Genomic DNA, 144,179 nt, shown 5'->3' on the forward strand with positions numbered 1-144,179 from the left:
GTCGGCGCAACATCAAGGGCCAAAAGGCCTGTACTGTGCTGTTATGTTCTATGATCACAGAATCATAAAATTTTACAGCACAGAGGGAGGCCAATTTGCCCATTCTGCATGTGCTGGCTGATCATTGAATCCCACGACTTTACTTACAGAAGGAGGCCATTCTGCCCATCCAACCTGTGCTGGCTGATCATTGTATCACATGACTTTACTTACAGAAGGAGGCCATTCTGCCCATCCAAGCTGTACCGGCTGATCATTGAATAATAGGACTTTACTTATAGAGGGAAGCCATTCTGCCCATCCTTCAGGTGCTGGCTATATGTCCCTTGAACTGACTGACTGGCTTGACTAATAGGCAGAAAACTTTGAGGGACAAAATTACTGTCCACCTGGGAGTTTGGGGGGTGTCATACAATCATAGAATCCCTACTGTGCAGAAAGAGGTCATTCGGCCCATCGAGCCTGCACCAGCAACAATCCCACCCAGGCCCTGCACATAAGCTGCACATTTTTGGCGTGTTGAGGAAACTAGAGAAAAGCCATGTGGTCAAGGGGTGAATGCGTAAACTCCACACAGACAGTCCAAGGGGGGATTAGAACCTGGGTCCTGGAGCGGTGAGGCAGCAGTGCTAACAACTGTGCCACCGTGGTTTGGGGGTGGGAGGGGTGTGGGTAGTTGGTGGGCAAGGATTAATCACTGAAAGGCAGCATGGCTTTTTTCAGGAGGAGATCAGATCTTACAAATTTGATTACATTTTTCGAGGAGTCGACTTGGTGTATAGATGAGAGTAGTGCAGTTGATGTAGTCTACATGGACTTCAGTAAGGCTTTTGACAAGGTCCAGCATGGGAGGCTAGTGAAAGAAGTAAGAGCCCACGGGATTCAGGGCAATTTGACAAACTGGATCCAAAATTAGCTTAGTGGCAGGAGGCACACTTTGATGGACAAAGGTTGTTTTTGTGACTGGAAGCCTGTGTCTAATGGTATTCTGCACGGGTCACTGCTGGGTCCCTTGTTGTTTTTAGCGTACATTAATGATCTGGATGTGAACATAGGAGGAATGATCAGTGAGTTCAAAGGCAGCACGGTAGCACAGTGGTGAGGACTGCTGCTTCACAGCTCCAGGGTCCTGGGTTTGATTCTGGGCTCGGGTCACTGTCTGTGTGGAGTTTGCACATTCTCCTCGTGTCTGTGTGGCTTTCCTCCGAGTACTCCAGTTTCCTCCCACAGTCCAAAGATGTGCTGGTGAGGTTGATTGGACATGATAAGAAATTGCCCCTTAGTGTCCAGGGATGTGTAGGTTAGAGGGAATAATATGTCGGGATATTGGGGTAGGGCCTGGATGGGATTGTGTTCAGTGCAGACTTGATGGGCCGAAGGCCTTTTTCTGCAATGTAGGGTTCTATGATTCTATGATTTCTATGATACAGATTTCATGACAACATAGAAGAAAGGCTGGTCAGATGGGCAGAACAGTGGCAAATGGAATTTGACCCTGAAAAGTGAGGTGATGCATTGGGGAGGATTAACAAAGTGAGGGAATACACAATGAACAGCCGGACCCCAGGTAGTGAAGGAGCAGAAGGATGTTGGTGTGCATGTTCATAGAACTCTACAGATGGCAGGAATGGTAAATAAGGTGGTTAAGAAGGTGTATGGAATATTTGCCTTTATTAACCGAGGCATAGAAGAGCCGGGTGGTTATGATGCAGCTGTATAAAACACTGGTTAGGCCACAGCTGGAGTGCTGTGTGCGGTTCAGGTCATGATGTGGAGTTGCCGGCGTTGGACTGGGGTAAACACAGTAAGAAGCCTCACAACACCAGGTTAAAGTCCAACAGGTTTATTTGGTAACAAACACCACTAGCTTTCGGAGCGCTGCGCCTTCGTCAGATGAGTAGGGAGTTCAGGTTGCCATAGGAAGGAGGTGATTGCTCTACAGAAGACACAGAGGAGCTTCACCAGAGTGTTGCTTGGGCTCGAACATTTCAGCTATACAGACGCTGGCTAGGCTAGGGTTGTTTTCCGTGAGAATGCTGACGGGTGACCTGATTGAGCAGTATAATATTATGAGGGGCATAGATAGAGCGGATAGAAAGGAACTTATCCCCTTATCAGAGGGGTCAATAGTTACAGGGCATAGATTTAAATTAAGGGGCAGGAGGTTTATAGGAGATGTGAGATAAAACCTTTTCAGCCTGAAAGAGTTGTAGAGGTGGGAACCTTCACATCATTAAAGAAGTATTTAGACGAACGCTTGAAATGGGTACAAGGTACGGACCAAATGCTGGAAATTTGGATTAGAACGGAGATGTGCTTGATGGCCTATGTGAACATGATGGGCTGAAGGGCTTCTTTCCATGCTGTAAAACACTATGACTATTATTCATATAAGAGTCAACCACAGTAAGGTGGGTCTGGAGTCACATGTAGGCCAGACAAGGGAAGGATGGCAGATTTCCTTCCATGGAATCATAGAGTCATATGGTACAAAAAAGGCCCTTTGGCCCATCGAGTCTACACCAACAAAACTACTTTAAATCTGTACTAAAACTACTAGGCCCATAGCCTTAAATGTTACAACATCTCAAGTACTTATCCATGTACCTGTTAAATGTTATGAGGTTCCCTGCTTCTGCTACCCACCCAGCAGTAAGTTCCAGACTCCCATTATTTGATTTGATTTGATTTGATTTATCATTGTCACTTGTATTAGTTTACACTGAAAAGTATTGTTTCTTGCACCCTATACAGACAAAACATACCTTTCATAGAGAAGGAATGGAAAAAATGCAGAATGTAGTGTTACAGTCATAGCTAGGGTGTAGAGAAAGAGCAACTTAGTGGAAGGTCTGATGGCAGCAGGGAAGAAGCTGTTCTTGAGTCAGTTGGTACATGACCTCAAACTTTTGTATCTTTTCCCTGACAGAAGATGGTGGAAGAGAGTATGTCTGGGGTGCATGGGATCCTTAACTATGCTGGCTGCTTTTCCGAGGCAGCGGGAAGTGTAGACAGAGTCAATGGATGGGAGGCTGGTTTGCTTGATGGACTGGGCTTCATTCATGACACTTTGTGGTTTCTTGTGGTCTTAGACAGAGTATGGGGCCATATGAAGCTGTTTACAGTCAGAAAGAATGTTTTCTATGGTGCAGGTGTGAAAGTTGGTGAGAGTCATAGTGGAAATGCCAAATTTCCTTAGCCTTCTGAGAAAGTAAAGGCATTGGTGGGCTTTCTTAAATATAACATCGGCATGGACAGGTTATTGGTGATCTGGATACCTAAAAACCTGAAGCTCTCGATTGTTTCTACTTTGTCCCCATTGATGTAGACAGGTGGCATGTTACCCACTGCTCAAATGCTACTCACCTGATGAAGGGGCAGCGCTCCGAAAGCTCATGATTCCCAATAAACCTGTTGGACTTTAACCCGGTGTTGTAAGATTTCTTGCTTTAATCGAATTGGATTGCAGAGAACATAAGAACGTAAGAAATAGGAGCAGGAGTAGGCCATCTAGCCCTTCGAGCCTGCCGTGCCATTCAATAAGATCATGGCTGATCTGTTGTGGCTCAGTTCCACATTCCCACCCTCTCCCCATAACCCTTAATCCCCTCGCTTATCAAAAACCCATCAACCCGCGTCTTAAATATATTTAGCGAGGTAGCCTCCACCACTTCAACGGGCAGAGAATTCCAGAGATTCACCACCCTTTGAGTGAAGAAGTTCCTCCTCAACTCCGTTCTAAACCGCCCCCCCTTTATCTTGAGGCTGTGCCCCCTAGTCCTACTCTCCTTTCTGAGCGGGAAGAGTCTCTCCACCTCTATCCTATCCATCCCATTCATCATCTTATATGTCTCAATGAGATCTCCCCTCATTCTTCTAAACTCTAACGAGTACAAGCCTAGTTTGTTCAGCCTCTCCTCATAGCTCAACCCCCTCAACTCTGGCATCAGCCTAGTAAACCTCCTCTGCACTCCTTCCAAGGCCAGTATATCCTTGCGTAAGTACGGCGCCCAAAACTGCACATAGTACTCCAGCTGCGGCCTCACCAATGCCCTATACAGCCGCAGCAAGACCTCCCTACTTTTATATTCAATTCCCCTCACTATGAAGGCCAGAGCAGGCTCAATGATCCCTGAGATCTTCTCCTGCTCCCATTTCTTATTTTCTGGTAGATAGAGTGTAGTTTTTGTGTCGACGGTAAGAGATTATGTAATGGAAAAACTCAAACACAGTACAATAGGAACGTCAGAGACAAAGACCCAGAACCATGAATGAGTGTGGCCTTAAAATTAGTCAATACTTCAATCGAATGTCACAAACAACGCAACAGACCGGAGTGACAGGTTCTTCACAGTTGTGCAAAATGAATAAAAGTCACTGCTAATAAAACAAACCTAGCCAAGTAATAAAGCACAAATGCACGATCTGTATTGAAAGGCAGGATGCCATCAGCATCAGTAAAATCCAAACTATGCATCAATAATTTGAAGTAGGAGCAGTAATTATAGGAACACAAATCAAGTCTCTTGACACCTGAAAATAAGAATAAATTAGGTTAATGTTTTGACAGAACTATTCATCAGACACACCCAAAATCACATTAATCCCATGTTTGTTTCTTTTTACCTTCCGATGACAACATTTACTGACTATACCGGCAGTTGCATTGTGAGTTTTTTTCTGTTGCCAGTGAGTGAGATCCTTAATGAGTATTTTGCATCTGTACTCACAAAGGAGTGAGACACATTAATTGATGGTGTCTCGGAGGAATGTGTATACCATCCAGGAAAGTCACCATTACGAGGGAGGAAGTTGTTAGATCTGTTAAAAAGCATTTAGGTAGACAAATCCCCAGAGCCAGTTAGCAACTATCCAAGATTACTGAGGGAGACAAGAGATGAAATTGCTGGGCCTCTAGCAGAATTCTTTGTTTCCTCATTGGCCACAGGTGAAGTCCCAGAGGATAGCTAATGTTGTCCTGTTATTTAATAAGGGTAGCAAGGATAACCCAGGTAATTATAGGCCAGTGAGTTTGACGTCAGTGATAGTGAAATTTTTGGAGAAACTTCTTAGAGGTAGGGTCAAAACACATTTGGAACTGAATGGTCTTATGCGTGACAGACAGCACGGTTTTGTATGAGGGAGGTCGTGTCTCAACAAGTTACAAAAGTCTGATATCACGTACCAACCGACTCAAGAATAGTTTCTTCCCTGCTGCCATCAGACTTTTAAATGGACTTGCCTCGGACTAAGTTGATCTTTCTCTACACCCTAGCTATGGCTGTAACACTACATTTTGCTCTCTCTCCATTCCTTCTCTATGAATGCTATACTTTGTCTGTATAGCATGCAAGAAACAATATTTTTCACTGTATACTAATATACGTGACAATAATAAATCAGATCAAATCAAATCAAATGAAGGGGATCTGGAACTCACTGCCTGGGTGGGTTACACAGGCGGGGAACCTCACATTTAAAAAGTACATTGGTGAACACATAACATTCAAGGCTGGGGGCCAAGTGGGATTATTATAGATATAATGTAGTTTTGTTGGGGTAGACTCAATGGGCCAAATGATGCTTAGAGATAGGATCTAAACACATTTGAAACTGGATTGTCTTACTAGCGACAGACAGGATGGTTTTATACGAGGGAGGTCATGTCTCATTAATGTAATTGAGTTTTTTTGAGGAGGTGACAAAAATGATTGATGAAGGAAGTGTTGCGGATGTTGTCTACATGAGCTTTGATAAGGCATTTGACAAGGTGCCTCATGGCAGGATGGTGCAAAATGTTAAATCACATGGGATCTGGGTGAACTAGTTAAATAGATTCAGAACTGTCTTGGCTATAGAAGACAGAGGTTAGAGGTAGAAGGGCGTTTTTTTCTGAATGGAGGCCTGTAACTAGTGGTGTTCCGTAGGTATCAGTGCTGGGACCTCTGCTGTTTGTAATATATATAAATGACTGGGAAGAAAACATAGCTGGTCTGATTAGCCAGTTTGTGGATGATACTAAGATTGGCGGAGTTGCAGATAGTGATGAAGATTGTCAAAGAATACAGCAGGATATCGATAGGCTGGAAAATTGGGGGGGAGAGATGGCAGGTGGAATTTTATCCAGACAAATGCAAGGTGATGCATTTTGGTAGATCCAATTCAGGTGGGAGCTATTGGATAAATGGCAGAACAATCAGGAGCATCGACACACAGAGAGATCTGGGAGTACAGGTCCACAGATCCTTAAAAGTGGCAGCACAGGTGGAAAAGGTGGTGAAGAAAGCACATGGCATGATTGCCTTCATCGGCCGGGGCATTGAGTGTAAAAGTTGGCAAATTATGTTACAGTTATATAAAACGTTAGTTAGGCCACATTTGGAATACTATGTTAATTCTGGTCGCCACACTACCAGAAGGGTGTGGAGACTTTGGAGAGAGTGCAGAAAAAGTTTACCAGGATGTTACTTTGTGTGGAGGGCATTAGCTATGAAAAGAAGTTGAACAAACTGGGATTGTCCTCCCCGGAAAGACGGAGGCTGAGGGAGCGACCTGATAGCACTTTATAAAATTATGAAGGGTACAGATAAGGTAAACAGTTGGAAGGACAGAAATGACAATTACACGGGGGCACAAGTTGAAGGTAATGGGGGAAAGATTCAGTTGAGATATGCAGGGCAAGTTTTTTACACAGAGGTTAGTGAGGACCTGGAATGCAGTGTCAAGTGAGTGGTTGAGGCAGTTATGTTAGCGACATTTAAGTCTTATCTAGATTGACATATTAACAGACGGGGTATAGAGGGATACAGGCAGTTGATCTAGATAAGAACAAAAGGACAAAGAACAAAGAACAATACAGCATAGGAAACAGGCCCTTCGGCCCTCCAAGCCTGTGCCACTCATGCTTCCAACTAGACTATTGGTTTGTGTCCCTCCATTCCCAGTCTGTTCATGTGGCTATCCAGATAAGTCTTAAACGATCCCAGCGTGTCCGCCTCTACCACTTTGCTTGGCGGTGCATTCCAGGCCCCCACCACCCTCTGTGTAAAATACATCCCTCTGACATCTGAGTTAACCCTTGCCCCCCTCACCTTGAACCTGTGACCCCTTGTGTTCGTCACCTCCGACCTGGGAACAAGTTTCCCACTGTTCACCCTATCCATGCCCTTCATAATTTTATACACCTCTATTAGGTCGCCCCTCATCCTCTGTCTTTCCAGGGAGAACAACCCCAGTTTGCCCAACCTCTCCTCATAGCTAAGACCCTCCATACCAGGCAACATCCTGGTAAAACTGTTCTGTACTCTGTCCAAAGCGTCCACGTCCTTCTGGTAGTGTGGCGACCAGAACTGGACACAGTATTCCAGATGTGGCCTAACCAATGTCCTATATAGCTGCAACATCATATGTCAACTTTTATACTCTATGTCCCATCCTATAAAGGCAAGCATGCCATATGCCTTCTTCACCACCTTCTCCACCTGCATTGCCACCTTTAAGGATCTGTGGACCTGCACACCGAGGTCCCTCTGTGAGTCTATACTCCTGATGGTTCTGCCATTTATAGTATAGCTCCCCCCTACATTAGTTCAACCAAAATGCATCACTTCACATTTATCTGGATTAAATTCCATCTGCCATTTCTCTGCCCAATTTTCCAGCCTATCTATATCCTGCTGTATTCTCTGACAATGTTCATCACTATCTGCAAGTCCAGCAATCTTTGTGTCGTCCGCAAACCTACTGATCACACCAGTTACACCTTCTTCCAAATCATTTATATATATCGCAAACAGCAGAAGTCGCAGTACAGAGCCCTGCGGAAAACCACTAGTCACAAACCTCCAGCGGGAAAAAGACCCCTCCATTGCTACCCTCTATCTTCTATGACCAAGCCAGTTCTCCACCCATCTAGCCAGTTCACCTTTTATCCCGTGAGATTTAACCTTTTGCACCAGCCTGCCATGAGGGACTTTGTCAAACGCTTTACTAAAATCCATATAGACATCCATGGCCCTTCCCTCGTCAATCGTTTTTGTCACCTCCTCAAAAAATTTAACCAAATTTGTGAGGCATGACCTCTCTCTTACAAAAACCATGCTGTCTATCGCTCATGAGATTATTCTGTTCTAAATGTGCATACATCCTATCTCTAAGAATCCTCTCCAACAATTTCCCTACCATGGCCGTCAAGTTCACAAGATAATGTGATTGGCGAGGGCTGGAGGGCCTGCTCCTGTGCTGTACTGTTCTTTGCTCTTTACTTTTGATCCAAATTTCCATTATTCACATTGGATCTACAAAAACTTATGTTTGTATGGCACCTCAAGTGCAGTGAGACTTCCCAGGGGCTTCACAGGCATAACATCAAACAAGATTTGACAGCAGATAGGGAGAGCTCACAACAGGTTGGTTGAAGGTCTCAGTGAGAAGGAGCTTCATAAAGAAGAAGAGAGAGAAAGAGGGTGAGGTAGACATGTTTATGATGGGAATTTCCTTGATTGGAGACACGTCAGCTATAGGCACGGCTACCAATGATGAAGCAATGAAATTAGGGAACGCGAGAGAGATCAAGACTGCAAGAAATTACATAAGATTGTGAACGTAGCCCAGTCCATCACGCAAACCAGCCTCCCAAGCATTGACTTTGTCTACACTTCCCGCTGCCTTGGAAAAGCAGCCAGCATAATCAAAGACCCCACACACCCCGGACGTACTCCCTTCCACCTTCTTCTGTTGGGAAAAAGATACAGAAGTCTGAGATCACGTACAAACCGACTCAAGAGCAGCTTTTTCCCTGCTGCCGTCAGACTTTTGAATGGACCTGCCTGGCATTGAGTTGATCTTTCTTTACACCCTGGCTATGATTGTAACGCTATATTCTGCTCCCTCTCCTTTCCTTCTCCCCTATGTACTCTATGAACAGTATGCATTGTCTGCATCGTGCACAAGAAATGATACTTTTCACTGTATACTCATTACATGTGACAATAATAAACCACACCAAATCAAATCAGATCAGTACCTAAATTGAAGGAGGACAGAGATCTGAGGGAGATCTGTAGGGTGAACAGTGGGAAACTTTTTCCCAGGTCTGAGATGACGAACACAAGGGGTCACAGGTTCAAGGTGAGGAGGGCAAGGTTTAACACAGATGTCAGAGGAACGTATTTTACGCAGAAGGTGGTGGGAGCCTGGAATGTACTGCCAATCAAGGTGGTAGAGGGGGACACGCTGGGATCGTTTAAGACTTATCTGGATAGCCACATGAACAGAATGGGAATGGAGGGATACAAACGAATGGTCTAGTTGGAAGCATGAGTGGCACAGGCTTGGAGGGCCGAAGGGCCTGTTTCCTGTGCTGTATTGTTCTTTGTTCTTTGAGATTGGGCTGGAGGAACTCACAAAAGGAGGGAGATCCCTGTGTGCTGGGTCTCCTCTCAAAACGCTACCATTTAGATCATACCACCTCTTCATGCTCTTTCTTCTGTAGTGTGTCACTGTACACTTATCCCACCTGAAAATGTATCTGCCGTGTGTTTGTCAGTTTCACCAGGAGACAACATTCCCCCTGTTATTCTTTGTGGTTGCTATTTGTGGGGAGTTTGCTCTGCAGATTAGATGTTGCATTTCCTGCAGAGCAACAGTATTTTCAAAAGCATTTTCATTGTTTGCACAATGCTTTAAGCATTCCAAGGTTATGAAGCGTGTTTATGAAAATGCAAAGTTTTCTTTTATGCCCTGTAGGTCTTTTTTTCCCCCACCACTGATGTTTTTTTAAACTCATTTGTGAGACATGGGCAGCGTTGGTTGGCCAGCATTTATTGCCCATCCCTCGTTGCCAGAGGACAGTTGTGAGTCAACCACATTGCTGTGGCTCTGGAGCCACGAGTAAGCCAAACGAGGCATGGACAGCAGATTTCCTTCCCATTAGTGAACCAGGTGGGTTTTTCTGACAATCGGCAATGGTTTGATGATCACCAGTAGATTCTTAATTCCAGGTATTTTTTATTGAATGTAAATTCTACCGTCCGCCAGTCTTGGTCAGAGCAGCAGCCATACCAAGCTGTGATACATCCGGAAAAGATGTCTTCTGTAGTACATCTGTAGAAACCGGTGAGAGTCATAGCAGACATGCTGAATTTCCTTAGTCTTCTGAGAGAGTAGTGGCATTGGCGTGGAAGGACCAGGACAGATTGTTGGTGATCTGAAAACCTAGAAACTTGAAGCCGTTCTGTCTGTTTTTCTCTTCAGGTTGTTTTGGAACTCTCCATCGCTCTGATGTGCCAGCGCTAAGTTAGTGCTCATCAGTTCTCCTGCGAAGGTCTATCTGAAACAGAGAGAAAGACTTACATTTACATAGCGCCCTTCATGAGCTGTAATTCTCCAGCTCTTCGTGCCCCGCTGCTGCTGCCAATGAGGACGGGGAATTTAGCGCTCAGCCAAATCCCCTTTCTCTGCAGCAGGATGGGAGAATTCTGGCTGCGAGGGAGGATTCCGGCCTAAATCTCAGGATGCCTCTGTAGAAGGAAATTTTAAATCAGCGAGTGAGATTCACAGACAGACATAGCTTTTTTGGTGACAGGATAGCTGCAAGGGGTCAAATGATTCTTTATAACAAGTTAATATGGACAGTTTGCTCATATGCAATAATAGTATTAAAATAAATGAATATGATTTAAAGTATCTATATAGTATTGAATGTACTTTAATGTAATATAAAAAATATATTGTTTGTCTTAGTCAAGAAAAGCAAATACTGCAAAGTACAATAGTAAGATCAGAAGGTTAGAGCCATAAACTAGGAATCCACTAGTCAGCAGAAGTAAATATTAGAAGTTTCAAGTTTTTGGGACAAATGTTGTAACATTACAATGGCATACATTGTCCGGACATAAGATGGTGCATTTATAGCACCCAGGAATCATATATTTATGTCTTGGCAATGTGCCAGTAGGAAAGGTTCATCTATGGAAAGCTTCCATTGTTCATAACAAGCAGGAAGTGGGTTTAGACAAAACGGGAAGATGTCCGGAACTGAACGGACTGAAGAGGTATATTATAATGAGTGGCATATCGCGATTGACTGAGATACTCTATCAAAAACCAGACTGACATGTGAACACTAAATGAAATTGATTCTAAGCTACCATAGGTAACAGAAAGTAGAATCGTTCTGTGTTTTGGCTGAGTGTCTCAGATCTTTGGAAAGGTTTCACAGCCCTGAACCTGAGCTGCCCAACCCTTTGAAGACCTCCAGATGGCCATTTTTTTTATTCATTCTTCGGATGTGGACATCGCTGTCTGGCCAGCATTTATTGCATATCCCTAGTTGCCCTTGTTCAGAGGGCAATTGAGAGTCAACCACATTGCTGTGGCTCTGGAGTCACATGTAGGCCAGACAAGGTAAGGATGGCAGATTTCCTTCCCTAAAAGACATTAGTGAATTAATGTATGTTACTGTATTGTTTGTCTTGTATGATTTTCGTGTTTAAAATACATTTTGGTTACGTCTTCTGAATAAAGACTTTGCTTGTTGCGGGTTTTTGAATAGAGCCGAAGTTTTCAGACACCGGCCACTGTTTCAAAATAAAGCCCCCACTACAGCCTCAAAATGGTTCGCAGCAACTTTTATTTTTGAAGAGTAGTCACTGTTGTAATGTGTGGAAGCCCCACAGCTAATTTACACACAGCAGGCTCCCATAAACAGCAACATGGTTACAATCAGATAATCTATTTTTATGATCACGTTTGAGGGATAATTATCTGTCAGAATTCTGGCCATAAATTCCCTGCTCTTCTTTGAGGTAGTGCCACGGGATCTTTTGCATCCGTCAGACAGGGCCTTGGTTTAATGTCTCCAGGAAAAGACAGCACCACTGACAGTACAGCACCCCCTCAGCCTTGAACAAGTGCATGTCAGTAGGATAGTGAAAAAGGCATATGGGATCAATCGAGACAATCACCTGATGAGGGAGCAGCGCTCTGAAAGCTTATGATTCCAAGTAAACACAGGGCAGGGTAGGTGTAGGAGGATGCGGCGGCACAGGCTCGTTGGGCCGAAGGGCCTGTTTCCCGTGCTGGGTTGTTCTTTGTTCTTTGTTCTTTGTAAACCTGTTGGACTTTATTCTGGTGTTGTGAGACTTCTTACTGTGCCCACCCCAGTCCAATACCGGCATCTCCACATCATAGATTACAAAAGCAGGGAAGTCATGTTGGAGTTGGATAGAACTTTGGTGAGGCCACAGCTGGAGTTAGTGACAGGACAGTTTTTTTTTTAAACTTTATTCCAATCCAATCAAGTCAAATTAAACCCAATTCAGAGTCCCAACAAGTTGGGACATTCCTGATCCAAGCTGACAAGACAGGGCTCTCACCTCCTGTCTTGGGCTTGATCTACATGATCCAAGCTGACTGGAGTAGGTGTAGCTCCTCCTCCAGGGGTTGATCTTATTTGCATCTTAGCCAAAAGGCCGAGATGCCGCTTTAAAAAATTGCTTCAAATGAAGCTGAAATGTAACCTAATGACTTCAACCAAGTGCAGCATGTCGATACTACACTTGATCTTAGCCAAAAGGCCGAGATTCTCCATTCACATTGTCTGTACCTTTAAGACTTGATTACTCGTACAGGCTCGCATTCCAACCATTATCTTGTAAATTGAGCTTGTGTCTGTATATTCCCTGTTTTGAACACAAGTCCTCACTCACCTGATGAAGGAGCAGCGCTCCGAAGGCTTGTGCTGCAAATACACCTGTTGGACTTTAACCTGGTGTTATGACACTTCTTACTGTGCCCACCCCAATCGAACACCGACATGTCCACCTCTTCTTTTTGTTGGAGCAGAGAAGACTGAGGGGGGGTAACCTGATTGACATGGACAAGGTTATGAGAGATATGGACAGAGTGGATAAGGAGCAACTGTTCCCCTTAGTTGAAGGGTCAGTCATGAGGGGACATTGGTTGAGGGTTAGGGGCAGGAGGTTTAGGGGGATGTGAGGTAAAACCATTTTACCCAGAGGGTGGTGACAGTCTGGAATGTGCTGCCTGGAAGGGTGGTAGAGGGGCGTTGCCTCACATCCTTTAAAAAGTATCTGGTTGAGCACTTAGCACATCATAACATTCAGGGCTATGGGCCAAGTGCTTGTAAATGTGATTAGGTGGGAGGTCAGGTGTTTTTTGTGTGTCGGGGCAGACTTGATAGGCCGAAGTGTCTTTTCTGCCCTGTAGGATTCCATGTTTCTCTGACTCTAAGGCCTGAAAATGGCATTTGAACTTACAACCTTGGAGTTGAAGAGGTGTGGGGGAATCACCAAATGACATGGGCGACACGGTGGTGCAGTAGTTAGTACTGCTGCCTCACAGCACCAGGGACCTGGGTTCATTCTGGCCTTGGGTGACTGTTTGTGTGGAGTTTGGGCACAGCCTCAAGATAAAGGAGGGGCAGTTTAGAACGGAGTGGAGGAGGAACTTCTTCACTCAAAAGGTGGTGAATCTCTGGAATTCTCTGCCCGTTGAAGTGGTGGAGGCTGCCTCGCTAAATATATTTAAGACACGGGTAGGTAGGTTTTCGATAGGCAAGGGGATTAATGGGGAGAAGGCGGGAAAGTGGAACTGAACCACGTCGGATCAGCCATGATCTTATTGAATGGCGGGGCAGGCTCGAAGGGCTAGATGGCCTACTCCTGCTCCTATTTCTTATGTTCTTATGTTTGCACATTCTCCCTGTGCCTATGTGGGTTTCCTCCGGGTGCTCCGATTTCCTCCCACAGTCCAAAGATGTGTGAGTTAGATGATTGGCCATGCTAAATTGTCCTTTAGTGTCAGGTGGATTAGTAGAGTTACATTACAGAGCAGGGCCTGGGTTGGATTGTTATCAGTGCAGGCACAATGGGCTGAATGGCCCCTCCTCTGCACTGCAGGAATTCTATGATGTAGAATAGTGACGAGTTATTGATTATGTGAATATGAAAAGAGATGGGCCATCAGTTTAATTGCTTTTTTTTTAACTCAATTCAACTGAAAGGCACTATATAAATGTGAACTGAATGTTGCAATCACCTCTGTGATCAGAAGCTGGTGCCAAGAGTCAACAATTCAGTGGAATTCTGTGTTAAACTTAATTTGACCTTGTATCTCCTTCTTTTGCAGACGGATTGATGCAATTCAGTGACAGGGAGTGCAATAAAAGCAAAATACTGTGGATGCTGGAATCTAAAACAGAAAATGCTGGAAAATCTCAGCAGGTCTGACAGCATCTGTGGGGAGAGAATAGAGCCAATGTTTTGAGCCTACACAGAGGGTAGTGGGGGTATGGAATGCTCTGCCAAGTAAGGTGGTGGAGGCAAGCACGCTAGAGTTGTTTAAGAGTAACTTAGACAGGCACATGAGTGGGTTGGAGATGGGTGGATATAGGAGATTGTTTTAAGTAAGGTTCATTAGCATTGGGGCATCCCTGGTAAGGTAAATGGATATGGTATGATAATAATGTTTTTTCTCTTTTCATTCACTGGTTTTAAGTCGGTCCGCCTCGTGTCCAACGAGGGGCATACACGCGATGGGTCATACTTGGGCTGCTCTTGATTGTTCGAGATTGTCGTTATTGTACGCTTAAACTGGACGAGATGCTGGGCAAGATGACAGCTCAGTGACTATCGCTGATTGCTGTGCAGACACATGGATTTGGGTCGGTGTCTGTGGGAGTTTGCGCATTCTCCCCGTGCTTACGTGGGTTTTCTCCGGGTGCTCCGGTTTCCTCCCACACCCCAAAGATGTGCTATTAGGCTGATTGGCAGAAATAAATTGTCCCTAAATTAGTTTCCCTCAATGTGGATGGCCATAAAACAATAGATATGGGTCATGGGTGGAGGGGGGGATCTGGTAGTGTTAAAATGGTGGTGCGGGCTCGTTGGGCCAAAGGACCTGTTTCCCGGGCTGTTTTTTTCGTTTTTTGTTCTTTTGTCAGCTCTGACAGGCTCGGTTCAAGAGGTAATTTGAATTTTCCACTGTGGGCAATATAACTCTCGCCCGGGATAAGGATTTAACACTTTTTTTTTGCCTGGGGCTAATTGAGGGGGGTGGAGGAGGCGGTTGTGGAAAGTGAGGGGGGGTGGGGGTGGAAGGGTGTAGTCGTGGCTTTTTATATTTTTCTGAGTGGGCAATCAAGATACGAAGAATGACCTTTGAAATCCTGTAACAGGAGAATGTGTTCAGAAGAGTGAAGCGATTCTAAGAATCAGTTAATGAGAGAGTTAGACACAGATCAAATTTCACAGTGGGAGGGGTTAGATTCCATGAAATCTATTGCCTAACTGGAGATTTGCACTGACGTGAATATAAATGGAATGGCTGGTCCTATTTGAAGTGTGACTGATAAAGGTAAAATTCACCCCAAACTGTCCAAGAACAGGAGAGCCTAGGAATTTGGAACTGCAATGGAACCTCTACAGCTCTTCATCTTCACCTTATTGCTTGGTGTAGCCCCCAGAGGTACAGTACATTTCATATAATGAGCGGTAAAACTCATGTGCCATCAATAGTCAGTGGATTCAGCGAGAACTTACTGTACAACTCCAGCAAAGACTCACTAGCCATATGCTTATATCTTCTATTTTGACTGTCTCCCGGAGGGTACAATAACCAGTTGTATTCAAGTGAGAAAAAGAACATTTGTTTCTAGGTAGCTCTTGCTATTGATTAACTTATAAATATGTGAAATATGACGTTATTAAGAAGCAATTTTAGGATGTAAAGTGGAAAAATCATGAGGGAAAAATGACTAAAGTGATGTGTTATATGTTAGAATGTGTAACTCTGTATTCAAAGCAATGTACAGATTTAATAGTTATATTCTATAATTGAGATCACTGCGTGTGTACATAGGTGCAGGTATTCTTATATCCGATGTTATGCACAGCGAGCTGGTTTGATAAATGTACATCATTGTAGAATTTGATTTCTAATGTTTGCTGTTGTTCTTACTGCAACAACACTGCCGTATGACACATGGCGGTACAGTGCTTAGCACTGCTGCCTCATAGCGACAAGGACCTGGGTTCAATTCCTGGCTTCGGGTCACTGTCTGTGTGGAGTCTGCATGTTCTCCCCGTGTCTGCATAGGTTTCCTCCAGGTGCCCCACAGTCCAAAGATGTGCGGGTTAGGTGGATTGGCCATGGTAAATTGCCCCTTTGTGTCAGGGGGACTAGCTGGGGTTAATATGTGGGGTTCTGGGGATAGAACTTGGGTGGGACTGTGGTCGGTGCAGACTTGATGGGCCGAATCTGCACTGTAGGAGTCTATGATTCAACACACACTCAAACATACACTTGCATATATACAAAGCTTTAATAACCTTAAATTTACCTGTGAAAGAAATAAACTGTAACCAGCATTTGAAAGTATAATTTATGAAGTTCTAACACAGCGCAGGCCAACTTTCTGCAGCCTGGATCTCAAATAGAATTCACAAACTCACTCAGATTTCATGACAATGTTTTCACCTCGTTGGAAAATTGAAAACTGCTTTACGATGGTGATAATATTGAAGTCTAGAAATTTTGACTATATTGTGTTAAAACGTTATGAATTATACTTTTGGATACAGTTTACTGTTTCATCCTATCATTTGCACACCCCAAGTTATTGGAGTTTGGATTTGCACAAGGACCCCAAGGGTACCCTGCATCCAAAAACGCACCTATTTATATATTCAACCCTGAGAAATGTTTCAGTTATTGGCATCACATTGATCTGGGTGAAAAATAATTAACACCCTTGCAAGATATTTCTTATCTGCTAATTTAGAGAAGATTTTAACCCATTAATTTTACTTTTGCTGAACACAGGATCTTCCCACTCGCTGTGGATAAGACACCATCCCACTTACAATATTCAAAGCTTCGTATCAATTCATCTGTTGTGTTGTAACAGAGAGAACTATGTCTTCAAGTAAATGAGGGCATTGTTATGTACAATATATAAGCATTGTGCTCTTTGACAGAAGGTACATTGCTGAAGAAACTGATTTCTAACATTTGATATTTTTATTACTGCAGCAACACCAGCCGTATTGTTCTGGCTACCTTGTTCTTGCATTTCCTACACTCACACGTACACAAACTCACGCATAATATGCATAGATACACTGTTCAGGTTAAAATTCTTGAGCAATTTTGAGCTTTAATAACATTAAATGTACATGAGAAAGAAGTAAATTGCAAGTGGCAAATGAAAGTATAATTCACGAAGTCCTAACACAGCGCAGGTCAACTTTCCGCGGCTTGGATCTCAAATCTAATTCCCAACCTCACTCAGATTTCATGACAATGTTTTCACCTAGTTGGAAAATTGAAAACTACCTTATGATGGCAATAATGAAGTCTAGAAATCTGAATTACATTGTATTAAAAGATAATGAATTATACCTTTGGATACTGTTTACAGTTTCATTCTATCACCTGCACACCCAAAGTCATGGGAGTTTAAAGTTACAAAAGGATCTCATAGATACCCTGTATCCGTTCATATATTCAGCGTCAAATTGATCTGGGTGACCTTTGCATGCTATTCCTTATCTGTTAGTTTAGAGAAGATTATAACCCATTTATTTTGTTTTGGCTGAACGCAGAAACTTCACACTTGCTATGGATAATAGATCATCCCACTTGCAATCCAGTTGTATTATGAATAGGAACAAAATGAATGTGAAAAGGTAATTCAATAAAACATCCCTAAGGAGAGTTCGAGTCAAAGCACACACTTGCAGGTGGCAGAGTGTTATATTTCAGGGAAATGCTCAGCCTTTGCTGAAACTTGCAACTTATGGAATAGACACTACAATTCTTATTTCTTTCCAGAAAGGCTTCCAGGCAATGAATGTGCTACTTAACATCCTTAAATGATAGGAGACTGATTTTTGGTTTGATTTGATTTGATTTATTATTGTCACATGAATGAATGTACAGTGAAAAGTATTAATTCTTGTTCGTTATAGAGACAAAGCATACCTTTCATTGAGAAGGAAAGGAAGAGTGCAGAATGTAGTGTTACAGTCATAGCTAGGGTGCAGAGAAAGATTAACTTAGTGCGAGGTAGGTCTATTCAAAAGTCTGACGGCAGCAGGGAAGAAGCTGTTCTCGAGTCGGTTGGTACGTGACCTCAAACTTTCGTATCTTTTTTCTGACGGAAGGACGTGGAAGAGAGAATGTCCAGTGTGCGTGGGGTCCTTAATTATGCTGGCTGCTTTGCTGTGGGAAATGTAGACAGGTACAATGGACGGGAGGCTGGTTTGCGTGATGGATTGGGCTTTGTTCATGATCCGTTGCAGTTTCTTGCAATCTTGGACAGAACAGGAGCTGTACCAAACTGTGATACAACCAGAAAAAATGCTTTCTATGGTTCAGCTGTAGAAGTTGGTGAGAATCGTAGCTGTCATGCCAAATTCTCTTAGTCTTCTGAGAAAGTAGAGACGTTGGTGGACTTTCTTAACTATAGTGTCAGCATGGGGGGACCAGGACAGGTTGTTGGTGATCTGTAAAGTTAAAAGTTAAAAGGAAAAGTAAACAGTGATAGTCAGCAACAAAGGAACACAATGCCACAAAAGCAGCCGGTCAGGCATTAAGGATGTAAGAAATAATCTAACTTCTGGAGTTTCACTCCGTTTACTTTTAGTAGAAGATAACAACAGTTTTTCCTCAGGTAAACGGATGGATTGAGTAGAAATTGTATAAGTGCTATTGCTGGTAAATAGCAGTCATAAATCTTTATTCCATTGTCATTTCCCATTGCCTCTTATTCACGCCTTTTGCAGCACAGTGGCACAGTCATTAGTACTGCTGCCTCACAATGCCAAGGAACCAGGTTTAATTGCCAGCTTGGGTGGCTGTGCGGAGTCTTCACGTTCTCCTCGTGTCTGCATCGGGTGCTCCGGTTTCCTCCCACCATCTGAAAGACGTACTGGTTAGCTGCAATGGCCATGCTAAATTCTCCCTTGGTGTACTTGAACAAGTGCCAAGTGTGGAGGATTTACACAGTAACTTCACTGCAATATTAATGTAAGCCTACTTGTGACACTCAGAAATAAACTTTAAACTGTTTTTTCTCATCACCATGCACTATTAGCTTGTCCCTTTCTTTTGACATGAATAGAATGTTTACTGTGTCCGACATTAAAGAAAATGCTGGTTAAATCAGTTAAAATACTGACCCATCATTCTCCACCTCTGCAGTGTAATATAATGGCTTTATTCTTAATTATTAATAAATTCTTTAGAGAGAAATATCTATCTTCAAAATAGATTCAAAATGTAAGAATCATGGAACCTTCCAGCAGAAGAGACCATTTGTTTTGTCCTATGTTTCCTGGCTTTTGAACTGATGTTCAATTTAGTCTCACTGAGCAGTTGTTTCCCCATAACTTTGTAACAGTAAGAAGTCTCACAACGCCAGGTCAAAGTCCAGCAGGTTTATTTGGAATCACAAGCTATTTGCTTGACCTGGTGTTGTGAGACTTCTTACTGTACCCAGCCCAGTCCAAAGCCAGCATCTCCACATCATAACTTTGGAAAATAGTCCTCTTCATATGCATGTTCCAGTGGAATCTGATCTCGCCAAGCTTTGTGTGTTCCAACATTCAGTGTGTGCATAAACATCACATTTGCACTTTCATTCTTTTGCAAATTGAAGTGAGTTAAAGTTACACTTAACTCATTAGTTACAAGTAATGCTTACATTAACACTGCAATGAGGTTACTGTGAAATCCCCCTAGTTGCCACACTTCAGTGCCTGTTTGGGTCAATGCATCTAACCAGTACGTCTGTTAGACTGTGAAGAAACCGGAGTACCCGACGTAGACACGGAAGCAATGCAAGCAGACACGGGAAGAACGTGCAAATTCCACAGACAGTGACCGCAGCCAGGAATCAAACCCAGGTCCCTGGCACTGTGAGGCAGCAGTGCTAACCACTGTGCTGCCCGCCTACTTATTTTAAATTGTGCATTTAAAATTATTACATTAATCCAGCTCACTCACTATGAATTTTGCAGGGGAGGCTGTGGCATAGTGACATTGTTATTGCACTAGTAAACACAGTAAGAAGTCTCACAACACCAGTTAAAGTCCAACGGGTTTATTTGGTGGTAGACACCACTAGCTTTCGGAACGCTGTTCCTTCATCAGGAGAGTGGAGAGTTCTGATCCCAAACGGGGCATATAAAGGCACACACAGTTTACAGAATACTGATTAGAATGCAAGTCTTTACAGCTAACCTGCTATTCAAGTCTTAAAGGTGCAGACAATGTGAGTGGACTAGTAACCCAGAGACCTACACGGTAGTGTTCTGGGGACCCGGGTTTAGAACATTACAACGCAGTACAGGCCCTTCGGCCCTCGATGTTGCGCTGACGAGTGGAACCAATCTAACAATCCTCTAACCTAAGCTATTCCAATGTTATCCATATGCCTATCCACTGACCATTTGAACGCCCTGAAAGTTGGTGAGTCCACAACTACTGCAGGCAGGGCATTCCACGCCCTTACTACCCTCTGAGTAAAGAACCTACCTCTGACATCCTTCCTATAATTACCATCCCTTAACTTAAAGCTATGTCCCCTCGTGTTAGCCATCACCATCGGAGGAAAAAGGCTCTCACTATCCACCCTATCTAATCCTCTGATCATCTTGTATGCCTCAATTAGGTCACCTCTCAACCTTCTTCTCTCTAACGGAAACAACCTCAAGTGCCTCAGCCTTTCCTCATAAGACCTTCCCACCATACCAGGCAACATCCTGGTAAACCTCCTCTGCACCCTTTCCAATGCCTCCACATCCTTCTTATGATGCGGCTTATAGTTTATAATTTGGGTTTGAACCCAAATCTTATAGTTTGGGTTTGAATCCCACCACAGCAAGTAGTGCAATATGAATTCAATAAAAAATATCTGGAATTAAGAATCTACTGATGACCATAAAACCATTGTTGTAAAAACCCATCTGGGTCAGTAATGTCCTTTCGTGAAGGAAATCTGCCGTCCTTACCTGATCTGGCTTACATGTAACTCCAGAGCCAGAGCAATGTGGTTAACTCTTTGTTTTTAAATTCCAATTAGATTTAAATGTTAACTTGTTTGGAAATCAATCATTTAATATATTTTTGCAGCTGCTGAGAAAATTATTTGTATTGTTGTGGTCAATGACCAACTTTAAAATTGAGATTTGCAAAATAAAACAAAAACTCCAGAACATTGAACTCCCTTCAATGCGGCTTCCTTACTTCAATAGTTTTTAAAATCTGTTTTTAGCTGAGAAGTTTTCCTTAAATGATATGTAAAACTGTGGCCTCTGAGTTTCACGAGGCCAAACCATTTACTCAGTAAATCTTATGGGGGAGAAAGTGGGGTTGTGGTATTGTCGCTGGACCAGTAATCCAGAGACCCAGTGTAATGCTCTGGGGATCTGCGTTCAAATCTCACCGTGGCTGATGACGAAATTTGAATTCAGTAAAAATCTGGAATTAAGAATCTACTGATGACCATGAAACCACTGTCGATTGTCAGAAAACCCCATCTGGTTCACTACTGTCCTTTAGGGAAGGAAATCTGCCGTCCTTACCTGGCCTGGCCTATATGTGACTCCAGAACCACAGCAACGTCTTTTAAAAAGCCCTTAGGCAATTATATGGGTGAGATGAGGGATATGGGCCAAACGTGGGCAATCGAGACTAACTTAGTGGATAAGAAAGTTGGGCCGAAGGGTCTGTTTCCATGCTATAAACCTCTTTGACTAATATGGTTGATTCTTAACTGTCCTCTGAATTCCCCATCAGTGGGAGCTAATGTCGAGGCCTGTGATTCTGCAAATCAGCTCCTGCCCCAGTTCTGCTGACAGGGGGATCAAATCTGTGGGTGTCTGCTCTGTTTCACGCAGCACTCTATACCTTTGTGGCGTGTGTTCACCCAGTACTGCCTTCTCCCAGCTTTGATAACCTTGACTTCTTATTTTCAGGGAGTTGCTACTCGCAGAGCCAGAAGAAACGCTCCATTCATTCCCGAGTGTATGAACCAGCCAGAGCAAGAAAGCTGGCTGAGCCCATGCAGGTGAGGCTGAGTCTGAGTGGCTTACAAAGCAAGAGGGAAGTTGTGAACGGCTTAAAAACCATTTGCGTGTTCTAATTTGATTTGATTTATTATTGTCACATGTGTTAGTATACAGTGAAAAGTATTGTTTCTTGCGCGCTATACAGACAAAAGCATACCGTTCGTGGAAAAGGAAGATCAACTTAATGTGAAGTAGATCCATTCAAAAGTCTGACAGCAGCAGGGAAGAAACTGTTTTGAATCAGTTGGGACATGATCTCAGACTTTTGCATCTTTTTCCCGACGGAAGAAGGTGGAAGAGAGAATGTCCGAGGTGCGTAGGGTCCTTGATTATGCTGGCTACTTTCCGAGGCAGCGGGAAGTGTAGATGGAGTCAATGAATGGGATGTTTGTTTGCGTGATAGATTGGGCTGTATTCATATAAGAACATAAGAAATAGGAGCAGGAGTAGGCCATCTAGCCCCTCGAGCCTGCCCCGCTATTCAATAAGATCATGGCTGATCTGAAGTGGCTCAGTTCCACTTTCCTGCTTTCTCCCCATAACCCTTAATCCCCTTGCCTATCAAAAACCTACCTACCCGCATCTTAAATATATTCAGCGAGGTAGCCTCCACCACTTCAACGGGCAGAGAATTCCAGAGATTCACCACCCTTTGAGTGAAGAAGTTCCTCCTCAACTCCGTTCCAAACTGCCCCCCCCCTTTATCTTGAGGCTGTGCCCTCTAGTCCTGCTGTCCTTTCTGAGCAGGAAGAACCTCTCCACCTTTACCCTATCCATCCCCTTCACCATCTTATACGTCTCAATAAGATCCCCCCTCATCTTTCTAAACTCCAATGAGTACAAGCCCAGTCTATTCAGCCTCTCTTCATAATTCAGCCCCCTCAACTCCGGTATCAGCCTAGTGAACCTCTGCACTCCCTCCAAGGCCAAAATATCCTTGCGCAAGTGCGGCGACCAAAACTGCACACAATACTCCAGCTGCGGCCTTACCAGTGCCCTGTACAGTTGCAGCAAGACCTCCCTACTTTTATATTCAATCCCCCTCGCTGGCCCAAATGGGCCAGCATCCCATTTGCCTTCCTGACCACCTGCTACACCTGTAGGCTGGGTTTTTGCAACTCATGCGCAAGGACCCCCAGGTCCCTCTGCACCGTAGCATGCTGCAGCTTTTTGCCCTGTAAGTAATAGTCCTTCCTACCATTATTCCTACCAAAGTGGATAACCTCACACTTGCCAACATTGTATTCCATCTGCCAGGTCCTCGCCCACTCGCTCAGCCTATCTAGATCCCTCTGCAGACTCTCCACACCCTCCGCACAATTTGCCGTTCCACCAATCTTTGTGTCATCAGCAAATTTCGACACTTTACACTCGGTTCCCTCCTCCAGATCATCTATATAAATGGTAAATAGCTGAGGTCCCAGCACCGACCCCTGGGGCACCCCACTAGTCACCAACCGCCAATCCGAATAGCACCCATTGACCCCCACTCTCTGCCTCCTATTTGACAACCAATCCTCTATCCACGCTAACACCCTACCCCCAACTCCATGTCCCCTGACCTTCTGCAATAACCTTTTGTGCGGCACCTTATCAAACGCCTTCTGAAAATCGAGAAACATCACATCCACCGGTTCCCCTCTATCCACCGCACTAGACACATCCTCATAGAATTCCAATAAATTCGTCAGACATGACTTCCCCTTAACGAAACCGTGCTGCGTCTGCTCTATCAAACAATTCTTCTCAAGATGCCTCGCTATTTTCTCCTTCATTACGGATTCAAGCATTTTTCCTACAACAGACTTTAAACTGACCGGCCTATAATTCCCTGCCTTTTGCCTGCTACCCTTTTTAAACAGCGGTGTAACATTAGCCGTTTTCCAATCTTCTGGCACTTCCCCAGAATCCAGCGAGGTTTGGAAAATAATCACTAGGCATCCACTATCACCTCTGCCATTTCCTTCAGAACCCTGAGATGCATCCAGTCCTGGGCACTTGTCCACCATCAATCCCGCTAGTCTGTCGAGCACTACCTCTTTAGTAACAATGATCTCATTCAGGCCCTCAACTCCTACCATCCTTCTATCTTTAATACCCGGCAAACTATTCGCGCCCTCCTCCTTTTGTAGCTTTCTTGCAGTCTTGGACTGAGCAGGAGCCATACCAAGCTGTGACACATCCAGAAAGGATACTTTCTAATATTTTTGTTGATGGCTCTGTTGGTGATCAGCATTTGTTCGAAGATTCATTCAGTTGATCTGGGCATCAGAGGCAAGACCAACATTTACTACCAATCTCTAGTTACCCTTAAGAAGGTAGCAGTAAGCCAAGTTCTCAAACCAATGGTAAAATATATACCCACATTGCTGTTCATTTGGGAGTTGAGTTAGATATGAGGTAGGGATGCTGACATTGGACTGGGATGGGCACAGTAAGAAGTCTCACAACACCAGGTTAAAGTCCAACAGGTTTATTTGGAATTATGAGCTTTCAGAACACTGCTCCTTCATCAGGTAAGTGGAGGTAGGTTCACAAACACAGCATATTTGCCTTTATATGACATGTTTATGAACCTACCTCCACTAACCTGGGGAAAGATCAGCGCTCTGAGAGCTCATAGAACATAGAACATAGAACATTACAGCGCAGAACAGGCCCTTCGGCCCACGATGTTGCGCCGACCAGTTTTTAAAAAAAAACACTGACCCACTAATCTAAACCAATCCCTTTTCGTCCATAAACCTATCCACAGATCTCTTAAACGCCCCCAAACTAGGCGCATTTACAACTGCAGCAGGCAGGGCATTCCAGTCCCTGAATCCTCATGATTCCAGATAAACTTGTGGACTTCAAACTGGTGCTTTGAAACTTCTTACTGAGTTAGATATGAACCACCTAACCAAACTATGAAGTGTCATCCCTACTACCCTGCCTCAGTGTTTGGTCCAGCTTTTGAAAGGGCCCCTTTACGGATATGGTTGCCATTGACAGGGCCTGCATTTATTGTCCATCCCTAACTGCCCCACATTTAAGAGGGCAGTTGAGAGTCAACCACATTGCTGTGGGTCTGGAGTCGCATGTAGGCCAGACTGGGTAAGGATGGCAAATTTTTTTCCCTAAAGGACATTAGTGAACGAGATGGGTTTTTCTGACAATCGACAATGGTCTCATGGTCATCAGTAGATTCTTAGTTCCAGATTATTTACTGAATTCAAATTTCACCATCTGTCACGGTGGGATTCGAACCCAGGTCCCCAGATCTGGCCCTGGCTCCTTGGATTACTACCAGTCCAGTGACAATACCACCAGGCCACCACCTCTCCATAGCGTGGTGTAACATTTCAATTTTCCTGCACTAGTCACCTGTGTCACCTCACAGGGAGCCCCTAATATTTTCCTCTAAATGGCTTGCCCCCAGCTAATTTATCTCTGAGGTTACCCAGCCGCTCAAACAATGGGGCAGATGATAACGTAGTGGTAATGCCATTGAATTAGTAATCCTGAGGCCTGGGCTCAAACCCTTGGCATGTGGATTCAAATCCCATCACTGGTGAAATTTGAATTCAATTAATAAAATCAGCAATGGAAAACTGGTCACAGTAATAGTGACCATGATATGATTGTTGCTCTTGAGGGAAAGCCGTCTATCACCTGGACCTGGTCTGGCTCCAGGAGCACAGCAATGCGGTTGACTCTTACCTGCCCCACTGAAATGGTCTCGAAACATAGAATCATAGAATCCTTTCTGCGCAGACGTAGGCCATTCAGCCCATCGAGCCTGCACTGACAACAATCTCACCCAGGCTCTATCACCGTAGTAACCCCATATATTTACCCTGCTACTCCCCTGATACTAAGGGTTAATTTAGCATGGCCAATCAACTTAACCCGCACGCCTTTGGAGTGTGGGAGGCAACCGGAGAACCCGGAGGAAACTCCACGCAGACACGGGGGAGAACGTGCAAACTCCACATACCCGAGACTAGAATCGAGCCCGGTTCCCTGGCTCTGTGACCTACTCAGTTCAAGGGCAAATAGAGATCGGAAACGAAACCTGGCCTTGTCAGCGATATCCACATCCTGTATAATAAAGAATAAATAAATCAAAGTGCTAAAATAATAAATGGCGTAATTCAGATTTCCTAAGATAATACCTGTTGAGCAGGCCCTTGTAATTTCTTCCTGCAATACTACTTTAATTAATAGTCATGAAAAATGAGTTACTGTATTGCAGCATATTCGCACAGCACTGGATGAGACCATTCAGCCCATAATGGCTGTGCCAACCCTTTGAAAGAACTTTCCAATTAAAAGGCTTGCACGTTCCCTGACCACCAGCTGTCTCATTCAGCCAATGAGGTACTGTTGTAGCTTCATAACCATGGCAGCTCACTTGTGCACAGAAAGCCTCTAAGACTAATAGCGTGATCACCTGTTTTTGTGACAGTGATTGAAGCCAGGACACTGGGGAGAACTCACCTGTTCCTCTTCAACACTTTGCCGTGGGGTCTTAGATTCATGCAAGCAGACACATCAGTCCCCGGTTTTGCTATTTTGTCCAAAGGTCAGCACCTCTGACAGTGCAGCACTCCCTCAGTACTGCAAAGGGAAGTTAGTCCCCAATTTTCACGTCCAAATCCTGGAACAGGACCTGAACGCAAAGCCTTGTGACTTGGAGGTGAACAGAGGCTGACACAGCTCAGTCCCACTCTCTCATCCCATGACCCTACATTTTTTTAAATTCCTTTTCACATTTTTGCCCGTTCCCATTCCGAAAGTGTCCATGCAGTGTATTCCAGGCCAGAATAACTCACTGCAGATGAAGCTTCTCTTCATCTCCCTCTGGTGGCACCCCCAGTAACGGACTGGTAATGAGATCAACAGAAACAAGGCCCCAGGCTATTGGCAGAGATTCCTTGTTAAATGCAAATCACATATTTTGGGCTGTGAACCTGCTCCTCCACCATCCACTATGGCAGCATGGTGGCACAGTGTGGTTAGCACTGCTGCCTCACAGCCACCAGGGACCCCGGTTCGATTATCAGCTTGAGTCACTGTCTGTGTGGAGTTTGCATGTTCTCCTCGTGTCTGCATGGGTTTCCTCCGGGTGCTCTGGTTCCCTCCCGCAGTCCAAAAAGCATGCCGATTAGGCGTATTGGACGTGCTGAATTCTCCGTCAGTGGACCCAAACAGGTGCTGGAGTGTGGCAACTTGGGAATATTCACAGTAACTTATAGGGATCTATAAATAATGAAGGGCATAGATCAGCTGGATAGTCAACATCTTTTCCCAAATGAAGGGGAATCCAAAACTAGCTGGCATAGGCTTAAGACAAGAGGGGCCAGATACAAAAGGGTCCAGAGGGGCAATTGTCTCCCTCAGAGGGTGGTGAGTTTCTGGCTGGCCAGCATTTATCACCCATCCCTAATTGCGTTTGAATTGAGTGGTTTGCTAGGGCAGTTGAGAATCAACCACATTGCTGTGGCTCTGGAGTCACGTGTTGGCCAGACCAGGTAAAGATGGCAGATTTCCTCCCCCAAAGGACAATAAAGTAAAGAGGTTTCTCCTGAATTTCATATTGGATTTATCAGTGACTGCTGTACTGATGCGCTTTCACACTTCATTAGAAGCACAAAAGGTATTTATTAATAAGAACTGTGGAGCAGTACAGCAGCAACATAGCTGCCCCTAGTCCCCTACATGTCTGCTGTCTAAGAGAGGGTTCCACCCCCTTGGGGCGATTAGCCACTCTGCGTCCCAGTTGGTCACCCAAACCAGGTGACTCCTACTCGGCTGTGTTGCCCTTAAAGGGACAATCACCACAAATCACCACGACTACCTTACGTTGTTAACTCCTTAGGTTTGGCCTCGTGCACAAGTGGAGGCTTGTGGTGAATGTCCCTTGAAGGGCGAGACTTCTTTCTCTTTGTCTCTGTCTCCCACTGTCAAATTAAAAATTGGAAATATGACCTCACTCCTTTCCCGAATTCAGTGGATTTAATGACTCAGCAATCGGGAAACCAGGTTTATCACATGGGTCCCTCAGGCGATTGAAACACAAATGTTTCTCGTTATGTTCTTATGTCACAAGATCCAGTCACTGAGGTGGTGGAGGTGCTGGTGCCAGCTTGCTGCACAACAAACACAATCCAAAATATGTGGTAAAAGCAACATACCGCAGATACTGAAATCTGAAAGAGAAACAGATTTGGGAAAACGTCGGCAGGTCTGATATCACCTGTGGAGTGATGAGCCATTCCTGTTCCATTGCTTTTTAGCAGGAATCTCAGGGTGACCAGGAGGACCGAGTGCGGTACTTGCTGAGGTTCGGAGGCAGGGACTACCTCTTACACCTGGTGAAGGCACGGTAAGCACTTCTCTGACTACAAAGGGACAGTGACACTGGGATTGCCGTTCGTACTCAGTCAGGCCTGCCTGTGACCCCACAGACCCACTACAATGTGGTTGACACTTAACTGTTGTCTGACGTTGCGTAGCACACTGAGTAGACTGGGGCTATATTCATTGGAATTCAGAAGAATGAGGGGAGATCTTATAGAAACACATACGACTATAAAGGGAATAGATAAGATAGAAGCAGGGGAGTTGTTTCCACTGGCAGGTGAACCTAGAACTAAGGGTGATGGCCTCAAAATCAGGGGGAGCAGATTTAGGACTGAGTTGAGGAGGAACTTCTTCACACAAAGAGCTGTGAGCCTGTGGAATTCCCTGCCCAGTGAAGCAGTTGAGGCTACCTCATTGAATGTTTTTAAGGCAAGGAGAGATATATTTTTGAACAGTAAAGGAACTAAAGGTTATGGTGAGATGGGAATCATTGGATATGACATACAAGTACCTGGTCTCAACCCAATAGTCATCTGATTTCAACCTTCCAAGGAAGGAGTTGTCCACCACCAACAGGTTCAGGACCAGCCATGGTCCCTGCTTGGCCAACCTCCACAGATGGTGCATTAGTGCCAGATTCCTGCATAACAATGGGAGAAAGAAAACTGTCACATCACAGGAGAGTATCCAATCCATAGACTTAATGGGGGTCCTAACCATGCTCAACACAGCAGGACCGGAAGAAACTGCATGGCTTAGGGACTTTGCATTCCAGAGGGTCATTTATGGCACAGAAGGAGGCCATTTGGCCCATTGAGTCCATGCTCTCTATGAAGCAATCCAGTCAGTCCCATTCTCCTACCTGATACCTGTAGCATGTCAAGTGCCATTCCGATTTTGATCTGAAATCATATTTTCTGCTTCCATCGTGTGCAGGGTGTTCCAGATCATTCCCACCTGTTCCAGAGACCGGAGTTTGATTCCTGGCTTGGGTGAATGTCTGCGAAGAGTTTGCGCATTCTCCCCGTGTCTGTGTGGGTTTTCCCTGAGTGCTCCGGTTTCCCTCCCATAGTCCAAAGACGTGCGGATTAGGTGCTAAATTGACCCTTGGTATCCCGGGATGTGTACGTTAGAGGGATTAATGGGTAAAATATATGGGATGACAGGGATGAACCCTGGGTGGGATTGTTGTCAGTGCCGACTCGATGGGCCAAATGGCCTCCTCCTTCACTGAATGGTTTCTGTGGTTTCTATGGCTCAGTTATGTAGGAAAATTGCTTCAACCACATGAGAAGGGGGGGTGACCGCAAAGGAGAGTTTGAAAGGAGGAGGAGAGGGGGTAGACCACACAGGTTCAGGGAGGGCCCAGGTAGCTGAAGGCTTAGCCATCAAGAATGCAGTGATTGAAGATATTATTTGAAGACACTGAACGCCATCGAGTTAAAGGAGAGACAGAGAGAGGAGATGAGGTAAATAAAGAAGTAATACTTAGCTAAGACCAAGACTGGGATTAGATCATCAGAAACTTAGGGAGGTTCCACTGTTTTGTGGTCGAAGGCAGATTGAGTTAGACTGGCAAACGGATGTATCTCGGAAAATTACGAAACTCTTTCGCCTAAGGAAACACCCACATTGGCGCCCTATACTGAACCTGATGCACTGTAACTGCCCACTTGCCCAATTCCAAGCTTGAGGTTGTTTACAGACACACACTGGCTGCAATGCTAGCTTTCAGGCACAAAGGGGGAAGAACTGATTCTTCATTTCCACCAGATAGAATAAAGTTTATTTCTTAGCCTCACAAGTAGGTTTGCATTAACATTGCAATGAAGTTACTGTGAAATTTCCCTGGTCGCCACGCTATGGCGCTTGTTCAGTTCAATATACCTAACCAGCATGTCTTTCAGACTCTGGGAGGAAAGCAGAGCACCCGGGAGGAAATGCACGCAGACATGGGGAGAACATACAAACTCCACATAGACAGTGCCCCAAGTCGGGAATCGAACCTGGATCCCTGGCGCTGTGAGGCAGCAGCGCTAACTACTGTGCTCCCCTGCCGTCCCAATGTATTTACCCTGTTAATTCCTCTAACACTCAGGGCAATTTAGCATGGCCAATCAACCTAACTCACACATTTTAAAATACAAACTATTTAAAAATGGAAACTATAGTGGAGATAATATAATGGCCGGGCTGGTAGGACTAATGTTTTTATGTGTTGATAAGCTTGGCAACATGGTAAATAGATGTTTATCCAGGGCAAGTTGGCAACATTGGAAGATAGAACATCAAGAGTTTAAGTAAAGTCATTAAAAATTCAAACGAGAAGATGGAGGTGTGAATTTCACAATTACATTCGAAAAGATGAATGAAGATAATTAGGAGTGACTTCTAAGAGGGTTAGTTCAAATAAGAGAAGATTAAGATGGAAGAACAATGGGTGGGTTTTGCAGCAACTCACCACATGTTGTGTGACGGCAGAAGCAGCACTTCTCTGACCAGCAGTAGGATCTTCTGGTCCCCCACCACTGTCAATGGGGCTTCCCATTTTATGGATCAGGAAACCCGTGGCAGAGGTTTGCCGTCAATGCGTCCAGGTAATCCCACTGGTCAGAAAATTCCAGATTTTAGTCCAACCGATTTATTTGATAATAGACTCAGAAGCTTTCGAGGTTCCCCTCTTCGTCAGGTGAATGGAGAGTTCTGGTTTCAGACATATAAAGCACAGACAGTTTAGAGATTACTGATTAGAATGCGAATCCTTACACCTAACCTGCTGTTCAAGACCTGCCACTTCAGGTCTTGAACAGCAGGTTAGGTGTAAGGATTCGCATTCTAATCAGTAATCTCTAAACTGTCTGTGCTTTATATGCTCTGTCTGAGGCCAGAACTCTCCATTCACCTGACGAAGAGGGGAACCTCGAAAGCTTGTGAGTCTATTATCAAATAAATCGGTTGGACTAAAACCTGGTGTTGTCAGACTTTTTACTGTGTTTACGCCAGTCCAACGCCGGCAAACCCATATCAGAAAATTCCAGCCAGCATATCAGGAACAAATTTACCCTGTGCTACAAGTTAAATGTTTTTGTGACTTCAGTCCACAGCAGGAGGCTGTGTCAACACTAGACAAGCTGTGTTTGGAGAAAAGCCTGTTTAAGGAACCAATCTTTCCATCCTAAGTCTAAACAACTCCAAAAGATACAACTGCCCAGTGTGGTAACTGTTTATGGATTTTGCGTACAGTTTTAAAACCTATGGGATTTGGAACTGTGCAAATTTAAAGATACAGTGAAACCCCAATTTTACCCACCCTGATTTAATGTGAATTCGGATATAACGCAGTGAATCATTGGACCCTTTTTTCTTGCTCTTTCCGGGGAATTGAAAAGTTTTTGGTTACTGCAATCTATTTCTAAAGTGAAAATAATCTGCCTTAGAAAAAAATTGTGGACGGAAAACATTTGCTTCCCCCCTTGCCCAGTTCAGACAAAAGGGGTTCTCACTTAGAAAAAAAACTACTTTAGACAATTGTTCAAAAGAGGAAGTACCTCAGAGTCCATGGACCATGAAAGTTTTGTGTAAATAAACATTCCAACTGCCTGTTTTAAACTAGCCTGGAGCTGCCAATCAAAAGGTTTGTAAAAATTAATGAAGTATGTAGTGATTGTATAAACAAACAGAGCTTGACGGATGCCGAGATCATCCGTAACGTAACTATAGCACCCTGATGTAGCGCGACACCACTATTTTTGCGATAACATTTTATGGACCCCAGCCATCGCGTTATAATGGGGCTGCACTGCATTGTTCATAGCTATTAAATTTGTTAAGTGTGTTTCTGGCTGATTTTCCTGGGTGTTTTATAGATAGTAAGTAGTTATTTATATGTATTTAACCATCATAAAAATGTCTGGAACATTGTTTGCTTGTCTTCACACTCCCTCACATCATACCAAATTGCAAGATACAGTTGAAAGCAGGCGTTCCAAATTTCCGTTCTGGGATTTGGAATACCCATGCGTTTAACATCAACAGAGTTCTTAGCGGCAAGATCCAACAAACTGCAAGGTAGTGTTAGGCAGCACAGTGACAGTGGTTAGCACTGCTGCCTCACAGCGCCAGGGACCTGGGTTTAATTCCAGTCTTGGGTCACTGCCTGTGTGGAGTTTGCACATTCTCCTTGTGTCTGCGTGGGTTTCCTCCGCATGCTCCGGTTTCCTCCCACACTCCAAAGATGTGCTGGTTATGTGGATTTGCTAAATTGCCCCTTGGTGTCCAAACATGTGTAGGTTAGGGGGTTTGGTGGGGTAAATATGAGGGGTTACAGGTACGGGGCATCGGGGGTGAGCCTGGGTGTGATGCTCTGTCGGAGAGTCGGTGCAGACTCGATGGGCCAACTGGCCTCCTTTTGTACTGTAGGGATTCTATGGAGTAAATTTCCCTGTACGCCTGCCATGGGAATCGTGGCAAGCGAGGGGCGGAACGTGGAAAGGCCAGTTGACCCCAGAGGGGATTTTCCAGTTTCGGGGTGCGCGTGGATGGAACAGCCCGCCCCATGACTATCCAGATAATCTGTTTTTAGTGATGAACATCAAAGGATAAATGTTGGACGGAACTCCAAGAAAAGTCATCTACCCACCTTCAAAATATGACATCTTTTACATGCACTTGAGCGGGCAGATCACTTGATATATCATCGAAAAGGTGGCATCTCTTCCAGTGCAGCATTCTTTCAGTGCAATACTTGGAGCTTTAGAATGTGCTCAAGTCCCTGGAGTGGGACCACAATTAGCGACAAGAGTACTTTTCATCGAGCTAGAATTAAACAACTTAGTCACTCCATTGAACACTTAAAGATAAAGACTTCCATGTTGTTTGTGTCCAGTCGTTGGGTTTGATTTGATTTGATTTGATTTATCATTGTCACATGTATTTGTATACAGTGAACAGTATTGTTTCTTGCGCACTATACAGACAAAGCATACCATACATAGCGAAGGAAAGGAGAAAGTGGAGAATGTAGTGTTACATTCATAGTGACGGCGTAGAGAAAGATCAACTTAACAAGGAGGTAGATCCACTGAGAAGTCTGTTGCAGCAGCGAAAAAGGTGGAAGAGAGAGTGTCCACGGTGTGTGGGGTCCTTGATTGTGCTGCCATCTTTTCTGAGGCAGCAGGAAGTATAGACTGTGTCAATGGATGGGAGGCTGGTTTGCGTGATGGACTGGGCTTTGTTGTGTCTTGTGGCCTTGGGCCAAGCAGGAGCCATACCAAGCTGTGATACAACCAAAAGGGATGCTTTCTCTGCTGCGTCTGTGGAACTTGGTGAGAGTTGTGGCAGACATACTAAATTTCCTTAGTCTCCTGAGAAAGAGAGGCATTGGTGGGCTTTGTTAAATATGGTGTCCACATGGATGAGTGAGTAAAACATTCAAATGATATTTGTCGTATGGTAAAGATTTTCTTTGTTCCATCTCCTTAGAGACCTGTTGACCCAGACCTACAGCGAATCCCACTACTTGGCAGATGGATCCATGCTAACGGAGGGACGGCACCATCTGGTGAGTCTTGAGATTAGCACAAGAATTACTTGGTACGTGTAGCACACAAACAGGCCATTCAGCCCTACTAGTCTATACCAGCATTACTGCTCCACAGCAACCTCCTCTCATTTGCGGGACATGGGCGTTGCTGCCAAGGCCAGCATTTATTGCCCATCCCTAGTTGCCCTTGAGAAGATGGTGGTGAGCTGCCTTCTTGAAATGGTTGTAGCAGTTTACACAGCTGAGTGGCTTGCGGGGCCATTTCAGAGGGTGGTTGAGAGTCAACCATATTGCTGTGCACCTGGACTCTGTGGAGTCTGCACATTCTCCCCATGTCTGCATGGGTTTCCTCCGGCTGCTTCGGTTTCCTCCCACCCTCCAAAGACGTGCAGATTAGGTTGAATGGCCACGCTAAATTGACCCTAGTGTCAAGGGGATTAGTAGGGTAAATGTGTGGGGTTACGGGGAGAGGGCCTGAGTGAGATTGTAGTCAGTGCAAACTCAATGGGCCGAATGGGTTCCTTCTGCACTGTAAGGATTCTATGAATCTAATTGCTGTATTCAATCCCCATGAGCTTTGCACATGCATTGATGGTGGTGATATATGATCGTGTTCATCTGCGATGCATCCCATGGTCGAATAGTTCAGTTCACACACACTGCTCAGAGTAGGCACTGGAGAATAACCAGTACCTTGAAGCAGAGCCATGGAGAAGCATGAATATCCTTCAGGAAAAAGAAATGGAAAAAATTAAATTTCCCAATGTAAAGCAAGCGTCGACATTGTGAGGGAGGGAAAAAGCATTAAAAGTTCTTGGGCAATCATTGTGCTAAATCAGACACTTGTCAATCTGTTTCAGAATCATTGCTGCTACACAGGTTTCGTTGAGGGTGTGGAAGATTCTTCAGTGTCTCTTTGCACCTGTCAGGGTCTCAGGTAGGAATTAAGAATTTCAGCCTCAAACCAAAGTCAATGAATAACCCACATGACGCGGTTCATTAAAACGTTCACAGTGATTTACTAGAATGGGGAATAAAGTAAAGTACAGCACAGAAACAGGCCCTTCGGCCCTCCAAGCCCAGCCAATCATGATGCCCTAACTAAACTATTAAAAAAACCTTCTGTTCTTGCTCGGCTCATATCCCTTTTGCTCCTCCCTATTCATGTACCCATCCAAATGCTTCTTAAATCTTGCTAATGTGCCTGCTTCCACCACTTCCTCTGCCAGCACATCCCAGGCACCCATTGCTCTCTGCGTGAAAAACTTTCCCTGCACATCTCCCTTAAACTTTCCCCTTCTCACCTTGAACCTGTGCCCCCTTGTAATTGACACTTCCACCTTGGGAAGAAGTCTCTATTCACCATGCCTATGCATCTCATAATTTTGTAGACCTCTATCAGGTCTCCCCTCAGTCTCCATCTTTCCAGTGAAAACAATCTGAGTTTATTCAGCCTCTCCTCATAGCCAACACCCTCGAGACCAGGCAACAACCTGGTGAACCTTCTTTACACGAATTGGCATTTTTGCCTCCAAGTCACAATTTCTCATTGGTTTTAGTCCTAGTCCCAGTCCAGCTGACGCTTCAGTGTGGCACTGAGGGAGTGCTGCACTAGCAGAGATGTGGTCTTTTGGATGATATATCAAAGCAAGGCCCCATCAACCGTCTCTCGAGTGGCTTTAGAAAATGATCTGCTTTTCAAGAAGAGCAGGCATGTGGACAGGATCTACAGGCATTTAGAGATGCAAGGACTGATCAGGGACAGTCAGCATGGCTTTGTGAGTGGAAAATCATGTCTTACAAATTTCATTGAGTTTTTTGAAAGGGTAACCATGAAGGTAGATGAGGGCAGTGCAGTTGATGTTGTCTACATGGACTTTAGCAAGGCCTTTGACAAGGTATCGCATGGTAGGATGTTGCATAAAGTTAAATCTCACGGGATCCAGGGTGAGGTATCTAAATGGATACAAAATTTAATTCTTGACAGAAGCCAGAGGGTGGTTGTAGAGAGTTATTTTTCAAACTGGAGGCCTGTGACCAGCAGTGTGCGTCAGGGATCAGTGTTGGGCCCAGTGTTATTTGTCATTTATATTAATGATTTGGATGAGAATATAGGGAGCATGGTAAGTAAGTTTGCAGATGACACAAAGATTGGTGGCATAGTGGATAGTAAAGAAAGTTATCTCCAATTGCAATGGGATCTTGATCAATTGGGCCAGTGGGCTGACGAATGGAAGATGGAGTTTAATTTAGACAAATGCGAGGTGTTGCATTTTGGTAGATTGAACCAGGGCAGGACTTACTCAGTTAATGTTAGGGCGTTAGAAAGAGTTACAGAACAAAGAGGTCTAGGGGTACATGTTCATAGCTCCTTGAAAGTGGAGTCACAGGTGGACAGAGTGGTGAATAAGGCATTCGGCATGCTTGGTTTCATTGATCAGAACGTTGAATACAGGAGTTGGGACATCTTGTTGAAGTTGTACAAGACATTGGTAAGGCCACACTTGGAATACTGTGTACAATTCTGGTCACCCTATTATAGAAAGGATATTATTGAACTAGAAAGAGTGCAGGAAAGATTTACTAAAATGCTACCGGACTTGATAGGTTGAGTTATAAGGAGAGGCTGAATAGACTGTGAAATTTTTCTCTGGAGCTTGGCAGGCTAAAGGGTGACCTTATAGAGGTCTATAAAATAATGAGGGCATAGACAAGGTAAATAGTCAATATCTTTTCCCAAAGGTGGGGGAGTCTAAAACTAGAGGGCATAGATTTATGGTGAGAGAGGAGAGAGACAAAAGTGTCGAGAGGGGCCATTTTTTCATACAGAGGATGGTGAGTGTCTGGAACAAGCTGCCAGAGGCAGTAGTAGAGGCGGGTACAATTTTATCTTTTAAAAAGCACTCACATAGTTACATGGGTATGATGGGTATAAAGGAATATGGGCCAAATGAGGGCAATTGGGATTAGCTTAGGGGTTTTAAAACAAAGGGCGGCATAGACAAGTTGGGCCGAAGGTCTTGTTTCCATGCGGTAAACCTCTTGTGACTCTATGAGTTGACTTCTCCCCAGTGTCCTGGTCAGAATTTCTTCCTCAACCAAATCCACTAAAGACAGCTTGTTTCGTTATTGTTGTGCTGTCTGTTTGTGGGATCTTGCTGTGTGCAAATTAGCTGCCGTTTTTCCTACATAATGAGAGTGACTGCATGGAAACATAGAATCCCTACAGTACAGAAGCAGGCAACTTGGCCCATCGAGTCTGCACTGATTCTCTCCAATAGATCATCTTACCCAGGCCGACTGCCGTAACCCCACGCATTTACACCACCGGACCTCCTAACCTACACACCCGGTGCACTGAGGAAGAATTTAGCATGGCCAATCCTCCCAACATGCACATCTTTGGACTGTGGGAGGAAACTGGAGCACCCAGAGGAAACGCATGCACGCACGGGCAGAACGTGCAGACTCCACACAGACAGTGACCCAGGCTGGGAATCGAACCCGGGTCCCTGGCGCTGTGAGGTAGCCATGCTAATCACTGTGCCACTGTGCCACCCACCGTGCGTGCCAGAAGTCATTCATTGGCTGTATCAGTAGGTGATGAAAATGTGATGATCTAGCTGCCAGTCTTTTCTTTCTGTTAATGTGGCATCTACTGACCTTCCTCAAAATTAAGTTTCCATCATTTTGAGAATCCCACGAATGCCTCTTTTTTGCAGTGGTTTCATTTCAATCGGAGATCGGGAGTATGCTGTCGATCCTGTAGGGGGCAGTCGCCACAACCACAGAGTGATCCAGTTGGGACGCACCCGCACAAAGAGGCACCTTCCCCTCTCCCCTGAGAAACACGTGGTGAGAAGTCAAGGCTAAGTTTTATTTTTAGGGGGATGGAATTGAAAAGCAGAGAAGCTTTGTTACGATAAAAGCAAAATTCCGTGGATGCTGGTAATCTGCAAAAGAAAAACAGAAAATGCTGGAAAAACTCAGCCGGTCTGGCAGCATCTGTGGAGAGAGAACCAGAACTAGTGTCTTTGAGTCAGTGTGATTCTTCAGAGCTAACGAGGGGGAGAACTGCTTCGGATCATAAACCGTGTAAGAGGGGGTGGAACAGGTCGGGAAAAGTAGAAGGTCGGTGATTGGTGGGAGCTAGGAGAGTTTGCAGCGAAGATGTGTGGATGGCATGGTGGCATTGTGGTTAGCACTGGTGCCTCACAGTGCCAGGGACCTGGGTTCAATTCCCAGATTGGGTCACTGTCCATGCAGAGTCTGCACGTTCTCCCCATATTTGCACGTGTTTCCTCTGGCAGTGTGAAGGACGATGGAAGGTGCTAATAGCAGCATAAAGATAAGATAGCAGAATGGGTAAATGGGAGAACAAGGGTCAGTGGTCAAGTGATGTTAAACTTATACAGAAACATGGTTAGACCACCTTTGTGGTGTAAAAAAAAATCCCTGGTGAGATACTGTACTGTGAGCAACTCCGGGCACCACACTAAAGGGCTGGGAAGGGAATCATGATATGGAGAGGCCGGTGTTGGACTGGGGTAAACATAGTAAGAAGTCTCACAACACCAGGTTAAAGTCCAACAGGCTTATTTGGTAGCAAAAGCCACTGGCTCCTTCGTCAGGTGAGTGGGAGTTCTATTCACAAACTGTTTGTAAACAAAACTGCCACTCACCTGACGAAGGGGCAGCAAGCGCTCCAAAAGCTAGTGGCTTTTACTACCAAATAAACCTGTTGGACTTTAACCTGGTGTTGTCAGACTTCTTACTGGGAAGGAAATAAAGATTAGATTTGTCAGAATAATGAGTCATCCATCAACATTAAATTACAAGGAGAGATTACAAAAACCAGGATTGTATCCTGAGGAATTTAGAAGTTTAAAAGGCGATTTGAGTGACGTTTCCTAGCTATTAAGGCAAACAGACAGACTAAATAGAGAGGAACTTTTCTGTTGTTTAAGACAGGTTCGGGAGGGCTGTCTAAACATTCGAGCCAGACGTAAGTGGCACAAGTTGGAAACATTACTCTGCAAATGGCAACTGATGGTAGACTCAGTTGTTAATTTTAAATCAGCAAATAAATTTCTGTAACAAAATGTGTTCAGAAATATGGGCCAAAGTTCACTGATCAACCATTATTGCACTGAATGGCAGAACAGGCTGAAGGGGCTAAATGGCCTCCTCCTGTTCCTCTGTTCTCATGAATAATTTTTGAAAGTGGCATGAGTGCTCTCAATCAGAGTGTTGAATTAGCTTCAGCCACCAGAAAGCTTGTATTCAAAATCTGGCTGAGGGTTTGAGTATTCAATCGAGGCAGACACACTGTGCGATCGCGAGGAAGTTCTCTCTTTAAAGTCAGAAGTTGAGAGATCTGATGTGTGCTCAGCTCTGTTTGCTTCAGGTCTGTGCAAAGACTTCATTTTAAGCTATTTCTGCCTATGCAACTAGCACTACTAACTTGACAACATGGACGTGGAGGCTCTGGAGAGAGTGCAGAGGAGGTTTACCAGGATGTTGCCTGGTATGGAGGGTCTCAGCTATGAGGAGAGATTGGGTAAACTGGAGTTGTTCTCCCTGGAAAGACGGAGAATGAGGGGAGACCTAATAGAGGTGTACAAAATTAAGTAGGGTGAACGGTGGGAAGCTTTTTCCCAGGTCGGAGGTGACGATCGCGAGGTGTCACAGGCTCAAGGTGAGAGGGGCGAGGTATAACTCCAATATCAGAGGGACGTTTTTTACACAGAGGGTGGTGGGGGCCTGGAATGCACTGCCAAGTAGGGTGGTGGAGGCGAACACGCTGGGATCGTTTAAGACTTACCTGGGTAGACACATGAGCAGACTGGGAATGGAGGGATACAAATGAATGGTCGAGCTGGACCAATGAGCGGCACAGGCTTGGAGGGCCGAAGGGCCTGTTTCCTGTTCTGTACTGTTCTTTGTTCTTAGTTTGACGTTTTAAACTGAGAAGGCGAAAGGTTAATTGAAAAATTGACTGCATTCTTGAAAGGCACACAATTCAGGCAAACAGGTTTGTCATAACAGCAGCCGCAAGGATTGTTTTCTAAGATGTAGATAGCCTGAGGAGAACATTGTTTGGACTTCAGCGTATTGTTTCAGTTTTGTTTTTGAGATCTTTTCAGTGCGTTCAATTTCAGTTCAGGGGCTGCCAATAAAAGGCAGTCTCCAAGTTTGCTCCTTCTTTTTGCTTCTGTCATGCTAATATTTTAAGTTCTGTTCAATTGAAGAAAACCATTCTAAAACTCACACCAAGTGCTGTCCCCTCGTCTATTCAAACGAATGAATGGACCCAGCAGAGTTAAACAGAGGCCCATCTATGGCACTGTAAAAGGGGCATGACACTACCTGGAGGAAAGCCAAATGTTATTGCAGCTAAAAAAGCACCATGGACAACAAATGAATTGGCTGTTTGTCTGGAATTACAAGCTCTTTTTAATTCATTCATGGAATGTAGGTGTCCCTGACTGGCCTAATATTTCTGCCCATCCCTAGTTGCCCTTCAACTGAGTAGCTTGCTAGGCCAAATCAGAGGGCAATCGAGAGTCAACCATGTGGCAGTGACTCTAGATTCACATATAGGCTAGGGGAGGCGATGGCCTTATGGTAGCATCGCTAAACCATTAATCCAGAAACTCTGCTAATGTTCTGGGGACCCGGGTTCAAATCCTGCCACTGTAGATGGTGGAATTTGAATTCAATAAAAATTATCTGGAACTTACTGATAACCACAAAACCATTGCCAATTGTCGGAATAGCTCACCTCGTTCGCTGACGTCCTTTAGGGAAGAAAATCTGCCATCCTTACCTGGTCTGGCCTACATGTGATTCCAGAGTCACAGCAACTGCCCTCCAAGTGCAACCAAAGATGGGTAATAAAGGCTGGCCAGACAGCAACACCCATGTCTGATGAATGAATAAAGAAACAGGGCAGACTTCCTTCCCAAAGGGCATTAGTGAACCAGATGATTTTTTAATGACAATCGACAATGGTCATCATTTGACTTTTAATTCAGATTTTTATTGAATTCAAATTTCACCGTCTACCATAATGGGATTTGAACTGGGGTGACCAGATTTTAGTGATCAGATAGGTTAGTTTCATGTTCAACACTAGGCATTTAATTGCAGATCTTCATTGAATCAGCCAGAATGGGATTTGAACTCAGGTCCCCAGAGCATCACCCAGGGTCTCTGGATTTCAAGTCTAGTGACAATACCACTACACCACCACCTGCCCTATAAATGTATGTGGCATGTTTTGGGATATCTCTGAGAGACATGATAAAGCATAAGTGCAGGCTATTCTTTCTTTGTGTAAGCAAGAGATTAATAGGGATAGGCACTCACCATTGTGTTCATTCTCTTCATCTTTCAGTCCCAGAATCGCAACACCAATCTCAGCATCGAGCTCTTCCTAGTGGCTGACCGAGAGGAGGTAATTTACTTTTCATTGAAATTGAGAAGGCCATTCAGCCCCTCTGCCTGGTTCTGTCATTCATCAGATAATGGAAAATCTATGCTCCAACTCCATATTCCTCAACAGTCATCCCCTCCACCTTCAAGGAGCTTTGTCCTGAGAACTGAATGGGTAAATGCAATGTCTGGTCATAGTATCCAAATGTACAGGTTTGGTTCCTGGTCTGAGTTCCCGAAATTTGACTTTAGCACCCCCTGGTTAGGGACTTTGCCGGGGTGGGGGAAGGACAAATCAGCCAAAGATTCTCATTCCAAATCACAGCCCAGTAACCTGGTGGCCAGCGGGCTGGACATTGTTGGATGCGAGGACCCTTCCCCACCTAATGAGAGAAGTAGCTTCCTCTCCAGATGAGCAGGTTGTGACTTGGGTGAGGTAGGAGAGATCTGTATGACACTATGGACTCAGGTGAGTCGTGATGAAGTAGCAGCGCTCCGAAAGCTCGTGCTTCCAAATAAACCTGTTGGACCTTAACCTGGTGTTGTGAGATTTCTTACAGAACTTACGCAGGCAGAGAGTTTGTAGGCCTACGTTATCATGAAAGATAATGAAACATATTTTGGTTGAGGATAGGACTGATCATAGAATCATAGAACCCCTACTGTGCAGAAGCAGGCCATTTGGCCCATCGAGTCTGCACTGACTCTCCAAAAGAGCATCTAACCCAAACTCTATCGCCAATAACCCCAGGTATTTACCCCACTAATTCCCCTAACAAAAACATCTTGAGACATTTATGGGGATGTACTCTGATCTCCTGCGAGGGGTAGGGAGCTTTGTTCTTTCAAAGTATATGTTGACTGCTTGATTACCGAGTTATTTGGGACCAGCTCAGTTAGCAGTGCTCTGACCTGTGTATCCAAATATTCTGGGTTCAAATCTTACTCCAAGACTTGTTGGTCACAGAAGGAGCGTGCATGTCAATCAGCCACAAAAATTCTTCCAATATTTAACTCGCGAGGGAAAAAAAAGTGCAAAGACACGCAAGCAATCTAACCATGAAATGGGTATGCAGGTTTCCCTACAGTTAATTATTAGTGTCACAAGTAGGCTTACATTAACACCGCAATGAAGTTACTGTGAAAATCCCCCAGCGCCACATTCCGGCACCTGTTTGGATACAGTGAGGGAGCATTTAGCTTGGACAATGCACTGAACCAGCACGTCTTTCGGACTGTGGGAGGAAACCGGCGCACCCAGAGGAAACCCACGCGGACACGGGGAGAACGTGCAGGCTCAGCATAGACAGTGACCCATGCCGGGAATCAAACCCGGGTCCCTGGCGCTGTGAGGCAGCAGTGCTAACCCCTGTGCTACAGCCGTGCCCAGGCATTCATGCCTTACTCCAAGACTTGTTGATCATGGAAGGAGGCTTTATGTGACTGAGAGCAGGTTGTTAATCAGCCACCAAAATTCATCCAATACTTAACGTTGGAGTTTAGAAGGCTGAGGGGGGATCTTATAGAGACATACAAGATAATGAAGGGCTGGATAGGGTAGAGGTAGAGAGATACTTTCCACTTAGAAAGGATAGCAGAACTAGAGGGCACAGCCTCAAAATAAGGGGGGGGGTGCAGGGTGCAGTTTAGAACAGAGTTGAGGAGGAACTTCTTCTCTCAGAGGGTGGTGAATCTCTGGAATTCTCTGCCCGTTGAAGTGGTGGAGGCTACCTCGTTGAATATGTTTAAGTCACGAGTAGATTCGATAAAGGAATTAAGGGTTATGGGGAGCAGGTGGGTAAGTGGAACTGATCCCCTTCAGATCAGCCATGATCTTATTGAATGGCGGGGCAGGCTCGAAAGGCTAAATGGCCTACTCCTGCTCCTACTTCTTATGGTCTTATGTTAACCGCACCAGCCTCAGAGGGAGGGGAAAAAAGAGCACAAAGAGATGCATGCAATCTAACCACAAAGTGACTGTACAGCTTTTCACTGCAGGTTGCCTTTGTGTACGTGCAGGAGCAAAAATGATTCCAGAGAGAGAGAATTGCAAGATATATGGTGAAAGGTTAGCAATGTAGGAGACTTCAGACAGGATTTTCCAGCTCTTCTTGCCATTGAGATCTTCCAGTCCTGCCAAAGTCAACTCTCGGTGACTGGTTCTCCCTGTGGTGGGTGGCTGAGGCATGCAAAAGACTGAAGGGACTGGAAGATCCCACTGAGGGCCAGCGGAGGGCCGCATACGCTGCGGGAAAATTAACCGCAACGGGACTGGAAAATCTCGACTCGTTGGGCTTATCGAGCTTGTTTTCTGCCAAAAAAGAAAGGATGTGGTTTTAAATTTGCCTGTGGAGGCAAATTCGAAAGGGTCTTTTAAGAGACTCCTGGATGAATAAATAGGACTTAATAGGATTGAAGGTTATAGGTGAGTCTAGTAGGTAGTGATGTGATCAGCGCAACTTGTGGGCCGAAGGGCCTGTTTGTCCTGTGGCTTTTCTATGTTTCTAAACCTCACAATGAGGCAATCCCTTCGAAGAAGGAGAGGAAGAAAAATGTAATGAAAATAAGAAGCTTTTGTTCAGTTTTCCGTAAATTTACTATTGACATTCCCAGTCATTGACAGTCTAACCACTCACTGTCATCTTGTTTTTCACAGTTTCTCCAAAACAAAGGAAACCTAAGAAGCACGCAGGAGCGGCTAATTACTCTCGCACATCATGTTAGTCAGGTAACAGGAACAATGCCTCCCTTGTTGAAAAGCCCCGGTGAAAAGTCAATGTGCATGCAACATTGAATCATAGAACAGGATTTTCCATCTGTACTCATGCCAGAACCAGAAAATCCCGCCCAAGATCAATGGATCTTTGCTACAATTCCTGTGGCACGTAGGACGGGAAAATTTTGCCCCACAGAATTCCAATAGTGCAGAAGGAGGCCATTCAGCCCACCGAGTCTGCACCAATTCTCTGACAGAGCATCTTACTCAGGCCCTCCGCCATTGCCCTATCCCTAGAGCCCAACACATTTCCCATCTATCTAACCTACACACCTTTAGACATTAAGGGTTAATTTAGCATGGCCAATCCACCTAACCTGCGCGTCGTTGGAGTGTGGGAGGAAACCATAGCACCCGGAGGAAACCCACACAGACACGGGGGGAATGTGCAAACTCCACACAGACAGTGACCCGAGGCCAGAATTGAACCCGGGTCCCTGGCGCTGTGAGGCAGCAATGCTAACCGCCGTGCTTCAGCGCCACCAGTACACGATTAAGAATAAATAACTCCAAACGGCCAACATTGGGTTTCAAAAGATTATGAGAGGAGCAATGGATTTAAGATGTTTGAGGTCCTGGAAAGGAATGGTTTAGCGTAGGAGACTGCCTGGTCTTGATTTCAGTACACTGAATGCAGGGAGAATGCTAAATTGGCTGGTCTCCTGAGAGCGAACAATGATCAGGGCATTACAACAAAACTGAGTAAGCTTCTGACATTTTCTCTGAGTTCTTATTTTCGTTACAAAAACAGTGCAATGGTTCACAGGGTTTGAAAGAATTTAACCCTCAGCAATAGGGCAATTGGACAGGGGTGTAATGAAACACACACCACCATCTCATGTCTCCAGCTCAAATTCAAGCTCGGTGCTCCCTCACTTTCTGTAATTACCAAGCTCTGCCACTGCAGGTCACTAGGCACTTAAAGTTTCTCGCCAGAATCCTTCACTCAGTAAAGCCATGGCAACCAGTTAACTCTGAAATATGTTGGGAAATAATCCTAAAAAAAGTCCTCCTATTCTGCAAAGGTGGTAAAGTTTTTGATCACAGGATGTGCATGGCCCTGGTAAAGACAGAAACATAAAGAACAGAAGCAGAAGTAGGCCATTCAGCCCTTCACACCTCCTGTCCCATTCATTTTGATTTGATTTGATTTGATTTATTGTTGTCAGACGTATTAGTCATTTTTATTGTCACATGTATTCACTGCATTCGGTGAAATGTATTGTTTCTTGCACTATGCCATTTTAATCATAGCTGATCATCAAATTCAATATCCTGATTCCCCCCTCCTTCTCTCCATATCTTTTGAGCCCTTTAGCCCCAAGAGCTATATCTAATTTCTTTTGGAAATCACACAATGTTTTGGCCCCAACTACATTCTGTGGGAGTGAATTTCACACATGCACCACCCTCTGGGTGAAGGAATTTCTCCTCACCTCAATTCTAAAAGGTTTACATAAGAACATAACATAAGAACATAAGAAATAGGAGCAGGAGTAGGCCATCTAGCCCTTCGAGCCTGCCCCGCCATTCAATAAGATCATGGCTGATCTGTCGTGTCTCAGTTCCACATTCCCGCCCTCTCCCCATAACCCTTAATCCCCTCGCTTATCAAAAACCCATCAACCCACGTCTTAAATATATTTAGCGAGGCAGCCTCCACCACTTCAACGGGCAGAGAATTCCAGAGATTACTCAGACCATGACCCCTGGTTCTGGACTCCCCCACCACTGGGAACATTCTTTCTGAATCTATCCTGTCTAACCCTGTTAGAATTTTATAGATCTCTATGAGATCCCCTCTCACTCTTCTAAACGCCAGTGAGTATAATCCGAACCAACTTAGTCCCTCCTCATATGACAGGAATTCTATGTCTAGAATTTAATGCCCCCCGCACCCACCTCCCCCACCACCCTTCACGTGCTGCATTCCCCCCCGCCCCCCCAATGATAAGATATTGGCAGATCTTCATCCTGAATTGCTGAATTCCTTATAGTGATGGTGCCCCTCATAGTTTGAAGAAGTAATATCCATGAACTTTTGGATTTAGACAGCCCACAGGGGAGACAGTAACATAGTGGTATTATCACTGGACAAGCAGTCCAGATGACCATGAAACCATTGTTAGAAAAACCCATCTGGTTCATTAATATCCCTTAGGGAAGGAAATCTTCTGTCCTTACCTGGTCTGGCCTACATGTGACTCCAGAGACACAGCAATGTGGTTGATTCTCAATTGCCCTCCAAGGGCAAACAGCGATGGGCAATAAATGCTGGCCCAGCCAGCAATGTCCGTGTCCCACGAATGAATAAAAAAATTGTCTTTGAAAACATTGGAGGACAGGAATGGAGAATTGAGTGAAGGAACGAGTGAAGGAGTGGGGAAGTGTGAAGGAGTGTGATGGGCATGGATACGTCATTGTTGATGGAATGAAGGGTAGTAGCGACGGAAAGCCTGGGTGAGGAATTCTGAGGGAGATTTACAGGTTCTAAGCCTGTTGCTGGGATTCTGTGTCTTTCAGATCTATCGTAGGGAGTTAAATATCCAGATTTTTCTCGTTGGCATAGAAATCTGGACAACTGAAAACAAGGTTAGCTCCAGCCAGGATACCTCAAACGCCCTACTAAACTTCATGAAATGGAGAAGCAAAGAACTTGTGCCGAGGAAGCACCATGATAATGCCCAACTTATCAGGTGAAATGTTTATTTATTTGGCTTGCATTAACACTGCAATGAAGTTACTAGAAAGTGCGCAGTCGCCACACTCCTCAATTATCGAGGGTGGAAATTTTCCAGACCATCCTGTCGCTGCGATTGTTCAGTTCCACTGAAAGCCAGTGGCTGGTTCATCACATCCTTTGTGGCAAGTCCCACCAGAGTGGTGTCAGACACTCCCAGCTGTGGTATATATGCCACACAGAAATAACTGGTGTCTACACACCAAATGAATCTCCTCCCTTTCCTTCTGTCTCACCCGAGCTTCACATCTCACAGAATCCCTATAGGCCATTTGGTCCATCCAGCCTGCACCGACTCTCCAACAGAGCACCTCAACCAGGTCCTAGCCCCATAAACCCACGTATTACCCCACGTAATCCCTCCAATTGGGACACTAAAGGTCAATTTAGCACACCCAATCCGTACATAACCTATACATCTTTGGACTGTGGGAGGAAACCGGAGCACCCAGAGGAAACCCACGCAGACACGGGGATAATGTGCAAACTCCACACAGTCAGTGACTGGAATTGAACCCTAGGGTACCTGGCATGGTGAGGCAGCAGTGCAAACCACTGTACCACCATGCTGCCCAGTGCCACCATCCTAAGAAACAGGAGCATCCCATATTGCCTTCTTGAAACTGCTCCATCGTTCAACAAGATCGTGCATAGGATTACATAGGATAAATAGCACAGAAACTGGCCATTTGGCCCAACCAATCCTTTCTGGTATTTATGTTCCACTCGAGCCTCCACCCACCTTACCTCATCTAAATCAATCACCTTAACCCTCAATACCCTTCTCTCTCATTTACCTATCCTGCTTCCCCTTAAACACTCCCAAACTATTTGCTTCAATCATTCCCTGTTTAACAAGCTCCACATTCTTCTCCCTCTTTGTGTAAGGAATTTTCACCTGAATTCCCGATTGGATTTGTTGGTATCCTGGCTGGCACTAACCACAAGAGGAAACATTCCCTTTGATCTTATAACTCAACTTCACTTCTGTATCTCATCCCCACAACCCTTGACTCTCTTCATCTCCCACAGTCCTCAGCAGAAACATGGAAGCTTGAAGCAGGAATAGGCCGTTCAGCCCTTCGAGCCTGCTCCACCATTCTTTTTGATCATGGCTGATCACCGAATTCAATATCCTGATCCCTCTTCCATATCCCTTGATCTCTCTTTAGCCCCAAGAGCTATATCTAATTTCTTCTTGAAATCAGATAACGTTTTGGCCTCAACTACTTTCTGTGGTGGTGGATTCCACACATTCACCACACTCTGGGTGGAGAAATTTCTTCTAACCTCAGTTCTGAAAGTTTTATCCCTTATCCTCAAACTATGACCCCTAGTTCTGGACTACCCCACCATTCATCCTTTCTGAATCCACTCTGTTTAACCCTGTTAGAATTGTATAAGTTCCCGCACTTGATGCCCGTTTCTCTTTCTCCTTAAGTTACTGTGGGAGAGGAGAGCGTGAGATTATTTGTAAACCTGCAAGCATTTTCACAGTAAAAGTTACAATGCTTTTTGTATTGACATAGTAATTATCGATGTGATGTTTTTGGACTGTTCAGTGATGTACCACTGAGGGGGGCTGTTGCTTTGCCATGAAGATAGGTTGGCAGCTGTGGGTATGCGTCCTTGGTACGAGTCCCATGGTTGCTGATAAAATGAGATATCGACATTTCCAATGCTATTTAGAGGAGGTGTCTTGCTGCCAATGCTGCTTTACATCAAACTTTGTTCTTTGCTTCTTCACTAAACCACTTTTCCCTTTATTCATTGTTCCTCCAGTGGTGTGCCTTTTCAAAAGTCATTAGGCGAAGCATATCTAAATGATATGTGCTCGAAGGACAGAAGTGGAGGAGTTGTCAAGGTATTTTGTTCTGGCAATTCTTTTGGATGAGGTTTGGTGTTCTTTGCGGTGAATGTTGATGAATGGGGCACCTTGTGTCTGACACATCGAGGTCTGACGTAGCTCAGGTCCAATCATTCATTGACACCTCGAATACATGGAGCACTGGATTACACTGAGACCTTTTCACACAGCGAGTGGTTCAGATCTGGAATGCACTGCCTGGAACTGTGTTGGAGGCAGGTTCAATCAATGCATTCAAGTAGGCATTATCTTACTTGAATAGAAGTACGGCACGGTGGCACACCCATTAGCACTGCTGCCTCACAGCACAAGGGATCCAGGTTCAGTTCCTGCCTCGGGTGATTGTCTGGAGTTTGCTTTTCCCCTCGTGTATGCATGGCTTTCCTCCCACAGTGCAAAGATGTGAAGGTTATGTTGATTGGCATGCTAAATTGCCCCTTAGTGCCTCAAGTTGTGCAGGTAAGGGGGTTAGTGTGGTAAGTATGTGACATTATGGGATATGGTTTAAACTTGATTTATTATTGTCACAAGTAGGCTTACATTAACACTGCAATGAAGTTATTGTGAGAATCCCTGAGTTGCCACACTCCGGCACCTGCTCGGGTACACTGAGGGAGAATTTAGCATGGCCAATGCACCTAACCTCTTTCAGACTGTAGGAGGAAACCTACACAGACAGGGAGAGAACGTGCAGACTCCATACAGACAGTGACCCAAGCTGGGAATCGAACCTGGGTGCTGTGAGGCAGCACACTGTGGGCCTTGGAATAGTGTAGATTGGTTTCACAGGTCGGCACTATATCAGGGCCTGTACTGCGCCGTAATGTTCTATGTTCTCTGGGTGGAATGCTCTGTTGAAGACCCAATGGGTCAAACGACCTCCTTCTGCACTGTAGGGATTCTATGAATAATGTCATAGGGGTACAGGGGAATGGCACAAAGTCATCGCGCTATTTTGGAGAGTCAGGGCAGACACATGAGTCAAATGGTCTCCTTTGCTGTAATAATTCTGTGATTCATGGACATAGCAAAGTACGGATGAGGTAAAGTGTGATTCGAATAAAGTGCAAACCAGTTACAACCTGAAGCAGATAAATTGTGGATCTGACAAAATGCGGATCAGCTACAATCAGAATCATATAAAGTAGGGATCAGATCTTTGCGTGGATCAGCTAATGCATAAAATAATATGTATCAGACAATGATAGATGGAGATAAAAGCAAAACTGTGCAGACACTGTAATCTGAAACAAAAACAGAAAATGCTGGAAAATCTCAGCAGGAACCTCAGAGCAAGACAAAAGGCCATCCAAACTTGAAATGTTGGCTCTACTTTCTTCCCACAGATGCTGTCAGACCCAATGAGAGATGTAGCATGAGTCAGTTAAAGCATTGGCTTGAGATGGTACATAGAAGCCACAGATACATTACAAAGCTCTCATCATCAATGCCCCTATATACAAGGGTCAGAAGTAACACAGCTGAACTATTACATTGGTTAGATGTAGGATTGCATTAAGCATGGATTAGAGGTAGCTGCAGATCTCTTAACCTCCCTTTAGCAATCTATCCAAACACTAATATTAGGAGACTGTGACACTTTCCGATTCACACACCTGCTAATTCCATGGTTTCTCTCACTATGGGATTGCTAAATCATTGAATCATAGAATCCCTACAGTGCAGAAGGAGACCATTCAGCCTATCATAACTGAGTCAACCACAATCCCACCTAGGCCCTGTTCCCATAACCACACATATTTACCCTGCTAATCCCCTTGGCACCAGGGTCAATTTAGCATGGCCAATCAACCTAACCCACACATCTGTGGACTTTGGAAAGAAACCAGAACACATTTTCCCCACTCCAGCACGGGGAGAATGTGTAAACTCCACCAAAGATGGCGACCCGAGGCTGGAATTGAACCTGTGTCTCTGGTGCTGTGAGGCAGCAGTGCTAACCACTGTGCCACCGTGTCGCCTATCTAGCAGGGTTACAGCCAGTTTTGTGCTAATCTGTGTTGCCTCAGGGAACCGGATGGAGACAATGAAACAGACACCACAGGAAGGGAAATAATGTACCTGTTAGTCGAGTATGGTGTGTAAGCATGATCCAGTTTGATTACTGCACTGGTTCGGGGAAGGCTGATAGAAATCTAATTCAGATTTGACTAAACGATGAATGGGAGGCTATCACTAGACTGTTTCCTCTGTTTGGGGTGTCTGTTGCAAGATTAGTTTAAAATCATCAGTGAGGAAGGTCTCGAGATTGGATAAAAGAAGTTTATTTGCACAGAGGACCACTGAAAGCAGGATTAGGCTACTGAGTTGGACGATCAGCCATGATCGTGAGGAATAGCGGAGCAGGCTCGAAGGGCCAAATGGCCTGCTCCTGCTCCTATCTTCTATGTTTCTATGTTACTTCTTTCTCTAGCACTATCCAGCACTCTCACTTCATGTGTCGTCATAGAAACCCTACAGTGCCAGAAAGAGGCCAACTGGCCCATTGAGTTTGCACCAACCACAATCCCACCCAAGCCCTACCCCATATCCCTACACATTTACCCACTAATCCCTCTAACCTACGCATCTCAGGACACTAAGGATCAATTTCAGCATGGCCAATCAACCTAACCCGCACATCTTTGGACTGTGGGAGGAAACACACACAGACACGAGGAAACTCCACACAGACAATGACCCAAGCCGGGAATTGAATCCAGGTCCCTGGAAAATGTCCTATTTCTCTTTCTCCCATAACTGGTGCTCACCTTCTTGCCCATTTAGTTAAACCTTCTGCACCCGACTAATCAATTTGTTTTTGATTGCTTGAGTAAAGACTAGGCTGAATGCTTCTTTGCATAATATAAACCTCAAGGCTTCTGTAGATGGAATGCAGAGTACGTAAAGCTTATGCCAAGATGTAGAACTTGCTTTACACTTCACGAGGTGCCGTACTAATAATTGCCTTTTCCTGTTGTGTTTGCACTTGCAGGATACTTGGGCCAGCACCAGAGAAGTGGCTAAATATATTGCTCATGAGATCGGTCACAATCTGGGAATGCATCATGACACACACACTTGTCACTGCCCTGTCACCTCTGGGAAGTGCTTACTGGCAACATCAACCACGTAAGGACAATTAACATTTCCCTCATTCTGTGCAGTGAGCTTTTAAAGGTCCCTCTGAAAAATATGAATTAAAAATTGTATCCTTGGTAACAATTGTATATAAATTAGTCAGGGTCATTTTAGCATTGGCTGATTGGTGGTATCAAATAATGAGCCCATTTATGAATCACACCTTATTTTCATTTACATTGAGCACCACTGACTATCAGTCAGAGTTAACAAAGAGCAAAGAAACTTACAGCGCAGGAACAGGCCCTTCGGCCCTCCAAGCCTGCACCAACCATGCTGCCTGACTGAACTAAAACCCCCTACCCTTCCAGGGACCATATCCCACTATTCCCATCCTATTCATGTATTTGTCCAGACACCCCAAAGAACAAAGAAGAAGAATCCCTACAGTGCAGAAGGAGGCCATTTGGCACATTGAGTCTTCACCGAATCTCTGACAGAGTCCTTACCGAGGCTCTCTCCCCTATCCTATCCCTGTGACTTCAACATTTACCATGGCTAATTTATCTAACCTACACGTCTTGAGACACTACGGGGCAATTTAGCTTGGCCAATCTACCTAACCTGCACGTCTTTTGGACTGTGGGAGGAAACAGGAGCACCCAGGGGAAACCCACGCAGACACGGGGAGAATGTGCAAACTCCACACAGGCAGTGACCCAAGGCTGGAATTGAACCTGGGTCCCTGGCACTGTGAGGCAGCGGTGCTAACCATTGTGCTACCGTGCCATTCAAATGGCCCCCATTACCTGGGGAAATTTGTGTTCATGTGTCATTTTTGTCAGCCTGTTGAGAAGCCTCAAAGCACAGATCATAGGATCCCTGCAGTGCAGGAGGATTGCAGTGCAGTGCATTTATCCCATCAAGTCTACACCAACTCTGGGTAAATATGAGGGGTTATGGGAATAGGGCCTGGGTGGGATAGTGGTCAGTGCAGACTTGATGGGCCAAATGGCCACCTTCTGCACCGTACGGATTCTGTGTTAACTTTCTCTGCTCTCACAAGAAGCATCCTGGTTTCTCCAATCTGTCCAGATCTTCATCCCCGGTACTTTCCTCTGAACCCTTCCAAAAATGACAAAAAAAAATGGAAGTGCATTCGTTGAATGCCTCAGTTTTCCTCATGTAATATTCTCTCTTCAAAAATGTGCTATATTTTGTGCAGGTGGATGATAAACCCAGTATTCAGCAGTTGCAGTAAAACATCCCTGGATTGGTTCTTGAATCATGGTGACATCAGCTGTTTACTGGACCAACCAGGTTTCTCCATGGTGAGTGGAAGACGTCTTTTTTTTAAATCCATTTGTGGGTCATGGGCATCCCTGGCTGGCCCAGCATTTACTGCCCGTCCCTAATCATCCTTGAACTCAGTGGCTTGCTAGATCATTCCAAAGGGCAGTTTTGTGGGATGTGGGTGTCAGTAATAAAGCCAGCATTTGCTCTCCAACGCCAGTAGCTCTTGAACTGGGTGGCTTGCTGGCCAATTTCAGAGTCAACAGCATTGTTGAGGATCCAGACTCACATGTAGGCCAGACCGTGTAAGAAGAGCAGGTTTCCTTCCCTCAAGGATGTTAGTGAACCAGATGGGTTTTTCCAGCAATCGACAATGGTTTCACGGTCATCAGTGGATTCCGAATTCCAGTTTTTTTTATTGAATTCAAATTCCACCATCTGCCATGTTGGGATTCGAACCCAGATCCCTGAAACATTAGCTGAATTTCTGAATAATACCACTCCGCCATTGCCTTCCCTAAAGTCTGAGGTTGGTTCGTCAGTAATAAAAGCCTCCATGCGGAGAACTTGCTTATTTGACCAGACAAGGAATTGGGAAATAGTTTCTGGGATCGGATTATCCAAAGACCGTTGGGGATGGGACTGTAAATGGACCGGCCCTGGTTTGGCTATGCTGCCGTGCTCCGGAACCACACAGGAGAAGGCCGGGTCAGGGTGGAGGCAACAGACGGCCAGGAAAGGTTTGTGATGTGACTTCTCCGTCACAGTTGCAATCTTCCAGTTGACAGGCAGGGTCAAAATACAGCCAGCAAGAGGAGCTGACCTCCTGGCGGGAGCTGATGGCCGAGTGCTTTAATCGTTAGACTATTAATCCAGAAATTCAGCTAATGTTCTGAGGGCCTGGGTTCGAATCCCGCCACAGCAGGTGGTGGAATTTGAATTCAATAAAAAAAATCTGGAACTAAGAATCTACTGATGACCATGAAACCATTGTGAGGAAAAACTATCTGGTTCACTGATGTTCTTTAGGGAAGGAAATCTGCCATCCTTACCTAGTCTGGCCTACATGTGATTCCAGAGCCACAGCAATGTGGCTGACTCTCCACTGCCCTCTATGGGCAAGGACGGATGGGCAATAACTGCTGACCAGCCAGCAAAGCCCACAAATGAATTCAAAAAAACCCTTTCATTCCAGAAATATTCTTTTGTATTCATTCATGGGATATGAGCGTCACTGGCTTCCCATCCCTAACTGCTCTCCATTTCAGAGGGTATTGAGAGTCAACCACATCACTGGCTCTGGCATCATATGTGGGCCAGACCAGATAAGAATGGTCTGAACCAGTTATTATACCAGATAGGTTTTTGCAACGGTTGACAATGGTTACATAGTCATCAGTAGATCCTAATTCCATATTTTTATTGAATTCAAATTTCACCTCCTGCTGTTGGTGGGATTTGAACCGAGGTCCCGAAAGTGTTAACCGAAAGTGTTAAATTAAAAGCGGAGGCGTTTAGAGTAGCTAAGAGTAGTGGGCGAGAGGAGGATTGGGAGAGGTTTAAATGTCAACAAAGATTGATAAAGAAGGGTAGGAGAAACTATGAAGCTGGGCTAGCGCTTAATATAAAAAAGGATAGCAAGAGTTTTTATAAATATATAAAAAGGAAGAGGCTGGCTAGGGTGAACGTTGGACCCTTAGAGGATGAGAAGGGGGACTTAGTGGTAGGGGATGGGGAAATGGCTGAAGTCTTGAATAACTTATTTGTTTCGGTCTTCACGGAGGAGGACGTGAATAATTTGCCGGATGTTAGAGATGGAAAGGTGGTAGGACTGGAGGGTCTCGATGACATTACTGTTACTAGAGAGGTGGTGCTCGACAGACTGGAGGGGCTGATTGTGGACAAGTCCCCAGGACTGGATGGAATGCATCCGAGGGTCCGGAAAGAAATGGCGGAGGTGATAGTGGATGCCTTGGTGGTTATTTTCCAGACGTCGCTGGATTCCGAGGAAGTGCCGGAAGATTGGAAAACGGCTAATGTTACGCCGTTGTTTAAGAAGGGTGCCAGGCAAAAGGCGGGGAATTATAGGCTGGTTAGTTTAACGTCTGTTGTAGGTAAAATGTTAGAATCCATCATCAAGGAGGAAATTGCGAGGCATCTTGAGGGGAACTGCTTGATAGAGCAGACGCAGCACGGTTTCGTTAAAGGGAAGTCGTGTCTGACAAATTTACTGGAGTTCTATGAGGATGTGTCTAGGGCGGTGGATAGAGGAGAGCTGGTGGGTGTGGTCTTTCTTGATTTTCAGAAGGCGTTTGACAAGGTACCTCACAAGAGGTTATTGCAGAAGGTCAGGGGGCATGGAGTTGGGGGTAGGGTGTTAGCGTGGATCGAGGACTGGTTGTCAAATAGGAGGCAGAGAGTGGGGGTCAATGGGTGCTATTCGGATTGACGGATGGTGACTAGTGGAGTGCCCTAGGGGTCGGTGCTGGGGCCTCAGCTATTTACCATTTATATAGATGATCTGGAGGAGGGAACCGAGTGCAGGGTGTCGAAATTTGCTGATGACACCAAAATTGGTGGAAAGGCAAATTGTGCGGAGGGTGGTGAGAGTCTACAGAAGGATCTAGATAGGCTGGGCGAATGGGCCAGGAAATGGCAAATGGAATTTAATGTTGGCAAGTGCGAGGTGGTCCACTTTGATAGGAATAATGGTAGGAAGGATTATTACTTACGTGGAGAAAAACTGCAGCAGGCGACGGTGCAGAGGGACCTCGGGGTCCTTGTGTATGAATCGCAAAAACCCAGCTTGCAGGTGCAGCAGGTGGTCAGGAAGGCGAATGGGATGCTGGCCTTCATCGCGAGGGGGATTGAATATAAAAGTAGGGAGGTCTTGCTGCGGCTGTATAGGGCATTGGTGAGGCCGCAGCTGGAGTACTGTGTGCAGTTTTGGGCGCCGTACTTACGCAAGGATATTTTGACCTTGGAGGGAGTGCAGAGGAGGTTTACTAGGCTGATGCCGGAGTTGAGGGGGTTGAGCTATGAGGAGAGGCTGAATAAATTAGGCTTGTACTCGTTAGAGTTTAGAAGAATGAGGGGAGATCTCATTGAGACGTATAAGATGATGAATGGGATGGATAGGATAGAGGTGGAGAGACTCTTCCCGCTCAGGAAGGATAGTAGGACTAGGGGGCACAGCCTCAAGATAAAAGGGGGGCGGTTTAGAACAGAGTTGAGGAGGAACTTCTTCACTCAAAGGGTGGTGAATCTCTGGAATTCTCTGCCCGTTAAAGTGGTGGAGGCTGCCTCGCTAAATATTTTTAAGACGCGGGTTGATGGGTTTTTGATAAGCGAGGGGATTAAGGGTTATGGGGAGAGGGCGGGAAAGTGGAACTGAGCCACGACAGATCAGCCATGATCTTATTGAATGGCGGGGCAGGCTCGAAGGGCTAGTTGGCCTACTCCTGCTCCTATTTCTTATGTTCTTATGTCCCCAGATCTTGTTCTGGCCCTCTGGGCGAGTGACAATACCACAATGCCATCGTGTCCCCTGAGTGCACCTTCCAATACAATTAAATCCCTCCTTAAACAAAGAGACTGAACCTGTACGTAGTAGTTGCAATCTCACCAATTCTCTCTATAGCTGGAATGAGACTCCGTCTTTTTATGCTCCATCCTCCTAGCAATAAAGGACAACATTTCAATAGCTTTTCTAATTACTCAGTGTACCTGCATGCTAACTTTTGTGATTCATGTGTAAGGACACTGAGATCCCAGTTTAACAGAATTCTGCAGTCTCTTCATGTAAATAATATTCTGCTTTTCTATTCATTCCGCCGACTGTCAACCCATATTCTCCCACATCACATTCCGTCTGCTAAATTTTTGACTATTCACTTGATTTAACTATTATCCCTTTGCAGACTCATCGGGTGAGATTTTCTGTCTGAGCCCCTACCCCAAACCCCCAGCCCCCACCACAACCCCACCCCGTAGTGTTTTGCGGCAGTGAAGGTGGCCCACCATTAGCCGACAGTTGGATCTTCCAGTCCTGCTGCTGTCAACAAACAAAGAACAAAGAAAAGTACAGCACAGGAACAGGCCCTTCAGCCCTCCAAACCCATGCCCATCATGATGCCCAAACTAAGTTATGAAAAAAACCTTCCGCCCTTACTCGGTCCGTATCCGCCTATTCCACCGCCCTATTCATGTACCCGTCCAGATGCCTCTTAGATGTTGCTAATGTGCCTGCTTCCACCACTCCTCTGGCAGCGCGTTCCAGGCACCCATCACTCTCTGTGTGAAAAGCTTTCCCCGCACATCTCCCTCAAACTTATCCCCTCTCACCTTGAACCTGTGCCCCTCTGTAATTGATACTTGCACCATGGGACTATGCACCCTACCTATGCCTCACAATTTCATAGACCTCTAGCAGGGGTAGCAAGGTGGCATACTGGTTAGCATTGTTACCTCACAGTGCTGGAGACCAGAGTTCGATTCCCGCTTGGGTCTCTGTCTGTGTGGAGTTTCCACATTCTCCGTCTGCATAAGTCTCCTCTGGGTATTTTAGTTTCCTCCCACAGCCCAAAAGATGTGCTGATTAGATGAATTGACCTCTTCAGGTGTCGGAGTGTAGTGACTAGGGGAATTTCACACTACCTTCATTGCAGTGTTAATGAGCCTAATAAATAAACTTTCTTTTACTTTAATGGTCTCCCCTCAGCCTCTGTCTTTCCAGTGAAAACAACCCTAACTTATTCAACCTCTCCTCATAGCCAACATCCTCGAGACCAAACAACATCCTGGTGAACCGTCTTTGCACTCTGTCCAAAGCTTCCATATCCTTCTGGTAGTGTGGTGAGCAGAACTGCGTGCAGTACTCCAATTGAGGCCTAACCAAGGTTTTATATTGCTGCAACATGATTTGCCAATGGGTCAACAAGTTTAATCATTGATCACACCTTCCACCGCTGGGGAACCTGTGGCAGAGGAGTAGTCATCGGTGGAACCACAAGATCCCACCAGCAGGAAGAGTCAGGAAGTTTTGGCCTTTGTATCCTCCTCACAATTTGCCTGTTTATCTATCTATCTTTATATTTAATTATAGAATCACACAGTGCAAAAGAGGCCCTTTGGCCCATCAAGCCTGCACCAACACATTAGAAACACCTGAACTCCCACCTAATCCCATTTACCGGCACTTGGCCCATAGCCCTGAATGTTACGATGTGCCAAGTGCTCAACCACATATTTTTTAAAGGCTGTGAGACAACCCACCTCCCCCACCCTCTCAGGCAGCGCACTCCAGACAGTCACCACCCTCTGGGTAAAACGTTTTTTCCTCCTATCCCCCTAAACCTCCCGCCCCTCACTTTGAACCTTTGTCCCCTCGTGACTGACCCTTTCACTAAGGGGAAGAGCTGCTCCTTATCCACTCTGTCCATCTCTCTCAGAATCCTGTACACCTCAATCAGGTCATCCCTCGCTCTTCTCTGCTCCAACAAAAACAGCTCAAGCCTATCCAACCTCTCTTCGTAACTTAAATATTCCATCCCAGGCAGCAAGTCTTGAAGATGTGCCTGTTAGGTGCACTGGCCATGCTAAATTCTCCCTCAGTGTATCCAAACAGGCACCAGAGTGTGGCGACTAGGGGATTTTCATGGTAACTTCATTGCTGTGTTAATGTAAGCCTACTTGTGACACTATTAATTGAATTGTAAAAATCTTGATGCATCTCCTCTCCAGTGCAATCACATCCTTCCTATAATGTGGTCACCAAAACTGCACACAATACCTTAGCAGTGGCCTCACCAAGGTTCTATACAATTCCAACATGACTTCCCTGCGTTTATTTATTAATTAGTCATAAGTAGGCTTGCATTAACAGTGCAATGAAGTTACTGTGAAAATCCCCTAGTCACCACACTCTGGTGTCTGTTCGGGTACACCGAGGGAGAACTTCGCATGGCCAATGCGCCTAATCAGCAGGTCGTTCAGACAGCGGGAGGAAACCGGAGCACCCAGAGGAAACCCACACAGACACGGGGAGAACATGCAGACTCAGCACAGACAGTGACCCAAGCTGGGAATCGAACCCGGGTCCCTGGTGCTGTGAGGCAGCAGTGCTAACCACTGTGCCAGCATGCCACCCCATTTTGGGGAGAATCCTCCTGGAGCTCCCAGCTCTGAAAGCCTATCTGTTGGATGGCCAGCCCACCCTCTAGCCATAATTTATATTTTATCCAAAAATGACAGCAGAGGTTGAGAACTGACTCTGTGTCCCAACCCTGGACACAATGTTCTATCTCTGAAAATTCTACCCCTATCCTTCTCCTTGTTGACTCCTCTATCTCACCCAGACCAACTCCCTTTCTCCCTTCTTCAGACCGAATGCCATGTTTTGGCTTAGTCTTGCCTTACTCATCACTTGTTAAAGCTCAGACTATGGGCAGCAAGCATGGTGGCACAGTAGTTAGCACTGCTGCCCCATATGCTAAATTATTGCTCGGGGGTAAGCAGCCCGCCACCATCAAACACTCTTTGCTGCCTCAAATCCGACCGAAATATCTCTTTGATAGAATCCTACAGTGCAGAAGGAGGCCATTCGGCCCATTGAGCCTGCACCGACCACAATCCCACCCAGGCCGTATCCCCATCACCCCATGCATTTACCTCAGTTAGTCCCCCTGACACTAAGGGGCAATTTAGCATGGCCAATCCATCCAACCTTCATGTCTTTGGACTGTGGGAGGGAACTGGAGCACCCTGAGGAAACCCATGCAGACACAGGAGAACATGCAGACTCTGCACAAACAGTGACCCAAGCTGGGAATTGAACCTGGGTCCTTGGTACTGTGAGGCAACAGTGCTAACCACTTTGCCGCTGTGCCGCCCCAGTGATGTAGTGGTTGAGGCTCATCCTTTATTAATAGAGCCTTGGGACGTCCCTGGGAATCAATTGATTCCTATGGACTTTTCAACATATTTCATGGCTCACTTGTCTTACTTCTGAGCTTCTGGGGATTCCGTAAATGTCTGTCTAAGTTTTGCATGTTTATCGATGTCTTTTCTTTTACTTCACAGGTAACTCGGTCCGCCTTGTTGTCCAACAAGGGGCATACACGTGGCGGGCCGTGCGGGGGCTGCTCTTGGATGTTGCCTCGAGAGTTGCCTCGTGCTTCACGTCATTAGTGTACACTTAAACTGGACCATCTGACAGGCAGCACGACAGCTCAGTGACTATCACTGTTTGCTGTGCAGATACATGGATTTGGGCCGGTGTCTGCGGGAGTTTGCACATTCTCCCCGTGATTGCGTGGGTTTTCTCCGGGTGCTCCGGTTTCCTCCCACACCCCAAAAACGTGCTGTTAGGCTGATTGGTGTAACAAATTGTCCCTAATTAATCTTCCCTCAATCTTCCCCAATAGGCGTAGACAAAGGTCATAGGTACAGGAGGGCACTCACAATGTTAAAATGGCAGCGCGGGCTCATTGGGCTGAAGGGCCTGTTTCCCGTGCTGTGTTGTTCTTTGTTCTTTGTTTGCTGGCTATGTTTTTTCCCACACTGGCCTGTTGTGCTTGGGTTTCCCAAACACCAGCATTCCTGGATATGTCTTTATTTTCAGACAGGCAGTAAGAGTAACTAGTTTCATTGTTTTGTTTTCTCAGAATATCACAGTGGCGTTAGTAAATGACGATACCTCAAACCACTACAAAATTGGTAAGTACCTGTCCTTAAGATCCTCTGTAACAAAGGGGCCAAAAATGAAACTAATCAGAGGGGGGAATGATGGCCAGGTGGTATTATCACTGGATTGTTAATCCAGAAAGTCAGCTAATGTTCTGGGGACCTGGGTTCGAATCCCGCCACAGAAGGTGGTGGAATTTGAATTCAATAAAAAACATTTGGAATTAAGGATCTACTGATGACCATGAAACTATTGTCAATTGTCAAGGAAAAACCCATTTGGTTCAGTGATGTCCTTTAAGGAAGGAAATCTGCCGGGTCTAACCAATATGTGACTCCAGAGTCACAGCAAAGTGGTTGACTCAAATGTCCTCTGAAATGTTCCTTGCATGTTGGTGTGGACTTGATGGGCTAAAGGACCTCTCCTGCTTCCACTGGCAGGAGGGATGGTAACCAAAGGATGGTGGCACAATGGTTAGCACTGCTGTCTCACACTCCAGGGACCCAGGTTTGATTCCCGGCTGGGTCAATCTCTGTGCAGGGTCTGCATCTTCTCTCCATATCTGCGTGGGTTTCCTCCGGATGCTCCAATTTCTTCCCACAGTCTGAAAGATGTGCTGGTTAGGTGCATTGGCCGTGCTAAATTCTTCCTCAGTGTACTCAAACGTGGCGACTAGGGGATTTTCACAGTAACTTCATTGCGGTGTTAATGTAAGCCTACTTGTGATACTAACAAGTAAACTTTAACTGAGATTTAAGGAACTTGGCAAAAGATCCAAAAATTGTTGCTATGATCAGACTGTGCTGTTTTAGAGGCCAGTGGAAGCAGTTTCAAGGATATAGGGATATCGGCACAATGTTTTCCTTTTGTTAACACTCACCATCTAGATCACACATCACCTGGAGAAGGCCATTTAAAACCATTAATAAAAGTAATTTATGGGGAATCCTTGAATCTGAAACAGAAACAGAAAATGTTGGAAAATCTCAGCGGGTCTGACAGCATCTGGGGAGAGAATAGAGCCAACGTTTCCAGTCTGGATGACCCTTTGTCATTCAAGACCATAGCAGGAAGTATCCTCAGGAGTGGAGGGAGTAGAAATGTACAACTGATAGACCAATGATTGATGGAGTTGGGAAATAGATTTTTTTTATTCATTTGTGGGACATGAGCATCTCTGGGTGGGCCATCGTAGTTTCTCAAGAACAGTTGAGAGTTAACCATATTGCTGTGGCTCTGGAGTCACATGTAGGCCACACCAGGTAAGGACGACAGATTTCCTTCCCTAAGGGACGTCAGTAAACCAGATGGGTTTTTCCGACAATCAATAATGGTTTGATGGTCATCAGTAGATTCTCGATTCCAGATATTTTTTATTGAATTTGCATTCCACCAGCTGCTGTGGTGGGATTCGAACCTGGGTCTCCAGAACATAGAAACATTAAAACAAAGAAAATAGGTGCAGGAGTGGGCCATTCACAGTAGGACTAGGGGGCACAGCCTCAAGATAAAAGGGGGGCGGTTTAGAACGGAGTTGAGGAACTTCTTCACTCAAAGGGTGGTGAATCTCTGGAATTCTCTGCCCGTTGAAGTGGTGGAGGCTGCCTCGCTAAATATTTTTAAGACGCGGGTTGATGGGTTTTTGATAAAAGAGGGGATTAAGGGTTATGGGGAGAGGGCGGGAAAGTGGAACTGAGCAGCGACAGATCAGCCATGATCTTATTGAATGGCGGGGCAGGCTCGAAGGGCTAGATGGCCTACTCCTGCTCCTATTTCTTATGTTCTTATGTTCTTTGAGGCTGTACCACCATTCAATATGATCATGGCTGATGATGCACTTTCAGTATCCCACTTCTGCTTCCTTTCCATACCCCTTGATCCGTTTAGCCACCAGGGTCATGTCCAGCTCCCTCTTGAACATATCTAACGAACTGGCCCCAACAGCTTTCTGTGGTAGAGAATCCCACACGTTCACAACTCTCTGACTGAAAAGGTTCTTCCTTAGCTCAGTCCTGAATGGCTTACCCCTTTTGTCCCCTGTGACCCCCCAGTTCTGGACTTCCCCAACATCAGGAACATTCTTCCCACATCTAGCCTGTCTAGTCCATTTTATATGTTTCTATGAGATCCCATCCCATTCTTCTAAATCCCAGTGAATACAAGCCCTGTCGATCCAGCACTTCTTCGTATATCAGTTCTGCCATTCAGTCTGGTGAACCTTTGCTGGACTCCCTCAATAGCAAGAATGTCCTTCCTCAGATTAGAGATCAAAACTGTACACTGCGCACGATAACTGAGTTCCTGGATTAATAGTTTAGCAATAGTACCACTAGACCATCACTTCCCCATTTCAGCAAAATATAGAAACAATTGATTTATTTTGTAGAATGGATGCTGAATGTTTTCTTAATGTCCATTTTCCTTGTTTTCAATAATAGGCACTATTGTCTCTGTGTCGTTGTTCCTCCTCATTTTGGCTGGACTTGCAGCGGTCACTTTCCGGAAGAAATGCCACAAGGCCACCATCGCAAGCCCCTATCACTCTTTCAGAGGTCTCCCTCAGCAGAGCGCTGTCGAATCAAAGGGTTGTCTGCAAGCTCAAGAGAACCACTACACATCTCCATGTTAAGGGAACTGACTAAGGGTGCCTCCACTCCGTGGTTAGAAAGGCATGTTCTCAGGACCAGTCCTTCACTCTTGCCTGCTTTGGCTCAGAGGAAGAAGATCAGACTCAGAAGTGACGCAAGGATTCTGCTGCCACCTCCTGTGTGTGTGTTTTTTTCCCATTGTGGATAGGAATATCAAAAAATGTACGATGGGTTCCTGATCTACAACCATCGACCGTTAAAACCAGCCCTCAGGCGTCTCAAGATTTGCCAAAGACTTTTCTGATGAAGACTTTGTCACTTTAAAACCTCTCAACAAACTAAAGAGAGGCTATCTTAAAAATCAGAGTGTGACTGCATTGAAACTCTCAACACCAATCTTTCTTTGTTAGCGTTAATGAAGACATTCAAATGGAATCTGAGGATAGCTTTCAGTCTGCAGTTCTGCTTTTAGTCACTGTGAAACTTGAATGATCCCCAACAATGTGAACACTTATTTACACAGTAATTATTACTGCATTGCAGTTTGACAGATAGCTTTGTGTTTACTAATGCCGGAGACCTCCGACCTGGCCCGCGGCTGGGATTTTCCGGTCCCGCTGCAGTGAAGGAAGATCCAATTGATTTTCCATCCTTGCTGGCAGCGGGGCGAACAAGGTTGGAGCGTCCCACCCAAACAGTAACTTTGTTGCATTGTTAATGTATGCCTATTTGTGACTTCAATAAATAGACTTCAAAAAATACACCAGGCTACATTCTTCCGTCCGTTGTTTTAAGGCCGGTGTTAAGTCTTAAAAGAAATGGGCTGCCCAGAACAAAGATGGCCACACAAAAAAAAATACAGCCAACACACTTAGGTGTGAGGAAAGATTCCGCATGTGAAACGTTGAATCAATTCTATTCTCCTCACTGCTGCTGTTACTGTTCTGTGTGGTATGACTGCTTCAGGGCTGAAGAGAGGAAGAATATGGTGGATTTTGTCTTGAGGAGGGGGCGTTGGAGCAGTGGGAGCAAAAACGGAAGGTCATGGATAGGTGAGAGCTCTAACGGGATGTCGTGGGCACAAGGCAAAGGGAGTGGTAATGGTAGCATTAAAGACTGAGGCAAGTATTAATAGCAGCATAAAGCTCAGATGGGAGAATCTGTTCCAAGGGTCAGCACTCTCTGAAAGCAAAACACACAGGCAAGTTACAGACAAGACCTGTGGGGGTGAGGGTGCTGGAAAAAAATATCAAAATGGAGAACAGAGTTCATGGTCTGAAATTGTTGAGCTCAATGTTAAGCCTGGAAGGTTGCAATTTTTTTTATTAATGTCTCATGCAGGCTTACATTAACACTGTGAAAATCCCCTGGTCACCACAGCCTGGCACCTGTTCGGGTACACTGAGGGGGAATTTAGCATGGCCAATGCACCAAGCCAGCACGTCTTTTGGACTGTGAGAGGAAACCGGAGCACCCGGAGGAAACCCATGCAGACACGGGGAGAACATGCAAACGCCACACAGTCAAGCCGGGAATCAAACCCAGGTCCCCTGGCGCTGTGAGGCAATAGTGCTAATCAAATGTGCCACCATGCGACCCCTGATAGAACATAGAACAACATAGAACACTACAGCACAAACAGGCCCTTCGGCCCACGAGTTGCACCGATCACATCAACACCTACCAATCTATAGACCTATCTATAACCCCCAATCCCATTAAACCCCATATACTCATCCAGAAGTCTTTTAAAAGACCCCAGCGAGTTCGCCTCCACCACCACTGACGGCAGCCGATTCCATTCACTCACCACCCTCTGAGTGAAAAACTTACCCCTAACATCACTTCTGTACTTTCCTCCCCGCATCTTGAATCTGTGTCCTCTCGTAGCGACCATTTCAACCCGGGGAAATAGCCTCTGAGAATCCACCCTATCTATTCCTCTCAACATTTTATAAACTTCTATCAGGTCGCCTCTCAACCTTCGTCTCTCCAGGGAAAAGAGTCCCAGCTCCCTCAACCTAACTTCATAAGGCATGCCTCCCAGTCCAGGCAACATCCTTGTAAATCTCCTCTGTACCCTTTCAATAGCTTCTACATCCTTCCTGTAGAGAGGTGACCAGAACTGCGCACAGTACTCCAAATGAGGCCTGACAAGGGTCTTATAAAGTTGCAGCATTACCTCCCGATTCCTAAACTCAATCCCTCGATTAATGAAGGCCAGTACACCATACGCCTTCTTGACCACATCCTCCACCTGCGAGGCCGATTTAAGAGTCCTATGGACCCGGACCCCAAGGTCCTTCTGTTCTTCAACACTACTAAGACTTCTGCCCTTGATGTGCCTAATCAGAAGATGAGGTGCTATTCCTCCAGCTTGAGTTGGGTTTCACTGGTGCATTGCACTAGGCCAAGTATAGAGGTGTGGACATGAGAGGAAGAGGGTAAATTAAAATGGCAAGCAGCAGGAAGGCTGGGGTTATGATTGCGGGCTGAGTGAAGGTGTTCTGCGAAGTGGTCACCCAGTCAGCATTTAGTCTAGCGCAGATCTGTGAATGCAGTAGATTAAATAGAAAGAAGTGCAAATTAAACACTGCTTCAACCTGAAAGAAGTGTTTGAGGCCTGTGTCAGTGAGATGGGAGGAAGCTGGGGTTAGACCTTCTGTCATTGCATGAGAAGGCTCCATGGGAAGGTGATGAAGTATTGGAGGTGATAGAATAAACCAGGGTGTGAAGAAGGAGAGGTACCTCATCACCTTCATATTTTACTTGTGTCAATCTGAATAATATTTTTCATCTAAAATTTGTTTCTGTCTTATTTGGCTTGCCTAAAATGTCAGAAGTATTAACCTGCAAAATGTGAAATATCACCATCTGTGAAATAAAATGGTTTTGCCTGACTGTGAAAGACTTGAGATTTTTCTGTAAATTCTATCAATGTAGCTTTTCTTTCTAAATAATCTGGATGAAAATGTTGGCGGGGGGAGGGGATGAGCAAGTTTGCAGATGACATCAAGATTGATCGTGTGGTTAGCAGTGAAGAGGATGGTTATAGGTTACAAGAAGATATGGATGGGTTGGTCAGATGGACAGAGCAGTGGCAGATGGTATTTAACCCTGATAAGTGTGAGGAGATGCACTTCAGAAGAAGTAACAAGACAAAGGAGCATTTAATGATTGGCAGGTTCACCAGCCAAGGTTCGCCTTGAAGGTTCACCAGACTGATACCAGAGATGAGGGGGTTAGCATATGAGGAGAGATTGAATAGGCTGGACCTGTACTTGTTAGAGTTTAGAAGGATGAGGGGGGATCTTATAGAGACGTATAAGATAATGAAGGGGATGGATAGGGTAGAGGTAGAGAGATTCTTCCTGCTTAGAAAGGATAGCAGAACTAGAAGGCACAGCCTCAAAATAAGGGGGGGGGGGCGTTTAGAATGGAGTTGAGGAGGAATTTCTTCACTCAAAGAGTGGTGAATGTCTGGAATTCTCTGCCCGTTGAAGTGGTGGAGGCTACCTCGCTAAATATGTTTAAGTTACGGGTAGATAGGTTTTTGATAGACAAGGGAATTAAGGGTTATGGGGACAAAGCAGGAAAGTGGAACTGATCCACTTCAGATCAGCCATGATCTTATTGAATGGCGGGGCAGGCTTGAAGGGCTAGATGGCCTACTCCTGCTCTTATTTCTTATGTTCTTATAAGCTCAGGGAAACAGATGGATCTTGAGGTAACTATTCACAGATCCCTGATGTTGGTGGAGCAGATGAATAGGATGTTTGAGAAGGCATATGGGATACTTGCTTTTATAAGTTGTGGCATAGAGGATAAGAACAGGGAGGTAATGTTGGAGTTTTACAGAACATTGATAAGGCCACAGCTGGAATACTGTGTGCACTTATCTATATATCTACATAACTATAGGAAGAATATGATTGCACTAGAGGGGGTACAGAGGAGATACACCAGGATGTTGCCTGAATGGAGCACTTTGTTTCCTTTAGAGCAGAGAAGGCTGAAGGGGGACATGATTGAGGTGTATAAGATTATGAGGGGTGTAGACAATGTGAATAAGAAGCAGTGTTCCCCTTGGTTGAGGGGCCAGTCACTAGGGGGCATAGTTTTAGAGTGAGGGGCAGGTGATTCAGAGGGGATTTGAGAAAAAAAATTCACTCGGGGGATGGTGGGAATCTGGAATGCGCTGCCTGGGAACACAGTGCAGGCTGGAAACCTTGCAACCTTTAAAAAGTATTTGGATGAGCACTTGAAATATCATAACAATCAAGGATTTGGGACAAGTGCGGGAAAATGGGATTAGTGTGACTTTAGTGGTAGTTATAAGTGGTAGTTATTGTTGGTGCAGACCCAATAGCCCTTTCCGGCACTATGTGACTCAATGGGACATGAGTTTGCTGTTTGTTGTCTTCTCATTTTAAAAAGGTGCAAGGAAAAAAACCAGGAAAATTACACACTTGTTAGTCGCACATCTGCTGTGAAGTAGACATTGAAATGAATAATTAAGGACAGAGTGATTGAGTAGTTAGAGAAGTTTGAGTTGATTAGATATAATCAACATGGATTCTAAAAAATCATTCTCAGGATGTGGGCATCACTACCAAGGCCAATATTTATTGTCCTTCCCTAATTACCCTTGCAAAGGTGGTGGTGAGCTACACTGAACCTCTGCAGTTCCATCTGGTCAACATCTGGACAATATTCAGACCCTTGTCAGACCCCACTTGGAGTACTGTGCGCAGTTCTGGTCACCTCACTACAGGAAGGATGTGGAAGCTATTGAGAGGGTGCAGAGGAGATTTACAAGGATGTTGCCTGGATTGGGAGGCATGCCTTATGAAGATAGGTTGAGGGAGCTGGGACTCTTCTCCCTGGAGACAAAGGTTGAGAGGCGACCTGATAGAGGTTTATAAAATGTTGAGAAGAATAGATAGGGTGGATTTTCGGAGGCTATTCCCCAGGGCTGAAATGGTCGCTACAAGAGGACACAGGTTTAAGGTGCTGGGGAGCAGGTACAGAGGAGATGTTAGGGGTAAGTTTTTCACTCAGAGTGAATGGAATCGGCTGCCGTCGGTGGTGGTAGAGGCGAACTCACTGGGGTCTTTTAAAAGATTTCTGGATGAGGATATGGGATTTAATGGGATTGGGAGTTACAGATAGTTCTATGGCTTGGTAGGTATGGATATGATCGGCGCAACTTGTGGGCCGAAGGGCCTGTTTGTGCTGTAGTGTTCTATGTTCTATGTTCTATATTCAGTGGATTCGTGGCACACAAGTACCAGGCAGTGACAATCCCCAAAATGAGAGAACCTTGTTACGATATGGATACCAGCATGACATCCTAAATTCTAAGTACTGCATGCTGTATTTTCTCCACACTCGTATTTTTTTTTGGGCTGAGCCTCATTTGCTGATGCCTGACCGTCATTTTGACAATGTCTTTTTTCCTTTAAGCATGTCAGATGAAAATCACCAATCTATTTTTGACTTCACCAGGCTAATGTTCCTTAGCCGTTGTATGTGTGGAGGGGGGTATTGGTTCACACTGGTGCCCCGCTATTTAATTTCAGAGAACGGTAACAGATTATATTACACAGGGATGCTTGTGAAGCGAATTTTATTGCAAATAATAATGTTACATTGATTATGATACTTACAGAGTTCAATTATTGCTGTCACAAAGAACAAAGAACAACACAGCACAGGAAACAGGCCCTTCGGCCCCACAAGTCCAGCGCCGCCCATTTTAACACTCAGTGAACGTCTCATTCCAATCCTTCTGCCTATGACTTTTGCCTACGCCTCTTGGACTCCACAATAAAGGGGTGCAAATTTAGAGAATTTTATGTGCGCCAGACTAAGGGAGGTCTAATTTAGGGACAATTTGTTAACACCAATCAGCCTAAAAGCACGTTTTTGGGGTGTGGGAGGAAACCGGAGAAAACCCACTCAAGCACGGGGAGAATGAGCAAACTCCCACAGACACTGACCCAAGTCGGAGATCCGACCCGGGTCCCTGTATCTGCACAGCAAACAGTGATAGTCACTGAGCTGTCGCGTTGGCCGTCAGTTGGTCCAGTTTAAGCGTACGCTAATGACGTGAAGCACAGGGCAACTCTCGAAGCAACATCCAAGAGCAGCCCTCGCACGACCCACCACGTATGTACCCCTTGTTGGCCAACAAGGCGGACCGAATCACCTGTGGATGTCATGTGTCGGTGTACAGTGAAAAGTATTGTTTCTTGCGTGCTATGCAAAGCATACCGTTCATAGAAAAGAAAACGAGAGAGTGCAGAATGTAGTGTTACAGTCATAACTACTGTGTAGAGAAAGATCAACTTAATGTGAAGAATGTCTGTTCAAAAGCCTGATAGCACCAGGCAAAAAGCTGCAGTATGCTACAGTGCAGAGGGACCTGGGGGTCCTTGTGCACAAATCGCAAAAACCCAGTCTGCAGGTGCAGCAGGTGATCAAGAAGGCTAATGGAATGTTGGCCTTTATAGCGAGGGGGATAGAATATAAAAGCAGGGAGGTCTTGCTGCAACTGTACAGGGCACTGGTGAGGCCGCAGCTGGAGTACTGTGTGCAGTTTTGGTCGCCGCACTTGCGCAAGGATATATTGGCCTTGGAGGGAGCGCAGAGGAGGTTCACTAGGCTGATACTGGAGATGAGGGAGTTGGACTATGAAGAGAGACTAAATAGACTGGGTCTGTACTCGTTGGAGTTTAGAAGGATAAGGGGGAAACTTATAGAGACGTATAAGATAATGAAGGGGATAGATAGGGTAGAGGCAGAGAGATTCTTCACGCTCAGAAAGAATAGCAGGACAAGAGGACACAGCCTCAAGATAAGAACATAAGAACATAAGAACATAAGAAATAGGAGCAGGAGTAGGCCATCTGGCCCTTCGAGCCTGCCCCGCCATTCAATAAGATCATGGCTGATCTGTCGTGGCTCAGTTCCACATTCCCGCCCTCTCCCCATAACCCTTAATCCCCTCTCTTATCAAAAACCCATCAACCCGCGTCTTAAAAATATTTAGCGAGGCAGCCTCCACCACCTCAACGGGCAGAGAATTCCAGAGATTCACCACCCTTTGAGTGAAGAAGTTCCTCTCAACTCCGTTCTAAACCGCCCCCCCTTTATCTTGAGGCTGTGCCCCCTAGTCCTACTGTCCTTTCTGAGCGGGAAGAGCCTCTCCATCTCTATCCTATCCATCCCATTCATCATCTTATACGTCTCAATGAGATCTCCCCTCATTCTTCTAAACTCTAACGAGTACAAGCCTAGTTTATTCAGCCTCTCCTCATAGCTCAACACCCACAACTCCGGCATCAGCCTAGTAAACCTCCTCTGCACTCCCTCCAAGGCCAAAATATCCTTGCGTTAGTGCGGCGACCAAAACTGCACACAGTACTCCAGCTGCGGCCTCACCAGTGCCCTATACAGCTGCAGCAAGACCTCCCTACTCTTATATTCAATCCCCCTCGCTATGAAGGCCAGCATCCCATTCGCCTTCCTGACCACCTGCTGCACCTGCAGGCTGGGTTTTTGCGACACATGCACAAGGACCCCGAGGTCCCTCTGCACCGTCGCCTGCTACAGTTTTTCGTCCCGTAAGTAATAGTCCTTCCTACCATTATTCCTACCAAAGTGGACCACCTCGCACTTGCCAACATTAAATTCCATTTGCCAGTTCCTGGCCCATTCGCCCAACCTATCTAGATCCTTCTGCAGACTCTCCACACCCTCCGCGCAATTTGCCGTTCCACCAATCTTGGTGTCATCAGCAAATTTCGACACTATACACTCGGTTCCCTCCTCCAGATCATCTATATAAATGGTAAAAAGCTGAGGCCCCAGCACCGACCCCTGGGGCACTCCACTAGTCACCAACCGCCAATCTGAATAGCACCCCTTAACCCCCACTCTCTGCCTCCTATTTGACAACCAATCCTCTATCCACGATAACACCCTACCCCCAACTCCATGTCCCCCTACCTTCTGCAATAACCTCTTGTGAGGTACCTTGTCAAACGCCTTCTGAAAATCTAGAAAGACCACATCCACCGGCTCTCCTCTATCCACCGCCTTAGACACATCCTCATAGAACTCCAATAAATTTGTCAGGCACGACTTCCCCTTAACGAAACCGTGCTGCGTCTGCTCTATCAAGCAATTCCCTTCAAGATGCCTCGCTATTTCCTCCTTGATGACGGATTCGTGGGGGGGGCGGTGGTGGTTTAGAACGGAGTTGAGGAGGAACTTCTTCACTCAAAGGGTGGTGAATCTCTGGAATTCTCTGCCCGTTGAAGTGGTGGAGGCTGCCTCGCTAAATATATTTAAGTCACAGGTAGATAGGTTTCTGATAGACAGGGGAATTAAGGGTTATGGAGAGAAAGCGGGAAAGTGGAACATGATCAGCCATGATCTTATTGAATGGCAGGGCAGGCTCGAAGGGCTAGATGGCCTACTCCTGCTCCTATTTCTTATGTTCTTATGAAGCTATTCTTGAGTCAGTTGGTACGTGTCCTGACTTGTATGTTTTTCCCGACAATGTGGAAGAGAGAACGTCTGGGGTGCGCGGGATCCTTGATTATGTTGGCTGCTTTTCCGAGGCAGCAGGAAGTGTGGTCAATGTGATTGGGTGCGAGGCTGGTTTGAGTGATGGGCTGGGCTTTGTTTGCAGCTCTTTGTAGTTTCTTACATGCAATTGTATTTTCTTTATTCCCCCATGCACCACCTGCAGTACACTTGCAGACCATCATCTGTAATAGAGGTGGAGAGACTCTTCCCGCTCAAAAAAGACAGTAGGACTAGGGGGCACAGCCTCAAGATAAAGGGGAGGCGGTTTAGAACGGAGTTGAGGAGGAACTTCTTCACTCAAAGGGTGGTGAATCTCTGGAATTCTCTGCCCGTTGAAGTGGTGGAGGCTGCCTCGCTAAATATTTTTAAGAAGCGGGTTGATGGGTTCTTGATAAGAGAGGGGATTAAGGGTTATGGGGAGAGGGCGGGAAAGTGGAACTGAGCCACAACAGATCAGCCATGATCTTATTGAATGGCGGGGCAGGCTCGAAGGGCTAGATGGCCTACTCCTGCTCCTATTTCTTATGTTCTTATTTCCTATTTCTTATGTTCTTATGTAAGTGGGCCGTAGGTTGGGACACAAAATTGCAATCTTCCTACAAACTCGCTTGGCTAAATTCTATTAAATACTCTTTATCATTTTTTGAACTAATACTGGCCTGATGGAAATATTTCATTGATGGAATTAAAACACACCCAAAGACCAAAGATGTCCATTTGTGAGTCTTTCTAGCATTGTAGTTTGCTTTATCCTTATTATTATGGTTACATCCAGAATAAACACTTTAAATAGCCTCTTCTATTCTTGATTCCTCTGGAATATTCGGTCAAGGAATAGCAATGTAATGCAAGAGAAGGCCTGGGTGTGTGCATACTCCCAATATATACTATTTATTTATTTATTAGTGCCACAAGTAGGCTTACGTTAACACTGCAATAAAGTTACCGTGAAAATCCTCTAGTTGTCACACTCCAGCGCCTGTTCGGGTACACCGAGAGAAAATTTGGCATGGCCAATACACCTAACTTTCGGACTGTGGGAAGAAACTGGTGGAAACACAGACGCAGGGAGAATGCGCAGACTCCGTAGCTGCGGTGACCCAAGCCAGGAATCGAACCTGGGTCTGTGACGCTGTGAGGCAGCAGGGCTAACCGCTGTGCCAACGCGCCTCCCATTTGGTGTTCAGTGAGTGATATACAGGCACCACTCATGTCAATCCACGCTTCCATTCAACTTTCTTAATGTCTCTGACACTCACAAGCCAAGTATCTCACAAGATGAGTTGAACAAGAGCCCCGGTTGCTCATTATCGCTGGTGTGTTGCCATTAATTCTTTGCAATGTTTGACAAATGAACACCAAGTAGAATTTGCATTTGTAAGACGAAGTTAACAGATGCCCCGTGATTAATACCATGCCTTGTGGCGTCTCAGTGCAAACTTGTCATTGATTAAGAAGGGCAGAGGATGTCTACACCTATCATCTCTGATGCTCATTGCCGTCCTATGACATCAGACTCTGCTGCATCTTCTGTATGACCTGCAGGAGTGCGAGGGTAACAAGTCAGGATAGTCAGGGTCATTTACATCACGTTGCCCTTCCAGTCCATTTCATGAATTATACAATACACATCCAGGCAGTGGAAATGAAGGAACTATATTTAAATTAAGGTGTTTGATTGCTTGGGTAAGAAAGTATCATTGTTATCTAAGAGCACCGGAAGGGAGTGTCAAATTAAATCAGCCTAGGTTATTTGTTATTGGCAATCACTCTGACTGGGAGTGGATGGTTCATCAGCAGGGGGTATTACAACCTGTCATGATCACACGCACACGGAGTTTGAACAAATTATCCAAAAGCATTGAAATGTTTCCACTAATGCCGAATGAAGCAATGGATTACACACTTTTCCGAGACCGGAAAATCCAGCCCGAGGTCAACGGACATTTCCATTGTCAGCCCCTCGCTCGCTCCGATTCTGTGACAGGCGGGGTGGGAGAATTCCAGCGATAGAATCCTTACAGCGAAGAAGGAGGCCATTCGGTCCCTCCAGCCTGCACTGACCCCAGCCCCTATCCCCGTAACCCCACATAATTACCCTCTCATCCCCCTGGCACTAAGGGGCAATTTAATATGGCCAATCCTAACCCGCACGTCTTCGGAGATGGAAGGAAACTGGAGCACCCGGAGGAAACACACGTAGACACGGGGAGAACGTGCAGACTCCACACAGACAGTCACCCAAGGTCAGAAGTGAACCCGGTTCTCTGGTGCTGTGAGGCAGCAGTGCTAACAACTGTGCCACCCTGCTGCCCTGAAGGATGAAGGATCCCTGGGTTCAGACACAAAGAGGGGATAAAGGGATATTATTATATGCTATACCCCAAGAGAGGCCAGCTGTTAGAGTATTTTATAGAATTTAGCCAAGTGAGTTAGACCTATCTCATTACAGAATTGTCATTACTCAAGTTAGTGGGTTGGTCGTGGTACATGTGTGGGGTTATGGGGATACGGCAATTGTGTGTGCTTGGGTAAGATACGATGCAGTTCAGAGGCGGCAAATGGTTTGATTTGATTTGATTTATTCATAGAATCATAGAAACCCTACAGTGCAGAAAAAGACCATCTGGCTCATCGAGTCTGCACTGACCACAGTCCCACACAAGCCCTACCCCCACACATTTACCCACTAATCTACGCATCTCAGGACACTAAGGGGCAATTTTAGCAATGGCCAGTCAACCTAACCTGCACATCTTTGGACATCTTATTGTCACATGTATTAGTATACATTGAAATTCTGTCCTGGCGTGCTGTACAGACAAAGCATAATGTTCATGTTCTTATGTTCATAGAGAAGGAAAGAAAAGGAGAGAGTGCAGAATATATGTTACAGTCATAGCTAGGGTGTAGAGAAAGATTAACTTAACATAAGATAGTTCAATTCAGAAGTCTGATGGCAGCGGGGAAGAGGCTGTTCTTGAGTCAATTGGTACACGATGTCAGAATTTTATATCTTTTTCCTAATGGAAGAAAGTGGAAAAGAGAATTTCCGGGGTGCATGGGGTCCTTGATTGTGCTGGCTGCTTTTCCAAGGCAACAGGATGTGTAGACAGAGTCAATGGATGAGACTGGTTTGAGTGATGAACTGGGCTTCGTTCATGACCCTTTGTAGTTTGTTGCGGCCTTGGACAAAGCAGGAGCCATACCAAGTTGTGATACAACGAGAAAGAATGCTTTTTATGATGCATCTGTAAAAGTTGATGAGAGTCATAGCAGACATGCCAAATTTCCTTGGCCACCTGAGAAAGTAAAGGCATTGGTAGACTTTGTTAACTATAGCGTCGCATGGAGGGACCAGGACAGGTTGTTGGTGATCTGGATGCCTTAAAAACTTGATGCTCTCAACCTGCTCCTGCACTGTATAGATTCTATGATTCTATAGAACTGCATATTGGAGAGAACATAAACAGCCAAGTTGAAGGTAAATGAACCTTATTAACCAAACCCAGGTTTCTGGTCTCTCCTCTCAGCGATCGAGTGTGTGAGATGCGGGGGTAGATCAGTCCGTCAAGCTACTGGGAAGCTGGAGAAAGGGAAACCTCAACATCAGGTTTTCCCCTGCCAGTTCATGCAATTATCACTTTAAGAAAAAATGTCCACGTGTCTTCTGCTCGCTTTAGTTTCAGAAACTCTTTGTCATTAAAATTTCACAGCTAGGCATCAGTAGCCTTTACCAAAATGTCCGTGACTTATCAAGCTATCACGCTCCATTAATGTGGATTACCTCTCCTGGCTCCGTGACCTTCCTGCTTATAACCAATTAAAATATTTGCTCAGTGTCTGCTACGACTCAGTCCCCACCACTCTTACTTTCTGGAATACAAGAATCATAGAACTCCTACAGTGTAGAAGGAGGCTATTTGGCTCATCCAGTCTGCACCAACAACAATCCCACCCAGGCCCTATTCCCATAACCCCACACATTTACCCTGACTGGTCCCCCTGACACTAAGGGGTTTATTGAAAATGGCTAATCTACCTAACCTGTACATCTTTGGACCGTGGAAGGAACACAGTAAGAAGTCTGACAACACCAGGTTTAAGTCCAACCAATTTATTTGATAGAGAAAAAATGAAATAAATTGGTTGGACTTAAACCTGGTGTTGTCAGACTTCTTACTGTGTTTACCCCACTCCAATGCCGGCATCTCCACATCTGTGGAAGGAAACCAGAGCACTGGAGGAAACCGGAGGCAGGTTCAATCGAAGTATTCAGGAAGGCAATAGATGATTATTTGAACATGAACAGTGTGCAGGTGTACAGGGAAAAGGCAGGAGAATGGGGTGTGGATCAGCTTAACACCAACATCACTAGTGTCTCACAGCACCGGGGAACCGGGTTCAATTCTGGCTTGGGTTACAGTCTGTGTGGAGTCTGTGTGTTCTCCCATGTCTGTGTGAGTTTCCTCTGGGTGCTCCGGTTTCCTTCCACAGTCCAAAGGTGTGTGGGTTTCATTAGTAGGCCAGGCTAATTTGCCTCTTTGTGTCAGTGGGAATAGAGGGGTAAATATGTAGGGTTATGGGAATAGGGCCTGGGTGGGATTGATGTTGGTGCAGGCTTGATGGACCAAATAGCCTCCTTCTGCAGTGTAGGGATTCTATGATTTTATCTATGATCCCAGTATTCAATCTCCTTTACAGTTAAGGTAGACTCAGTCTGCCTCTAGACTCTACCCATAATAAAAAAACACAGCATTTTGCTTTGGTTCAGTAAATAATCACCACAGATTTGAGCGCGGGAAGAATTTCTTATATTAGTGGCCTCTCTTTTGTTTTTCTCCCTCTTGGGGAGATGGTCGTGTTGTAGTAATGTTGTTGGACTAGCAATCTCGAGACACAATCTAATGATGCAACACTGGGATCTACCCAACAATGTGGAAGATTGCCCAGGTTTGTCCTGTCCACAAAAAGCAGGGCAAATCCAACCCAGCCAATTACAGCCCAACCAGTCTACTCTCGATTATCAGTGAAGTGATGGAAAGGAAGGGGTGATCAACAGTGCTATCAAGCTGCACCTACTTAGCAATAACCTGCTCAGTGACGCCCAGCTTGGGTTTCAGCAGGGTCACCCAGCTTCTGAACTCATTACAGCCTTGGTTCAAACATGGACAAAAGTACTGAATGACAGAGGTGAGGTGAGAGTGACTGCCCTGGTCTTTAAGGCAGTATATGACTGAGTGTGGCACCAAGGGGTTCTAGTGAAACTGGAATTAATTGGTATCGCAGGGAAAAACCTCGCTGGTTGGAGTCATCCCTGGTGTTAAGGGAGATGGTGGTTGGAGATCAATCATCATAGCTCTAGGATATCTCTGCAGGTGCTCCTCAGGATGGTGACCTCGGCTCAACCAACTTCAGTTGCTTCATCACTGACCTTCCTTCCATTTTAAGGTCAAGAGTGGGGATGTTCGCTGATGATTGCACAATGTTCAGCGCCATTCACCACACCACAGATACTGAAGCAGTCCATGTTCAAATGCAGCAAGATCTGGACAATATCCAGGGCTTGGGTTGATAAGGGCAAATAGCAATTGTGCCACGCAGTTTTCCAACAAGAGAGGATCTAACCAACTCCCCTTGGCAATCAATGGTATTACCTGGATTCCCCACTATCAACATCCTGGGTGTTACCATTGACCAGTAACTGACCAAGACTAACCATGTGTTTACAAGAGAAGGCCAAAGGCTAGGAGTCCTGTGGTGAGTAATTTACCTTCTGACTCCCCAAAGTCCTGTCCACAATCTATAAAGCACAAGTCAGGAATGTGATGGAGTTTCCGCTTGCCTGGATGAGTTGAGTGCAGCTCCAACAACACTCAAGAAGCTCAACATCATCCAGGACAAAGCAGCCCACTCAATTGCTACCCCTTCCACAAACATTCATTCCCCCCCACCATCACTGAATAGTAGCAGCCGTGTATAACATCTACAGATGCACTACAGGAACCTAGCAAGTTTCCTTAGACAACACCTTCCAAATTCACAACTACTACCATCTAGAAAGACAAGGGCAGCAGAAACCGACAGGTTCCCCTCCAAGTCACTCACCACCCTTGCTTGGAAATATATTGCCGTTCCTTCACTGTTGCTGGGTCAAAATCCTGGAATTCCCTCCCTAACGTGTCTGTGGGTGTACCTACACATGAGGTGGAGATGCCAGTGTTGGACTGGGGTGGGCACAGTAAGAAGTCCTCACAACACCAGGTTAAAGTCCAATAGGTTTATTTGATGGCACAAGCTTTCGAAGTGTTGCTCCTTCATCAGGTGAATATGCTGGTTGCTTTGCCGAGGCAAACGTAGACAGAGTTTAAGGTTTATTTATTAGCGTCAAAAGTAGGCTTACATTAATACTGCAATGAGGTTAGGATGAAAACCTGTCCAGATCAGAGTTTTTATGCTTTTTGAGTATGATTATTTAATTCAATATTTCTCCTCTTTGCATTTTAAATGCCACAACATCATTCCTCATCACATCTGTTTTGATTTGATTTGATTTATTATTGTCACATGCATTGGGATACAGTGAAAAGTGCTGTTTCTTGCATGCTCTACAGACAAAGCATACCTTCATAGAGCAGGAAACGAGAGAGTGCAGAATGTAGTGTTACAGTCATAGCTGGGGTGTAGAGAAAGATCAATTTAATATAAGGTAGGTTCATTCAAAAGTCTGACGGCAGCAGGGAAGAAGCTGTTCTTGAGTCAGTTGGTACGTGACCTCAGCTTTTTAATTCTTTTCCCGACGGAAGAAAGTAGAGGAGACAATGTCCAGGCTACGTGGGGTCCTTGATTATGCTGGCTTCTTTTCCAAGGCAGCAGGAAGTCTACATGGAGTCAATGGATGGGAGGCTGGTTTGAGTGATGGATTGGGCTACATTAACGACTCATTGTAGTTTCTTGTGGTCTAGGGCAGAGCAGGAGCCACACCAAGCTGCGATACAATCAGAAAGAATGCTTTCTATGTGCTTCTGTAAAAGTTGGTGAGAGACATAGCAGACATGCCAAATTCCCTTAGCCTCCTCAGAAAGTAGAGGTGTTGGTAGACTTTCTTAAGCGTGGAGGCACCAGGACAGGTTGCTGGTGATCTGGACACCTTGAAACGTGAAGCTCTCAATCATTTTTACTTCATCGTCACTATCTTCCACTACACTTCCTGAAGATGATGAATATCTCCTTCATTTTACTGACTGTAATAAGTCTTCGGAGACAGATGACCCTTCACCAGAATCCGCTTTATTTACAATTCCAACAGCAGTACACAGAGCGCTATCGGTCAACAGCCTACCTTCGGAGTCCCCAAGGAACTCACATTCCCAGTTAAATACAAGGAAAAGACTCCCTGAATTGGCCTGTCAATTGGCTCCTTAATCAGGAGTTCATATTCCAAGAGACCGACCTCAGTGGCCTGATTGAAGTCATTACACTGACATTGAGAGGTTATTTTCGTTGTCCCATTTCACCAGATTCTCTACCTCTTTTCTATATTCCGTCTTGTCAGTGTTTGAGGACCGACTCACTCTATGACTGGGAGTTCTGAGATGAGTAACTCACCTTCTGACTTCTAAATGCCTGTCCACCATCTGCGAGATGGAGTATGGCAGATGGAGCATAAGGACTTGTGAAGTTATTCATTTTGGGTGTAAAAATAGAAAAAGATAGAACGTTTTTTTAAAAAAGCTGTGAAAATTGTGAGTGTTGTCATTCAGAATGACTTGTACGAGGAATGCAAAACGTTAGCATGCAGGTGCAGTGAGCGATTAAGAAGGCAAATGGCACGTTAGCTTTCATTGCAAGAATAAAGAAATCTTGCTACATTTGTACAGGTTTCAGTGAGTCCACGTTCAAATACTGCGTGTAGTTTTGGCCTCCATATTTAACGAAGGAAGGAGAAGATAGAATATGAGGGTAAACTAGCGAGTAATGTAAGGGATTCTAAATTAATGCAAAACCTGCTCTGTACCTCAGTAACAGATTACAATGTTCCTCAGTCCCTTTTCTAGATAAGACAGCCCCTTGCCTGTTCAATCTTTCCTAATAGAATGGATGTATAGAATAGAACAGTGTAGAAGGGGGCCATTTGGCCCATTGAGACTGCACTGACTATAATCCTACCCAGGCCCCATTTCCCACAATGCCACACATTTTACCCTGCTAATTCCCCAACATTAGAGTCAATTTAGCACGGCCAATCCACCTAACCCGCATAGCTTTGGACTGTGGGAGGAAACTGGAGCATCACGCAGACACAGGGAGAACGTGCAGACTTTATAACTTTCTGTTCTTCTGTAGTTCTTGCTAATAATTTTAAAAGTAAAGTTTAATTATTAGTCGCAAGTAAGTTTACATTGGCACTGCAATGAAGTGAAAATCCCCTAATCGCCACACTGTTTGGGTACACTGAGGGAGAATTTAGCGTGGCCAATGCACCTAATTGGCACATCTTTCAGGTTGTAGGAGAAAACCAGAGCACCCGGAGGAAACCCATGCAGACACGGGGAGAATGTGCAAACTCCACACAGATAGTGACCCAAGTCAGAATCGAACCTGAGCCCCTGGTTCTGTGAGGCAGCAGTGCTAGCCACTGTGCCGCTGTGCCGCTCTACAATTGTTTTGCATCTTCTCCCGTGTCTCAATATCCTTTGTATAAAATGGAGGCCAGAACTAGTCACAGTGCTGGAAGTGCGATCTAACAAAAGTTCAGCACAACGATGTCTCCGCTTTACAGTTTTGTCCCTCCGGGGATGGACCCCAGTGCCTTTTATTTTAATGATCTTCTCGAGCTGCGTTGCTGCTTCCGGTGATTTATGGATCTGTATTCGGGATACTGACTGGCCTGTTTGGCGTTGATAAGGGACTGGAATAAAATGTGGGTTGAACACACGGGTGCCTATTCCACCCCTTCCTCAGTGACCAGAGGCTGTAGAATAGAACGCTCTTTGTGATCCATTCGTCATACTGAACAGGCACCTGTCTCAGTCTCGGCCCGCTGGCATTCTTTATCAACCCTTTCCATACAGCAAAGCGAATGTAACTCAGCGATAGCACCCATCCTTCATTCCTCCAGTGAATCCAACTATATCACAGCTGCAAAAGAGATAGAAACATGTTCAAAAGTATAATTATCACAATATTTGACGAACAGGCTCCGCCATTATATAAGCCCCAACTTCCTAAATGACTGGGGGCTTTAGAAATGAAAATAGAAGACAAATTTGGCAAGGTGTCAGGGTCTGACTGAAAACCAGTGTGTTTCTCTCTAGAGACACACAGGTTGGTTTTCTCTCCAGATCCTCTGTCAAAAAAAAACCCCACGTGGGCATCTTTCATGCTGAGGAGCAGAGTCTAAATATGGTGGTAAAGCATGGCTGCACTGTGATCGGGGTGCCATTTTATTGGGCATGAGCCTGATCATGTCATTGGAGATCGTGGTCTCGTTGGCAACACACGTGATTAATGGGTTTTGCCGATGTTGAGCTGCCGCTCCCATGCGCGGAGCGAGTGGGCTCAGGATATCGCCCTACATTACCCTGAAGGATCTCACACTAAAGCTATCCTGACGATAAGGCCGAGATTTTCCACCCCTCCCCGACTCACACACATACACACACGCATGCAGGTGTGTGTATGCACACAAACACACACACACACATGCATATACACGTGCACATACACACACATACACACACATGTACACACACATGCACACACACACACGTGCACACACACATGCACATACACACACAAATGCACATTCACACACATACACACATGCATGCACATAAACACACACATACAAACACACACATACACACACACACACACACAAATGCCCATACACATACACACACACGCATACACACACACGTGCACACACACACATGCACATACACACACATGCATGCACATACATACACACACACATACACACACACGTGCACACACACACACATGCACATACACACACACACAAATGCACATACACACACACACATACACACACACATGCACACACACACATGCATGCACATACACACACACATACACACACACACACACATACATACACACACACACACATACATACACACACACACAAACGCGCACACACACACACACACGCACACACAAACCTTTTCCAAAAGAACTTGAGTGCCTTAAAAGGAGAGAGAGAGAGAGAGAGAGACGGAAAGGCTTAGGGAAGGGATTCCAGAGTTTACCACCTGGGTAACTAAAGGCTGGAGTGATGGAAAACTGGGATCTACGTTTGGCCAAAATTGGGGAAGACAAAATAAGGAGATTTACAGCTTCAAGAGGAGGGCTCACCACCAACTTTTCAAGGACAATTAGGGCTGGACAATAAATGCTGACCCTGTCCCAGCCAGGGATGCCCCCATCCCGTGAATGAATAAATTTAAAACAAAACCCTGCCAACAGGGTAGAGTTGCTGCTGGTTTTTACAGCGCAGTTCTCCTGAAATAGCTGAGAGCCACATAAAAAAAGTGTGAATTATGTTCAGAATGTACATGGAACATAGAACATAGAACATTATACACAGTACAGGCCCTTCGCCCCTCAATGTTGTGCCGAGCTATGTCCCATCCCAAGATCAAGCTATCCCACTCCCTATCATTCAGATCTGCTCCATGCGCCTATCCAATAACCATTCGAAAGTTCCTAAAGTGTCTGACTCCACTATTACAGCAGGCAGTGCATTCCACATCCCAACCACTCTCTGAGTAAAGAACCTACCTCGGACATCCCTCCTATAACTCCCACTATGAACCTTATAGTTATGCCCCCTAGTAACAGGTACATCCACCCGAGGAAATAGTCTCTGCACATCCACTCTATCAATCCCCCTCATCATCTTATAAACCTCTATTAAGTCGCCTCTCATCCTCCTCCGCTCCAAAGAGAAAAGCCTCAGCTCCCTCAAGCTTTCCTCATAAGACCTACCCTCCAAACCAGGCAGCATCCTGGTAAATCTCTTCTGCACTCTCTCCAATGCTTCCACATCCTTCTTATAATGAGGTAATTAATGTAATTGAGTTTCGTCAACTTTTGTTTCAAAGAAATCACAATGATGGCATAATTGCCACGGTAATGGTGAGTTTCTGCTTATTGTACTCATTTTTGGGCCTTGTATAAGGCTCTGGAGGTTAAGCCTGTTTTTCTGGGGGTTAGGGCACTAATATACCAGGGCCTAACATAACTAATGAATGGGTCTGTACATCATTAAAGTGTTACTTTCAGCAAGTTAAAATTGGGTGACTCATGGGTGTCAGATAGAACCTGTGATTTTTTTCTGTGATAAACCCATTTTTAGCTGATAAAACTGCAGCAAATTACCACATTTATCAAAGAATATCTTTTAAAGCGGATGTAGAAAATAGATTGAGCTTTATTAGGTATTGCTACAGGGCAGATATTGCATTCTGTAATATGCAATAAGTTGCAATCAGGGGGTGATATACAAGTTGAATGGAAGTTTGAGAATCTTTTTTTAAAAGTGTATCTTTACATTCTTTTGGAAAATAATGGGAGGAGGGGGTGGAAGGATTCACAAGCTCATTATCAACCCACTGAATGCTCCTTCCGTGACCAACAAGTCCTGGCATTGGACTCGAACCTTGGGTTTCTGCTCCAGACAGTAAGAAGTCTCACAACACCAGGTTAAAGTCCAACCCGTTTATTTGATAGTAAACCCACGAGCTTTCAGAAACGCTGTTCCTTCGTCAGGTGTGTGGAAGGTTCTGATCAGAGAAGGGCGTATAAAGATACACACAGTTTACAGAATACTGATTAGAATGCAAGTCGTTACGGCTAACCTGCTATTCAAGTATTAAAGATGCAGTCAATGTGAGTAGAGACAGCATTAACATAGGTTAAAGAGATGTGTATTGTCTCTAGTTAGGACAGTTAGTGAGATTTTACAACCCCAGGCTAGTCACGGGGGTTAATGGTAGGAAGGACTATTACTTACGTGGCGAAAAACTGCAGCAGGCGACGGTGCAGAGGGACCTCGGGGTCCTTGTGCATGAGTCGCAAAAACCCAGCTTGCAGGTGCAGCAGGTGGTCAGGAAGGCGAATGGGATGCTGGCCTTCATAGCGAGGGGGATTGAATATAAAAGTAGGGAGGTCTTGCTGCAGCTGTATAGGGCATTGGTGAGGCCGCAGCTGGAGTACTGTGTGCAGTTTTGGGCGCCGCACCTGCGCAAGGATATTTTGGCCTTGGAGGGAGTGCAGAGGAGGTTTACTAGGCTGATACCGGAGTTGAGGGAGTTGAGCTATGAGGAGAGGCTGAATAAACTAGGCTTGTACTCGTTAGAGTTTAGAAGAATGAGGGGAGATCTCATTGAGACGTATAAGATGATGAATGGGATGGATAGGATAGAGGTGGAGAGACTCTTCCCGCTCAAAAAAGACAGTAGGACCAGGGGGCACAGCCTCAAGATAAAGGGGGGGCGGTTTAGAACGGAGTTGAGGAGGAACTTCTTCACTCAAAGGGTGGTGAATCTCTGGAATTCTCTGCCCGTTGAAGTGGTGGAGGCTGCCTCGCTAAATATTTTTAAGAAGCGGGTTGATGGGTTTTTGATAAGAGAGGGGATTAAGGGTTATGGGGAGAGGGCGGGAAAGTGGAACTGAGCCACGACAGATCAGCCATGATCTTATTGAATGGCGGGGCAGGCTCGAAGGGCCAGATGGCCTACTCCTGCTCCTATTTCTTATGTTCTTATGTTCTTATGTAGATAGTGTGGCATGAACTCAAGATCCCGGTTGAGGCTGTCCTCATGTGTGTGGAACTTGGCTATCAGTCTCTGCTCAGTGACTCTGTGTTGTCATGTGTCATGAAGGCCGACTTGGAGAACGCTTACCCGAAGATCAGAGGCCGAATGCTGAATGCATTGTCCCCTGTGACCTTGACCACTGCATCACATGGGATATGCCCTCTCACCTTCTTGAGAAGGTGAGAGGGCATGGGGTCCAAGGGGCTTTGGCCTTGTGGATCCAGAACTGGCTTGCCTGCAGAAGGCAGAGAGTGGTTGTGGATGGGTCTTTTTCTGAATGGAGGTCAGTCACCAGTGGAGTGCCCCAGGGATCTGTTCTAGGACCCTTGCTGTTTGCCATTTTCATAAATGACGTAGATGAGGAAGTGGAGGGATGGGTTAGTAAGTTCGCCGATGATACGAAGGTTGGTGGTGTTGTGGATGGTCTGGAAGGATGTCAAAAGTTGCAGCAGGACATAAATAGGATGCAGGACTGGGCGGAGAAGTGGCAGATGGACTTCAACGTGGATAAATGTGTAGTCGTCCATTTTGGCAGGACCAACGGGATGAACGAGTACACTATCAAGGGCAGAAGTCTGAGTAGTGTTGAAGAGCAGAAGGATCTTGGGGTCCGGGTCCACAGGACTCTTAAATCGGCCTCGCAGGTGGAGGAGGTGGTCAAGAAGGCGTATGGTGTACTGGCCTTCATTAATCGAGGGATTGAGTTTAGGAGTCGGGAGGTAATGCTGCAACTTTATAAGACCCTTGTCAGGCCTCATTTGGAGTACTGTGCGCAGTTCTGGTCGCCTCACTATAGGAAGGACGTAGAAGCTATTGAAAGGGTACAGAGGAGATTTACAAGGATGTTGCCTGGATTGAGAGGCATGCTTTATGAAGATAGGTTGAGGGAGCTGGGACTCTTCTCCCTGGAGAGACGTAGGTTGAGAGGTGACCTGATAGAGGTTTATAAAATGTTGAGAGGAATGGATAGGGTGGATTCTCAGAGGCTATTTCCCCGGGTTGAAATGGTCGCTACGAGAGGACACAGATTTAAGGTGCGGGGAGGAAAGTACAGAAGTGATGTTAGGGGTAAGTTTTTCACTCAGAGGGTGGTGAGTGAATGGAATCGGCTGCCGTCAGTGGTGGTGGAGGCGAACTCGCTGGGGTCTTTTAAAAGACTTCTGGATGAGTATATGGGATTTAGTGGGATTGGGGGTTATAGATAGGTCTATGGATTGTAGGTGTTGATGTGATCGGCGCAACTCGTGGGCCAAAGGGCCTGTTTATGCTGTAGTGTTCTATGTTCTATGTCAACTTTTGATTTTTGCAGAATAGTCATTTGCAACCAAGAAATAAGAAAAACGTACCATACTTCTGGATGTCTTGCCAGTCAACCAACTAAACTTTAAAAAAAGTAACTACCAATCATCTGAACCATTCACGAAGTTAGCCTCGTTAATCATGCAAAAAATATGTTGTGCTGACTCCCAAAACTGTTGCCGGCGAGATGTAACAAAAGAAATGCTTCACAACATACCTAATAACATGCAGGTGTCTTTTTAGAAGCTTAAATACTGCGTCTGATTTAAAGGGACAGTTACCAGACAGAACGCAACCAGAGACAATTTAAAAACATCCATCCTTCTCTTCCCTACTCCTTCCAGTTACCAGGCCTGATGAAGACTGCATATTAAGTTGATGTTTCTCTAGCTATGACTGTAACACTACATTCTGCACTCTCTCCTTCTCTATGAATGGTATGCTTTTTCTGGTTAGTGCACAAGAAACAATACTTTTCACTGTATATTAATACATGTGACAATAATAAATCAAATCAAAAAAAGAAACTACAAAGGATTGTGGACATAGCCCAATCCATCACTCAAACCAACCTACCATCCATTGACTCTATCTACACTTCCCGCCATCTTGGCAAAGCAGCCAGCATAATTGAGGACTGTATGGACTCCAGACATTCTCTCTTTCACCTTCTTCCATCGGGAAAAGATACAAAAGTCTGAGGTCACATACCAACCGACTCAAGAACAGTTTCTTCCCTGCTACCATCAGGCTTTTGAATGGACCTACCTTATATTAAGTTGATCTTTCACTACACCCTACCTATGACTGGAACACTATATTCTGCACTCTCTCCTTTCCTTCTCTATGTATGGTGTGGTCAAACAGGCCATCTAAAATGGCGATTTGTAAAGCACTCTGGGACAATTGGGCAAGAGCTAAAACGACAGGCTGCAGTTTAAAGACAGAGAGAAACTGACTGCGACCCAGGTGAGTGAATGCACAGGATATGGGTCATCTCCAGGACAAAAGAGACTTTCTGGTCAAACTGTTTACCAGACATAGGGGGCGCCATAACTCCTTTTTTGGGAGGGAGGTGTGTATTCTACGTGCCCCCAGCACCTACAGACATGGCCGTCGAGGACACAATGTGGAGATGCCGGCGTTGGACTGGGATAAACACAGTAAGAAGTCTCACAACACCAGGTTAAAGTCCAACAGGTTTATTTGATAGTAATCCCACAAGCTTTCAGGATTTGCCCTTTGTTAGGTCCACTCACCTGACAAAGGGGCAAACCCCGAAAGCTTGTGGGTTTACTATCAAATAAACCGGTTGGACTTTAATCTGGTGTTGTGAGACTTCTTACTGTGTCGAGGACACACCCAGAGATTGGTGTGGCAGCAACCGACTGAACTTTATCGATCAGGGTCCTGATTGATTGATTGGCGATGGCCAAAAGGAGCGCGAAACCCAAAGGGGTATAAAGGGTGCTGTGCAACCAAGAATCTCTCTCTCTCTCTGACCCCATGAATGAGCTACAACAAAGGTGACCATCGCCAGCAACGACCAGCACCAGGAGAGCTACCACACCCAAGAAGGAAGAAAAGAAAGAAGACCAGAGCCAGACCAAAGGACCAGACTGCACAGAGGATGACTGAGACCAGCGCACAGATAAAGGCCAATATCTGCCTTGGGTACTTGTCAGTCACACAAAGCTAAGTCAAGGTCTTGTATCGTACTTGAACTTTAGTATTTTCTGTAAGATAACTTTTTGTTGGTTGGGTGGGTGATTATTGATTGTGTGATTTAAATAAATATTGGTTATATTAACAAGACATCTACTCGCAGCTCTTTGTCCATCGTATAAGGATTAAAACAGGCTGTGTGGCAGGCACAATGGTATACTTTGCCTGTATAGCGCGCAAGTAACAATACGTTTCACTGTATACCAACACATGTGACAATAATAAATTAGATCAAACCAGATCAAAAAAAGTCATTGTCACATCATTGGTTGTGGGAGCTTACTGTGTGTAGATTCACTATCATGCTTCCTACTTTAAACCAGTGACTTCTCTTCAAAGGTACTTACTTTACTGTAAAACACTTTGAGAATTCCTAAGATCATGAATATGAATGTAAGTTTTTTCTTCTTTCTCCCCCTCCCATTCACCAACACAAGGCGTGGGCTCGTTGGGCCAAAGGGCCTGTTTCCCGTGCTGTATTGTTCTTTGTTCAAACACATTTCAAATTCAATCAGTGAGCTGCTTTTCACAGGAAATTAGTAGAAAAAAGTAAAATCCATGAGGCAAATAGCAATCGCGCCCCGTCCCTGACTGCAGAGCTGTCTTTTAATCTTCTTCCCTTCTTCCCAAAGTCATTAAAACGCTTGTTTGCCTTTTATCCTTTGTTTGTGAATACTGACACTGTTTAAAACATCTACCCCTCTGCTCCTTCTAACAAGCCGTGAGATCAACTCGACATTCCCAGCGTTTCCTCTTTCTTTATTTCTTCTAAAGTTCCATCATTTGCACTTTTCAGACCTTGGTTTTCAACTTTCTCTCATTTCACTTGACGTCCACTCTTTCTGACTTGAGGTAATTTTTGTAGGCCTGGCTTCTCTGAACCCATTCAGTACTTTAACGTTCGATGGGGGACCTTCTGGGAATAAAATTTTGTCTTTCCTCGTTCTTGGTCAGGAGCTTTGCACCTTGGGATCGGTTATTGAGAATTTGGACATGGACTTCCCACTTTCCACATGGGGGAACCTGCCGGCTATATTTTTACGTATATACAGGTGGTACATTGCACAGTGGTTAACACCAGGGACTCAGGTTTGAGTCCGACCTTGAGTGGAGATTATACATTTCCCCCATGTTCATGTGGGTTTCATAGAATCATTGAATCCCTACAGTGCAGAAGGAGGCCATTTGGCCCGTCAAGTCTGCACAAACCACAATCCCACCCAGGCCTATCCCCGCAACCCCATGCATTTACCCTAGCTAGACCCTCTGACACTAAGGTGCAATTTAGCATGGCCAATCCACCTAACCTGCACATCTTTCCTCTGGATGCTTTGGTGTCCTCCCACTGTCCAAAGCTGAGCAGGTTAGGTGGAATGGCTATGCTAAATTGCCTTTTAGTGTCCAAAGATGTGTAGGTTAGGTGGATTAGCCATGGTAAATATGTGGGGTTACTGGAACTGGGGGAGTGTTTCTGGGTAAGATGCTGTTTTCATAAGGCGATAAGGTAAAAGAGAAGAATTTGGCCATTCGGCCCATCAAGTCTGCTTTGCCATTCAATCATTGCTGAAATGATTCTCGTCCCCATTCTCCTGCCTTCTCCCCATTAACTCTTGATCCCCTTGTTAATCAAGAGCCTCTGTCTTAAAGACACTCAATGACTTGGCCTCCACAGCCCTCTGTGGCAATAAATCCCACAGATTCACCATCTTCTGGCTGAAGAAATTCCTCCTCATCTGAGTTTTAAAGGAACGATCCTTCACTCTGAGGTTTTGGAGAGCTGGTGCAGACATGAGGGGTTGAATGGCCTCCTTATGCACTTTAGAGTTCAAGGGTATATTGGGCTGTTTGGCAACTTCAAAGAACTAACATTCTGGGCAGCTTATAGAATCCGACAGTGCAGAAAGAGACGCATCGAGTCTGCACTAAACACAATCCCAACCAGATCCCTACATATTTTACCCACTAGTCCCTCTAACCTATGCACCTCAGGACTCGAAGGGGCAATTTTTAGCACATCTAATCAACCTAACCTTTGGACTGTGGGAGGAAGCTGGAGTACCTGGAGGAAACCCACGCAGACACGAGGAGAATGTGCAAACTCCACACAGACAGTGACCCGAGCCAGGAATCGAACCCAGGACCCTGGAGCTGTGAAGCAACAGTGCTAACCACTGTGCTACCGTGCTGCCCCACTGGAAGAAGATATTGGCGCTGGAAGGAGTGTTGTGCCAGTTAACCAGAATGCTACCAGAAAATGTAAAGTTACAGATTTTGATTGAGGTTCTTTTAATTTTGAAAAGAATTGATAGAGTTTTTTTAAATTTGTTTGTGGGACGTGGGCATCACTGGCTGGGTCAGCTTTTATTGCCCATCCCTGAGGGCAGTTGAGAATCAACTACATTGCTGTGGCTCTGGAGATACATGTAGGCCAGACCAGTTAAGGATGGCAGATTTCCTTCCCTAAAGGACATTAGTTAACCAGATGGGCTTTTGCGACAATGTTTTATTGACCGTCAGTGTATGGAGAGAAACTATCTCCACTGGTGAGGGAAGCCCAGGATAAGGGAACATAACCTTAAGGTCAGACCTGGCCATTCAAGTGGGAGTTAGGGAAGACTTCTTCAGACAAAGGTTGGGCAAGTGTGGACCTCTGTCCAGCAAAAAAGTGGTTGATGCTCACTCAATGAATAATTTTAATCCTGAAATTGAGGGATTTTTTTGCTAACCAAAGTTTGAGGGAGATATGGGCCAGAATTTTATCACCTTACCCTGAATTGGGGCAGTTGAGGCTTAAAGAACAGTGTTCTCTGTTCACCCCGGACGGGGTCTAATGAATCTTGGGCAGGCAAGGTGGTAAAATTCCAGCCACGGAGCAGAGATGTGAGCATTGAACTAGGATATAGGCCAGCTGTGTTTCACCGAATGGGGGAATAGGTTACAGGGTGGCACGATGGCATGGTAGTCAGCATTGCTGCCTCACAGTGCCAGGGACCTGGATTCGATTCTGGTCTTGGGTCACTGTCTGTGTAGACTTTGTACATTCTCCCTGTGTCTGCGTGGGTTTCTTCTGGGTGCTCCAGTTTCCTCCCACAATGCAAAGATGTGCAGGTTGGGTTGATTGGGCATGCTAAATTGCCACTTGGTGTCAGGGGGATTAGCAGCGTAAATATGTGGGGCTAGAGGGATGGGGCCTGGGTGGGATTGCGGTCTGCGCAGTCTCAATGGGCAGAATGGCCTCCTTCCGCACTGTAGGGATTCTATGAGGGTTTGAGTGGCCTACACTTGTTCCGACGACTGAGTGCCATGTCTAACTTGAATATACCTCCTTGACAGAGGCCCTACACACAGCTGTGGATTCTCTCAGGACTGTACAAACTGGAGGCTAAGAATTCCCTCGGGAAGTTCAATGGAGAGTCTGGCTTTGGAGGAAGAAGAGAAATAGAAACATAAGAAATAGGAGCAGGGGTAAACCCTCAAACGCGCTCTGCTATTCAATATGATCATGGCGGATCTTGAACTTCAACTCCCACCAGCTTCCCCTACCCCCTTGATCCTCTGAGGGAAAAACAAAGCTCAGAAATTCCTCATGTACTCAAGGGTATGGGGTTGGCTAGAAAATGGTGCTGATGGGCCTTCTCATTGCACTGTTCCAGTCCGTGTGGTGTTGGTGCTTGAGCAACGGTCTCCATGGCACATTGCTGACAAGTCATTTGCTGTCTTCAAAGAACAAAGAAAATTACCGCACAGGAACAGGCCCTCCGGCCCTCTAAATCTGCATTGACCATGCTGCCCAACTGAACTAAACCCCCGACCCTTCCGGGGAACATATCCCTCTATTCCCATCCTATTCAGATGGATAGGAAGCTGGTTAGCAGATGGGAAGCAAAGAGTTTGCATCAATGGGTCTTTTTCTAGTGGCAGTCAGTGACTAGTGGGGGTTCCGCAGAGATTTGTGCTAGGAACCCAACTGTTCACATTATACATTTGGACATGGGAACTGAATGTATTGTCTCCAAATTTGCAGATGATAGAATCATAGAACCATAGAACCATGCAGTGCAGAAAGAAGCCCTTTGGCCTTGGGTGGGAGGGTGAGCTGTGAGTTTGTAGAGATGCTTCAGCAAGATTTGGACAGGCCGAGTGTGTGGCCATCTTCATGATAGATGCAACATAATGTGGATAAATGTGAGATTATCCACTTTGGTAGCAATAATAGGGAGACAGATTATTCTTGAATGAGCGTAATTTGACAGAAGTGGATACTCAAGGAAATAGAACAAAGAACAACCCAGCACGGGAAACAGGCCCTTCGGCCCAATGAGCCCGCGCCGCCGCATCACCCTACACCTATTCTACCCTGCGTGTCTACGAATGGAAATGTTGGTATCCTCGTGCATCAGTCACTGACAGTAAGCACAAAGGTACAGCAAACAGTAAAGAAGGCAAATGGTATGTTCACCTTCACAGCAAGAGAACTTGAGTACAGGGATAGGGATGTTTTGCTGCTATTGTACAGGGCGTTGGTGAGGCCACACCTGGAGTATTGTATGCAGTTTTGGTGTCCTTATCTGAGGAAGGATATCCTTGCTGTAGAGGGAGCACAGAGAAGGTTTACTGGGCTGATTCCTGGGATCTGTCATATGAGGAGAGACAAAGTCAGTTAGGATTAAATTCACTGGAGTCTAGAGGAGTGAGAGGGGATCTCATAGAAACTTATAAAATTCTAACAGGGTTAGACAGGGTAGATTCTGAAAGGACGTTCTCAATGGTGGGAGGAGTCCAGAACGAGAATAGTTTGAGGATAAGGGGTAAACCTTTTACAACTGAGGTGAGGAGAAATTTCTTCACCCAGAAGGTGGTGAACGTGTGGAATTCACTAACACAGAATGTAGCTGAGGCCAAAACATTGTCTGATTTCGAGAAGAAGTTTGGTATAGCTTTTGGGGCTAAATGGTGAAAGGGGCATGGGCGAGACGGGAGGGAATCAGGATATTGAATTCAATGATCGGCTGTGATCATAATGAATGGCAGAGTAGGCTCGAAGGGCCAAATGGCCTACTCCTGCTTCTAGTTTCTATTGTAAGTGCAGTTGTCAGGTAACTATGTTCAGTTTAGCCTGATCAGCAGCGCGTCACTCCAGGATGTTGGGTGGGGTTTTCCAAACTCCACGTGGCGTGTTTCGCAGTGGGAGAGGCGGCCTGCCATTGGCTGCCAGCAGGATGGTCTGCTCTCACCGTATCAAAAAGGTTTCCTGTTGTATGTAACACCCCCGCACCCCCCCAACCTCCCCAACCCCCGCAGCCCCACCATTGCTGAGGGGGGGTGGGGGGAGGTTTGCAGCCATTTCCTGAAGAGCAGGGAGCTCTCCTACAGGCCAACATGCTGGCCTTAACCAAATCGAACATTTAACCAATGCTTGCCGTCGCTGTTTGCGGGACGGAACTGCCTCCTTTCCTCGCCTTCGTTATAACAGTGACTACATTTCAGGAGCAGTTAATCGGCTGTGAATGCACTGAGACACCCCGACGAGGTGATAAGTCACTGCTCAATACTCTCGGCCAGGAGTAAGAATCACTGCAGCCAGTTTGGTGACAGGAGGAGAATTTACGACTGCGATCGAGTTACTGCTGGGTGACTGCTCCGCCACTGAAGGAGTTTCTTTTCTTTTCCCTGACTCTCGCATTGCTTCATTCACCCCACATCTTCCTTTGGGAAGCTCGTGTTCGTGTTGGCGTTTCTGGAGACCCCCTCCCCACTTCATCAAAATTCTCTATCTGTTCCATATCCTCCTCAGCATTCTCCTCTCACACCAGTAAAGCACCCCGATGTGTGTAAGTACATGTTGGTGTGTCTGTTAACCAACACAGCGACAGTCAGTGAGCTAATCCATGTTATATGGCATTATTCCAATGACCACGCATTCACTTCAGCACGGCAAAATACGTGAGATCATACTGTGTGCACAAGTAATTTGAGACATGGCATATGATAAATTTTGATTTGATTTGATTTATTATTATTGGACGGCACGGTGGCACAGTGGTTAGCATTTTTGCCTCACAGCGCCAGGGACCCAGGTTTGATTCCCCGCTTGGGCTACTGTCTAGAACATAGAACATAGAACACTACAGCACAAACAGGCCCTTCAGCCCACAAGTTGCGCCGATCACATCTATACCTACCAAGCCATAGAACTATCTGTGACTCCCAATCCCATTAAATCCCATGTACTCATCCAGAAGTCTTTTAAAAGACCCCAGCGACTTCGCCTCTACCACCACCAACGGCAGCCGATTCCACTCACTCACCACCCTCTGAGTGAAAAACTTACTCCTAACATCTCCTCTGTACCTGCTCCCCAGCACCTTAAACCTGTTTCCTCTCGTAGCGACCATTCCAGCCCTGGGAAATAGCCTTCGAGAATCCACCCTATCTATTCCTCTCAACATCTTATAAACCTCTATCAGGTCGCCTCTCAACCTTCGTCTCTGTGCCTGTGTAGAGTTTCCTCGTATCTGCGTGGGTTTACCCTGGATGCTCTGGTTTCTCCCACAGTCTGAAAGACATGCTGGTTAGGTGAAGTGGCCGTACTAAATTCTCCCTCAGTGTACCCAAACAGGCACTGGAGTGTGACAATTTGGGGATTTTCATATTAACTTCACTGCAGTGTTAATGTAAGCTTCTTGTGGCATTAATAAACAAATTTTAAAACTTTATTGTCACAGTTATTGATATACATTAAAAAGTATTGCTTCTTGTGTGCCATATAAACAAAACATACCATTCATAGATTACACAGGGGAGAAGGAAAGAAAAGAATACAGAATGGAGTATTATAGTCAGAGCTAGGGTGTAGAGAAAGATCAACTTAATATCAGGTAGGTCCTTTCAAAAATCTGATGGCAGCAGGGAAGAAGCTGTTCTTCAAGTCAGTTGGTACATGACCTCAGACTTTTGTATCATTTTGCCAACAGGAGAAAGTGGAAAGGAGAATGTCTGGGGTGCGTGAGGTCCTTCATTATGCTGGCTGCTTTTCTGAGGCAGTGGGAAGTGTAGATGGAGTCAATGGATGGGAGGCTGGTTTGGGTGATGGACTGGGCTTCATAATTTAGCAAGTTTGGGAGGAGGAGGTGGTTTTGGATGAATGGTTAAGAATTGAGGCCAAATAGGACATTCACACCTTTAACTTTACTTTGTTATTCTAAAGGGTCATCTGATTTACTTAAACTCCTTCTCTCCACCCTATCCTCATATCCCTGAAGTCCCAAAACTCTCTCTACCACTGCTGGTTCTCATCAAGCTATGTCTGGGTCTATTGTAGACACATTGATAGAATCTGATTACTGTGATGAGTGAATAACTCCATTATTGCTCCATTGCTAAGGTGATAGCAGCCAATGTTAGTCTTCTATCAGAAAATTGGGTTGGATGAGAAGGTTCGGCAATTCCTCTGTTACTTTTTCAGTTTATTTTGGTGATGTGGACGTGGCTGGCTAGGCCAGCATTAATTGCCTATCCCTAATTAGCCCTTGAGAAAGTGTGGTGAGCTGCCTTATCATAGATAAGAAACATAGAACCCTACAGTGCAGAAAGAGGCCCTTCGGCCCATCGAGTCTGCACTGACCACAATCCCACCCAGGCCCTACCCCCGTATCCCTATATATTTTACCCGCTAATCCCTCTAACCTAAGCATCTGAGGACATTAAGGGGCAATTTTTTTTATCATGGCCAATCAACCTAACCTGCACATCTTTGTACAGTGGGAGGAAACCGGAGCACTCGGAGGAAACCCACGCAGACATGAGGAGAATGAGCAAACTCCACACAGACAGTGACCCGAGTCAGGAATCGAACCCAGATCCCTGGAACTGTGAAGCAGCAGTGCTAACCACTGTGCTTCGCGCCGCCCTGCCTTCTTGAACTACTGCACCTGGTGATGTAGGTGCAGTGCTGTTAGGGAGGGAGTCCCAGGATTTTGGGTGTCACGGTGGCACAGTGGTCAACACTGCTGCTTCACAGCTCCAGGGTCCTGGGTTCGATTCCTGGCTCGGGTCACTGTCTGTGTGGAGTTTGCACATTCTCCTCATGTCTGCGTGGGCGTGCTCCGGTTTCCTCCCACAGTCCAAAGATGTGTGGGTTAGGTTGATTGGCCATGCTAAGAAATTGCCCCTTAGTATCCAGGGATGTGTAAGTCAGAGGGATTAGTGGGTATAATATGTAGGGATATGGGGGTAGGACCTGGGTGGGATTGTGTTCAGTGCAGACTCGATGGGCCGAAGGGCCTCTTTCTGCACTGTGGGATTCTATGATTTTGACCCAGTAATAATGAAGGAACGACAATATATTTCCAAGTCAGGATAGTGAATGACTTGGAGGGAGACTTTCAGGTGGTATTCCAATGTGCTTCTGTCCTTGTCCTTCTATCTGATTTGATTTATTATCACATATATTGGGAAACAGTGAAAAGTATTGTTTCTTGCACGCTATAGAGGCAAAGCACACAGAGTACATAGGGAAGAAGGAAAGGACAGGGTGCAGGCTATAGTGTTACCATTACAGACAGGGTGAAGAGAGAGATTAACTTAATAGATGCTAGTGGGTTTGGAAGGTGCTGTCTGAGGAGGCTTGGTCAGCTAAAGCATTACATCTTGCAGATGGTGCAATGTAGTGGAAGGTGTGAATGTTTGTGGATGGGGTGCCAATCAAGTGGGCTGCTTTGTCCTGGATGATGCATGAGTGTTGTTGGAGCTGTACTCATCCAGGCAAGCGGAGAATATTCCATCACACTGCCTTGTGGACAGACGTTAGGGAATCAGGTGGTGAGTTACTCACTGCGGGATTCTTAGCATCTGAGCTGCTCTAGTAATCACAGTTTTTATATGGCCAACCCTGTTTAGTTTCTGATGTACAGGACAAAAGATTGGGAGGAGGCCCGGCTGATTCATTTTCATTTCCAATGAAGGAAATACTGAGGACAATTCTGAATCTCCAACCCTGACTGAGCTTGGCCACATTAGAGGGAGGTGGTGGTGTAGGGGTAATGTTACTGTCGTTTAGAAGCCAGGATCTGCCCCGGGGATTTTGGGTTGAATCCCGTTATGACAGCTGGTGGAATTTAAAATGCAGTGAATAAATCTGGAATATAAAGCTGATCTAATGATGACAATAAACATATAATTAATCGTTGTAAAAACTTATCTGGTTCACTAATGCGCTTTAGGGAAGGAAACCTGCCATCCTTACTAATGCCGCACTTAACTGTCCTCAGAAAGACACGCATTAGTTCAAGGGCAATTAGAGATGGGCAACAAATGCTGGCATTGCCAGTGACCCCATGTAGGGATAAAAAAAAACAAGTGTGCACAGTTTACACAATGAAAACCCACGCAGACACGGGGAGAACGTGCAGACTCCGCACAGACAGTGACCCAAGCCGGGAATCGAACCCGGGTCCCTGGCGCTGCGAGGCAGCAGTGCTAACCACTGTGCCACCGTGCCGCCCTTGGAGGGTCAGAGCACGGGACCACCCCCGATACCCCTCCCATTCTGTTCACAGCCTGGACAGAATCCTTCCAGGCAAACTGGTGCAGCAGCTCCACTGGAATGGATAATGACTGGGAAGTTCAGCAAAGGTTAATAACAGCTCAGAGGTTGAATTTGAATGAAAGTGTACCGTGCAAATGCAGCTTCCGCAGATTAATTCACTGTCAGGAGAAATTAATGAGATACGGTTTTGTTTTCTGCTTCTCGGTCCTGAAGCTCTGTGCGGCTTAATGAGAGATTCAGTCGCCAGGGCGACAAGAAAATCCCACCCCCTCATGAGCAGTGAGAGCGACTGATTTTTAAATTTGGTGCTGAATGGCTGCCATGCGTTCTGACTAAATATACTGAGTGACTCTAAAGCTTCCGAGCATGGCTTGAGTCTAATTACTCAGTTAACGCACGGAAGCCGGAATGTACTAGGTCTGGAGTGAACTGGAGTTGAGCTCTGATAGCTTGTGTTGGCCTTCTCCAGTTCTGGCCACAGGTTAGGTCTCCCAAACTACAATCGCTGAGCCTCAGCCCACCTGGTCATCTAGAACTCATAAATCATTGTGAAATGCAGTTCCATCGATATGTAGCAATTGAGAAAAGCTCTTATGTAGGATTAGAATCATAAAATCCCTACAGTGCAGAAGGAGGCCAGTTGAGTCTGCACCAACCATAACTCCACCCAAGCCCTATCCCCAAAACGCCATATATTTCACAGAATCACAGAACGCTACAGTGCAGAAGAGGCCCTTCGGCCCATCGAGTCTGCGCTAACTCATGAAAGGCCCTGATCTGCCCACCTAATTCCACTTGCCAGCACTTGGCCCATAGCCTTGAATGTTATGGCTTGCCGAGTACTCATCCAGGTACTGTTTAAAGGATGTGAGGCATTCCGACTCCACCCCCCTCCCATTCAGCACATTCCAGACTGTTACCCGCCCCCCCGGGTAAAAAAGTTTTTCCTCAAATCCCACCCTAAACCTCCCACCCCTCACTGTGTCCTCTTGTAACTGACCCTTCAACTAAGGGGAGCAGCTTCTCCCTATCCAGCCCATTCATGCCCCTTATAATGTTGTACACCTCAATCAGGTCACCCCCACACTCTCCTCTGCTCCAGAGAAAACAACCCAAGACTATCTAACCTCTCTTTGTAACTTAAATGTTCCATCCCAGGCAGCATCCTGGTAAATCTCCTCTACACTCCCTTCCAGCGCAATCACATCCTTTCTATAAGGTGGTGACCAGAACTGCACACAGTTCTCCAGCTGCGGCCTCTCCAAAGATCTATACAACTCCAACATGAGCTCTCTGCTTCTGTAATCTATACCTCGATTGATAAAGGAGAGTGTGTGTATTTCCCCAACCCGAGCCCCTGACATTAAGGGACAATTTACCATGACCAATCCACTCTGCTGAACCTTTTGACACTATGGGGCAATTTATCATGGCCAATCAACCCAACCCGCATGTCTTTGGACTGTGCCACCATTCCATTAAGCTCAGGTACAGACGGGCGGGCAGGATTTTACAACATCGCTTGTCCCAAAATAGTAAAATCCCACCTAATATTAAGAGACCTTTCCATTGTCCACCACTCACCTGCTCCAGTTCCCGTGGCGGGCAGGGTGGTGAAATTCCAGGAAGGGTCTGTGCTCCACACCAACCAGCACCTCCTGCACCTCTTTCTTTAACCCCACCAGCATAGCTTTTTCATTCCTTCCTCCCTCATCTCTTGATTCCCCTTAAATGCACCTCTGCTGTTTGTCTGACAATCGTGTCAGCAATTTTTTTAAATCATTCGTGGGACATGGGCTTCACTGTCTGGGTCAACATTTCTTGCTCATCCCTAGTTGCCTGAGGGCAGTCGAGAGTCAAACACATTGCTGTGGCTCTGGAGTCACTTGTAGGCCAGATCAGGTAAGGAGGGCAGATTTCCTTCCCTAGAGGACATGAGTGAACCAGATGGGCTTTTCCGACAACCGACAATGGTTTCAGGATCATCAGTAGATTCTTAACTCTAGATATATTTTATTGAATTCAAATTCCACCATCTGCCGTGGTGGGATTCGAACCCGGGTCCCCAGAACATTAGCTGAGTTTCTGGTTTAATAGTCTAGCAATAATACCACTAGGCCATGAAAGTTTGATCTTCTCATCACTCTCTGTTAAGAGGTTTCACCTGAATGGACTTAGAAAGTGAGCATGAAAAACTACTGGATTTTTATTTGAAAATCCACCTGCACAAGTCTTACATGTGACACCAGACCCACATTATCCGGCTGCTCGGCACCCACACAACACGAGAAGATGGCCAATAAATGTGGCTCTTCACATTCCAAAATAAATGTTTGGATAATTAAAAAAAAAACGGGGGAGATAGTGGTTACGTTACTGAGCCGGTGACTCAGAGAGCCAGACTAATGTGCATGGCTTCAAATGCCACCCTGGTAGAATTATAGAATCACTATAGCGCAGGGGAGAATGTGCAGAGCTGCATAGACAATGGCCCAAGCCAGAAATCGAACCCGGGTCCCTGGCGCCGTGAGGTGGCAGTGCCAACCACTGTGCCACCGTGCCACTCCAAGGGAGACATATTGCTGAAGCTTTTAATCTTGCGCTCAAGGCAAACACAAGAATGCTAAATTTCAAACAACCACAACAATTGATAGAAAAGAGTGCTGGTGATGCGATAAGTTGACTCTGATTGGTTGATGTGTTGCCATGGAGAAAGCAGCAGGGAGCTATGGACTCACCAAGATCCCGGATAATTCAAACTCAGCACAAGATTTGAACACGCTCCTTTTTACTGAGAATGGGGCCCTGCAAATTAATATCTGTCATTCCTTGCGCTTCTAGGGCGGTACGGTGGCATTAGTGGTTAGCACTGCTGCCCCACAGTGCCAGGGCCCCGGGGTTCGAATCCCGGCTCGGTTACTCCGGTTTCCTCCCACACTCCAAAGATGTGGATTGTCCATGTTAAATTGTCCCTTAATGTCAGGGCAACTAGATAGGGTAGATGCATGGGGTTATGGGGATAGAGCCTGGGTGGGATTGTGGTCAGTGCAGACTCGATGGGCTGAATGGCTTCCTTCTACACTGTAGCATTCTATGATAAGTGTAAATGTACGCTCGAATGATTATCTTAATGTAGTTGTTCACATTCTCAAATATCTATCAGTCTCAGTCTCATTTCAATTGCCCTGACATCTACAGCCCGCCCCCAATGTCTGTCTTATACCATGAGGCAGTACTTTTCATTGCTGCATACCAGGTAAATCCATTGGTTTATAACGGTCTATGTCTACTTCCTCACTTTCCAGCTCACTTCTAACTTACACCAAGTCCCAGCTACCAGGCAACACTTTTAATAAAAATCTTAAATCGGAAAATCCTCCTGGATGTTTACTTCAAAATTAAATTCATACAATATTCAACCTATTTGTGTATTTATGATATGTTCATGTTCTTTGACCTTTTTGAGAAGAGATTTAATATTGAAAGATGTACGTGCAAATCCATGGTTCGAAACAGTGTAGATCACAGAACAGTGCAGCACAGGACAGGCCCTTTGGCAAGCCTGCACAGACTCATGACACCTTTCTAAACTTAATACCTTTTGCCTCTATGTGGTCTGTATCCTTCTATGTCTTGTCTATTCAACATCTGTCAAGATGCCGCTTAAATGTTGCTATTGTATCTGCTTCCACCACCTCTTTTGGCAGCACATCCCAGGCACTTACCACCCCTCTGTGCAAATATTTGCCTCTCACATCTCAGTTAAACTTGCCCCCTTTTACTTTAAACCTGTATCCCCCTAGTAATTAGCATTTCTACCCTGGGAAAAAAATCTCCAACTATCCATTCTATCCATGCCTCTCATAATTTTGTAAACTCATATCTTGGCGCCTTTCAGCCTCCGCGCTCAATTGAGAAAAAAGACCAAGCTTGTCCAATCTCTCCTCAAGCTAATACCCTCCAAATCAGGCAACATCCTGGTAAAGCCATGGTAGATGTGTGGGGATACAGGGATAGGGTATTGGGATATACTCTATAGAGAGTCAGTGTAGTCTCGATGGGCTAAATGGTCTCCTTCTGCACTGTAGGGATTCTATGGTCTATGAGAACAAGCGCACAATGATGTGCATTGACTTTATTTTTTAAATTTATTTCATTAGTGTCACAAGTAGGTTTACATTAACGCTGCAATGAAGTTACTGTGAAAAATCCCCTAGTCGCCACACTCTGGCACCTGTTCGAGTACACTGAAGGAGAATTTAGTATGGCCAATGCACCAAACCAGCACGTCTTTCGGACTGTGGGAGGAAACTGGAACACCCGGAGGAAACCCGTGCAGACATGGGGAGAATGTGCAGACTCCACATTGACAGTGACCCAAGATGGAAATCAAACCTTTGTCCCTCGCGCAATGAGACAACAGCTAGCTCTGATGAGGGATCATCCAAACTCAAAATGCTGGTTCTATTCCCTCTCCACAGATGCTGTCAGTCTTGTTGAGTTTTTCCAGCATTTTCTGTTTTTGTTGCAATGTAGCTTCATGCAGAATGAACACCAAAGCAGACAGGGTGATCCTAGTAGTATTATCACTAGATTATTAATCCAGAAACTCAATTAATGTTCTGGGGACCCAGGTTTGAATCCCGCCACAGCAGGTGGTGGAATTCAAATTCAATTTAAAAAAATCTGGAATTAAGAATCTTCTGATGACCATGAAGGCATTTTCAAAAAAAAACCCACCTGGGTTACTAATGTCCTTTAGGGAAGGAAATCTGCCGTCCTTACCCTGTCTGGCCTACATGTGATTCCAGAGCCACAGCAATGTGGTTAATTCTCAACTGTCCTCAGGCAACTAGGGACAGGCAATAAATGCTGGCCAGTGACACCCATGTCCCATGAATGAATAAAACAAGACATGTGAAACATTGGAGATATTGCAGATGTACATGGGGTGAAATGTTGCGTTCCCATGGAAGACCAGAAGACCTCCATTGGCCTCCCTCAGAAGGGATTGAGGAGCAGGTGACCAGGAGACTCAATTCCTGAAATCTGGATCTGACGACCTGCCACAAGATATTTAATGACATTTACCTGTGCATCTTCACATGACATTTCCCATCCATGGCAACAACAGCCTCTAACATTGCACCATTACCATTCTGCTAATCTACTCTCCATCATCAAAGTGACGGAAAGTGTAATCAATAGTGGTATCAAGCTGTACTTGCTTAGCAATAACTTGCTCAGAATAACGATTGCTCAGTGGGTGTTCAATCTGCCAGGATCACTCAGCGCCGAGTCTAAACATGGACAAAAGAGCTGAACTCCAGAGGTGAGATGAGAGCGACTGCTCCTGACACCTTAGATGCATTCGGCTAAGTGTGGCATCAAGGAGCCCGAGCAAAACTGGAGTTGATGGGAATCAGGTGGAACGCTGTCTGCTGGCTGGAGTCATACCTGGCACTAAGGAAGATGGTGGTGATTGTTGAGGTCAATCCCAGGACATCAGTGCAGGAGATTCTCAGGGTAGAGTCCCTGTGACTCCTCAAATACTGATGCAATCCCTGTCCAAACACAGCAAGACCTGGACAACATCCGGACAAGTGGCAAATAGTGTTCACACCATGCAAATGCTAGGCAATGACATCTTTAGCAAGAGAGAATGCAACCATCTGTCCTTCACACTGAATGGCATTGCTGAATCCCCCACTATCAACACCCTGGAATTTACCATTTACCAGGAGTTGAACTAGACTGGCCATATAAATACAACGGCTACAACAGCAAGTCAGATATTGTGGTGAGTAACTCACCTCCAGACTCCCCCAGGGTCTGTCCACTATTTATAAGACACAAGTCAGGAGTGTGACGGAATGCTCCCCACTCACCTGGATGTCTGCAGCTCCAACAACACTCAAAAAGCTCGACACCATCCAGGAAGAAGCAGCCAGCTTGATTCACACCTCTTCTGCAAATATTCACTCCCACTGATACAGTGGCAGCCACGTGTACCATCGGCAAGATGCAGGAACTCACCACGCTGCCTTAGACAGTGCCTTTTAAACCCACAAAACTTGTAAAAGCTATTTAGGCTTACATTAACACTGCAATGAAATCACTGTGAAAATCCCCTCGTCGCCACACTCTAGTGCCTGTTCGGGTACACTGAGGGAGAATTTAGCATGGCCAATGCACCTAACCAACATATGGTAGGAAACTGGAGCATCGGGAATCGGACCTGGGTCCCTGGCACGACAGCAGTGCTAACCACTGTGCCACCATGGTGCTTGCGACCATAGTTGAGGTGAACAGCATAGGCACTTCCGATGAGGAGCTAGACAAATGCATGAGGGAGAAGGCATGGTAAAGAGTTTCACCGCACCACCTGATGAAGGTGCAGCGCTCCGAAAGCTCGTGATTCCAAATAAACCTGCTGCACCTTAATCTGGTGTTGTGACACTTCTTACAAGTGCTCGAGCCAATCCAATGCCAGCATCTTCACATGAGGGAGAAGGGGCTGGAGAGGATGCTGATGGAGTAAGATGAAGAGGGTGAGTGGAGGCTTCTATGGAGCATAAGCACGACTGACAAGTTGGGCCGAATGCCTGTTCCAGTGCTTTAATTCCTATGGAATGGTACATCAACAGACCCATACAATGCATCACACAGACAAAGCGGCTTAGGGAGGAAGTTAGATACCCCATATTTCTAAGTGATCACCGTTCATGCTTTTGCACCCAAATAGATATGCTCCATCCTGGCCTGTACTTTCCCATTTAGCCACTGTGCAGGGAGAAGGGGAGGGGGGGGGGGGGGGGGGGGGGGGTGGGGGGGGGGTGGTGGGGGGTGGTGGTGGTCAGTGGGGAGGGGGGAGCGGGGGGCTGTTGCCACTGCTGGATCTCATAAAATTTGTGCTTTACATTTCACTCCAGGGGCACCTCTCCAATACAGTGCATCTCAGCCAGCCGCCTTACAGTGAGCAGCGATAGGATATCTAGGCTCGCATGGTCCACAAATCTCAGAATTCCCAATGCGAGATTAAGAACATTAGAAATAGGAGCAGGAGTAGGCCATCTAGCCCTTTGAGCCTGCCCCGCCATTCAATAAGATCATGGCTGATCTGTCGTGGCTCAGTTCCACATTCCCGCCCTCTCCCCATAACCCTTAATCCCCTTGCTTATCAAAAACCCATCAACCCGCGTCTTAAAAATATTTAGCGAGGCAGCCTCCACCACTTCAACGGGCAGAGAATTCCAGAGATTCACCACCCTTTGAGTGAAGAAGTTCCTCCTCAACTCCGTTCTAAACCACCCCCCCTTTATCTTGAGGCTGTGCCCCCTAGTCCTACTGTCCTTTCTGAGCGGGAAGAGTCTCTCCACCTCTATCCTATCCATCCCAAGGAGATTCCAAGGAGCAAGGCTTCCACTCTGGGATTCATGGAAAACCTGGGAAATGATTGGTACAGGCTCCTGCCTGCCTTAAAATGGGACTGCAGTTCAGCCCAGCACCAGCCATTTCCCAAGTTTTAAGTGTTCTTTTCTTTGTGGGAGAAACTTAGCTCCTTGTCGAGTGTTACTGTCAAGAGTAATCTTTATTCTTCTGGGAAGGCAGCTTAATGTAATTTGCATGCTCGATTTTTCAGCATTCAAAACACAGAACAGAAGTCCCGCATTAGGCAGCATTAAATTTCAAAACCTGCTGTCACTGTAACCCTGCATATTTAAATTATAGATTACCATCAGTGCCCAGTCAGTGCTTTACTTGTACCAACGTCAGAGAACTTTCAATCTTATAGCATTTCTGTTCACAAAAATAAAGCCTATCAAGGCACTTTGCTTCCCTGGAGGAAAGATTGGCTGCCAGAATAGTTCACTTTCCTATCATTTATCGACAGGACCATCGAAATTCAATTCAATTATTAAACATGGGCGACACCGTGGCACAGTGGTTGGCACTGCTATCTCACGGCGCCAGGGGCCTGGGTTCGATTCCTGGCTTGGGTCACTGTCTGTGTGGAGTTTGCACATTCTCCCCGTGTCTGTGTGGGTTTCCTCCGGGTGCTCCGGTTTCCTTCCACATGCCAAAGGTGTGCAGGTTACGTGGATTAGCCAGGCAAAGAGTGGTGGGTGCCAGAGGATGTGGTGGAAACAGGCACATCAGCAACATTTAAGGGGATGCATGAATAGGGAGGGAATGGAGGGATATGGACCGAGTAAGGGCAGAAGGTTTTTTTTAGTTTAGTTAGGACATAATGATTGGCACAGGCTGGGAGGGCTGAAGGGCCTTTTCTTGTGCTATACTTTTCTTTGTTCTTAAATTGCCCTTTAGTCCCCAGGGATGTGTAGGTTAGGCAGGATTGGTCATTGTCAATGCATGGGTTTACAGGATAAGGGCCTGGTTGCAGTGATCTTTGAGATATTTGGTGCAGACCCGTTGGGCCGAATGGTCTCATCTGCACTGTGTGGATTCTATGATTCTATCTGGAATTGACAGTTCATCTCGATATTACTGGCCATGGAACTATCCTTGACTATTGTACAAACCTATCTGGTTCTCTAATGTCCTTTATCTACCACCCTTGTTCTGTATAGGTGACTCCAGGCGCACAAAGATGTGGTTGACTCTTAATTGCCCTCTTGCGATGCCCTGTACTCATCGACTTGAAGAAAGACAAAGTGTTGTGGTGAACTCACTTTCTCAGGCTGGTGGAAAGTGTTGCCCAAGGGTTGACGTTGGGAACACTTCCTGATCTATTCCACTTCACAGACTCCCAGCAAAACTTGGAAAGATGGTCAACAGGAGGATAGTATTAGACTACACAAGATGTGAAATGGACACATCACAGGGCAGATAAAATTTACTGCAGAGAAGTGTGAAAGGTAACAGGAGGAGAGTCCATTTCACGATCTAGTCAGAACAGAAAGAGCTAGAAACGCACAGACGCACAACCTGGAAGGTGACAGGCTGACTTGATCAGGCCGTTAACCAAATACAAATTAGCAAGGAGGTTTTGCCAGGCCTTTGTCAAATCCTGGTTAGACATCAGCTGGAGGACTGTGCTCAGTTCCAGGTGCCACACTTTAGGAGGAATGTCAAGACTTGGTGAGGATACAGAGGGGCAGGATTTTCCAGCCTCGCTTGCCTCGAAACAGGAAAATCCCGCCCGAAGTTAACGATTCTTTCCACAGATCCCCTCCTTCTTGGCTTGCTCTGATTCCCGTGGCAGGCAGGGCAGTAAAATTCACCCCACCACTCGCTTGGTTCTACAGATTTCAGTTAAATGGAGGGGCTGGAGAAGCTGGGATTGTCCTCATTACAGAGAAAGAGACCTGTTTCATAGCCAGTGTCTGGAAGTGTTTAGCCACTGTTGTGGTGTCGATAAAGTGGCAGCCAATTTGTGCATGAATTTCATAACCCCCCCTCCATGGCAGTGATTAATGGGAAAGAGCTCCCAATCTGGATAAATAAGAAAGTTTATTGCCTTTGACTGTCGAGAGGTCATCTTGAAGATTTGAACACTGATCTCTGCCCACCATTCTCTGCCATTTTAAATCACAAACTGGGCACATTGGGTTCCCTGATGTGTGCCCTGAAGGGTAAGGCACTCTGGGGCTCCAAATCAGAACATACCCCTGTTGCGTGAGCTTTGACATTGCAGTCAAAGGTAATCCATTACAAGTTTTCATTCATTTATTTTTATTTGTCCGATGTTCTCATTGCTGAAATATCCAATGGACCTGATCAGGGCAACTAAAAAAAAAGGTTATATAAGTGAAATTAGTGCATTCCTAAATTTGAACACCCTCGAGCGTCTCAATACTTCTGACCTTTCCAAGCTGAGACGAGAAAACAACATTCAAGGTGAAAAAAACAATTACAAAATTGAAGCTTTCAATGTGAGTCATCTTGCTTCATTCAGATACCTTTGAATGAAATTAAAGGGGGAAGCTGGCTCTGGGGACATATAGCTGGCAATTTAACAGGTGTGTAACAGTTATTTTCTCCAATCTTCTCGATTGACAATCATGCAATAAGAAAGGAATGAATCTTTGCATTGATATAACACAGAATCATAGAATCCCGACAAAGCATACTGTTCATAGAGAAGGAAATGAGAGGGTGCAGAATGTAGTGTTACAGTCATAGCTAGAGTGTAGAGAAAGGTCAACTTAACACAAGTTAAGTTCGTTCAAAAATCTGACGACAGCAGGTAAGAAGTTGTTCTTGAGTCGGTTGGTACATGACCTCAGACTTTTGTATCTTTTTCCCAATGGGAGAAGGTGGAAGAGAGAATGTCCGGGGTGTGTGGATTATGTTGGCGACTTTGCCGAGGCAGCGGAAAATGTAGACAGACTCAATGGGTGCGAGGCTGGTTTGCGTGATGGATTGGGCTACATTCACGACCATTTGTACGGTCTTGCAGTCTTGGGCAAAGCAGGAGCCATACTAGGTTGTGATACAACCAGAAAGAATGCTTTCTATGCTGCATCTGTAAAAGTTGGTGAGAGTTGCAGCTGGCATGCCAAATTTCCTTAGTCCATTCGGCCCATTGAGTATGGACCGACCACAATCCCACCTCGGATCTATTTCCATAAACCCATTTATTTACCCTGCTAATCCCCCTGACACGAGGGGCAATTTAGCATGGCCAATCAACTTAACCCGCACATCTTTGGTCTGTGGGAGGAAACTGGAGCACTAGGAGGAAAGCCACACAGACAGAAACTCACCCAGGGAAGAAAGTGCAAACTCCACACGGATATCTTCTTAAATCCAGATATTTTTATTGAATTCAAATTCGACCATCTGCCTTGGTGGAATACTCCTAAGAAGCTGTTACAAAACCTTATGACAAAAAAAACTTACAGTTAACAGCGATTTGACCAAGCTCTTAAAAGATAAATAAACAAAATGAGCAAAATGTTCAACACCAAATCACTTACTTGGTTCCCTGTGACACCACACTTGATTATTTTCCAAACGTGGTCAGGGACGTCGGCCATTTTGGATTCTTAAACCCCCATTTTGCACCTGCTAAATTGTCATGGCATTGCTTGGCCAGTTTCTGATTCAGCTAAGTGTATTGTGGCTAAAGTAATTCTTCACCACTCCACTTCTCATCAAAAGTGGAATTCATTACCACAGGATTACTGCAGTTGAGGTCAAAACATTGAGTGTTTCCAAGAGACAGTTAGATATAGCACTTGGGATCAAAGATTATGGGGAGAAAGCAGGATTAGGCTGTTGGACGATCAGTCATGGTCGTGATGAATGGCGGAGCAGGCTTGAAGGGCCGAATGGCCTTCTCCTGCTTGTATATTTCTGTGTAAAAGGACCATGAAACGGCAGAAAATAAACCACGTTGTCATCTTGCAGCTTAGAATGGGCGTTTTGTCATGCACAATCCTCAGACAGAATCCAATCATTCACCATTTGGTCAGGGCTCCTTTTTAAAAAGAGATGAGATGAATCATGCCCAGCTATTTTTTCTTCTTGTTTAACAGGCAAGTGGAATAAATCCTTAAGGGTTCGAGCTATCTTTGTCTACTCTCCTTTCAGGAGTCCTCTGAGACAGGCTTTAGGTTTCAAAGACCAACATCTGAGTGACAGGTCAGCAAAGTGCTGTGGAACTCAAGATGGGACTTGTCACATCAGCTTAGACCGGGGAAACCAGATGGCTGGAGCCTCTGCTCCGACGTCGAAGTTTAAAAGGATTTGAGGAAGCAATCTGTCGTTTAGAATCACATCAAAACGGAAGGCTCCCGTGTTTGCTTTCCAGGAGCTGCGGAGAAATGGAATGGGGCATTTGCTTCCATTCACATCTCAGAGGCAGGAGATGCCTACCCACTGTGCCACACCACCTCCCCATATTATAATACTGCCCCATCAGCAACCTCACACCTCCCAGTGTGACGATGTATAAGATGGTACTGTTTCAGTCTTGCAGTCGTCCCCACTGACGCTTCCCAGGGCAGAGACAAGGGAGTGCTGCATTCCCACAGCCTGATGGAATGTTCACCGGAATTCTACTGCCCCGCCCGCCCCAGGATTCAGAAACAGGAAGCTCCGTTGACCTCGGATGGGATTTTCCAGTTTCAGGTTAAGCAAGGCTGAAAAAACCCGCCCGTTAAGCCATGAGCTAATCTGCCGTTCAGGTAGATACTAAATATTCTCCAAGGCTATGCGAGAGGCTTCTCTCTGTGTTGCAAACATCCATTAGCTTTAAGCAGCTGAGTCAGCCATGGGTCAATTGGTAGCGTAGAAAGCGTTCTTTCTGGTTGTTTCACAGCTTGGTATGGCTCCTGCTGTGACCAAGACCACAAGAAACTACAAAGGGTCGCAAATGTAGCCCAGTTCAACATTCAAACCAACCTCCCATCCATTGATTCCATTCACACTTCCCACTGCCTTGGAAAGCAGTCAGCATAATCGAGAACCCCACGCTCCCCAGACATTCTTTCTTCCAGTTTCTCCCCTCTGCAACAAGATAACTATGACCGTAACACTACATTCTGCACCCTTTCATTTCCTTCTCTGTGTATGGTATGCTTTGTCTGTATAGTACACTAGACCATAAGACTATAGGATATAACAGCAGAATTAGACCATTCGGCCTATCATGTCTGCTCTGCCATTTAATCTTGGATGATATGAGTCTCATCCCCATTCCCGTCTCTTCTATCCGTAACCCTTGATTCCCTTATTAATCAAGAATGACATTCTTGTTACTAATGACATGAATGACATTATTGTTACTAGAGAGGCAGTGCTCAACAGACTGGAGGGACTGACTGTGGACATGTCCCCAGGACCGGATGGAATGCATCCAAGGGTTCTGAAAGACATGGCAGAGGTGATAGTGGATGCCTTGATAATTATTTTCCAAACCTCGCTGGATTCTGGGGAAGTGCTGGAAGATTGGAAAACGGCTAATGTTACGCCGTTGTTTAAGAAAGGTAGCAGGCAAAAGGCAGGGAATTATAGGCTGGTTAGTTTAACGTCTGTTGTAGGTAAAATGCTTGAATCTGTAATCAAGGAGAAAATAGCGAGGCATCTTGAGGAGAATTGTTTGATAGAGCAGGTGCAGCACGGTTTCATTAAGGGGAAGTCGTGTCTGACGAATTTATTGGAATTCTAGGAGGATGTGTCTAGTGCGGTGGATAGAGGAGAACCGGTGGATGTGGTGTTTCTTGATTTTCGGAAGGCGTTTGATAAGGTGCCGCACAAGAGGTTGTTACAGAAGGTTAGGGGGGCATGGAGTTGGGGGTAGGGTGTTAGCATGGATAGGGGATTGGCTGTCAAATAGGAGGCAGAGAGTGGGGGTCAATGGGTGCTATTCGGATTGGCGGTTGGTGACTAGTGGAGTGCCCCAGGGATCGGTGGTGGGGCCTCAGCTATTTACCATTTATATAGATGATCTGGAGGAGGGAACCGAGTGTATGGTGTCGAAATTTGCTGATGACACCAAGATTGGTGGAACGGCAAATTGTGCGGAGGGTGTGGAAAGTCTGCAGAGGGATCTAGATAGGCTGGGCGAATGGGCCAGGAACTGGCAAATGAAATTTAATGTTGGCAAGTGTGAAGTTGTTCACTTTGGTAGGAATAATGGTAGGAAGGACTACTACTTACATGGCGAAAAACTGCAGCATGCAACGGTGCAGAGGGACCTCGGGGTCCTTGTGCATGAGTCGCAAAAACCCAGCCTGCAGGTGCAGCAGGTGGTCAGGAAGGCGAATGGGATGCTGGCCTTCATAGCGAGGGGGATTGAATATAAAAGTAGGGAGGTCTTGCTGCAACTGTACAGGGCACTGGTGAGGCCGCAGCTGGAGTACTGTGTGCAGTTTTGGGCGCCGCACTTGCACAAGGATGTTTTGGCTTTGGAGGGAGTGCAGACGAGGTTCACTAGGCTGATACCGGAGTTGAGGGGGTTGAGCTATGAGGAGAGGCTGAATAAACTAGGTTTGTACTCGGTAGTGTTTAGAAGAATGAGGGGAGATCTCATTGAGACATATAAGATGATGAATGGGATGGATAGGATAGAGGTGGAGAGACTCTTCCCGCTCAAAAAGGACAGTAGGACTAGGGGGCACAGCCTCAAAATAAAGGGGAGGCGGTTTAGAACGGAATTGAGGAGGAACTTCTTCACTCAAAGGGTGGTGAATCTCTGGAATTCTCTGCCCATTGAAGTGGTGGAGGCTGCCTCGCTAAATATATTTAAGACACGGGTAGATAGATTTCTGATAGACAAGGGGATTAAGGGTTATGGGGAGAAAGCGGGAAAGTCGAACTGAGCCACTTCAGATCAGCCGTGATCTTATTGAATGGCGGGGTAGGCTCGAAGGGCTAGATGGCCTACTCCTGCTCCTATTTCTTATGTTCTTACGTTCTTAAGAACATATCTATCTCTGTCTTAAAGACACTCAATAACCTGGCCTCCACAGCCCTCTGTGGAATTCTGCTGACTGAAGAAATTCCTCTTCATTTCAAGTTATAAAGGAGTGTCCCTTCACTCTGAGGTTGTGCCCTCGAGTTCTAATCTCTCCCACTAGTGGAAACATCCTCTCCATGTCCGCTCCATCCAGGCCTCTCAGTATTCCCTAAGTTTCAATTAGATTTTCCCCCCTTATCCTTCTCAACTCCGCTGAGGACAGGTCCAGACCCGTCAAACCCTCCTCAAATGGCAAACCCTTCATTCCTGGAATCATTCTTGTGAACCTTCTCTGGACCCCTCTCCAAGGCCAGCCCTTCTTTCCTTAGGTATGGGACCCAAAGCTGCTCACAATATTCTACATGGGGTCTGACCAGAGCCTTATTATGCCTCAGGAGTACATTCCTGCTCTTGTTTTCCAGCCCTCTAGAAATGAATGCTATTGAATTTGTCTTCCTAATTGTCAACTGAACCTACATGTTAGCCTTAAGAGAGTCCTGAGCCAGGATTCCCAAATCCATTTGTATTTCAGATTTCTGAAGCCTTTCCTATTTAGGAAATAGTCTATGCGTCTATTCTCCTCATCAAAGTGCATAACCTCACACTTTTCCACATTGTATTCCATTTGCCACTTCTTTGCCTGCTTTCCGAACCTGTCCATGTCCTCCTCACTTCCTCAATACTACCCATCCCTCTACATATCTTTGTATCGCCCACAAATGCCCTCAGTTCCGTCTTCCAGATCATCAAGAAACAATACTTTTCACTGTATACTAATTCACGTGACAATAATAAATCAAATCAGATCAAAAAGGTGCTGTATTAATCCTCCTTTGGAAGGGAACAGGATTAGTTTAGGATTGTTCTAGCAAAGGGCCAGCACAGAAATAAACAAACAAAGAACAGACCAGCACAGGAACAGGCCCGTCAGCCCTTCAAGCCTGCACCGATCATGATGCCTGCCTAAACTAAAACCCTATGCACTTACGGAGTCCATATCCTTCCATTCCCATCCTATTCATGTATTCGTCTCGTTACTCTTTAAACGCTGCTATCGTACCTACTCTCACCACCTCCCCAGGCAGTGCGTTCCAGACATTCACCAACTCTGTGTAAAAAAACTTACACATCACCTCTAAACTTTTCCCCACGCATTTTAAACCTATGCCCCCTATTACTTGACTTTTCCACCCTAAGAAAGAGCATCTGACTATCCACTCTGTCCATGCCACTCAGAATCTTGTAAACGCCTATCAGGTCGCCCCCTCAACCAGTGAAATCAAACTGAGTTTATCCAATCTTTCATCATAGCTAATATCCTCCAGACCAGGCAACATCCTGGTAAACCTCTTCTGTACCCTTTCCAAAGCCTCCACATCCTTCTGATAGTGTGGTGACCAGAATTGTACACAATAAAGAGCCAAATGAACTCTATTCCACACTTCCTTTCGTAGGTTGACCAACCTGGTTGGCATGGATGAGTTGGGCCGAAGGGCCTGTTTCCGTGCTGTAAATTTCTATGACTCTCTCCATCCTCAAACAGCTCAAGCTCAAACAAATTAAACAGTCCTTCATCTCACTGCGGGACCTGTAGATGACAAACGTTACTGACATGCAAAGCAGTTAGATAGTGTAGAAGGAGCCTTACCCCTGTCACCTCCGGGAGGTATCAATGTGCACTGATAAGTGCTTGGCATAACTATTTTGACATTAAAACAGAGTGCAGTGGGAAGATGTTGGACAAGTGTTAATCAGATGGCATGTGAATTCATTGGCTGTAACTGAGATAGAGGAGGCAGTGTTTCTGATAGACAAGGGAATTAAGGGTTATGGGGAGAAAGCGAGAAAGTGGAACTGATCCACTTCAGATCAGCCATGATCTTATTGAATGGCGGGGCAGGCTCGAAGGGCTAGATGGCCTACTCCTGCTCCTATTTCTTATGTTCTTATGGTATTGTTGCTGAACTAGTGTTTTTAATTCATTTGTGGGACATGGGCATCACTGGCTGGACAGAATTTATTGCCCACCCCTAGTTGCCCTTGAGAAGGTGGTGGTGAGCTGTCTTCTTGACAACTGAGTGGCTTTCTACACCACTTCAGAGGGCAGTTGAGAGTCAACCACATTGCTGTGGCTCTGGAGTCACATGTAGGCCAGACCAGGTAAGGATGGCAGATTTCTTTCCCTAAAGGACATCAGTGAACCAGATGGGCTTTTCCTACAATTGACAATGGTTTCATGGTCATCAGTAGATTTGTAAGTCCAGATTTTTTAAAAATTTGAATTCAAATTTCACCAACTGCCGTGGCGGGATTCGAACCTGGGTCCCCAGAACATTAGCTGAGTTTCTGGATTAATAGTCTAGCAATAATACCATGAGGTCATTGCCTCTCCATCAATGCCCTCTTGATGGGGGAATGGGGGAGAGCAGATGGGGGTCATGGGGTGTGTTGATAGGGGCAGGGGGAGGGTTGATGGGTGCATGGGAATGGATTAATGGGTTGAAGTGGTATGGGGAAGAGCTGATTGGGGCATTATAGAGGATTAATGGGAGAATGGCAGAGGGAGGATGGGTGAATGGAAGAGGATTGATGAGGTATGGGAGAGGGTCAAAGTGGCATGGAGGAGAGTTGATGGGGGCATGATCGAGCTTGATGGGGGAATGGCAGAGAGCTGTTGGGGGCATGGTGGAGGTTGATGGGAGCATGGTGGAGGGTTGATAGGTGCATGGCGGAGAGTTCGTGGGGGCATGGCGGAGGGTTAATAGGTGCTTGGGGGAGGATTGATGGGACATGAAGGGGGGTCAAAGTGACGTGGGGAAGAATTGATGGGGGCATGATAGAGGGTTGAAGGGGGAATGGCGGAGGGTTGAAGTGGCTTAGGGGAGGGTTGATGGGGGCATTGGAGTGCATGATGGGGGCATGATAGAGGGTTGATGGGAGCATGGCAGAGGGTTAATGGGAGCATGGTGGAGGATTTCTAGGAGCATGGTGGAGGGTTGACGGGAGCATGGTGGAGAGTTAATGGGTGCATGGTGAAGGGTTGATGGGTGCATGGGGAAGGGTTGATGGGAGGATGGTGGAGGGTTGATGGGAGCATGGCAGAGGATTGATGGGAGCATGGTGGAGGGTTGATGAGAGCATGGCGGAGGATTGATGGGAGCATGGGTCCCCCTGATGGGGCATGGCGGATGGTTGATGCATGGGGCTGGATTGCCACTGAGGCATCCTCAGCAGATTACAGTCAGGATGCTGTAAAGAGACAAGGATCAGAGTTTGTGATGCCTGTTAATGTGACGTTAACTTTCTTGTCGAACCTTTCGAAGGCACACTTGGTGAAGAAAGGGCAGATATAAATAGTTCCAGTGCTTTCTTTCAGGGACAGCAGAGTGCTCAGACAGACAGAGACAGTCAAAGTCAATTTCACATCTTTAGATCACTTCTGAGTTGAAAAGCAAATAACGAACCTCACAACAGGAGTCGACTTGTTCACTTTTGTTATATCATCCCCTCCGGATAGGTTTGAACTGCAAGACCCAGCTTCACGTATTCTCGGCTTTTAGCTTCAGACTGTGAGCTTTATTCAAGGCTGTCTGTCCCTACAATGGTTTTTGTTCTCTCCTTCAGTTATTTCTGAGCCAGGGAAGTGGGGAAGCTGGCATGTCTTTTAACTTCTTGTGAAGTATTCAATCAGCAACACCATTAACCAACTCCACTGCTGCGATGCCTATGGCCAAATCTGCTCCCCTGCATTAAGCCAGGACAACACTCCTTTTAATTTTAAATTCGAGAAATCATAGAAATCATAGAAACCCTACAGTACAGAAAGAGGCCCTTTGGCCCATTGAGTCTGCACCGACCACAATCCCACCATCTGCCATACATATTTTTTAACCCACTAATCCTCTAACCTATGCATCTAAGGTCAATTTTAGCATGGCCAATCAACCTAACCCAAACATCTTTGGACTGTGGGAGGAAACTGGAGCACCCGGAGGAAACCCACGCAGACACAGGGAGAATGTGCAAACTCCACGCAGCCAGTGACCTGAGGCTGGAATTGAACGCGGGTCCCTGGCGCTATGAGGCAGCAGTGCTGACCACTGTGCTACTTTATTGTTAGAACGTCACACAGAGAGGGTGCTGGGTACGGTCTCCATACTCTCTCAGATCAGAGACTGCGTGTTTCAGTTGAAGAGGTCCAGAGTTCCTGCTGGCTGGCATAAATCCACCTTAAAGAAAGCCTTGATTGAAATTTTTTCAATTTATTTATTTGTGGGAGACGCGCATCGCTGGCTGGGCCAGCATTTATTGCCCATCCCTAGTGGACCGAGTGCAGTTGAGAATAAACCATATTGCTGTGGCCCTGAAGTCACATGCAGGCCAGACTGGGTAAGGACGGCAGGTTTTTCTGAAGGACATTAGTGAACCAGATGGGTTTTTACAACAATCGATGATGGTTTCATGGCCATTGGTAGACTCTTAATTCCAGATGTTTTTTATTGAATTTAAATTCCGCCACCTGCCATGGCAGGATTTGAAGGCGGGGCATTAGCTGAGTTTTTGGATGAATAGTCAAGGAATAATACCACTAGGCCAGCATGGCTGGAGTGACCTCAGCAGGAGACCAATGGCGCTCATGGATTCAACGCAGGGGGAGGTTCAATGAGCTGCTGTGCTCCAGCAAGGTGAAAATAGAAAGAAGTCTCACAACCCCAGCTTAAAGTCCGACAGGTTTATTTGTAGCAAACACCACAAGCTTTCAGAACAGGCTGTCCTGAGTGGGAGTTCCACCTGATGAAGGGATAGCCTGTTCCAAAAGCTTGTGGCATTTGCTACAAATAAACCTGTTGGACTTTAAGCTGGTGTTGTGAGACTTCTTTCTGTTTTTACCCCAGTCCAACGCCGGCATCTCCACATCATTCCAGTAAGGCGAAGAGCTTGACACAGAGTTCTGAAGGAAGGATCAGACCTGCAGTTAAGATGTAAGGCTTGTTACAGTCACCTGATGAAGGGACAGTGCTCCGAAAGCTCGTGCTACCGAATAAACCTGTTGGACTTTAATCTGGTGTTGTGAGATTTCTGACTCTGGCCAACCCAGTCCAATGCTGGCATCTCCACATCATTTAGATATAGACTGATCAGATGTGAATGAACAATGCAATGCACAGTGAGAAGATGTATCTTAGCATCTACTAAACATCAGGCTGACATGAAATCATGTTGTCGCAGTTCAAGAGGGTGAAGAACACCAGGAGGCTGGTGCAGACTGAGGGTGAGGGTGAGGGTGTGGCTGATTAGGCCGGTGGAGGAGATGGCTGTGGAAATAGCCAGTGTGCCGGAGCAGCTGTGTGTTGGTTATTGTGAAAGGCGGTGTTAAAAAATTATCTTGGCAAAAGCTGGAGATGGTGGAGGGCCATGCCATCAACTCCCTGAATACAATTGGGACGTTGGCATGAGATGGCGTGCAAGACTAGGGACAGGATCAGCAGGGTTATGACAAAGAGCATGCAATAAAGAACAAAGAACAGTACAGCACAGGGGTTGAAGTGCTTTAGGGATTGAATCTGAACAAGTAGGGGAGGTGCTAATTGGGGAGCACTATGGTAAGAGTGATCAGAATTCAGTTAGATTGAGGATAGTTATGGAGAAGGATAAAGAGAGGCCAAGACTATAAGTTTGTTTTTGCAGAAAGGCTAATTTTACTAAACTGCTATATTATTTAGCTAAATTGGACTGGAACCAGTAACACGAAGGCAAAGCAATGTCAGATCAGGGAGGCATTCAAGGGAGAGATAGTGAGGGTTCAGAACAAGTATGTTCCCTTTGACATGTCCCAATATATTATGGACTCATAGCCAATACTTTAATTTTAAAAACGGAACACAAATTGCTGCAGAAGTTGGTTACCTGACTTTGTGGGTTGAAACCATTCCGCTGTCTTGAGAGAGAATAAAAGGAACATTCCAGACTTGCATTGAATCAATATCCCTTCCTGAGATTAATCCAAAGGGTATTATTAAATTGAATGGGGCATTCAAATACAAAGGACTGACTGAAGTCTGAAGGTTTTAAACCTACATCAGAGCATGTATAGTCAACACTCTTGTGCTGTAATTTGCTTGGAGGGCCGAAGGGCCTGATCCTGTGCTATAATTTTCTCTGTTCTTTATAAGTAGCCACCTTACTTAGAAAAGGGCTTTGAACTTGTAAAAAGTCAGCAGGTCATGCTTTTGAAACCAGTAAAAGCTGTTTATAAGCAGGGTTTTACCAAAAGCCATCAAATCAAGTACAATTCACCTCAGCAGCAATGCCTCAAAAATGGGAGATCCTAGCAGAGAGAAGGTCTCACCAACTTGTCTGGTTAAAGTTCACTCGAGAACCAACCTTCTGGGCATTTGACTCCTGGAGTCCTACACGCTGCAGATAATCCTATGCTTTTCCAGACACTCGCAGCAATGTTAAAAGCATAAAATGCATCTAAGAAACTACAGGCCTGATATGAAAGACACTGAGATAATTACAAACTGCAACAATATATTTCTTCATCTGTATCTGATCTTTGTGTGTGTGTGTGTGTGTGTGTGTGTGTGTGTGTGTGTGCGCGTGCGCGTGGGATGAATGAATGAAAAGCTGTGTTAAATTCAGAGTAAGTGTGTGGCAGTAAATTACCTTTATTTTTAAACTCTCAAAAAGCTTGCTGCTGGAATTGGGACACTCACTCTGAAGGGAAGAAACCGCACCCGTTTACATACAAATACTTTGATCTTGGGCTGTGAAAGGAGACACATATATTGTCTATCTCATCTTAATGGAAAAAAGGTTGGATAAACAAATCAAAATCCTTCTGATGTTTAATCCTGCCACAGTCTGAAAGACGTACGGGTTAGGTACATTGGCCATGCTAAATTCTCCCTTGCTGTACCCAAACAGGTGCTAGAGTGTGGCAACGAGGGGATTTTCACGCTAACTTCATTGCAGTTTTAATGTAAACCTACTTGTGACTAATAAATAAACTTTACTTTTACTGAATGGTGGGTATAAGAAACAAAACAGGAATTTACACAGATATCAAAGGCAGAAAACCTAGAGGAGCATAAAAAGCGTAGGGGTGGAAATAAAATGAGAACTGCAAAAAGGTTGGGAAGTGGGATTAGGCTGGATGATTTCTTGTTAGCTGGAACAAACACTCTGAGCTGAATGGCCTTCCTCCGAACTTCAGTGCTCTGTGATTCTGTGAGATTTTCAGGTCATCAAAGAACAAAATCCTACCCGAAGTCAACAGACTTCTGCATGGTCCGCCCCTGATTCCCATGGCAGGCGGAATGGGGAAAATTACACCCTGGGAGTCTTAAGGTTCCCTCGTAGGAGGCTTATGGGTGATTTTACAGAGGTCTATAGAACAGCGATGGGCATAGATCAGCTAGATAGTCAATATGTTATCCCAAAGGTAGGGGAATCTAAAACTAGAGGGCATAGGTTTAAGGTAAGAACATAAGAAATAGGAGCAGGAGTAGGCCATCTAGCCCTTCGAGCCTGCCCCGCCATTCAATAAGATCATGGCTGATCTGAAGTGGATCAGTTCCACTTTCCTGCTTTCTCCCCATAACCCTTAATTCTCTTGTCTGCCAAAAACCTATCTACCCATGACTTAAATATATTTAGCGAGGTAGCCTCCACCACTTCAACGGGCAGAGAAGGTGAGAGGGGAGAGATACAAAAAGGGTCCACAGGAGCAATTTTTTCACACAAAGGGTGGGGTGAGTGTCTGGAACGAGCTGCCAGAGGTACTAGAAGTGGTGGTTACTATTTTCTTTTAAAAAGCGTTTAGACAATTACCTGGGTAAGATGGGTATAGAGGAATGTGGGCCAAATGCGGGCAATTGGGACTAGCTTAGTGGTTTAAAAAAAGGGGGCAGCATGGATAAATTGTGCCTAAGGACTTATTTCTATGCTGTAAATCTCTATGACTCTATGACTCACCAGTAGGTCAAGAGAGAAAACATTTTAATTAGAATGTTACCGAGACAGGGGCAGATGGCAGACCAACCTTGTAGCAAACTATTAACATTCCGGAGTGTTTATTCAGGTAGCAATGATGATGGAGTGGAGGAGAACATTAGTCCGGGTCACCAAAGCAGCGTCAGTTATGCACGAGAGACAACTGAACAGCAGAAATGCTTCAGTGACTTGTCTCGCTGCACAATTATCAAACAGGGTGAATAGTGCACATCAAAGTGAATACTAAAACTATAATTTAAAGAGATGCTACCTTTCTGCAAAGTTGCCTGACAAAGTCTTTTTCCCCCAAACTCACAGCCAGATGTTCAACCAGTTAAACTGATCGTGTTACATGGAAATATCTTTCGAGTAAAGTTTACTTATTAGTCACAAAGTAGGCTTACATTGACACTGAAATGAAGTTGCTATGGAAGTCCCCCAGTTGCCACACTCCGGTGCCTGTTTGGGTACACTGAGGGAGAATTTAGTATGGCCAATGCATCATTCAGCCCATCGATCTGCACTTACCCTATTCCCTTAACCCCATACATTTACCCTAGCCAGTCCCCCTGACACTAAGGAGCAATTTAGCATGGCCAATCCACCTAACCCACACATCTTTGGACTGTGGAAGGAAACCGGAGCACCCGGAGGAAACCCACACAGACACGGAGAGAGTATGCAGATTCTGCACAGACAGTGACCCAAGCTGGGAATTAAACCTGGGTCCCTGGCATTGTAACGCAGGAGTGCTAATCACTGTGCCTATGCTACCTGGAGGCAGTGACATAATGGTATTGTCACTGAACTCATATGTAGGGTCCCAGGACAAGATGCAGGGACCTGAGTTCAAATCCCACCATGGCAGATGCTGAAATTTGAGTTCAATAAAAATCTAGAATTAAAAGTCTAATGTTGACCATGAAACCATTGTTGATTGTTCTAAAAACCCATCCGGTTCACTAATGTCCTTTAGGGAAGGAAATCGGCCATCTTTAACTGGTCTGGCCTACATGTGACTCCAGAGCCAAAGCAAGGTGGTTGACTCTCAACTGCCCTCTGGAATGGAGGGCAGTTAGGGATGGGCAATAAATGGTGGCCCAACCTGCATTTTCACAGTAACTTCATTGCAGTGTTAATGTAAGCCTATTTGTGACACTAATAAATAAACTTTAAAACAAAGGTTAACTCAACAAAATCCTGGGATGAAGGGCTTATTTTAAGAAGAAAAGTGGAGCAGATTGGGGCCTACACTCATTAGAGTTTGAAGAATGAGGGAAGATTACATTGAGGCATATTAGATCCTGAGGGATTATGTCAGGATGGATACTGGTGGGGTGCTTCCCCTCAGGGAGAAATCTAGAACCAATGGACACAATATGACTATTAGGGGGCCTCCCATTTATGACTCAGATGAGGGGATCTTCCTTTCCCTCACAGGGTCAATAATCCACAGAATCTTCTTCACCAGAGAGCGTTGGAGACTGGATTAGCAAATGTATTCAAGGTTGAGCTCGATAGACTTTCAGTCAGCAAGTGAATGAAGGATCAGGGGGAACAGACAGGAAAGTGGAGTTGAGGCCAAGATCATACCAAATTTGGAGTTCACCTGGAGTACTGTTTGCAGTTCTGGTCGCCACATTAGGGCAGCAAGGTGGCACAGTGGTTAGCACTGCTGCCTCACAGCACTGGGGACTTGGGTTCGATTCCCGGCTTGGGTGACTGTCTGTGTGGAGTCTGCACATTCTCCCCGTGTCTGCGTGGGTTTTCTCTGAGTTCTCTGGTTTCCTCCCACAGGTCCAAAAGACGTGCTGGTTATGTGCATTGGGCATGCTAAATTCTTCCTCGGTGCGCCAGAACGTGGTGACGAGGAAATTTTCACAGTAACTACATTGCACTGTGAACGTAAGACTGCTTTTGACACAAAAAAGTAAACTTAAAGTTAAACTCACATTGTAGGAAGGGGTGCAGGGGAAATTCACCAGGATGTTGCCTGGGATGGAATATTTAAGTTATAAGGAGAGGCTGGATAGGCTTGGGTTGGTTTTGTTGGAGCAGAGAAGACTGAGAGACGACCTGATTGACGTGTTCACGATCATGAGGGACATGGATAGGGAGCAACTGTTCCCTCAGTTGAAGGGTCAGTTACGAGGGAACATAAGTTAAAAGTGAGGGGTGGGAAGTTTCGGGGGGATTTGAGAAAAAACGTTTTTTTTACCCAGAGGGTAAAAGAAGTACCTGGATGAGCACTTAGCACACCATAACATGGGCCAAGTGCTGGCAAATGGGATTAGATGGACAGGTCAGGGTCTTTCATGCGTTTGTGCAGACTCAATGGGCTGAAGGGCCACTTCTGCACTGTAGTATTCTGTGATTCTGTGAATTGCAGAATAGGCTCAAGGGGCCAAGTGGCCTACCCCTGCTCCTAATTCCTGTGCTCTTGTGAACCCTACTCGAGAGATGTTCTATCGACCGTCCCATTTTCTTGGAATCACAGCAGTTACATTCCACAAGGCTTGGTCCACAGCAGTGTTAGCGCAAAATCCAGGAAAGATCAGGATGAACACAAACACAAAAGATTCAGTGTAAACTGGAATAGAATAGGATTCCTATCGTGCAGAGGAGGCCATTCAGCCCACTGGGTCAGCACCGACCACAATCCCACCCAGGTCCTATCTGCACAACTCCATGCATTTACCCTAGCCGCCCCCCCGATACTAACAGGCAATTTAGCGTGGCCAATCCGTCTAACCCGCACATCTTTAGGAGGAAACCGGAGCACCCGGAGGAAACCCACGCAGACACGGGGAGAATGTGCAAACTCCGCACAAATCAATCCCGGGCCCCTGGCGCAGTGAGGCAGCAGTGCTAACCGCTGTGCCACCGTGCCGCCCTTGTTCCCTTTGTCCTGGCAAGAAGAGGTCAGGGGTCAGGAAAATCAAGAAGGGATAATACATTTTGGGTGTCATGAAGTGGAGATGCCGGCGTTGGACTAGGGTGAGCACAGTAAGTGGTCTCACAACACCAGATTAAAGTCCAACAGGTTTATTTGGTAGCACGAGTGTTGTTCCTTCATCAGGTGAGTGTACAATTTTGGGTCGGGATAGAATCTAATTCAAAACAGAGTTTTTCCCCATGGGTCAAATAAGCCTGCCAGCATTAAAATTGACCGATAAAGGACAGTCACTTCTCTGAGATGTTTGAGTAGAATCAGTACCATAACCTGGCTCTATAGCATTTCGACTGTAAGAGGACAGAGATCAGGGGAAGCAGTGCTAACCACTGTACCACCATGGGTGGCACTGTGGCACAGTGGTTAGCACTGTTTCCTCAAGGCGCCAGCAACTGGAGTTCAATTCCCGGCTTGGGTTACTGTCTGAGTGGAGTCTGCACATTCCCCCCCCGTGTCGGCATGGGTTTCCTCGGGATGCTCCGGTTTTTTCCCACAGTCCAAAGATGTTAAATTGCCTCTTACTGTCAGGGGGATTAGCAGGGTGAATGAATTACGGGAATAGGGCCCGGGTGAGATAGTGGTCAGTGCGGACTCGATGGGCCAAATGGCCTCCTCCTGCACAGCAAGGATTACATAAGAACATAAGAACATAAGAAATAGGAGCAGGAGTAGGCCATCTAGCCCTTCGAGCCTGCCCCGCCATTCAATAAGATCATGGCTGATCTGTCGTGGCTCAGTTCCACATTCCCGCCCTCTCCCCATAACCCTTAATCCCCTCTCTTATCAAAAACCCATCAACCCGCGTCTTCAAAATATTTAGTGAGGCAGCCTCCACCACTTCAACGGGCAGAGAATTCCAGAGATTCACCACCCTTTGAGTGAAGAAGTTCCTCCTCAACTCCGTTCTAAACCACCCCCCTTTATCCTGAGGCTGTGCCCCCTAGTCCTACTGTCCTTTCTGAGCGGGAAGAGTCTCTCCACCTCTATCCTATCCATCCCATTCATCATCTTATACGTCTCAATGAGATCTCCCCTCATTCTTCTAAACTCCAACGAGTACAAGCCTAGTTTATTCAGCCTCTCCTCATAGCTCAACTCCCTCAACTCCGGTATCAGCCTAGTAAACCTCCTCTGCACTCCCTCCAAGGCCAAAATATCCTTGCGCAGGTGCGGCGCCCAAAACTGCACACAGTACTCCAGCTGCGGCCTCACCAATGCCCTATACAGCTGCAGCAAGATCTCCCTACTTTTATATTCAATCCCCCTCGCTATGAAGGCCAGCATCCCATTTGCCTCCCTAAGAGTGTGGAAATTAATGCAATCGCTGAATGTGACAACTTATTTTCATGCAGTCTCCCTGCATTAATGCTTCCTAGAAATGGAAATGAAAAGGAATTATTGAGCAATTTTAACATCTCTTCAGCCCTGACATTTGAATAGAGTTTGGAGATAGCCCTTTCCGTCGCTCATTATCTGTAATGTATGTTGAACATTTCGTCCTTATTAATTGAACCATTTATGGCTTTGCCTGCGCTCCGTGGGAGGCTTTGGAAATGTCACATTGGCAATCAGCAACTCTGAACACGTGATGTTGGTTCTGCATCAGTGGATAATGCAATATAAGGGCCCAGCAAAGGACAATGAAGTTCATTCATTGTAAAAAGGTTTGAAAAATACATTACGCCCTCATATCTCTTCTACCTCTCAGTAGTGCAGTTCCCCAGGCTTTATTAACAGGGACATAGAGTACAAAACTGGCTGGGGGGCGGGGGGGGAGAGGGGGAAGAGATCATGTTGAACTTGTAGAAGATGTCACAGTGGTTAACATTGCTACATCACAGTGCCAGGGTTCAATTCTGGCCTTGGGTCACTGTCTGTGTGGAGTCTGCACATTCTCCCCGTGTCTGCATGGGTTTCCTCCGAATGCTCTGATTTCCTCCCACAGTCCAAAAGACGTGTGGGTTAGGTGAATTGGCCATGCTATATTAACCCTAGTGTCAGGGTGAATATGTGGTGTTGTGGGGACAGGGCCTGGGTTGGAATGTGGTCAGTGCAGACTTGATGGGCCAAATAGACTCCTTCTAATATTATCTGGCACTTCAGTGATGTGAATGTCACAGAGTTGGCAAGGTTCTTAACGTTGTTGGCTACAATTTGTGTGAAAGTGAATTTTACTCACACACTGGATTGAAATCAAACTTCAGTGCATTTAAATCGAAAGCAATTTACAACTCAAACTGTCACTTATCACTCCAAATATTGTTCACCTATGCTTCAATAAACAAGCTCATCTGTTGCATTAACAGAGTAAAACTCTGCATCCATTGTTTATACTGCACATGCATATTTTAATTGATACATCTTGCACAATGCATTTAAGAGGTTGAAGGGAGGCACTGAGGTTAGCAGCACTGCCTCACAGTGCCAGAGACCTGTGTTCAATTCTGACCTTGGATCACTGTCTGTGTGGCGTCTGCACGTTCTCCTGGTGTCAGCGTGGGTTTCCTCCAGGTGCTCCAGTTTCCTCCCATGGTCCAAGGATGTGCAGATTAGGTGGATTGGCCACGCTAAAGTACCCCTTAGTGTCAGTGTTAATACATGGAATTACGGGGATTGGGTGGGATTATTGTCGAGGCAGACTCAGTTGGCCAAATGGCCTCCTTCTGTACTTTAGGGGTTCGATAATGCTATGATTCAATGAAAATACTAAACCTGTATTCTGGTAGTCATGTGGCGCAAGTTCAATTGATAGATCTGGAAGGGGATTTGCAACAAATAAAGTTTAGAAACCTCTGATCTAGGTAATGGATGCTGTCAAATGTGCCTTGGTGAGTTGTTACAGTGCATCTTCGGTTTATTTGATTTGTTTTATTACTGTCACATGTATTGGGATACAGCGGAAAGTATTGTTTCTTGTGCTATACAGGCAAAGCATACCGTAAATAGAGTACATAGAGGAGAAAAAAGGAGAGGGTGTAGGATGTAATGCTACAATCATAGCTAGGGAGTAGAGTAAGATCAGCTCCATATAAATAGGCTCATTTAAAAGTCTGATGGCAGCAGTGAAGAAGCTGTTCTTGAGTTGGTTGGTATGTGCTGACTTTTGTACCTTTTTCTGGTAGAAGTGTCTATACATTTGTCTATACCATGTTGAATTAGCAGTGGAGGGAGAGAACGTGCAATGGTTGCCCTTTTGAGGGCAACACAGTAGAGTAAGGATCACATGACCTCTATGACCAATCGGATCTTAGAGAATGGAATCACCCCACGGTAAGGGAGTCTCTTTAGGAAAAAAGACAGTTTGGGAGCCAGTGACAGCCATGGGATTTCTTTCCAATTCTTATCAATAAATACCTTTGGTTTTCATGAATGAAAATGCATCCTTACAGAATGTTGAAAGATGGGCTGCTTTGTCCTGGATGTTGTTGAGTGATGTTGGAGCTGCACTCCTCCAGACAAGTGACTTGCGCCTTGCAGATTTTGGGGAGTCAGAAAGTGGGTCACTCACCGCAGGATTCCTAACCTCTGACCTGCTCTTGTAGCCACAGTATGCATGCGGTTGGTCTGGTTAACTTTCTGGTCAATGGTAAGCTGGTTGGGAATGCAGTGATGGTGTTGCCATGAAATTGGCAGTGGGAGGTGGCCAGAATCTCTGATACTGGGATCATCATCGCTTGGCACAAAACTTACTTATTGTTGTGAAGCTGAGTTTGTGAATTTGGAATTTGATGCTGGTGAGGACATAAAAAATTGTAAAAGCGTTAGCGGGAACAAAACATTGTGATGTCCCTATAAAAGCCGATGTTCTGTTTCAGTGCTTGGAGGTTTAAAATGCAATGTATATCCAGTGTCCAAGCTGAAACACTTGCATCAAAAAGTCAAGCAGTAGTCTTAACAAGACACCCTTTTTTTCTTAATTTTACCCAATCAAATTTAAAGCAGGCACTCAGCTACCAGGAACATTTGAATCTGATGGTGTTGACAAAATCAGACCAACTGTAGGAAAATTGATAGGTCATTATAAGTATAAAAGAGAGTGTGCAGGGGGGAAAAACAGGAGATAGCAACTGCCGCCTCTCAAGACTCGAGAGGTAGAGAGCAGATCTCAACTCCTCCATCTTCAGATATTGCTTAAGAGAATGCACGATCTAACCAGTGAAGGTACCAAACCAGTAAGAATGTACTCTTTACTCAGAGGGTAGTAAGGTCGTGGAATGCCCTGCTTGCAGCAGTTGTGGACTCGCCAACTTTAAGGGCGTTCAAATGGTCAGTGGATAGGCATATGGATAATATTGGAATAGTTTAGGTTAGAGGGTCATTAGATTGGTTCCACTGGTCAGCGCAACGTCAAGGGCCGAAGGGTCTGTACTGCGCTGTAATGTTCTATGTTCTATGTACAGGCAGAGAAATCAACTGAGAAACTTCAGAAAGTTCCAAAATACAGAAGACGTGTTTGTATATTTTTTGAGAATGACTAAATCCTATTATTAAATGAGCATTACATTTATTTGAACAACACTCCAGCAAAATCTTATTTTATTCGGTATGTTACTTATTTAGTTAAAGTTCCCTGTTGGGTAAATAAATACATGGTTAAGTATTCATTTTAAAGTGAGTGTCAGATATTTCTCCACTAAATGTTGCTAAAGACCAATTCACACCTTCCCATACACTTTGAACAGATTACGAGGTGAGGTGTTCCTCTTTTGGGGAGTTTGGCATTACATCTCAAAAGGGCGACAACCTCCACATCGTAGCATTGTCATTTTTCAGACCTGAATTCTGTCCAGGTTTTGTGGTAGATGGACATGATCAGTTTCAGTAGCTGAGGATTTGAACATTGGGCAAACATCAGCAAACGTTCCCGTTAATAATGGACAGCAGACCATTGGTGAAGAAGCTGAAACTGAATTTTGCAGACGCTCGATGGTAAGTATCAGGAGAGGGCAGATAGAGTGCCAATAGGGAATGGATGGAATCAGACGTCCTCTCCTGCTCCTCTTGAGTTGAGGGACTCAAAACCTCCACATTTTTTTTTCCACTGTATTGAAATGGCCAAATCATTTAGTCTGACGCTGAAATTAGACAGCTATCTATTGGTGGAGAAGAAATAAACAATGGGATACCAGTTTCTTTATTCTTTTGTAGGATGTGGGCTTCTTTAATTAATCCAAAAACTCAGGTAATGTCCATAAGAACATAAGAAATAGGAGCAGGAGTAGGCCATCTAGCTCTTCGAGCCTGCCCCGCCATTCAATAAGATCATGGCTGATCTGAAGTGGATCAGTTCCACTTTCCCGCTTTCTAGCCCATTTGCCCAGCCTATCTAGATCCTTCTGCAGACTCTCCACACCCTCCGCACAATTTGCCGTTCCCCCAATCTTGGTGTCATCAGCAAATTTCGACACCCTACACTCGGTTCCCTCCTCCAGATCATCTATATAAATGGTAAAAAGCTGAGGCCCCAGCACCGACCCCTGGGGCACTCCACTAGTCACCATCCGCCAATCTGAATAGCACCCGTTGACCCCCACTCTCTGCCTCCTATTTGACAACCAATCCTCTATCCATGCTAACACCCTACCCCCAACTCCATGTCCCTCGACCTTCTGCAATAACCTCTTGTGAGGCACTTTGTCAAACGCCTTCTGAAAATCTAGAAAGACCACATCCACCGGCTCTCCTTTATCCACCGCCCTAGACACATCCTCATAGAACTCCAGTAAATTTGTCAGACATGACTTCCCTTTAATGAAACCGTGCTGCATCTGCTCTATCAAGCAATTCCCTTCAAGGTGCCTCGCAATTTCCTCCTTAATGACAGATTCTAACATTTTACCTACCACAGAAGTTAAACTAACCGGCCTATAATTCCCCGCCTTTTGCCTGGCACCCTTCTTAAACAACGGCGTAACATTAGCCGTTTTCCAATCATCCGGCACTTCCCCGGAATCCAGCGACGTCTGGAAAATAACCACCAAGGCATCCACTATAACCTCCGCCATTTCTGGAAATGGCAAATGGAATTTAATGTTGGCAAGTGTGAGGTGGTCCACTTTGGTAGGAAGAATGGTAGGAAGGACTATTACTTACGGGGCGAAAAACTGCAGCAGGCGACGGTGCAGAGGGACCTCGGGGTCCTTGTGCATGAGTCGCAAAAACCCAGCTTGCAGGTGCAGCAGGTGGTCAGGAAGGCGAATGGGATGCTGGCCTTCATAGCGAGGGGGATTGAATATAAAAGTAGGGAGGTCTTGCTGCAGCTGTATAGGGCATTGGTGAGGCCACAGCTGGAGTACTGTGTGCAGTTTTGGGCGCCGCACCTGCGCAAAGATATTTTGGCCTTGGAGGGAGTGCAGAGGAGGTTTACTAGGCTGATACCGGAGTTGAGGGGGTTGAGCTATGAGGAGAGGCTGAATAAACTGGGCTTGTACTCGTTAGAGTTTAGAAGAATGAGGGGAGATCTCATTGAGACGTTTAAGATGATGAATGGGATGGATAGGATAGAGGTGGAGAGACTCTTCCCGCTCAAAAAAGACAGTAGGACTAGGGGGCACAGCCTCAAGATAAAAGGGGGGCGGTTTAGAACGGAGTTGAGGAGGAACTTCTTCACTCAAAGGGTGGTGAATCTCTGGAATTCTCTGCCCGTTGAAGTGGTGGAGGCTGCCTCGCTAAATATTTTTAAGAAGCGGGTTGATGGGTTTTTGATAAGAGAGGGGATTAAGGGTTATGGGGAGAAAGCGGGAAAGTGGAACTGAGCAGCGACAGATCAGCCATGATCTTATTGAATGGCGGGGCAGGCTCGAAGGGCTAGATGGCCTACTCCTGCTCCTATTTCTTATGTATGTTCTTATGTTCTCCCCATAACCCTTAATTCCCTTGTCTATCAGAAATCTATCTACCCATGACTTAAATATATTTAGCTAGTTAGCCTCCACCACTTCAATGGGCAGAGAATTCCAGAGATTCACCACCCTTTGAGTGAAGAAGTTCCTCCTCAACTCTGTTCTAAACTGCCCCTTGCCCCTTATTTTGAGTTCTGCTGTCCTTTCTAAGCAGGAAGAATCTCTCTACCTCTACCCTATCTAGCCCCTTCATTATCTTGTAAGTCTCTATAAGATCCCCCCTCAGCCTTCTAAACTCTAATGAGTACAGTCCCAATCTATTCGATCTCTCTTCAAAGGCTAACCCCCTCATCTCCGGTATCAGCCTGGTGAACCTCCTCTGTACTCCTCCAAAGCCAATATATCCTTTCACAAATGCGGTGACCAAAACTGCACACAGTACTCCAGCTGTGGCCTCACCAGTACCCTGTACAGTTGCAGCAAGACCTCCTTGCTTTTATATTCTATCCCCCTCGCTATAAAGGTCAACATTCTATTTGCCTTCTTGGTCACCTGCTGCACCTGCAGACTGCGTTTTTGCGATTCGTGCACAAGGACCCCCAGGTCCCTCTGCACTAAAGTAAGCTGCAGCTTTTCGCCCTTTAAATAGTAATCCCTCCTACTATTATTTCTACCAAAGTGGATAACCTCACATTTGCTAACATTACACTCCATCTGCCAGGTCCTCGGCCACTCACTCAGCCTATCCATTTCTCTCTGCAGACTTTCCGCTCCCTCCACGCAATTCGCTTTTCCACTCATCTTCGTATCATCAGCAAATTTCGTTACCCTACACTCAGCCCCCTCCTCCAGATTGTCTATGTAAATGGTAAACAGTTGAGGCCCCAGCACTGATCCCTGCGGCACTCCACTGGTTACCAACTGCCAACGAGAAAAGCACCCATTGATTCCAACTCTCTGCTTCCTGTTAGACAGCCAATCCTCTATCCAACCCTCAATGTCCAGGTGACCTGGATTCGAATCCCACCAGGGTGGATGGTGGAATTTATATTCAATAAACAAAATCAGGAATTAAAGTTCTACTGATGATCATGAAACCATTGCCGATTGTCCATAAGACATAGGAGCAGAATTAGGCCACTTGACCCACTGAATCTGCTCCACCATTCAATCGTGGCTGATATTTCTCTCATCTCCATTCTTCTGCCTTTTCCCCATAACCCCGATCCCTTATTAATCAAGAACCTATCCATCTCTGACTTAAAGACACTCAGTGACCCGGCCTCCACATCTCTCTATGGCAATGAGTTCCACAGATCCACCACTCTCTGGCTGAAGAAATTCCTCCCCATCTCTGTTTTAAAGGCTCGTCCCTTTATCCTGAAGTTGCGCCCTCTGGTTTTCCTACGAGTGGAAACGTCCTCTCTATGTCCACTCTATCCAGGCCTCGCAGTAAGCTTCAGTCAGACTTCACCCCTCATCCTTTTAAATTCCAACGAGTACAGACCCAGAGTCCTCAACTGTTCCTCATGCGACAAAGCCCAGCTGGTTTGGAAAAATCCACCTGGTTCACTAATGCTCTTCAGGGAAAGAAATCTGCCGTCCTTACCTGGTCTCACCTATAGGTGACTCCAGAGCCACAGCAATGTGGTTGACTCTCAACTGTCCTCCAAGGGCAATTAGGGATGGGCGATAAATGCTGGGCAGCCAGCAGTGCCCATGTTCTGCGAATGAATAAAAGAAAAATTCCCTCCCTAACAGCGTTGTGGGTGTACCTATTCCACAGGGACTGCAATGGCTCAAGAAGGCAGCTCACTGCCACCTTCTCAAGGGCAATTAGGGATGGACAATGAATAGTTAGAGAAGCCCACATCCTACGAATGAATAAAAAATTGCATTCCATCATTTATTTTTCCTCCACAAATAGATAGCTGTCTTATTTCACCATTAGGTTCAACGTTATGGTCATTTCAATGCAATAGAAATTAAATGTTACCAATGGGTGGTGTCCAGAACTAGGGGTCATAGTTTGAGGATAAGAGGTGAACATTTTTGAACTGAGGTGAGGAGAAATTTCTTCATCCAGAGAGTGGTGAATGTGTGGAATTCACATCCAACAGAAAGTAGTTGAGGCCAAAATGTTGTCTGATTTGAAGAGGAAATTAGATATAGCTCTTGGGGCTAAAGGGATCAAGGGACATGGAGGGAGGAGGGGGAATTTGATGATCAGCTATGATCATGATGAATGGCAAGAGCAGGCACAAAGGACTGAATGGCCTACTTCTGCTCCTAGTTTCTATATCTCGATGGTAAATGAGTCTCTCTGCAGGGAGGAGAGATGTTTGGTACATCTGAAATTTAATTAGTGATTAACCAAATGCGGCACCTTCACTTTATTTTGTTTAAAATTATGCAGTTGTTTAATTGGATTGTGATTAAAATAATGATCCCATTGTCTCCTGCCTGTGACTAATTGGTAGACTAATTAATTCCTGCCCTTCAGTTTCACCTCATAATTGTGGCTCAGTGCTCTCTGAGTTAGTCAGTGCGTCAGAATTCCATCCAGGATGTTTTCCGATTTTGTAGAGAAATGTTTTTGTTTTGTGTAGATTTGCACAGAATGTATTTATTTATTATTAGTGTCACAAGAAGGCTTACATTAACACAGTAAGAAGTCTCACAACGCCAGGTTAAAGTCCAACAGCATGAGCTTTTGGAGCGCTGCCCCTTCATCAGCTGACTCACAGTGTCAGTGACCCGGGTTCAATTCCCGGCTTGGATCACTGGCTGTGCGGAGTTTGCACATTCACCCCGTGTTTGCATGTGTTTCTTCCAGTTTCCTCCCACATTCTGGAATGCTGGTTAGGTGCATTGATCCGAACAGTTGCCAGAGTGTGGCGGCTCGGGGAATTTTATAGTAACTCCATTGCAGCGTAAATGTAAGGCTTACTCGTGACTAATAAATAAACTTTAATGTTATGGGGCATTTCCATCCAATTTGCTTTGCTTAGAATGGAAAAAGACATCTCTTTGCCTTGAAAAGCCCCCTCAGATCTACTTCTATTCAATATGGATGTAATTTCTTGGTGATGGGTTTATTCACAACTGATACCCAGGTATGTACATAGTCACATGTTTAATCTTTCACCTACCTACACTTTCTTATCCCTTCACACCCAGATTCAGACAGAGATAATGAGGAAGAGACAAATGTGTATTGTCCGTGGAGACTTTGAGCATAATGCTTCTGAATGATGCATTGAAGGTCGAGTTCCCAAACTAATACACTCTGCTTTGATAAAAGAACATTTTGCACACATATTGCATTGCTTAAGAGATTTTTCTTTTTAAAAAAAAGCACCACTGTTTAAACAGAGGAAAGTTTGAAAGCACAATGAGAAAAAAATTAGATTAGTCATCAAGAAAAGCAAGGAAGAATCTTAAGCAAAGCTTCAAAGTTGGAAGAGGGGTCATTTCAATGAGATGAGAGGGGATCTGACCAGGTTAAAATGAAGTGAAAGATTGACAGGAAACTGCCCTGGAACAGCTATGACTAGCTCTCCACTTCACTACGGGTGGCACTGTGGTACAATGATTAACACTGTTGCCTCACAACATTTGACTTCTTGTGAGGACTTCTTTAAGACTACAGTCCTAAATCTGCCCCTCCTTACTTTGAGGTCATCCCCCTAGTTTTAGCTTCACCTGCCAGTGGAAACAACCTCCCTGTTTCTTTCTTATCTTATTCCCTTTGTAGTCTTATATGTTTCTATAAGCTCTCTCCTCATTCTTCTGAATTCCAATGAGTATAGTCTCAGTCTACTAGGAAAGGTTGGACAGGCTGGGCTTGTTTCCAAGAAGATTAAGGGGTGACTTGATTGAAGTTTTTAAGGTCCTGACAAAGTCTTGACAAGGCAGGCGTGGAAAAAATGTTCCCTCTTGTGAGTGAGTCCCGAACTAGAGGGCACTGTTTTGAAATTAGGGTTTGTCCTCCATTGGTGATGTTTTCGAACGGCTGGGTACCATCAGAAATTTCAGGCAATACAAGACTCACAAAACCAGTGTCTCAGTTTAAAGACATAACATTTATTTTGGCCAGTGGCCACCAAGAGAAATCATCAAGGGTTGGGGCAGCTAGACTTCTCCAATGAATTCTGACGTATACAATTTAAAACAAATCAATTTTCTTATCAATTTCTTATCAATTACTCCTGCCTTTCATCAGCATCTCCAATATACATAAATCAATAACAATACCTGTCATATACCTTAGCCAATCACATCTAACTCTCTGGCATAATGTCATTTTGATAGTTCTTAGAATCTGGAAATTCCCTCCCATTTTGGCTAACTCAATATCCTGTATCCCTTAGTAACCAGACGCCAACCCATAAAGTTCAAAGTGTACTTTTCCATAAGTTCCTCTATAGATCATTGCCAACCAAACTAACACATGATTCCACGTCAGGGCATACACCCACCTTATTTGGACGTAAATAAACCCTATTCATGAAATCGACTAATATTTATGATTTATAATCATCTACAGGGAAATAAATTGATTAGGGATAGTCAACACGGTTTTGTGAAGGGTAGGTCGTGCCTCACAAACCTTATCGAGTTTTTTGAAAAGGTGACCAAAGAGGTGGATAAAGGTAAGGCAGTTGACGTGGTGTATATGGATTTTAGCAAAGCGTTTGATAAGGTTCCCCATGGTAGGCTATTGCAGAAAATGCAGATGCATGGGATTGAGGGTGATTTAGCAGTTTGGATCAGGAATTGGCTAGCGGATAGAAGACAGAGGGTGGTGGTTGATGGGAAATATTCAACCTGGAGTTCAGTTACAAGTGGTTTACCTCAAGGATCTGTTTTGGGGCCACTGCAGTTTGTCATTTTTATAAATGACCTAGATGAGGGTGTAGAAGGATGGGTTAGTAAATTTGCTGATGACATCAAAGTCGGAGGAGTTGTAGACAGTGAGTTTGCAGAGGGACATAGATAAGCTGCAGAGCTAGGCCAAGAGGTGGCAGATAGAGTTTAATGCAGAAAAGTGTGTGGTGATTCACTTTGGTAAGAGTAACAGGAGTACAGAATATAGGGCTAATGGAAGGACTTAGTAGTGTTGACGAGCAGAGAGATCTCAGGGTACATGTGCATAGCTCCCTGAAAGTTGGCACCCAGGTTGATAAGGTTGTTAAGAAGGCGTATGGTGTGTTAGCTTTTATTGGTAGAGGGATTGAATTTCGGAGCCGTGAGGTCATGTTACAATTGTACAAAACTCTTGGTGCGGCCGCACTTGGAGTATTGTGTACAGTTCTGGTTGCCGCATTATAAGAAAGATGTGGAGGCATTGGAAAGGGTGCAGAGGAGGTTTACTAGGATGTTGCCTGGTATGGTGGGAAAGTCTTATGAGGAAAGGCTGAGGGACTTGAGGTTATTTTCATTGGAGAGAAGAAGGTTTCGAGGTGACCAGATTGAGGCATGCAAGATGATCAAAGGATTGGATAGGGTGGACAGTGTGAGCCTTTTACCTCGGATGGTGATGGCTAACACAAGGGGACGTAGCTTTAAATTAAGGGGTGGTAATTATAGGACGGATGTCAGAGGTAGGTTCTTTACTTAGAGGGTAGTAAGGTCATGGAATGCCCTGCCTGCAGCAGTTGTGGACTCGCCAACTTTAAGGGCGTTCAAATGGTCAGTGGATAGGCATATGGATAACATTGGAATAGTTTAGGTTAGAGGGTCATTAGATTGGTTCCACTGGTCGGCGCAACATCGAGGGCCGAAGGGCCTGTAGTGCACTGTAATGTTCTATGTTCTAAATGTCCTGGATGTTCTCACCATTAGGAATTCTGCTGATAAAACTTGCATATTTTCAAGGCTTTAATATTCCCTTAGAATATAGCTTTGTCCTAATGCCATTTACCATGATGCTTTGCAGCAAACTGCCTTTGGCTACAGTGAACAATGATTCTTAAAAATGCACTAATATATTCAAAATATCAGTATATGTGTTTTAAAATCATAATCACTTGCTTAAATCTCTTACTGCTTTTCACATGTGTGTACATTACTTTCTTGTTAGCTTATAAATCTGTTTTAAAGTCACTTAACTCAATGCTGGTAGTTTTGTCTGTGTCTTAATTCCTTAATTCCTAAACATCTTTACTAACTTATTTGGATTTTTCCCCTTACACCGCCATAGGACAGAGATGAGGAGGAATTTTTTTTCTCTGAGGAAGTTGTGAGACTTTGGAACTCTCTACCTCAGAAGGCTGTAGAGGCGAGGTCACTGAATATTCTTAAAGTGGAGGTAGGTATATTCTTTCAGACAAGAGAATCAAAAGTGATCAGGGGTCGATGAGAGTGTGGAATATAAAACACAAGCGTTTTATGCAACGAATGGTAATGACCTGGAACTCATTACATACGAAGCCATGGATTCAGAAGCCATCAATAAATTCAAAAAGAAATTGGAAGGAGACTTCAGGGAAATTGAATTTTGTGAGGCTCTGGGGATAAAGCAGGGAAATGGGAATGACTAAATTACTCTTCATAGAGCCTCCGTGGTGTTGGTGGGTCAACTGGCCTCTTTCTGTGCTGTAATTCTCTCACAGTGTTACAGAATGATGTGCAGATGATACAATGATATGAATAGACAGTGACTGATGTCATCTCAAAACTGAAGAAAAATACTTTTGTTTTTACATCTCTGTTCAGAGTCTCAAAGTGCTTCACATATAACTTAATAGGATAAAGTGCAGTGATTGTCAATGTGTGACATCCTCAGTGACTACTTGGTGAACAGCAAGATCCCCCAAACAGAAGTGAGTTGTGTTCTCTGTTCGGTAATGGAAAAATATTTTTAAAGTTTCAGAGAGTGGGGAATCTGTGGAACTCTTTGCCGCAGGAGGTTGTGGTGGCCAGGTCACTGAGTGTCTTTAAGGCAGAGATAGATTGTTTTTTAATTAATAAGGGAATCAAGGGTTATGGGGAAAAGGCAGGGCAATGGGGATGAGAAAAATATCAGCCATGAGTGAATGGCAGAGCAGACTTGATGGGCTGAGTGGCCTAATTCTGCTCCCAGATCTCATGGTCTTACAAATATGCTTACGTTAACACTGCAATGAAGTTACTGGGAAAATCCCCTAATCATCGCACTCTGGTGTCTGTTCAGGTACACTGAGGGAGATTTTAGCACGGTCAATGCACCTAACCAGCACGTCTTTCTGACTGTAGGGGGGGAAACTTGAGCACCTGGAGGAAACCCACGCAGACACAGGGTGAACATGCAGACCAGGAATCGAACACAGGTCCCTGGTGCTGTGAGGCTGCAGTGGCACTGTGCCACCGTGCCCCCCGTGGTGGTGGGGCAATACCGGGGAATCTGGATGTGCAGCTCCACAGTTCTCTAAAAGTGGCACTCCAGGTGGTCAAGATGATGAAGGAATCTTAGAGTGATGCAGCACAGAAAAAAGACCTTTTGTCACATTGTGCTGATTTTTTTGAAGGAACTATTTACTTCACCCCACTCCTGCTGCTCTTTGGTCCTCAGTCCAGCAAACCTTTCCTTTCCAATGATCAAATTTGCTTTCAGGCAATGTGATAACGGCTGGATCTATAAAAATAACACCGATGTGATGCAGGAGACAATTTGGGCGCAACAAGATCCCATAAACAGTACTGTGATACTCACCTGAATTTGCTGCTATGAGCTTATCGCTTAGATGTTACAAGTCCTCATTCAGGAGTTCTATTTCCTGTGGCTTATACTCCAGTGTTCTCACCGTTTCTTGTTTATAGAACCACAGAACATTTTACAGCACAGAAACAGGCCTTTTGGCCCTTCTTGGCTGGGCTGAACCATTTTTCTGCCTCGTCCCACTGACCTGCACCTGGACCATATCCTTCCACACCCCTCTCATCCATGTACCTGTCCAAGTTTTTCTTAAGTGTTAAAAAGTGACCCTGCATTTACCACTTTATCCAGCAGCTCATTCCACACTCACACCACTCTCTGTGTGAAGAAGCCCCCCCCCCCCCCGCCCCCCCCAAATATTCCCTTTAAACTTTTCCCCCTTCATCCATATCCTCTAGTTTTTTTCTTCCCTAAGCAAACTCATCTCTCAAGCATGGAAATTGGTTCTCCACACTGATTAGATTCTCCTTCGCAGAATCTAGTTCCTTCTGCAACGTTGGACATTCTTACAGTTCTGACACTTCCCTTCCCTTCCAAGGTGGCGCTGGGGTGAGGTGACTTCTTGCGAGCTGTGCCCAGCATACCCTCTAATTCTACCTTTTACCCTCCTTCTACGCTTCTAAAACTTAATTCTCAAACCAGCCTCCCATCCGTTGACTCTGTCTACACTTCCTGCTGCCTTGGCAAAGCAGCCAGTATAATTAAGGACCCCACGCACCCCGGACATTCCCTCTTCCACTGGGAAAAAAATACAAAAGTCTGAGTTCACGTACAAACCAACTCAAGGACAGCTTCTTCATCTGCTGCCATCAGATTTTTGAATGGGCTTACCTCGCATGAAGTTGATCTTTCTCTACACCCTAGCGATGACTGTAAAACTACATTCTGCACTCTCTCCTTTCCTTCTTTATGAACAGTATGTTTTGTGTGGCGCACAAGAAGCAATGCTTTTCATTGCACACTCCTACATGTGACAATAATAAATCAAATCGAAGCAAATCAAGGATTAACATTCCTTGGTCTGAGCTTGTTATTTTTTCATTTTATCCAGTCTAGCCTGATAGATTCTCAACAGAAAGAGAGGCCATTTGGCCCATTGAGTCTGCACCGACAACGATCTCAGGCTCTTTTCCTGCACCCAATGCATTTACCCTGCTCATCTCTTGTGACATAAAGGGGTAATTACGTATAGCCAATTAAGCTAACCCGCACATCTTTGGACTGTGGGAAGAAACCAGAGCACCCAGAGGAAACCCGCACAGACATGGGGAAATCGTACAAGCTCAGCACATTCAGTTACCAGAAACAGGAATTGAACCCTGGTCCCTGGCGCTGTAAGGCAGCAGTGTTAACAACTATGTCACCTGTAAGCTTGAGCTAGTAAGGTTAGGCTGTACCTAGTGGATACAGCCCACTTCATTCCTCCTGCAAAGTCTCTTATCTCAACTGGCTCTCTCGAATTTCTCAGAGGCGCTAAGATTTACAAACATGCTAAATCATTACCCCCCTATTATAAAATCTATCCCTTCAATTGCCCTCCCTCCCATTTAATTGGCACCCCATCCACAAATATTTACTCCCTCCACCATAGACCTTCCATGGCAGTGTGTACCATCCACAAGATGACTCACTAAAGTATAAGTGTTTTATTTATTCACGTTACAAAGTAGGCTTACATTAACACTGCAATGATGGTACTGGGAAAATCCTCCAGTCGCCATGCTCTGGTGCCTGTTTGGGTACACCGAGGGAGAATTTAGCTAACCTACACGTCTGTGGGAGGAAAACAGAGCACCTGGAGGAAACCCACGCAGACACGGGGAGAATGTGCAGACTCCGCACAGATAGTGACCCAAGCCAGGAATGGAATGCGGGTCCCTGGCGCTGTGAGGCAGCAGTGCTCACCACGGTGCCATCGTGCCACTCACTAAAGTTACTCATTAACACCTTCCACTCACACGAATACTGCCATCTAGATTTCCCTCAGCAATCAGGAACTGATTGGTGTTGATCATATTAAAAGTATTAATTGTCATGGAATGCTCTTGCTGCTGAATTATTTAATTTTAATGCACAATCCCAGGGTAAGAAAAGACACACCTCATTTCGTACCGAACATTCTGTGGAGGAAGGGAGCAAAAATATATTGCGGGCGAGGCTTTCCAGCCATGCTTGTCCCAAAGCCTGGAAACTCCTTCCAAGGTCAACAGGCCTTTGTATGGTCCGTGTCCCACTCACTACTTGGCAGACAGGACAGGAAAATTCTACCCTGTGTGTGTGTGACGTAGAAAAGTTCTACACAGAAAGGGCGATTGAAGTTTGGAACAGTCTCCTGCAACAGTAATTAATGCTCAATCAAATATGGGCGGCACGGTGGTTAGAACTGCAGCCTCACAGCGCCAGGGAGCAGGGCTCGATTCCCAGCTTGGGTCACGGTCTGTGCAGAGTCTGTACATTCTCCCCATGTCTGTGTGGGTTTCCTCCAAGTGCTCCGATTTCTTCCCATGGTCCGGAAGACACGCTGGTTAGGTACATTGGCCGTGCTAAATTCTCCCCGAACTGGTGCCAGAGTGTGGCGACTAGGGGATTTTCACAGTAACTTCATTGCAGTATTAATGTAAGCCTACTTGTGACTAATAAGTAAACTCTAACAGTGGTTAGCACAGCTGCCTCACAGCACCAGGTAACCGGGTTTGATTCCCGGCTTGGGTTAAGGTGTGTGCGGAGTCTGCACATTCTCCCCGTGTCTGTGTGGGTTTCCTCCAGGTGCTCCGGTTTCCTCCCATAAATCTTGACTAAGTGCTGGTTAGATACCTTGGCCACGCTAAATTTTCCCTCAGTGTCCCCGAACAGACGCCGGAGTGTGGTGACTAGGGGATTTTAAAGGAACTTCACTGCAGTGTTAATGTAAGATGACTTGTGACATGAATGAATAAGCTTCAAACTCAAACTAATTTTCAATCCAGAGGTTGACAGATTTTTATATTAAGTGGTAATAAAAGTGTGTGAATAGGTTGCAGATGCCATGAACTCAATTAATTGCTGAAAAGATTCAAGGGATTACTTGTCCCTACTCCTGTTCCTTTGACTCTATGATGAACCAATATCACTAATCAAATTATCTGGTCGTTATCGTGTTACAATGATTTGACCTTACTGTGCACAGTTTGGCTGCTGCATATTCTACAGAACAGCAAGTAATTACACTTTGGTCTCCTTATTCAAGGAAGGAAGTAATTGAATTAGAAGCAATTCAGACAAAGATTACTCAACCGATTCCTGAGATGAGGGGGGGGGGAATCTCTCAGGAAACATTGGTTTTGCATCCTTTGAAGTTTATAAGAATGAGAATTTAGGACCCCAGCAATGCAGAGGGAGGTCTGTCAGCCCGTCAAGTCTGCACTGACCACAACCCCACCCAAGTCCCATCCGCTTAACCCTACATATTTACCCTGCTAGTCCCCCTGACACTAGAGTCAGTTTAGCTTGGCCAATCTATCTAATAAGAAGTCTCACAACACCAGGTTAAAGTCCAACAAGTTTATTTGATAGTAAGCCCACTAACTTTTGGGGTTTGCCCCTTTGTCAGGTGAGTGGAGAGTTCTGGTCTCAAACAGAGCACATAAAGGCACACACAGTTTACAGAATACTGATTAGAATGTGAATCTTTACAGCTAATCAATTCTTAAAGGTGCAGACAATGTGAGTGGAGATAGCATTAAGCACAGGTTAAAGAGATGTGTATTGTCTCCAGACAGGACAGTAAGTGAGATGTTGCAAGCCCAGGCAAGTCATGGGGGTTACAGATAGTGTGACATGAACCCAAGGTCCCAGTTGAGGCCATTGTCATGTGTGCGGAACTTGGCTATCAGTTTCTGCTCAGCGACTCTGTGTTGTTGTATGTCGTGAAGGCCGCCTTGGAGAACGTTTACCCAAAGATCAGAGGTCGAATGCCTGTGACCATTGAAGTGCTTGCCAAAAGGAAGGGAACAGACTTACCTGGTGATTGTCGAGCGGTGTTCATTCATCCGTTGTCGTAGCGTCTGCATGGTCTCCCCAGTGTACCATGCCTCAGGACATCCTTTCTTGCAGCGTATCAATAGACAACATTGGCCAAGTTGCAAGAGTATGTGCCGTGTACCTGGTGGATGGTGTTCTCACATGAGATGATGGCATCCATGTCGATGATCCGGCATTAAATACTGAGGCAGTTGCAGCAATGCCATCATCGTGGGGGATGCTGGTGTAGAGCGCCGAGACATCCATTGTGACGAGGAGTGCCCCTGGTTCAACTGCTCCACGTGCGCTGAGTTTCTGTAGCAAGTCTGTAGTGTCATGACAAAAACTGGGGGTTCTTTGTACAGTGGGCTTCAGGATGCCCTCAATGTAACCGGAGAGGTTCTCGCACAGGGTCCCTTTGTGTATCTTTGGGAGGCAGTAGAGATCCCCAATGCAGGGCGTACATGGGATGAGAGCACAGAGGGTGCTCTGAAGGTCCGGATCAAAGGTCTTGATCAGACTGTTGAGTTGACAGGTGTGTTCTTTGGTCGAACCTGCGGGTAACTGTCTGTAGTGTTCCTCGTTGTTCAGTTGTTGGTACACTTCTTTGCAGTAATCTGTTCTAACCCATACATCTTTGGACTGTAGGAGGAAACCGGAGCACCCGGAGGAAATCCACGTAGACACAGGGAGAACGTGCAGACTCTGCACTGCCAGCAACCCAAGCCGGGAATCAAACCTGGGTCCCTGGCGCCCAGTGTGGCAGCAGTGCTGACCACTGTGCCACCGTGCTGCCCCGGAGGATTGTGAGTCTGTGGAACCCTCTTCCCCAGAAAGCAGTGGAGTTTGGGTAAGTGAACATTTTTAAGGCTGAATTAGAGAGATTTTAGATTGACATGGGAGTTAAAGGGTAGAGGGGATAGGAAGGAAGTGAAGTTGTGGTTACAATCAGATCAGCCATGATCTTATTGAATGGTGCGAAAAGCTCAAAGGGCCGAATGGCCTACTCCTGCTCCTAATTTGTTTGCTGCCTTGTACTTTGTGCTGGAGAGGACCTTGGGATAATGTAAATTGCTGCAGTAGTGGAAGGTCTGGGAAAGGGTGTGTAGATAGTTTGAGTCGTGTTGAGATCAGAAAGTATTGGGGTTCTTGAGAAACATTAAGGTAGACAAGTCCCCAGGGCCTGATGGGATATACCCCAGAATACTGAGAGAGGCTGGGGTATACCCCTCCATTCCCATCTTATTCATGCATTTGTCAAGACACCCCTTAAAAGTCACTATCGTATCTGTTTCCACTACCTCCCCCAGCAACGAGTTCCAGGTACCCACCACCCACTGTGTAAAAAATCTGCCTCATACATCTCCTTTAAACCTTGCACCTTGCACCTTAACCCTGTGCCCCCTAGTAATTGACTCTTCCACCCTGGGAAAAAGCTTCTGACTATCCATCCTGTCCATGTTTCTCATAATCTTGTCAACTTCTATCAGGTCTCCCCTCAACCTCCGTTGCTCCAGTGAGAACAAACCAAGTTTCTCCAACATCTCCTCGTAGCTAATGCCCTCCATACCAGACAGCATCCTGGTAAATCTTTTCTGTACCCTCTCTGCAAGCAGCTCCTAATTATTTATTTCATCTAATGAAACCCACAACTCGAATAATGGAATAACAGGAATTATAGGGACTCATTACAGGTTTGTACTGTGAAGTAAGTGTCGGAGATTGATGGAACTGAGTGCCAGTAGGTTATGGATCAACAGGGAGTGCCTGCAGAGAGAGGCAATTGACTGCCAAGTGCCTTGCTAAAAGTACTTAAGTGTTGTCTGCATCAGCTGAATGCAAACAGACCAGAGGATAATTAAAAATGTCAGGGAAACTGATACAACTGATGTTCTGTGCAATTCTAGCTGATGGTGTTAGTAAGGAGAGTTTTTAATGACTGAATGACCAGCATCAGAGCAGAAAGAAGAGATTATTAATTTTATTAATTGCGTAAACAGCACTCATTAGCTCCAAGGAAGAGTCATCCAGACTTGAAACGTCGGCTCTTTTCTCTCTTCACAGATGCTGTCAGACATGCTGAGATCTTCTGTTTTTGTTCCAGATCCCAGTAGCTGCAGTAATTTGCCTTTATCTTACTGTTCAGCCCACTGCCACTTCTGTTCCTGGAAAGCCTACCCTAAAGAAATGCTACTCTTCTCTCTCACACATTTCCCCTTTGTCCCTTTTACCTTGCCCACCGTCACTGCTTTCCATTTCCCCTCCTGGTGTTTGACAAGGTGCTTACCAAAACTCGCTTTCATGGCCATATGGCCTCCCTCAGCGACTGTCACCGTCTCCGACTCACCCCACGTGGATTCCAGCCAGCCCTGACAGATGGTCGTCCAGACTCAAGACATTAGCTCTATTCGCTGTCCCCGGATCATAGCATCATAGAATCCCTACAGTGCAGGAGGAGGTCATTCAGCCCATCGAGTCTGCGCTGACAGTCATCCCAGCCAGGCCCCATAATGCCCCCCACCCCTCCCCATATTTACACTGCTAGTCCCCCTGACAGAAAGATATGTGTCAATTAGGAGGCTGCAAAGAAGTTACTATTACTAACGGTTACTACACTGCCTTTTAATAGTTAGGAGCCACTGAGCAAAGAATGGAGTTAAAAACGTATTTAACATAAAGAGGAAATTTCTCACTCAGGTACAGAGTCATTGAGTCACAGAATCCCTAACGTGCAGAAAGAGACCATTCGGCCCATCGAGCCTGCACCAACAACGATCCCACCCAGGCTCTATC

The 144,179-nt window shown here is 45.4% G+C and overlaps 1 protein-coding gene and 1 long non-coding RNA gene across 3 annotated transcripts; one reads left to right on the plus strand and one right to left on the minus strand.

Annotated features, from left to right (window-relative positions):
* The first annotated feature begins 15,312 nt into the window (after positions 1-15,312).
* On the plus strand, positions 15,313-65,089 carry LOC145346458 (disintegrin and metalloproteinase domain-containing protein 12-like). Of its 2 annotated transcripts, none has more exons than XM_080193867.1 (13): positions 15,313-15,489; positions 22,005-22,096; positions 28,382-28,467; positions 33,927-34,005; positions 34,848-34,924; positions 37,710-37,842; positions 41,387-41,446; positions 44,081-44,152; positions 46,724-46,896; positions 48,723-48,804; positions 51,803-51,939; positions 60,846-60,897; positions 63,304-65,089. In XM_080193867.1, the coding sequence occupies exons 1-12, from the start codon at positions 15,435-15,437 to the stop codon at positions 60,862-60,864; spliced, it is 1,065 nt and encodes a 354-aa protein (XP_080049993.1). In that variant the 5' UTR covers positions 15,313-15,434; the 3' UTR covers positions 60,865-60,897; positions 63,304-65,089. The 2 variants fall into 2 exon arrangements, with proteins under 2 accessions (XP_080049993.1, XP_080049906.1); XM_080193780.1 differs by having other exon boundaries at positions 15,314-15,489; positions 28,379-28,467.
* LOC145346553 (uncharacterized) lies at positions 18,039-31,138 on the minus strand. The gene is made up of 4 exons (XR_013887711.1): positions 30,907-31,138; positions 28,957-29,085; positions 26,077-26,180; positions 18,039-18,530 (listed from the first exon to the last, which is right to left on the minus strand). It is a non-coding gene; the product is annotated as an uncharacterized LOC145346553 (long non-coding RNA).
* Positions 65,090-144,179: the final 79,090 nt, after the last annotated feature.

This window comes from Carcharhinus amblyrhynchos, chromosome 1 (assembly GCF_965287045.1).
Source record: "Carcharhinus amblyrhynchos chromosome 1, sCarAmb.v2.hapA, whole genome shotgun sequence".
NCBI lineage: Eukaryota > Metazoa > Chordata > Chondrichthyes > Carcharhiniformes > Carcharhinidae > Carcharhinus > Carcharhinus amblyrhynchos.

Excerpts from the sequence above, each read along its gene's own strand:
- LOC145346458 (XM_080193780.1), top strand. The coding sequence starts at position 15,435 with ATGGAACCTCTACAGCTCTTCATCTTCACCTTATTGCTTGGTGTAGCC. Across the intron at positions 34,006-34,847 it reads CGGAGGGACGGCACCATCTG|AATCATTGCTGCTACACAGG; the intron begins GTGAGTCTTGAG and ends AATCTGTTTCAG. Across the intron at positions 44,153-46,723 it reads TCGCACATCATGTTAGTCAG|ATCTATCGTAGGGAGTTAAA; the intron begins GTAACAGGAACA and ends TGTGTCTTTCAG.